Here is a 144,179-nt window from a genome sequence, read left to right as displayed (position 1 = left end):
AATGGCTGCAGTTTACATTTTCCCAGTGAAATTTGTATGTGTTTCTGCCCACTGATGACCCGACGTTGCCCATGTAGGTATTTAGCTAGTGTTGGCTGCAGCCACTTTTTCTAACTCTAACACACATTTACTCAATTACTTAATGACCAAGTTTGTGAGCTTTGCAGTCTTTGGCATCAATAATTTGCATTGAAATAAAACAAATCTGATTGGCTGTTTGTGGCTTCACCCCCTTTTCTGAACTTGAATCTCAGTCACCCAATGACCAACTGTTCCAGGTTTGAGGCTTGTGCCATTAACAGTGCAAGAATGGCAACAATAAATAATTCCCCTTGAAAATCAATAGGTGAATTTTGATTGGCTTTTGTATGCTCCACCCACTTTTCTGAATATTAATCCCAGTCACCCAGTGACCAATTGTGCAAAGTTTGAGAACCCTACTATTGCAGTGTACATTTTCCCAGTGAAATTTGTAATTGTCTCTGCCCATTTTTTTTGCATGGAAATAAAAAGTATCCTATACTTTAATCCAGGTACGCAAAAGTCTGCGAAAAGCACTTCACGTGCTAACTGTTTAGCACACCCGATTAATCGAATAAAATGTAGCCATCTATACAAAAATATTTAACCATACATTACATAGACCGAATATGCTTATTGCTCACACATCACTATACAGAGCAGCAGCACATAGAAACTTTACCAGTCGTGTTGGAGATCTCCCCCTCTGCACACGGGGTACAGTCATAGCAGCATTTATGAATGGAAGATCCGGGTATTCTCCTGCTTCCAGGCAAACAGGGATCTGAGCATCGAGATACCGGAACCTGCAATAACATGTGATTCTTAGATACAATGCAAACCAGGAAATGGTGAATTCTGTAAAGGACAGTTAAAGGCCATTTGATATGAAAATAAACTGATAATAAAAACAATTGTACCTATCCTCATTCTCCTAAAAATGGCTTTTTTTCAGATATCCCACAGTTTTATTTTATATTTAAACTAGCTGGTGGCCCAGCGTTGCCCGGGTATGTATTTGGCCAGAGTTGGCTCCGCCCACTTTTCCTAACCCTAACACACAATTACTCAATTACTTAAGCTTTCAGTCATTTTCACTTTATGCATCCAAGCAATGTTCACCTCCCATTCATTAGCCTATAACTTCATCACTACTTATCACAATGAACTGATCTATATCTTGTTTTTTCTGCCACCAATTAGGCTTTCTTTGGGGGGTACATTTTGCTAAGAGCCACTTTACTGTAAATGGATTTTAACAGGAAAAATAAGAAAAAAACTGAAAAAAAACATTATTTCTCAGTTTTCGGCCATTATAGTTTTAAAATAATACATTCCTCCATAATTAAAACCCACGTATTGTATTTGCCTATCTGTCCTGGTTATTTCACCATTTAAATTATGTCCCTATCACAATGTATGGCGACAATATTTTATTTGGAAATAGAAGAGCATTTTTTCCGTTTTGCATCCATCACTAGTTACTAGTTAAGCTTATAACAAAAAAAAAAAATAGAAATATTTCATCTTTACATAGATATGTAACAAGTTTAGACCCTTAGGTAAATATTTATGTGTTTTTTATTTTTTTTATTGTAATTTTTTTTTTTTTTTTTTATTAAACATTTTATGCGTGTATTTTTGGGAGGGTGGGATGGAAATGGTGTTTGATTTAGGGAAATATATGTCCTGTAACGGTTGTGGAATTCTCTCCGTGATCAGCGCACAAGACGTGCACTGACACTGCGGAAATCCTCCACAAGCGTATAATTTGCCAGAACCCAGCAAAAGGTGCAATGCACCGGTAGAGGGAAATTCCTGTCGACAGGGGGAGCTGTGGAGTGCAGAGGAACAGCTCCTCTGCCCTGCCACACACGCCAGATAGGAATTGCACGAAGGGAAGAAACGCAGGGCAAGATAGCCCTGAAAGAGAGAGATCAAAGCGACAGAGGGTATGCGTGTTCACCAAACTAGTCGCCACCCTACGACGATGAACACACAACCATGAAGACAAAGTGAGAAGGCAATCGCCAGAGATGGCGATTGCTAACAGAGACACAAGACCGAATAAGCACAGATGAGGAATGTATGTATGTCCACCAATCTAGCCGCCACCTGCGACGGCAGACACACAACAAGGAAACCAAGTGAGAACGCAATCGCAAGAGAAGCGATTGCGAAAGAGAATGAGCACAGGGACAGATTGTATGTGTGTGCACCAAACTAGTCGCCAACCCGCGACGGTGCATACACAACAGCAGATATGAAGTAGGAACGCAATCGCGAGAGAGGCGATTGCCAGAGGTGACACAAGGCTACAGCAAGGCAGAGCACGAGAGTAGCAAAGGCACAGCAAATCATACAATGAGGAGATAAGGAAAATAACAAACGCTAGCTAAACGCGAACACCGCACTCATTCGCAACAGTGCATGCGTTTATGCGCGGTCCCCGCGTGATAAGCACAACAGAGACAAGCACGCCTAACTAACCACCGACAGACAAACACGAAACAGAGGACGCGAGCGCTTATTTAACGGTTACCTCACCGAGCCTCCAGCAAGCGTTCGTAGCAGACAAGACAGACACACAAAAACATGAACAAGCAAGAGATAGGATCCACAGCACTAGCGAAAGAGGCTAGAGCGATCCAGGAAGACAGATCAGAAAGGGGCTACCAGTAACAACCGCTGTTCCGGTTAGCACCCAGACACACAGAACGATTTCCTGTCGACCACCGCTGGGACAGGACAATCACAACAGACAAACAAAACAGATATGCAATCCTAACTGCACTGGGGAATCTGCCTAGTGCAGTTCCAGGAATTACTCTAGGCTAATCTTCAAACAAAGAGCAAGGCTGACACTCCAGGCGAGTGTTACACAGGAACTAACTCTTATGACCAGCAAAGGACTCTGGGAAACATAGCTCTTTATACTGCCAGTCATCAAAGGAGGCAGGTAGGAGATTTGCATAACGAGTGTATGCAAATTCCTCTGCAGCAGAACAGACCAGAAACTTGTAATGGAAAAACAGGTCTCTCTTGCAGAGACCTGCAGCCCACAGACTAGAGCCAGTGCATCCAGCTGAGCGGATCATTACATGTCCATTTTAATTTTTTTTTTACTTTCAGTTGTAGTTTTACTTTTTGGCCACAAGATGGCAACCTTGAGGTTGTTTACATTGCGTCACTCTAAGCGTACAATATATGGTTAGACGGACATAGGATTCAGAAAATGCGAAGCTTCCGAGAGAAGCTGTCGCTTTTTCTGCAGGGGAGAGGAATCAGTGATCGGGCACCATAGCCCGATTCACTGATTTGTGGGCTACCGAGTCCGTGGCCGGGAGCATGCATGCACGCGCGCGATCGTTCGCGGGAGCGCGCATGTCCTCCTTGACGTTTAAATACGTCAAGGAGGACAAAGTGGTTAATAACCAAGTTTGTGAGCTTTGCGGTCTTTGACATCAATAATTTGCATTGAAATAAAATAAATCTGATTGGATGTGGCTCCACCCCTTTTCTTAATTTCCAATCTCCCAATGGCCAACTGTACCAGGTACAGGTGATTAACAGTGCAAGTGGCTTGTGCCATTAACAGCGCAAGAATGGCAGCAATTAAAGATTCCCCTTAAAAATCAATCAATAGGTGGATTTTGATTGGCTTTTGTAGGCTCCGCCCACTTTTCTGAATACTAAACCCAGTCACCCAATGACCAAATGTGCAAAGTTTGAGAACCCTACAATTAACAGTGCAAGAATGGCTGCAGTTTACATTTTCCCAATGACATTGGTATTTTTCTCCGCCCATTAATGTTCTGACATTGTTCGGATATGTATTTGGCTGGTGTTGGCTCCGCCCACTTTTTCTAACCCTAACACACAATTACTCAATGACCAAGTTTGTGAGCTTTGCAGTCTTTGGCATCAATAATTTGCATTGAAATGAAACAAATCTAATTGGCTGTTTGTGGCCCCACCCCTTTTTCTGAATTTGAACCCCAGTTACCCAGTGACCAACTGTACCAGGTTTAAGGCGTGTGCCATTAACAGTGCAAGAACGGCAGCAATTACATATTCCCCTTGAAAATCAATAGGTGAATTTTGATTGGCTTTTGTAGGCTCCACCCATTTTTATGTATAATAATCCAAGTCACCCAGCGACCAACTGTGCTAAGTTTGAGAACCCTACCATTACCAGTGTAAGCATGGCTGCTGTTTACATTATCCCAGTGATATTTGCATTTGTCTCCGGCCACTTTTTGGTTATGGGAATAGAAGCTATCCTATATGTTATTCCAACGAGATAAAAACAAGGAACACCAAGAGCCCCAATAGTGTAATATGTACTGGTAAATGGTTACTAAATAGAGTAAATATTAATACTCACAAACCAGGGTTACCATTAGGCAACCACTGTAAAGGCAGGTGGGGATATTTTCCTGACCCCATTCAGGAATAAGAAGTTGCTCTCTGTAGATGAGAAAAAGGGGGTTCAACCCTCCACCCAGGATGGACTCAATATTATGCAGGAGAACAGAGGCGCCAAAAGGATAAAAGGAAGCTAAATGAGCTTAAAAACAGAGCAATAGCATATGTGGTCAGTAGAAGAGCCAGACACCTCTGTTCTGGCTCTTCTACTGACCACATATGCTATTGCTCCGTTGTTATTGCCTGATGAAGCGGGATCAAACCTGCGAAACGTGTTGCATATTTGGAGTTCATAAATGAAATATATTGACTGTCTTTACTACAGTCGTTGTGTGTCTACTTGGAGAAGGTAAGTCCACCACTACCTCCTCTATTTACCAAGAATTTGGTTTTTAAGCTCATTTAGCTTCCGTTTATCCTTTTGGTGCCTCTGTTCTCCTGCATAATATATGTTATTCCAGGTAATGTACTATGTGTGTGCTAAATTTCATTCAAATCCGTTCAGGCATTTTTGCGTGATCGAGTAACAAACATTCAAACATCCAAAATCCAAACTTTCCCATTTATAATATTAGTAGGATTCTTTTTTATTTTTAAATCATAGCTTAAAGAGTCCATTTTCTCTTTTGTTGCCTTGACCTTCATATGCCAACCTACATCTTCCAGAAAATTAGATGGTGATAGACCACTGCCCCCAGCTGTACGAGCTTCCATCTTGTAAAAGCAGATGGAGGATAGAGAAGCCGTGCAAATTGAATGTAAATATAAAAAAGACTGTTCCATGTGCTAACACAAATGCTAAAAAGAAACTCATTTATTTTGCACACTTGTCAACAGGGGGGAGCCTGAGGACCATCAAAGGAGTGGTGAGACTGAATAACGTCGCACTGTAAGTTATATAGATCCGAAATCAGTGGAGTATACACCTCAGTGCTTTGAGCTTTATACGCAGAGAGGAGAGAGACACCCTAGCTAATACAAGGCACTGTTTTGAAGTTTCATTAGATTTACAGGAATTTTTTATGATGGTGAAAGTGGCATTTTATTGTATCTGAATTCAGTCTATTGATTTTTTGGGACTACTGCCAATAGAAATCCTTTGTGATACTACCAATAGAAATCCTTTGTGATTTTAAGAGCCTACATAATTGAACCCGGCTACCAGTATAAATTACTCTTTTTGGATTTTTCGGACTGATTAGATAGAAGGACCCTTCTATTAGGCAGTGAATGAATAGATGTGTGAGATGTGAATGATTTTATTCAGACCTATATGTATTTGATGATTATTGACAAGTGTGCAAAATAAAGCAGTTTCTTTTTAGCATTTGGACGTGGAACAGTCTTTTTTATATTTACATTCAATTTGCCTTGTTAAAGGGATCCCTGTCTGACACGCAGCTTTTAGAACACACCCACCAGCTTCAATTCTGAATATACTAGCCTTATGGATAGGAAAGCCTTTTCAGGCCCTGGCCTCCCAGAACCTTCCAGCCCAGAAAGGGTCCCCAGAGTCCAAGGTATAAAAGCAGGGATGGCCGTAGTCAGCCAACTTTGCTACGCTGGAACTACGCGTAGTTTTACGCAATTACGCTTCGCCGAACTACGGCTTAGAAATCAAATATTCATTTCGTATGCATTTCGTAGACTACGCGTTAAAATACGCAATTACGCATAGTGGGAAGTGTAGTGTATGCGGATGCTTATGCATGTATGCAGAACATTTTACGCATGAATTCCTCTTTAAATGCTCATGCGGGGAACTGTTCTATGCGTACATTCCCCTTTCCAATGCGTAAATTTGTAAGCATACAATTGCACGCAAAAAAATTAGACGCGAGTAACGCGTTCATAGTTCACTTCGCAACACACATGTTAAATACGCATGGTGGGCATAAGCTACGCGTAGCGGTACTTCATAAATTTGTAAGCGTAGTTTTGAAACTTCACCTACAAACTACGATGCTTTAATTTGGACTGGCGTAGTTTCTGCTCATCCCTGTATAAAAGGTCTTTCAGATCCAAGGTCTGTGGAACTGGGCAGTGGGACGACATCATTAAATACATTTTTGGTGGTAGCAGACTAATGCATGGAATGTGGTGGTGGAACCACAGCATGAATTAAATTATGGAAGCAAAAGTACCACCTGATGTTGGTGGTAGCACTATAGGCCATGAAACCTGGCAGTGGGACCTGGCAGTGAGACCACAGTACAATTAAATATGAATTATGCAAGAGCAAGAGGAGTTAGTAAAAGCAAAATACGGCATGGCGGTGGGACTACAGCATTAATTAAATAATTGACACTGTCAGCAGGCACAAGAGGACAGTAGTGTTGTCTCGGGGGATGGATGATGTAGATGATGCGGTGCACCTCTTCCCCATGGCAGCTCACATGGCACATTGTCTGTGCAGTGACCCCCGGGTGATCCAGATGTGGGACAGAGAGGACATCTGGTTCTCCATGATCCTGGACCTATAGCTAAAGGGGAAGCTGGGGCAGTTCATGATGCCCTCAAATAAGGGAGTTGCAGGAGGACCCTGTTTGAAGACTGGAGCAAGCCTTCCCCCAACATCCCCCCCCCCTGTCCAGCCAATCCAGCAGGTGCCCATGACATCTGCTAGGTCTAACCTAGGAACTGTGCCAGGTGGAGCTGCGCAGAGAGGAGTTGCCAGAAGCAGCTTCCTCCTTTACTCACTGCCAGTGGCTGACCGGCATAGTGGCTGACTACTTTGGGTCTATCAGTGTATTTTACACCATGAGCCCTGAAGAACCCATGAAGTACTGGGTCTAGAGGCTAGACATCTGGAGGGAGCTTGCCCAGTATGCCTGGAAGTCCTGTCCTTACCCCTCCCCCTTCCAGTTTGCTATCAGAGAGATGCTTCAGTGTGGCCAGTGGCGTGGCCACAGAGAAGTGCTCTTATCTGTCCACCAAGCCGGTGGACAGACTCACATTCATAAAAATGAACCAGGCTTGGGTTAAAGGTGAGTTCCTGGCCCCTGCTGTTGGGGAGAGGAGGACCTGAAGTAACTAGGATCTCTGCCTCTACTTCACTCAAGCCTACCTTGTTGTTACCATGAGTTTTATCTTTATGTTTCAAATTATCCTGTGTAAATTTTCCATGCAAAAACAAAAATTATTTGGATGTAACTGGGTTGAAAACTTTGCAGATTTATTCCTGCTGTGTTCCCACCACCAGGGTCCACAGCCTACACTTCTGCCACATGCTACTGCTGTTGCTATTGTGTTAAAATAGACCTGTTATTGTTGTAGTTAAAATAAAAAAATTAGGTTCCCTGGATGAAAACTGCAGTCTGAGTTGTGGGGAGACCCTAACTGTGGCTGCACAACCTCATTTCCTGTGTTTATTCATGCTGTGTTTCCACCACCAGGTGCTGCTGTCATACGCTAATATCCCACTGTTGCTGCTACTGTTGTGTTTCACTCTTGCTGTCTTTGCACCCACCACCAGTGTCCATGGCCTACCCTGCTGCCACACTCTAATGCTGTTTCTATTGTGTTAAAAATAGATCTGTTATTGGGGTGTCTGGGTTGAAAACTGTGCTGTCTCAGTTGCTTATTGGATGGGATGTGGGCTCTTCGACTGTTTCCCAGAACCTCCTGCTGTTATTGTTTTGGTTTGATCAAGCTGTGTTCCCACTGTCAAGGTCCACAGCCTATGCTTTCACATGCTACTCCTCCCCCCCCCCCCCCCCCCCGCTGCATTTCCTTCCTTCTGTCTGTGTTCCCACCAACAGGTTTCACAGTTTATGCTGCTGCCACATGCTACTGCTGTTTCTATTGTGTCCAAAATAGCTCTATTGTTTTAAAAACAATAATCATAATTGGGGTGTCTGGGTTGAAAACTGTGTTGTCCCAGTTGTGTATTGGATGCAACATGGGTTTTACAACTGCTGTCTGGAACCTCCTGGTGTTATTAATGTGTTTAATTACAGCTGTGCTCCCACTGTCAGGGTCAACAGCCTACGCTGCTGCCACATGCTACTCCTCCTCCAGCTGCATTTCCCTCCTGCTATCTGTGTTTACACTGCCAGGGTCCACAGTGTACACTAATGCCACACACTACTGCTGTTGCTATTGTGTCCAAAATAGCTTTGTTGTAAAAAAAAATTGAAAAAAATGTGCTGTCTAGGTTAAAAACTGTGTTGTTCCAATTGTGTATTGGATTCAACGTGGGCTTCACGACTGCTGCCTGGAACCTCCTGGTGTTTATGTTGCCTTTAATTACAACTGTGTTCCCACTGCCAGGGTCAACGGCCAACACTGCTGTCACAAATTCCTCCTCCATCTGCTGTTATAATGTCTTGTAATTACTGCTGTGGTACCACCGGGTTCCATGGCCTATTCTGCAGCCACCAATTCCTCATCCTCATATTTTTTTTATTATTATTATTGCTGTGATACTACTGCCAGGTTCCATAACTTACTTTGCTACCAGCTAATCCTTCTGCTGCTCATGCCAATGTCACATGCCACAGAGAAGAATAAGAAGAAGAGGGAGAATAATAAAAAGAAGAGGGAGAAGAAGAAAAAGGAATAAGAAAAAGAAGAAGAAGAAGACGTTCACACATAATTTTTTATATTTTAACATATATGTGTATTTTATTTCTAGCATGTATGCATGTTTTAAAAGGGTGTACACTCAATAATAAATGCAGTTGTACTTTTGACTCGTTATTATAGATATGTTACATATTTTTGACTTGTAATCGAATTTGCATCAAAATTGTAAATCCAATCGTAAATCGAAACCACTCAAATTTGAAACGTGGTCTTACGAGCATCACTGGTCATGAAGCTGCAGTTGGTGCTTGCCTCAGCTTGGTCAGCAGTTTTTAACCCATAAACCCCCATGAGCAGCAGCAGTTTGCAGGAAGCAGTAATGCTGCTGCAGTTGAACCCTCAGCACAACTCGGACAGCATGGTTTTCAACAGTTTCAACCCGGACACACCCGATGGCAGCAGGTTAGCAAGTGGTGTCAAATCAGGCAGGCAGACAAGTGTAATAAATAAAAAAAATATGTCAGGGACTTGAGGGAGGTAGAGGGGTCCCTGTTCCTCTCACCATCTGTGGGGGCCAGGAAATCCCCTTCAACCCAAACCTCGTTCATCTTTATGAATGCCAGTCTATCCACTGACTCGGTGGACAGACTGGAATGCATCTCACTGACCACACCACTGGCCTCACTGAAGCTCCACTCCACAACACACAGGAAGAAGGGCAGGCCAGGACTTTTAGGGCATACTGGGAAAGCTCACTTCAGGTGTCCTGTGTAGAAAACACAGTACTCCGTGGGGTAGTTGGTGTTCATGCTGTTATTCTGAGTGACTCAATGTATGCAGCCATTATGCGGGTCAGAAGTTGGCTTTCAGTTTTCAGCTTTGAAGCCACTGTCTCTCTTTACATCTGAATGCCACGCCACACTCCTTGTAGAGGACACAAATATTCCACATGGGTGCAATAAATGGCCCATTGAAGCAAATTGAAGGGGTTGCAGCTGTCTTTGTGGTTTGGGGCTGGGTGGTTTCAGCAGCAGGCTGTTTCCACAGTTTTTTTTCCCACAAGTCCACTGGAGCCACTTCCCCATGGACTCCATGATGCTCTGCCTCACCCTCTTCCTCCTTGGTTCCTTTCACTGGCATAGGGATTACCATAGCAACCCTAGCTAGTTTCTATGGGGCCTGTAGCCAGGAGAGGTCCACCACAGGTCTCATGAAGGCCTGCCATGGGCGCCAATGATGTCGAGAGCTGAGATGATGTCCCCTGCTGTCAATGTGGTGCTGCTGCCTGCTCACAGAGCCCCAACCAGCAATCACTTCCACCTTGTTCTCGAATAGGAATGCTCATTCGGAAAATCGGAATGCAGAAATGCTAATACAGAAAGCAGATTTTCACAGAAACGTAAACATTTACAAGGATTTTCCACTTATGAAAATGTTCAAGGTGCCTGGCTCTTCTACTGACTGACCACATCTGCTATTACTCCATTGTTATTGCCTGATGAAGCGGTATCAAACCTGCAAAATGAGTTGCATTGTCCCCTGAAGTATGCAAATAAGCTTGTTCTATTTGACAAACACATTGGCAATATTTGTGTCTGCTTGGAGGAGTTAACTCCACCACAGCCTCCTCATGTTTTAAACTTGTTAGATACTTTTATCCTTTTAGCACCTCTGTATCCTTACTACGCTATATCAAGTCCACCCATGGTGGAGGGGTGTTACCCCTTTTTTCCTCATCTATGGAGAGCAACTTCTTAATGCTGAGTGGGGTCAGGTCTAATCTCCCCACCTGCCTATACAGTGGTTGCCTTGGAGGTAACCCTGCTTCATGAGTATAACTTATTACTCTACCATACTTAATTTCAACTACCAGTACATACTACAGTATATTTGGCTCTTGGGTCCCTACTTTGTGTAATGATGACAATCTCACTACATGGTTACAGCACCACCAGAAGGATGGAGTGAGCAACACTGTATCCCAGGAAAGTGGGTAAATGCTGGACTGCTGCAGATCTCTCTAGCAGCATGATTTTTTTCCCCCGATTTTAGCTTACATAAAAACACGTTTAGACCCTAATATCTGGATATAATCATACTATCAGGGAGGTTAATTTCTATGATTAGTGAACTTTTACATTGTTTTCCCACCTTATCAGAGTCTCTCCATGTTATAATTGATGTGTTTATCTGAAGCTGCTGGTCCTCAGAAGCCCAGGGGGTGAAAGTTCCCACATCCCAGTATGTCAAATTGTAATCTTCACGAAGTACCCAATTTGTTATTTTGGAAGGAGAAGCAAATTCTCCGTGTTCATCAAAGAATGGCACTGGCTCATTAGAATCAAATGAAAATGTAACTTTTTGCAGGTAGCGATGCATCTTGATTGAAAAAAATAGAAATAAATCACTTACTTTACAATTACAAGGATTATATCAAACAGAAAAGATCAGTGGTGGGCCAAAATTTCACACGCGCAAAATATTTAGCATTGAAATTCGCAATTACGCATTGTAATCGTAATGCAAAATTTCTGAGAAAATCCTAATTCATTTCATTTTTTATAGTAATATTTCATAATGCATAATTTTGCAAAATGTTGTGCCGACTTTAACGGTTAATAGCAAAGCCCCCATGTATGCTATTGCTACCACAATTGCTACATACTGTATGTTAAGGAGAGTATTGGGTATAAGTAAAAAAAATATATTTTTTCAAAAAGACCTTGAATTTTTTTATTTTAAATATGCAAAGAAAAATTGTTTTTAAACTTGTCATTTTTTTGGTTTAAAAAAAAACCACATTTTTTTGCATTTTTAAAATCAATGTTCTCAAAAACTACAAGGTCTTTTTGGAAAATTATTTTTTGGCTTGTACCGACTATTCTCCATAACATTTGTAGCACTACATGTCATTACCATGTATGGGGGCTTTGCTATTCACTGACAAAGTCGGCATGGAATTACGTGAAAATGACGTGAAATTTTAGGCAAAATTACAAATGACTATACAAAATCAATTGAATTTACAAATAGTAATTACGTATAAGCGTAAATGCAAAAATGTATGCAAAATGTTGTGTAATCCTAATTAGCTGATTATGATCATCACTGGAAAAGATGAAAAAGAACAGAGCTTCTTCAGTGGTGACATTTGTGTCTAATCAGTCAGGCTATTGGAGGATTCTACTTTAAGTCCTGCTCCAGTCTGACAACTTATTCAACATATTTACAAATGAAATACTGAAGTGTTATAAGCTTACAGAGCACACTACATTAATGTGAGCTTTATCTCGTGTGTGAGCAGCTGCAGTAACTCCCCTGTGCTGCTCCTTGGATCTGTCCATCTGAGTGATCAGGCTCAGTTGCCTCTCAGTAGGAGCATTCCAAAGTGTTGGATATTCCGTGCATTAGAGTTGATGTTTGGTTGCATGTTACATTTATAACAGTGATAAGTGAAAATGTAAGTATTATTTTTAAAGTACAATTTCATTACCAGACAAAAATGCCATCAAAAATCATACTACTAATATTATAAATGGGAGAGTTTGGATGTGTGTTATTCAAGCAAAAACGGCTGATCGGATTTGAATGAAATTTGGCAAACACATAGTACATTACCTGGAATAAAGTATAGGGTACTTTTTATTCCCATAACCAAAAACTGGGCGGATAGAAATCTAAATTTCACTGGGAAAAAATAATCTGCAGCCATTCTTACACTGTTAAGGGTAGAGTTCTCAAGCTTTGCACAGTTGGTCATTGGGTGACTGGGATTAATATTCAGAAAAGTGGGTGAAGCCTACAAACGTCAATCAAAATGCACCTTTTAATTTTTTATTATTATTATTTAATTGTTTTCTTGCACTGGTAATGACACAACCCTCAAACCTGGTACAGCCGGTCATTGGGTGACTGGGATTCAAATTCACAAAAGGGGGTGGAGCCAAATACTGCAAATGAGATTTGTTTCATTTCAATGCAAATGATTGATGCCAAAGGCCACTATCACACTGGTGCATGAGAGGTGCTAACATGTTAATAACAAAATACAATGCTAGTGAGCAAGTGTAGTCAGAATCAGCGCACAGTCATACAAAAGTCAGAGCTATCGAAGTACAGAGTAGCTAGGCAATATCATAGTCAATAAACAGTCAGGGTCATACACATAAGTCAGATGCCAGTCATATTGGAAGGATCAAGCAATAGAGAAGTCAGGGACAGGCCGGGTCAAACACGTGTATCAGATGGCAGCGGTAGAGTAGTAGTAGACAACAGTTAGGTCAAGAGGCAGGCTGGAAGTTCGTACACAGTTAAATATACAATAACATGTTATTACAATATGATAATATTACGAATACATTTTACTACACAATAATAGGACTGACTGACTAGAGTACATATATATTGTGCAGAGCGCTATATATAAATGTAGCTCTCAAAATCACTAGTTAGGCCAAGAACCAGCGAACTGATTAGTATCATGGCCAGTGAGCAGCTGACTCACTTGGGCTAATATACTCACAGGATGATTCAAGTCCCACCCCCAAGATGATAGACCCCTCCGTCAAACACGCCTTCTCAACCTATAAAGGCTGCTCTGTTCCCCGTGCATGTGACTGGAGGATCTGCTCATGCGTGCAGCTGGCGGAGGCACACCAGGGATGCCAGAAGATGACGGAGCGGAAGTCACACCGCCAGATCATTACAGCCGCAAAGCTATCAAACTTGGTCATTAAGTTATTGAGTAATTGTGTTAGAAAAAGTGGGTTAGAAAAAGTGGGTGCAGCCAACACCAGCCAAATACATACCCGGGCAGCGCCAGGCAATCAGTGGGTGGAGACAAATGTAACTGAGAAAATGTCACTGGATGACTGGGATTCATATTAAGAAAAGTGGGTGGAGCCTACAAAAGGCGATCAAAATTCATTGATTTCTTTTTAAGGGGAATATTTAATTGCTGTTATTCTTGTGTTGTGTAATGGTTAGCGGAGATACCGCCGCAGAGGCAAGCTGCATGGCGGTTATCTCCGCGTATCAGCCGGCGGCCTCAGCCGCGCAGTTACATGCTGGTGCTCTGCCTGGTCCTTCTATTGCACATAGATTGAGGGCTACGCCAGGTGACAGGACCTTTATGTGAATAGAAGGAGAGTCAGCTGATCTACCAGGTCAGCTGACTCCATCAGTACTCTGGATTGGCTGAATGACTGGGGCGGCGCTGTGGAGCACTTCTGTATATATAGTACCAGCCTGTCAGTTGCTCCGTGTCTGCTGTTGTGAATGCTAACGTGTTAGCGCTCAGACCTTAGTCAGATCCCAAAGTGTGCTAGAACCAGCTGGAGCTGGGGATCCACACTTAGCCAGATTCTGTTGATAGCTTAAAGTACTAATTGCATTGTATTATCTGTTATGACCTTCTGCTTGCCTTGACTATTCTCCTGCTTTTCTGATTCTGTACTTCTGCCTATCTGATCCAGTTGCCGATTCTGCCTGAACTTAAACTCTGAGTTAGCCTTCTGTCTTTGTACTGTATCTGTCCGTATGTTGCCGATCCTGCTTGTCTGACTATCCTGTACTCACCAGTGGGTAAGTCACTGGTGAGGGATTCTAGTATTGTATCACCTGCTCTTCAGATGAAACTCTGACGGCAGCACAGTCTTAATCACCTGCCCCTCAGGTGATCATTACTTGCAGCATCTTTGTAAACACCTGCTCCTCAGGTGTCCACTGGCTGCAGTACAGTCTTAGCACCTGCTCTTCAGGTGCAAGCCCTGACTACAGTACAGTCTTAAACACCTGCTCCTCAGGTGTCCACTGGCTGCAGTACAGTCTTAACACCAACCCATCAGGTGTAAGCCCTGACTGCAGTACAGTCTTAATCACTTGCTCCTCAGGTGATTCCCGGCTGCAGTACAGTCTGAGTCTCTGGCTCCTCGGGTGATCTTAGCTGTACTGAATCACATATCCAGCTTGCTGGGTGAATACCATTGTGTTCTATTGAGATATCTATCACCACTAGCTCCTCTGGGGTATCTCTATCATTACTGTTGCACCAAACATCTGTTCTTATATTGGTTATCCTGGTTCTGGCTATACTAGTATTATTGGTGATTCTGCAGATCACACATAATCAGGTATAGCATCTGTATTATTGGTGATACTGCAGATCACCAATAATCAGAGAAATCTGTTCTCGCTGACACCAATCATTACACATTGCTAATGGCATAAGCCTCAGAACTGGTACAGCTGGTCGTTGGGTGACTGGGGCTTAAATTCAGAAAAGGGGGTGGAGCCACAAACAGCTAATCAGATTTGTTTCATTTCAATGCAAATAATTGATGCCAAAGACCACAAAGCTCACAAACTAGGCCATTGAGTAATTGTGTTTTAGGGTTAGAAAAAGTGGGCGAAGCCAACACCAGCCAAATACATACCCGGGCAATGCCGGGTCACCAGCTAGTTTTGTAATAAGCTTGTGATTTGTTGCATTTTCCACAAATGTTTGCATCAGAAAGAAACATTTCTTTTCTTTGACCATATTGCGAAAAAATACAATATATTTTAACAAATATTTTCTCTAAATTAAATATTGCATTTTTGATGTGAAAATGATTTTGGAGAAAATTTGCAAGCAATGCAGATTTATAACAGAGATTATTGATTCTGTTTAAATAACAACTGAATAGCAGCAAAATTCACAGGAAAATTCAGCAGGTTATCCAATTGTGCCCCCCCCCCCCCCCCATTCTGCAGTTGGAGTATAAGCAGTGGGTGGTGTCTGTTTCCTATTGGTTGCCTTACAAGGAGGCTGGACTGAAACTAAAAAAGTGGATTAGACATTGCCCCATATAGAGCTTGCACTTACACTCAATGGCATCAGTTGCTTGACCCTCATTAGCGGATCGCTCAAAAGCAGGCTTATCACCCGAACAACAGTCTGTACAAACGCCCAATTTGGTGTGCGGACGACTGAACGACGGGATGTTCCAACGACCGGTCGTTCGCAAAAATCCGCCGTGTGTATGGGCCTTTTAACAGAGGAGGATGTTTATCCAGCTCTCTTATCTCACTGATAAGAGAGCAGAGACACTGCTGGCTTATGTAAATAACACACACACACTGGAGTGTGCATAGAGGGGCCTGGAGACAGACTGCAGGAGTACTGTGGCATCAGTGGATCAGTCCTCCAGTGGTTCAGATCATTCCTGACTGACAGAACACAGAGAGTATCCCTAGGACCTATAATGTCCAAACCTGCACCTCTACAATTCGGAGTGCCACAAGGATCAATCCTATCCCCTCTGCTGTTTGCAATCTACACGTTGACACTCGGTACACTTATCCAACGACATGGCCTGACCTACCACTGCTACGCTGATGACACACAGCTATACCTGTCCTTCAAACCTGGTGGAACAGACCCTACTCCAAAAATAAACTCTTGCTTAGCTGAGCTACGAGCATGGATGAATGATAACTGGTTGAAACTGAATGCTGACAAAACTGAGGTCCTCTTTGTCCAAAGCCAGTGCTCGCTATCAAAACAGCTCTATCCTAAAGCAACACCAATCAGGATTGGGAATTCGGACATAAACAGCTCCAACCTTGTGCGCAGCCTTGGCGTACTAATCGATTGGGATTTAAGTTTCAGAAACCAAATTTCATCTGTAGTTAAATCTTCCTACTTTCATCTGAAGAACATTGCAAAGATTAAACATCTGATTCCCCCAGAGGATCTTCCAACCCTAGTTCACGCCCTCATCACATCACGGCTGGATTACTGCAATGCCCTTTATGCTGGCCTCCCCAAAAAGGACCTGCGTTGCCTGCAATTAGTGCAGAATGCTGTTGCCAGATTGCTAACAAACCAGCCTCGCCACTGTCACATTACACCGATCCTTCGCTCACTGCACTGGCTACCAGTAGAATGGAGAATACTCTTCAAGATTGGACTGCTGACATTCAAATCCCTGCACAATCTGGGCCCTGGATACATGAAGGACTTGCTGAAGCTGCACCACACCTCTCACAACCTTAGATCAGCTAGTTCTATAAATTTGGTCACTCCCAGAGTGCACCTCAAAAAATCTGGAGATAGAGCCTTCTGTCATGCTGCCCCTACTCTTTGGAACTCCCTGCCACACCCAGTAAAGACAGCACCATCCCTGGAGCTATTCAAATCCAGACTGAAAAGCCACCTGTTTAGCCTGGCATTTCCGGACTTATAAAATTCTTCCTCTGTACCACAATGGTCTGAGCCATGCTTATGCGCTTTGAGTCCTATGGGAGAAAAGCGCTCTACAAATGTTATTTGTTGTTGTTGTTGTTGGAGAGGGGCGTGCATAACAGATCAGCACGGAAGAGTTGGCAGCCTTCCAGACACAGGGTGACAAGTCCGACAGGGGAAAGATACGCTGATTTATTACAGAGACGGTGATAGTAGAAAGTGCTGCAGTAAGCTAGAGCACATTAGAATAGGTTTAGGAACGTGTAGGATGGTAGAAAAAAGGATGACATTTTTTTCACAGAGTCTCTTTAAAGTGGATCAGAGGTGAACTTTTACTCATTGCATAATTGTGTTCCTTTCCTATTGTTTATAAGGCATTCCTCAAGCCAAATACTTTTTTGTTTTTGTTTTAACACTCTAATTCCCTATAAACTAAACAAGCCTCGCCCACAGCTTTTCAGAGTGCCTTGGCAGTAGCAAGGGCTCATGGGAGCTCAGTCTGGGCAGGAGGAGGAGGAGGTGTTACTAGCCATTGATTTCAGAGGCTGAGGGAAGGAAGGGAGGAGGGGGGATTAGATTTTTTTTCACAGGCTGATTGCTTAAGATACAGATAAGCCTGCCTCTGTGTAATGTTTACAAACAACATGGCTGCTGTCATTGTATCACAGGAAAAAATAATAATGTTCTATTAATAGTATAAAACACAGAGGGAGGCGCCCAGTAGGTATTATTAATAACAATATACCAAGGTAAGAGTGATAAATCCTATCTGGTACCGAAGACTCATAGACTGGATAAATGTTAAATAATTTATTTTGCACTAAGGACAACACGTTTCGTGACCAAAGTCGCTTCTTCAGGTCAAGTATTATGCTTATTGCAGAAGATAAAAAACGTGGGCACCCGCACTTTTTATCTTCTGCAATATGCACGATACTTTATTAATAATACCTACTGGGTGCCTCCCTCTGTATTTTATACTATTTGTTTTGACCCCAATCGGAGGGGTGAGCACCACTATTTCACTATAGAGTGCGTTTTTCCGGGAGCAGCGACCTACAAGGCTGAGTGGAGACGGTTATTCTCCACTAGTGTTGGGCGAACAGTGTTCGCCACTGTTCGGGTTCTGCAGAACATCACCCTGTTCGGGTGATGTTCGAGTTCGGCCGAACACCTGACGGTGCTCGGCCAAACCGTTCGGCCATATGGCCGAACTAAGAGCGCATGGCCGAACGTTCCCCGAACGTTCGGCTAGCGCTGTGATTGGCCGAACGGGTCACGTGGTTCGGACCCGAACGCGCTCTGATTGGCCGAACTGTCACGTGGTTCGGGTAAATAAATACCCGAACCACGTCATATCTCCGCCATTTGTCTGTGGGTTTAGCTTTGGGTAGGCAGGCAGGGTAGTTCGCGCTCCAGCCACGCTAGCCAGGGTCCCCCCCAGTCATTGTGTGTCGCTGCTGGGAATAGTAGTACACCGCTCGCTCAGCATTCTGTTTACTGCCACTCTGTGTACCTCGCTCAGCCACACTATATAGCATTCTGTTTACTGCCACTCTGTGTCTGCTGGGAATAGTAGTACACCGCTTGCACAGCCACACTATATAGCATTCTGTTTACTGCCACTCTGTGTACCTCGCTCAGCCACACTATATAGCATTCTGTTTACTGCCACTCTGTGTCTGCTGGGAATAGTGGTACACCGCTCGCTCAGCCACACTATATAGCATTCTGTTCACTGTTCTGTGTCTGCTTGGAATAGTGGTACACCGCTCGTTCAGCCACACTATATAGCATTCTGTGTACTGTTCTGTGTCTGCTGGGAACAGTAGTACACCGCTCGTTCAGCCACACTATATAGCATTCTGTGTACTGTTCTGTGTCTGCTGGGAACAGTAGTACACCGCTCGCTCAGCCACACTATATAGCATTCTGTTCACTGTTCTGTGTCTGCTGGGAATAGTGGTACACCGCTCGCTCAGCCACACTATATAGCATTCTGTTCACTGTTCTGTGTCTGCTGGGAATAGTGGTACACCGCTCGCTCAGCCACACTATATAGCATTCTGTTTACTGTTCTGTGTCTGCTGGGAATAGTGGTACACCGCTCGCTCATCCACACTATATAGCATTCTGTTCACTGTTCTGTGTCTGCTGGGAATAGTGGTACACCGCTCGCTCAGCCACACTATATAGCATTCTGTTCACTGTTCTGTGTCTGCTGGGAATAGTGGTACACCGCTCGCTCAGCCACACTATATAGCATTCTGTTTACTGCCACTCTGTGTACCTCGCTCAGCCACACTATATAGCATTGCGTACTCTGCCAGTCAGTGTGTATATTGCTGGGATCAGTAATACTCCACTCACCGTCAACCACTATATGAGCTCAACATGAGTTCCCCAGAGACCTCCGCTGTGAGCAGCACTCCCAACAACAGCAACAGCCAACGCCCCACGCAAGCTATAACATCCACCCCAGCAGCCAGTGGTCAGCAGCAGCCCTCCCCGGAGGAGAACGTTGTGTCCATCAGTCCGTCGCCAGAGCGATTAATGAGGGCTGCCATTGAGGAGATGATGGGGCCTGATGTGGAGGAGGAGGTCTGGCTCAGGCCAGCATCCCAAGTTAATGTTGAGGACGATGAGGGGTCTGTGTCTGGGGATGTTGGGGTGGCAGAGGTGGTGGGTGGGTCAGACTCAGGAGAAGAGTTGTATGATGAGGATGATGATCGGGACCATCTGTATGTGCCTCAGAGTCCGACCCCGGAAAACATGTTGTATCGTGTGTTTAGGTACTAAAATCTGCGTTCCCTCCCAGTAGTGTTGGGCGAACAGTGTTTGCCACTGTTCGGGTTCTGCAGAACATCACCCTGTTCGGGGTGACTATATAGCAGACTATATAGCATTGTGTTTAATGCCACTCTGTGTACACGGCTCAGCCACACTATATAGCATTGTGTTTACTTCCACTCTGTGTCTGCTGGGAACAGTAGTACACCGCTCACCCGCCACTGTATAGCATTGTGCTCTGTGTCACTGCTGACAATAGTGGTACACCGCTCACCCACCACTGTATAGCATTTCTGTACTGCCACTGTACTGCTGCCAGTCAGCGTGTACTTTAAGGATAAGTGAAATGAGGAAGAAATCCGGTGAAAGAGGGAGGGGCAAGGGAAGAGGTGTTTCCCCTGACGGTTCACGTACAGGCCACAGGGGAGCACCCAAGAAAACCCACTCAATACTGCCCATGTTGTCCAGGACAACAACCCTCACAGATCCAAAAGAACAGGACCAGATAATTACTTGGATGACCTCTCAAGCGTCCAGCAGTGGGTTAAGCAGCACCAGCACATCACGCACGAGGTCCGAGTCCTCAGCCAGTTAAAGTCTGGGCTTTCTTTGAAGACTGCACTGAGGATGTTACCATGGCGATTTGCAAGGTGTGCAAGACCCGCCTGAGCAGGGGGAAAAGTATTAACAACCTCTCCACCACCAGCATGAGCCGCCACATTCTATCCAAACATCCCACTCTGTGGGCAAACGCGGCAGGACAGGGTACCACCAGCAACACTGCCTCCCTTGGGTTCACCAGACTCACCACCAGACCCGCCTCAGCAGCAGCAGTAGCCCAGCCATTGCGTGGTTCACAACATTCACAAACATCAGACGATGCTGACACTGTCACTTTCCGGACTAGTGCTCTTGAGGTCTCCCAGTGTTCATCAAACACAACAACCAACAGCCCTTCGGTGTGCAGCGCTACGGTTGAGTTGTCTGTTTCTGAGATGTTTGAGCACAAGAGGAAATTGCCAGCAAATGACCCCCGGGCCGTGGCAGTAACAGCCAGCCAGCATAGCCAAGCTTCTGGCCTGCGAAATGCTGCCATATCGAGTGGTGGAGACAAACAGCTTCAAGGGCATGATGTCAGTGGCCATCCCACGTTACGTGGTTCCCAGCCGCTACCACTTTGCGCGCTCTGCAGTGCCTGAGTTGCATGAGCACGTGGTCAGCTAAATAACCCGAAGCTTGAAGAATGCCGTTGCCTGCAAGGTTCACCTCACCACTGACACCTGGACGAGTGCGTTCGGCCAGGGTCGATACATCTCCCTTACCGCGCACTGGGTGAACCTTGTGGAGCCTGGCAGCGATTCCTCACCTGCTACGGCGCGGGTGTTGCCCACGCCGCAAACAGCTGGATAACAACAGCAGCACCTACCTCTCTGACTCCTTCTCCTCCAACGCATCTCAAAGCTGTACCTCATCCGGAAATGCTAACCCAGCACCAGCAGCAGTAGGATCGTGGAAGCAGTGCAGCACAGCTGTTGGCATGCGTCAGCAAGCGTTGCTGAAGCTGATCTGCCTTGGGGATAAGCAGCACACAGGGGAGGAAATTTGGAGGGGAATAAAGGAACAGACGGATTTGTGGCTGGCACCGCTGGACCTGAAACCGGGCATGAAGCTAGACACCTGGCACGAACTGGCAATGTACGCAATAGAGGTGCTGGCTTGCCCGGCAGCCAGCGTTATGTCGGAACGCTGTTTCAGTGCTGCCGGAGGCATCATCACAGATCGGCGTATCCGCCTCTCCACAGAAAATGCAGACCGTCTGACTCAAATTAAAATGAATCAATCCTGGATTGGAAACGACTACGCAACACTCCTGGACCCCAACCAAGTAACATGACCGATGAACATCTGGGATGGTTTAGCGTTTCCGGTCCCTGTTTATTGAACCTCTCATCTGTATTACATTTATGACTGCATGGCGGCAAAAAGCATTGCTGCTATATCCGCACGCTTTTTGTCCTCATGCAAGGCCTGGGTTGTTGTGTCTCACAAAGCGTGGCCTTCTCCTCCTGCGCCTCCTCCTGTTCCATCACGTGTGCTGCTGCTGCTGCTGCTGCTGGGTTAGCGTTGCCGCGTGGTCCCTGTTTATTGAACCTCTTATCTTTATTACATTTATGACTACATGGCGGTACAAAGCATGCTATCCGCACGCTTTTTGTCCTCATGCAAGGCCTGGGTTGTTGTGTCTCACAAAGCGTGGCCTTCTCCTCCTGCGCCTCCTCCTGTTCCATCACGTGTGCTGCTGCTGGGTTAGCGTTGCCGCGTGGTCCCTGTTTATTGAACCACTTATCTTTATTACATTTATGACTGCATGGTGGTACAAAGCATGCTATCCGCACGCTTCTTGTCCTCATGCAAGGCCTGGGTTGTTGTGTCTCAAAGCGTGGCCTTCTCCTCCTGCGCCACCCTCCTCCTGTTCCATCACGTGTGCTGCTGCTGGGTTAGCATTACCGGTCCCTTTTCCTGGAACCTCTTATATGTATTACATTTATGACTGCATGCCGACAAAAAGCATGTTACCTGTGCAAAGAAAACAGACATTTCCCGCATTTAAAAGACAGTTTTCCCTTTGAAACTTTAAAATCGATTTTCTCAAAAACTATAAGCTCTTTTTGCTAAATTTTTTTTTCCTCTTGTACCCACTCCCAAGGTGCACATACCCTGTAAATTTGGGGTATGTAGCATATAAGGAGGCTTTACAAAGCACAAAAGTTCGGGTCCCCATTGACTTCCATTATGTTCGGAGTTCGGGTCGAACACCCGAACATCGCGGCCATGTTCGGCCTGTTCGGCCCGAACCCGAACATCTAGATGTTCGCCCAACACTATTCTCCACATGCATTGATAGTGGTTGCCTTTATAAGCAACCCACACTTGTGAGTATATATCTTCAACTATATTAGACTATATACCAGTACGATAAAACACGATATCGGGCTCCCAGTGTCCCTGTGTTTTTTGTCTCTGCTAGCCGATTTCATTTTCTATTAAAGCCGTTTGCAGCTAGATTTGCTGTGTAAACTATCTAAACTTTACAAAAGATATATAGACAAGTTACTTGTTATAGTTAGTTTTTCATCTCGGATCCGCTTTAAGTACCACCCACAGTGCATGATTTGTGGAATTCCACACAGGTAGTTAATCAGTAGAGATGGCCCGAACAGTTTTCCAGCGAGCAGTATTCTGTTAACATCGGCTGTTTGCATTTGCGGCGAACAGCGAACATTTGGTGTGTTTAATTTGCCCCCTATACATCATCATTGAGCTAAACGTTAATCCCTTACCTCACGATCAGCAGACGCATGGCAGCCAATCAGCTAGCACCCCTTCCTGGACCCCCCACCCCCCTATCAAAAAGCCATTGTGGTGGCCATATTGTATCAATTCTCTGCTGGCTGCTGTATGTTAGTAAGAGCAGGATCAGACTTGCTGTAGATAGGTAGGGAAAGTATTAGCTAGGCCGGTGTTATTTTTTCCTTACTTGCGTGGAAGTGTAACAAATGCGGAATTATTTCCGTGGTCAGCGCACAAAATGCGCGCCGACACTACGGAAATCCTCCACAAGTGTGTAATAAGAGAGAACCCAGCTATGGTGCTATGCACCTGTAGAGGGAGATTCCCACCGGCAGATGGAGCTGTGGAGTGCAGACGAACACAGCCTCTGCACGGCCACAGATGCCAGAAGGGAATTGTACGAGTACGCAATGCAGGGCAAGATAGCCCTTAAAGAGAGAGAACACAGAGACAGAATGTATGTGTGTGTCCACCAATCTAGTCGCTACCCAGCGACGGTGAACACACAACAACGGAACCGAAGTGGGAACACAATCGCAAGAGTGGCAATTGCAAAAGTGACACAAGACCGAATCAAAGAGCACAGAGACAGAATGTATGTGTGTCCACCAATCTAGTCGCCACCCAGCGACGGTGAACACACAACAACAAAACCGAAGTGGGAACGTAATCGCAAGACTGGCCAACAGTGACACAAGACCGAGCAGGACAGAGCACGAGAGTAGCAAGAATGTCACAGCAAGCAACAACAATCAGAACATCAAGGAAAATAACAAACGCTAGCTAAACGTGAACACCACACTCATTTGCAACAGCGAACACGTTTAAGCACGATCACCGCGCCTTAGGTAGTGTTGGGCGAACACCTAGATGTTCGGGTTCGCGAACGTTCGCCGAACATCGCCGCGATGTTCGGGTGTTCGTGCCGAACTCCGAACATAATGGAAGTCAATGGGGACCCGAACTTTCATGCTTTGTAAAGCTTCCTTACATGCTACATACCCCAAATTAGCAGGGTATGTGCACCTTGGGAGTGGGTACAAGAGGAAAAAAAATATTTGAAAAAGAGCTTATAGTTTTTGAGAAAATTGATTGTAAAGTTTCAAAGGAAAAACTGTCTTTTAAATGTGGAAAATGTCATGTTTCTTTGCACAGGTAACATGCTTTTTTTCGCCATGCAGTCATAAATGTAATACAGAGAAGAGGTTCCAGGAAAAGGGACCGGTAACGCTAACCCAGCACCAGCAGCAGCAGACGTGATGGAACAGGAGGAGGCGCAGGAGGAGAAGGCCACGCTTTGTGAGACACAACAACCCAGGCCGTGCATGAGGACAAGAAGCGTGCGGATAGCATGCTTTGTACCGCCATGCAGTCATAAATGTAATAAAGATAAGTGGTTCAATAAACAGGGACCACGCGGCAATGCTAACCCAGCAGCAGCAGACGTGATGGAACAGGAGGAGGCGCAGGAGGAGAAGGCCACGCTTTGTGAGACACAACAACCCAGGCCTTGCATGAGGACAAGAAGCGTGCGGATAGCATGCTTTGTACCGCCATGCAGTCATAAATGTAATAAAGATAAGTGGTTCAATAAACAGGGACCACGCGGCAACGCTAACCCAGCAGCAGCAGACGTGATGGAACAGGAGGAGGCGCAGGAGGAGAAGGCCACGCTTTGTGAGACACAACAACCCAGGCCTTGCATGAGGACAAGAAGCACGCAGATAGCATGCTTTGTACCGCCATGCAGTCATAAATGTAATAAAGATAAGTGGTTCAATAAACAGGGACCACGCGGCAACGCTAACCCAGCAGCAGCAGACATGATGGAACAGGAGGAGGCGCAGGAGGAGAAGGCCACGCTTTGTGAGACACAACAACCCAGGCCTTGCATGAGGACAAGAAGCGTGCGGATAGCATGCTTTGTACCGCCATGCAGTCATAAATGTAATAAAGATAAGTGGTTCAATAAACAGGGACCACGCGGCAACGCTAACCCAGCAGCAGCAGACGTGATGGAACAGGAGGAGGCGCAGGAGGAGAAGGCCACGCTTTGTGAGACACAACAACCCAGGCCTTGCATGAGGACAAGAAGCGTGCGGATAGCATGCTTTGTACCGCCATGCAGTCATAAATGTAATAAAGATAAGTGGTTCAATAAACAGGGACCACGCGGCAACGCTAACCCAGCAGCAGCAGACGTGATGGAACAGGAGGAGGCGCAGGAGGAGAAGGCCACGCTTTGTGAGACACAACAACCCAGGCCTTGCATGAGGACAAGAAGCGTGCGGATATAGCAGCAATGCTTTTTGCCGCCATGTAGTCATAAATGTAATACAGATGAGAGGTTCAATAAACAGGGACCGGAAACGCTACACCATCCCAGATGTTCATTGGTCATGTTACTTGTTTGGGGTCCGGGAGTGTTGCATAGTCATTTCCAATGCAGGATTGATTCATTTTAATTTGAGTCAGACGGTCTGCATTTTCTGTGGAGAGGCGGATACGCCGATCTGTGACGATGCCTCCGGCAGCACTGAAACAGCGTTCCGACATAACGCTGGCTGCCGGGCAAGCCAGCACCTCTATTGCGTACATTGCCAGTTCGTGCCAGGTGTCTAGCTTCGATACCCAATAGTTGAAGGGTGCAGATGGATTGTTCGACACAGCTACGTCATCTGACATGTAGTCCTTGACCATCCTCTCCAGGCGATCGGTGTTGAAGGTGGATCTGCACACTTGCTGTTCAGTGGGCTGCTGCTGCATGGGTGTCAGAAAATTTTCCCACTCCAAGGACACTGCCGATACCATTCCCTTTTGGGCACTAGTTGCGGCTTGCGTTGTTTGCTGCCCTCCTGGTCGTCCTGGGTTTGCGGAAGTCAGTCTGTCGGCGTACAACTGGCTAGAGGAGGGGGAGGATGTCAATCTCCTCTCTAAAGTCTCCACAGGGGCCTGCTGGTATTCTTCCATTTTGACCTGTCTGACTCTTTCTTCAAGCAGTTTTGGAACATTGTGTTTGTACCGTGGATCCAGAAGGGTATAAACCCAGTAATTGGTGTTGTCCAAAATGCGCACAATGCGTGGGTCACGTTCAATGCAGTCTAGCATGAATTGAGCCATGTGTGCCAGAGTCCTACCAGAATCCTCATCATCCTCTTGTGAGCGTTGTGATAGTTGTTGTGATGCATCATAGTCGTCACCTTCCTCCTGGTCTGCTTCTGCTGACCATTCGCGCTGAATTGTGGAAGTCCAACGTGCACCGCTCTGGCCCTCGTCAGTGGTGGCATGAAATTCCTGCTCCAACTCCAGCTGTTCCTCCTCCTCTTCTTCGTCATAGCTGCTGGGGCCAGCGTTCCCTGAGGCGGATGGCCTGATGTTGGTACCATCACGCTGATCGTTTTCTCCTTCAGATTCCCCCAGTTGCATCATGACAGCTGTTTCCTTGATTTTCAACATTGACCTCTTCAGTAAACACAGCAGTGGTATGGTAATGCTGACTGAAGAGTTGTCACTGCTCACAAGCAACGTGGATTGCTCAAAATTTTGGAGGACTTGGCAGAGGTCCAACATGTTGGCCCAATCGGATCCACAGAAGCTTGGCAGCTGTCCGGATGCGCCTCGGTACTGCACCGTCATGTACTGGACCACTGCACTCTTCTGCTCACAAAAGCGGGCTAGCAAGTGCAGCGTAGAATTCCAGCGCGTAGGGACATCACACAGCAAGCGATGGTGGGGGAGATTGAAGCGCTCCTGCATCTTGGCGAGTGCCCCCGAAGCAGTACTGGAATTTCTACAATGTTTGGCCACTCCACGCACCTTCAACAGAAGATCGGCCACGCCTGGGTATGTCCTCAGGAACCGCTGAACTACTAGGTTCATCACGTGCGCCAGGCAAGGGATTTGTGTCAGCTTAGCCAACCTTAAAGCGCGAATGAGATTACTCCCATTATCACACACAACCATGCCTGGTTTCAGGTCCAGCGGTGCCAGCCACAACTCCGTCTGTTCCTTTATTCCCTTCCAAATTTCCTCCCCTGTGTGCTGCTTATCCCCAAGGCAGATCAGCTTCAGCAACGCTTGCTGACGCATGCCAACAGCTGTGCTGCACTGCTTCCACGATCCTACTGCTGCTGGGTTAGCGTTTCCGGATGAGGTACAGCTTTGAGATGCGTTGGAGGAGAAGGAGTCAGAGAGGTAGGTGCTGCTGTTGTTATCCAGTGGGAGGGACGGCGGTGCAGCTGTTTGTGGCGTGGGCAACACCCGCGCCGTAGCAGGTGAGGAATCGCTGCCAGGCTCCACAAGGTTCACCCAGTGCGCGGTAAGGGAGATGTATCGACCCTGGCCGAACGCACTCGTCCAGGCGTCAGTGGTGAGGTGAACCTTGCAGGCAACGGCATTCTTCAAGCTTCGGGTTATTTTGCTGACCACGTGCTCATGCAACTCAGGCACTGCAGAGCGTGCAAAGTGGTAGCGGCTGGGAACCACGTAACGTGGGATGGCCACTGACATCATGCCCTTGAAGCTGTTTGTCTCCACCACTCTATATGGCAGCATTTCGCAGGCCAGAAGCTTGGCTATGCTGGCTGTTACTGCCACGGCCCGGGGGTCATTTGCTGGCAATTTCCTCTTGCGCTCAAACATCTCCGACACAGACAACTGAACCGTAGCGCTGCACACGGAAGGGCTGTTGGTTGTTGTGTTTGATGAAGACTGGGAGACCTCAAGAGCACTACTCCGGAAAGTGACAGTGTCAGCGTCGTCTGATGTTTGTGAATGTTGTGAACCATGCAATGGCTGGGCTACCGCTGCTGCTGAGGCGGGTCTGGTGGTGAGTCTGGTGAACCCAAGGGAGGCAGTGTTGCTGGTACCCTGTCCTGCCGAGTTTGCCCACAGAGTGGGATGTTTGGATAGCATGTGGCGGCTCATGCTGGTGGTGGAGAGGTTGTTAATACTTTCCCCCTGCTCAGGCGGGTCTTGCACACCTTGCAAATCGCCATGGTAACATCCTCAGTGCAGTCTTCAAAGAAAGCCCAGACTTTGGAGCACCTGCCTTGCTGGCGATTTCTGTTTGCTCCTCTTTTGCCTCTCACTTGAACTTCCACGCTTGTGGTGCCTGAAATTGCGCGCCGCCTACCTTGTGGCACAAGGCGAACTCGTGCAGCAGTGGGTTCTTCAACAGACTCATCTGTGCTGCTGCTACGACGGCGATGTTCTCGTTCACAAACAAAATCTGGGTCTCTGTCCACATTGTTAGTGTTGGGCGAACATCTAGATGTTCGGGTTCGGGCCGAACAGGCCGAACATGTCCGCGATGTTCGGGTGTTCGACCCGAACTCCGAACATAATGGAAGTCAATGGGGACCCGAACTTTTGTGCTTTGTAAAGCCTCCTTACATGCTACATACCCCAAATTTACAGGGTATGTGCACCTTGGGAGTGGGTACAAGAGGAAAAAAAATTTAGCAAAAAGAGCTTATAGTTTTTGAGAAAATCGATTTTAAAGTTTCAAAGGGAAAACTGTCTTTTAAATGCGGGAAATGTCTGTTTTCTTTGCACAGGTAACATGCTTTTTGTCGGCATGCAGTCATAAATGTAATACATATAAGAGGTTCCAGGAAAAGGGACCGGTAATGCTAACCCAGCAGCAGCACACGTGATGGAACAGGAGGAGGGTGGCGCAGGAGGAGAAGGCCACGCTTTGAGACACAACAACCCAGGCCTTGCATGAGGACAAGAAGCGTGCGGATAGCATGCTTTGTACCACCATGCAGTCATAAATGTAATAAAGATAAGTGGTTCAATAAACAGGGACCACGCGGCAACGCTAACCCAGCAGCAGCACACGTGATGGAACAGGAGGAGGCGCAGGAGGAGAAGGCCACGCTTTGTGAGACACAACAACCCAGGCCTTGCATGAGGACAAAAAGCGTGCGGAGAGCATGCTTTGTACCGCCATGTAGTCATAAATGTAATAAAGATAAGAGGTTCAATAAACAGGGACCACGCGGCAACGCTAACCCAGCAGCAGCAGCAGCAGCAGCACACGTGATGGAACAGGAGGAGGCGCAGGAGGAGAAGGCCACGCTTTGTGAGACACAACAACCCAGGCCTTGCATGAGGACAAAAAGCGTGCGGATAGCATGCTTTGTACCGCCATGTAGTCATAAATGTAATAAAGATAAGAGGTTCCATAAACAGGGACCGGCAACGCTAACCCAGCAGCAGCAGCAGCAGCAGCACACGTGATGGAACAGGAGGAGGCGCAGGAGGAGAAGGCCACGCTTTGTGAGACACAACAACCCAGGCCTTGCATGAGGACAAAAAGCGTGCGGATAGCATGCTTTGTACCGCCATGTAGTCATAAATGTAATAAAGATAAGAGGTTCCATAAACAGGGACCACGCGGCAACGGTAACCCAGCAGCAGCAGCAGCAGCAGCAGCACACGTGATGGAACAGGAGGAGGCGCAGGAGGAGAAGGCCACGCTTTGTGAGACACAACAACCCAGGCCTTGCATGAGGACAAAAAGCGTGCGGATATAGCAGCAATGCTTTTTGCCGCCATGCAGTCATAAATGTAATACAGATGAGAGGTTCAATAAACAGGGACCGGAAACGCTAAACCATCCCAGATGTTCATCGGTCATGTTACTTGGTTGGGGTCCAGGAGTGTTGCGTAGTCGTTTCCAATCCAGGATTGATTCATTTTAATTTGAGTCAGACGGTCTGCATTTTCTGTGGAGAGGCGGATACGCCGATCTGTGATGATGCCTCCGGCAGCACTGAAACAGCGTTCCGACATAACGCTGGCTGCCGGGCAAGCCAGCACCTCTATTGCGTACATTGCCAGTTCGTGCCAGGTGTCTAGCTTCATGCCCGGTTTTAGGTCCAGCGGTGCCAGCCACAAATCCGTCTGTTCCTTTATTCCCCTCCAAATTTCCTCCCCTGTGTGCTGCTTATCCCCAAGGCAGATCAGCTTCAGCAACGCTTGCTGACGCATGCCAACAGCTGTGCTGCACTGCTTCCACGATCCTACTGCTGCTGGTGCTGGGTTAGCATTTCCGGATGAGGTACAGCTTTGAGATGCGTTGGAGGAGAAGGAGTCAGAGAGGTAGGTGCTGCTGTTGTTATCCAGCTGTTTGCGGCGTGGGCAACACCCGCGCCGTAGCAGGTGAGGAATCGCTGCCAGGCTCCACAAGGTTCACCCAGTGCGCGGTAAGGGAGATGTATCGACCCTGGCCGAACGCACTCGTCCAGGTGTCAGTGGTGAGGTGAACCTTGCAGGCAACGGCATTCTTCAAGCTTCGGGTTATTTAGCTGACCACGTGCTCATGCAACTCAGGCACTGCAGAGCGCGCAAAGTGGTAGCGGCTGGGAACAACGTAACGTGGGATGGCCACTGACATCATGCCCTTGAAGCTGTTTGTCTCCACCACTCGATATGGCAGCATTTCGCAGGCCAGAAGCTTGGCTATGCTGGCTGGCTGTTACTGCCACGGCCCGGGGGTCATTTGCTGGCAATTTCCTCTTGTGCTCAAACATCTCAGAGACAGACAACTCAACCGTAGCGCTGCACACCGAAGGGCTGTTGGTTGTTGTGTTTGATGAACACTGGGAGACCTCAAGAGCACTAGTCCGGAAAGTGACAGTGTCAGCATCGTCTGATGTTTGTGAATGTTGTGAACCACGCAATGGCTGGGCTACTGCTGCTGCTGAGGCGGGTCTGGTGGTGAGTCTGGTGAACCCAAGGGAGGCAGTGTTGCTGGTGGTACCCTGTCCTGCCGCGTTTGCCCACAGAGTGGGATGTTTGGATAGAATGTGGCGGCTCATGCTGGTGGTGGAGAGGTTGTTAATACTTTTCCCCCTGCTCAGGCGGGTCTTGCACACCTTGCAAATCGCCATGGTAACATCCTCAGTGCAGTCTTCAAAGAAAGCCCAGACTTTAACTGGCTGAGGACTCGGACCTCGTGCGTGATGTGCTGGTGCTGCTTAACCCACTGCTGGACGCTTGAGAGGTCATCCAAGTAATTATCTGGTCCTGTTCTTTTGGATCTGTGAGGGTTGTTGTCCTGGACAACATGGGCAGTATTGAGTGGGTTTTCTTGGGTGCTCCCCTGTGGCCTGTACGTGAACCGTCAGGGGAAACACCTCTTCCCTTGCCCCTCCCTCTTTCACCGGATTTCTTCCTCATTTCACTTATCCTTAAAGTACACGCTGACTGGCAGCAGTACAGTGGCAGTACAGAAATGCTATACAGTGGTGGGTGAGCGGTGTACCACTATTCCCAGCAGCGACACAGAGCACAATGCTATACAGTGGCGGGTGAGCGGTGTACTACTGTTCCCAGCAGACACAGAGTGGAAGTAAACACAATGCTATATAGTGTGGCTGAGCCGTGTACACAGAGTGGCATTAAACACAATGCTATATAGTCTGCTATATAGTCACCCCAAACAGGGTGATGTTCTGCAGAACCCGAACAGTGGCAAACACTGTTCGCCCAACACTACTGGGAGGGAACGCAGATTTTAGTACCTAAACACACGATACAACATGTTTTCCGGGGTCGGACTCTGAGGCACATACAGATGGTCCCGATCATCATCCTCATCATACAACTCTTCTCCTGAGTCTGACCCACCCACCACCTCTGCCACCCCAACATCCCCAGACACAGACCCCTCATCGTCCTCAACATTAACTTGGGATGCTGGCCTGAGCCAGACCTCCTCCTCCACATCAGGCCCCATCATCTCCTCAATGGCAGCCCTCATTAATCGCTCTGGCGACGGACTGATGGACACAACGTTCTCCTCCGGGGAGGGCTGCTGCTGACCACTGGCTGCTGGGGTGGATGTTATAGCTTGCGTGGGGCGTTGGCTGTTGCTGTTGTTGGGAGTGCTGCTCACAGCGGAGGTCTCTGGGGAACTCATGTTGAGCTCATATAGTGGTTGACGGTGAGTGGAGTATTACTGATCCCAGCAATATACACACTGACTGGCAGAGTACGCAATGCTATATAGTGTGGCTGAGCGGTGTACACAGAGTGGCAGTAAACACAATGCTATATAGTCTGGCTGAGCGAGCGGTGTACTACTGTTCCCAGCAGAATCAGAGTGGCAGTAAACAATGGTATATAGTCTGGCTGAGCGGTGTACACACAATGCTATATAGTCTGCTATATAGTGTCAGTAAACAATGGTATATAGTCTGGCTGAGCGAGCGGTGTACTACTGTTCCCAGCAGAATCAGAGTGGCAGTAAACAATGGTATATAGTCTGGCTGAGCGGTGTACACAGAGTGTCAGTAAACAATGGTATATAGTCTGGCTGAGCGAGCGGTGTACTACTGTTCCCAGCAGAATCAGAGTGGCAGTAAACAATGGTATATAGTCTGGCTGAGCGGTGTACACAGAGTGTCAGTAAACAATGGTATATAGTCTGGCTGAGCGAGCGGTGTACTACTGTTCCCAGCAGAATCAGAGTGGCAGTAAACAATGGTATATAGTCTGGCTGAGCGGTGTACACAGAGTGTCAGTAAACAATGGTATATAGTCTGGCTGAGCGGTGTACACACAATGCTATATAGTCTGCTATATAGTGTCAGTAAACAATGGTATATAGTCTGGCTGAGCGAGCGGTGTACTACTGTTCCCAGCAGAATCAGAGTGGCAGTAAACAATGGTATATAGTCTGGCTGAGCGGTGTACACAGAGTGTCAGTAAACAATGGTATATAGTCTGGCTGAGCGAGCGGTGTACTACTGTTCCCAGCAGAATCAGAGTGGCAGTAAACAATGGTATATAGTCTGGCTGAGCGGTGTACACAGAGTGTCAGTAAACAATGGTATATAGTCTGGCTGAGCGGTGTACACACAATGCTATATAGTCTGCTATATAGTGTCAGTAAACAATGGTATATAGTCTGGCTGAGCGAGCGGTGTACTACTGTTCCCAGCAGAATCAGAGTGGCAGTAAACAATGGTATATAGTCTGGCTGAGCGGTGTACACAGAGTTTCAGTAAACAATGGTATATAGTCTGGCTGAGCGGTGTACACAGAGTGTCAGTAAACAATGGTATATAGTCTGGCTGAGCGGTGTACACAGAGTGGCAGTAAACACAATGCTATATAGTCTGGCTGAGCGAGCGGTGTACTACTGTTCCCAGCAGAATCAGAGTGGCAGTAAACAATGGTATATAGTCTGGCTGAGCGGTGTACACAGAGTGTCAGTAAACAATGGTATATAGTCTGGCTGAGTGGTGTACACAGAGTGTCAGTAAACAATGGTATATAGTCTGGCTGAGCGGTGTACACAGAGTGGCAGTAAACACAATGCTATATACTCTGGCTGAGCGAGCGGTGTACTACTGTTCCCAGCAGACACAGAACAGTGAACAGAATGCTATATAGTGTGGCTGAGCGAGCGGTGTACCACTATTCCCAGCAGACACAGAACAGTGAACAGAATGCTATATAGTGTGGCTGAGCGGGCGGTGTACCACTATTCCCAGCAGACACAGAACAGTGAACAGAATGCTATATAGTGTGGATGAGCGAGCGGTGTACCACTATTCCCAGCAGACACAGAACAGTAAACAGAATGCTATATAGTGTGGCTGAGCGAGCGGTGTACCACTATTCCCAGCAGACACAGAACAGTGAACAGAATGCTATATAGTGTGGCTGAGCGAGCGGTGTACCACTATTCCCAGCAGACACAGAACAGTGCACAGAATGCTATATAGTGTGGCTGAGCGAGCGGTGTACCACTATTCCCAGCAGACACAGAACAGTAAACAGAATGCTATATAGTGTGGCTGAGCGAGCGGTGTACCACTATTCCCAGCAGACACAGAACAGTAAACAGAATGCTATATAGTGTGGCTGAGCGAGCGGTGTACCACTATTCCAAGCAGACACAGAACAGTGAACAGAATGCTATATAGTGTGGCTGAGCGAGCGGTGTACCACTATTCCCAGCAGACACAGAGTGGCAGTAAACAGAATGCTATATAGTGTGGCTGAGCGAGGTACACAGAGTGGCAGTAAACAGAATGCTATATAGTGTGGCTGAGCAAGCGGTGTACTACTATTCCCAGCAGACACAGAGTGGCAGTAAACAGAATGCTATATAGTGTGGCTGAGCGAGGTACACAGAGTGGCAGTAAACAGAATGCTATATAGTGTGGCTGAGCAAGCGGTGTACTACTGTTCCCAGCAGTGACACAATGACAGGGGGGACCCTGGCTAGCGTGGCTGGAGCGCGAACTACCCTGCCTGCCTACCCAAAGCTAAACCCACAGACAAATGGCGGAGATATGACGTGGTTCGGGTATTTATTTACCCGAACCACGTGACCGTTCGGCCAATCAGAGCGCGTTCGGGTCCGAACCACGTGACCCGTTCGGCCAATCACAGCGCTAGCCGAACGTTCGGGGAACGTTCGGCCATGCGCTCTTAGTTCGGCCATATGGCCGAACGGTTTGGCCGAGCACCGTCAGGTGTTCGGCCGAACTCGAACATCACCCGAACAGGGTGATGTTCTGCAGAACCCGAACAGTGGCGAACACTGTTCGCCCAACACTACACATTGTCCATACCCTCCTCTTCCATCTCCTCAAACTCGTCATATGTCATTGTGGGGGGCAGCCGCCGTGGAGTAGAGCTCCCCAGAACAACCTCTGCGCAGCTCACTCCAACGTCGTCTTCCAGATCTTGTCGGCCGACCTCCTGCAATTGCAACCCCTCCTGCCCAACTTGCTCTGGGATTTGGGTTTCCGAGTCCTCCTCGGACTCGCCTTGTATTTCAGTGCGCGGTGCATTTCCCACAGTTAATGGTTGTGAATCCGGGCACAACATTTCTGGCTGTTCCTCCATTGACCTTCGAAAGGTGGAAGTTTGTTGGGCTGGGAATAGCTCCTGCGAATACCCCATTGTGTCCTGAGGTAATTCATCGGACTGGTTATCTGGCAGTTGTGTGCGTGGTGTCGCTGCCAGTTGTGTCAGCTTTGTGCCCACTGGCTCCTTGTAACTTGCTGAGGACTCGGACCTCGTGCGTGATGTGCTGGTGCTGCTTAACCCACTGCTGGACGCTTGAGAGGTCATCCAAGTAATTATCTGGTCCTGTTCTTTTGGATTTGTGAGGGTTGTTGTCCTGGACAACATGGGCGGTATTGAGTGGGTTTTCTTGGGTGCTCCCCTGTGGCCTGTACGTGAACCGTCAGGGGAAACACCTTTTCCCTTGCCCCTCCCTCTTTCACCGGATTTCTTCCTCATTTCACTTATCCTTACAGTACACGCTGACTGCCAGCAGTACAGTGGCAGTACAGAAATGCTATACAGTACCACTATTCCCAGCAGCGACACAGAGCACAATGCTATACAGTGGCGGGTGAGCGGTGTACCACTATTCCCAGCAGCGACACAGAGCACAATGCTATACAGTGGCGGGTGAGCGGTGTACCACTATTCCCAGCAGCGACACAGAGCACAATGCTATACAGTGGCGGGTGAGCGGTGTACCACTATTCCCAGCAGCGACACCGAGCACAATGCTATACAGTGGCGGGTGAGCGGTGTACCACTATTCCCAGCAGCGACACAGAGCACAATGCTATACAGTGGCGGGTGAGCGGTGTACTACTATTCCCAGCAGACACAGAGTGGCAGTAAACAGAATGCTATATAGTGTGGCTGAGCGAGGTACACAGAGTGGCAGTAAACAGAATGCTATATAGTGTGGCTGAGCGAGCGGTGTACTACTATTCCCAGCAGACACAGAACAGTAAACAGAATGCTATATAGTGTGGCTGAGCGGTGTACCACTATTCCCAGCAGCGACACAGAGCACAATGCTATACAGTGGCGGGTGAGCGGTGTACCACTATTCCCAGCAGCGACACAGAGCACAATGCTATACAGTGGCGGGTGAGCGGTGTACCACTATTCCCAGCAGCGACACAGAGCACAATGCTATACAGTGGCGGGTGAGCGGTGTACCACTATTCCCAGAAGACACAGAGTGGCAGTAAACAGAATGCTATATAGTGTGGCTGAGCGAGGTACACAGAGTGGCAGTAAACAGAATGCTATATAGTGTGGCTGAGCGAGCCGTGTACTACTATTCCCAGCAGACACAGAACAGTAAACAGAATGTTATATAGTGTGGCTGAGCGGTGTACCACTATTCCCAGCAGCGACACAGAGCACAATGCTATACAGTGGCGGGTGAGCGGTGTACTACGATTCCCAGCAGACACAGAGTGGCAGTAAACAGAATGGTATATAGTGTGGCTGAGCGAGGTACACAGAGTGGCAGTAAACAGAATGCTATATAGTGTGGCTGAGCGAGCCGTGTACTACTATTCCCAGCAGACACAGAACAGTAAACAGAATGCTATATAGTGTGGCTGAGCGAGGTACACAGAGTGGCAGTAAACAGAATGCTGAGCGAGCGGTGTACTACTATTCCCAGCAGCGACACAATGACTGGGGGGACCCTGGCTAGCGTGGCTGGAGCGCGAACTACCCTGCCTGCCTACCCAAAGCTAAACCCACAGACAAATGGCGGAAATATGACGTGGTTCGGGTATTTATTTACCCGAACCACGTGACAGTTCGGCCAATCAGATCGCGTTCGGGTCCGAACCACGTGACCCGTTCGGACAATCACAGCGCTAGCCGAACGTTCGGGGAACGTTCGGCCATGCGCTCTTAGTTCGGCCATGTGGCCGAACGGTTTGGCCGAACACCATCAGGTGTTCGGCCGAACTCGAACATCACCCGAACAGGGTGATGTTCTGCAGAACCCGAACAGTGGCGAACACTGTTCGCCCAACACTAGCCTTAGGTGCCCAGTGATAAGAGTGCCACCCTAACTAACCAATAAAACACAAGCATGAAATAGAGAACGCGAACGCTTGCTAAACAGTTGCCTCACCGAGCCTACTGCAAGCGTTCGTACCAGACACGACAGACAGATGGGGCTACCAGTAGCAACCGCTGCTCTGGCTAGCACCCCTAAGGCAGAATACAGAAGGAAGCACTGCCACCACCACTAGAACGAATGCAATCCAGACATATGGAGCAGCCAGTAGCACCCGCAGCTCTGGCCTACACTCCCAGACAGACAGAACGATTTCCTGTCGACCGCCGCTGGTGACAAGACAATCGAGACAGAGAGACAGAACAAGGTGATACAGATAATACAACCTGACTGCACTAGAAGGGATGCCTAGTGCAGTCCCCAGGAATACTCTAAGATAATCTTTAGCAAATAATAGCAAGGCTGACACTCCAGGAGAGTTAAGCAGGAACAAACCATCATGACCGGTGAGGAATTCTGAGAGCAAAAGGTATTTATACTGCAAGCCATCAAAGGAGGCAGCTACACAATTTGCATGACAAGTATATGCAAATTCCTCACCAGCAGAGCAACTCTGAAAGTTGCAAAGCGAAGACAGGTCTTTTTTCCAGAGACCTGCAACACTCAGACCTAAAGAATGGTCAAACAGCTGTCTGCCTGTGCAGACAGCTGAGTGGATCATTACAGAAAGAACTCCAAACAGCCCTTCTGAGGGCTAGCACATTGGTCTTTCTGTGCCCACTGACACCCAGAGCTGTGTGCACACTACTGCTGTTGCCTCATTAAGTTGCAAGCACACAACAACTCCAGTGCTTTATTATTTCACTGTATTCTGATAGTACTATTACATTTCTCTGTATGAGACACTCCACAGCCTACTGACACCCAGAGCTGTGCATAATGTGATTTCTGCCCATTAGGGTTTAAATCCCGACTTTGCGTCAACTCCGTAATTTTTGGTGGGACTTTTACAATACAATACAATACAATAACATTTCTATAGCAGTTTTCTCCAATAGGACTCAAAGAGCTCAGGCTCTCTCAGATTCAGTAATTGGCAGTAGGATGAAGTATTCACACAACAAAAGTTATATTTCTGCAAATGCCAAACTGAACAGGTGGGTTTTCAGTCTAGATTTAAACACCTCTAGAGATGGAGCTGTCCTGATCTGTTGAGGTAAGGAGTTCCAAAATGTAGGGGCAGCATGACAGATGGCTCTGGGACCAACAGTTTCCAAGTGGACTCTGGGTATGACTAGATTATTGGAACCTGTGGATCTGAGAATGCGGGGATTGCTACGCAGCTGTAACATATCTTTCATGTATCCAGGGCCTAGATTATTCAGGGATTTAAATGTCAGTAGACCGATCTTGAATATAACCCTCCATTCTATAGGTAGCCAGTAAAGGGAGTGCTGGACTGGCGTTATGTGGCAGTGACGGGGTTGGTTGCTTAGCAGTCTGGCAGCAGTGTTCTGTATCAGCTGTAGGTGGTACAAGTCCTTTTTTGGAAGGCCAGTGTAGAGAGAGCATTGCAGTAGTCCAATCGGGAGGTAATGAAGGCATGACCTAAAGTTGGTAGATCTTCTGGGGAGATGAGGTGCTTGATTTTTGCGATGTTCTTAAGGTGGAAATAGGATGATTTCACCACAGCAGAGATGTGAGTTCTGAGGTTTAAATCCCCATCAATTAGAACTCCCAGGCTACGCACATAATCAGAGCTGCGCAGATTCGTGCCTCTTATTCCCAGTGGTGAAGACTGCAAGTTAAGTTGTTTTGTTGTCATGCTCTGCCGTCCAATCAGAAGGACTTCAGTTTTGTCTTCATTTAGTTTCAGCCAGTTGTTATTAATCCATTTCTGTAGTTCACGTAAGCAGGCGTTTATAGTTAGAGTTGGGTCTGTCACACCAGGCTGAAGGAAAGATATAGTTGGGTGTCGTCCGCATAGCAGTGGTATGTCAGGCCATGTTTTTGGATTAGGTTTCCAAGCAGTAACACCTCCAGGTGTTACACCCTTTGAAACAACTTTTTCATTACTTATATGGCCAGAAACAGTCTTTGTTCGTTTTAAAATTCGCCTGCTCATTGAAGTCTATGGCGGTTCACCAGATTTGCCTGTTCGCGAACATTTTGCGTAAGTTCACTTTTGTCATTTGCAAACAGAAAATTCTATGTCCCCGACACCTCTATTAATCAGCTCTGCTGAGACAATAATTACCTGACTGACCTGTGACTGTGAAGTTTACTGCGAAACTTGAGGACATGGTTTGGAAGCACAGGTTAAGCTGTTCAGACTAAAACATCACCATACTAAAATAACATATACATTTTGGTATTTTGCTGTAAAAAATGAATTAAGGATGATCTTTACATTGGATTGAAGTTTTGAATTTGAAAGGATTAATACCATTTGGCTAACTTTAAAAGAAAAAAAAGGCTAATAAGCCTTCATCAAATGCTATTTCCTGTATATAATATCAAGATTTTAGATCGCACAGCTTATAATAGTTGGAAATCAGAAGAAGACTGTTTAGCAAATATAAATAAATATACTACATGTCATTTAGATGCCTTATTTACACCAGGACATCAAATGTTTTCTTGCAAGGGTGTTTGCTATTTTATGACAAATAGATAGGCTGAGGATAGGCTCAAACAAAGAGTTGTATTAAACCAATCATACACAAAATAGGAAACTGTGAGCAGCGGGCACCAGGGATGGTCGTAGTCAGCCAACTTCGCTACGCTGGAACTACGCGTATTTTTACGCATATACGCTTCGCAATCTACGGCTCCGAAATCAGCAACTTCGCTACGTTAGCATACCGTAGACTACGCGTTAAAATACGGAAGCTTCACGTAGTGCGTAGCGAAGTTGATGCGACTGCTTATGCCCTTATGCGGAAAAATTTCCGCAATAATCTGCTAACTATGCGCATATATAAACTAATATAAGCATACATTCCACCATCCAATGCGGAATTGTATGCGTATAAAGGGCAATAAAATTTCTGCGCATGCGCACTGATCCATATAGGTGCAGTTACTGCACGCATAGTTGACTTCGCAATACATACGTCAACTACGCGTAGCGGGCAAAGCTTCACACAGCGGGACTACGACTACGCGGAAATGCGTACGTGTAGTTCTTAAACTTCGCCTACGAACTACGATGCGTAGTTGCGTACTACGATGCGTAGATTCGCGCTGGCGCAGTTTACGAGCAACCCTGGCGGGGACCCACCAGGATAAATTCTAGATTAAATTCTTTACAATTAATTTATTAACTAGCTAATGGCCTGGGTATGTATTTGGTTGGTGTTGGTTCAGCTCACTTTTTTTTTTACCCTAATACACAATTACTCAATGATCTAGTCTGTGAGCTTTGCAGTTTTGGTATCACTAATTTGCATTGAAAATAAACAAATCTGACTGGCTGCGGCTCCACCCCCTTTTCTGAACTTGAACTGAATTTGTACCCCAGTCACCCAATGACCAACTGTACCAGGTTTGAGGCTTGTGCCATTAACAGTGCAAGAATGGCAGAAATTAAATATTCCCCTTGAAAATCAATAGGTGAATTTTATTAACTTTTTTTTCTGAATAATAATTCCAGTCACCCAGTGACCAACTGTGCAAAGTTTGAGAACCCTACCATTACCAGTGTAGGAATGGCTGCAGTTTACATTTTCTCAGTGATATTTGTATTTGTCTCCACCTATTGATGTCTTGGCATTGCTTGGGTATGTATTTGGCTGGTGTTGGCTGTGCCCACTTTTTCTAACCGTAACACAAAATTAGTCAATGACCAAGTTTGTGAGCTTTGCGGTCTTTGGCATCAATAATTTGCATTGCAATGAAACAAATCTGATTTTCTGTTTGTGGCTCCACCCCCTTTTCTGAATTTGAACCCCAGTCACCCAATGACCAACTGTACACGATTTGAGGTTTGTGCCATTAACAGGGCAAGAATGGTAGCAATTAAATATTCCCCTAAAAAAAGTGAATTTTTATTGGCTTTTGTAGGCTCCACCCACTTTTATGAATATTAATCCCAGTCACCCAGAGACCAACTGTGCAAAGTTTGAGAACCCTACCATTAACAGTGTAAGAATGGCTGCAGTTTACATTTTCCAGTGAAATTTGTATTTGTCTCCGCCCCCTTTTTGGTTATGGGAATAAAAAGTTTCCTATACTTTATTCCAGGTAATGTACTATGTGTGTGCCAAATTTCATTCAAATCCGTTCAGCCATTATTGCGTGATCAAGTTACAAACATCCAAACATCCGAACTTTCCCATTTATAATATTAGTAGGATGATTTAGTAGACAGAATGCAGAGATGCTAGTATACTACTCCTTTTTAGAAATCACTTCCAAGGGCACATCTGGAGTATGGCATGCAGTACAAAAAGGACATTGGCATGCTAGAACCGGGACAAAGGTGAACAACTAAACTATCAGAGTTGTGAAAGATCTCAATTACCTAGAAAGGTTGGATAAATTGGTCTTATTTAGCTTGTAAAAGAGATCAGATTAACGTGTATAAATAGGGCAATTCATAAGCTTGTCAGCCAAAGTAACTACGTAAATATATCTGTAACTATGTAGCTATCCTGGTTGTGTCCTCTCTGGCTACCTATACTGGAGGGGGCTCTCTAGGATACATATACTGGGGTTATGCTATGGGTATTTATCATGAGGGGGACCCTGGGTAACTATACTGGTGGCTACTTTTATTGGTGACCCCCTTTGGCTATCGAAATCTGAAGTTCCCTCTCTGACTACATATAGTGGGGGCTCTCTCTGGCTGTCTAAAGTGGTGGTTCTATCTCTAACTACCTATACTCAGGCCCCTATCTCTGGTTTCCTATAGGGAGCGACCTCTCTAGCTACCTATATAGGGGGTCACCTAATTTTGCGGGGCACATGTGATCACCACATCCCAACTTTGTGCTTGAGTCATTGGGAGGTGGGAGGGTATAAGATTAAAAAAAAATCAACTCACCCTGAGAGCTATTTAGCTTAAAAACTGCCCTGCTGGCAACTCTTTATAAATTACCAAAAATCCTACCTGGTATCTATAGTAGTGATGGTGCTTCTCTCGTCCTTTATGAAGAACATGCATATTGTGAAGGGCTCCAGCCATGGCTTCCACTGCATAATAAATACGAGAAGAGAGACCTCTAGATAAATACAAATCACTTTCATTATCAAGATATTTAAATCCTTTAATGTTTGCCTTCCTGTGTCTTATGAAATTGTAAAATAATGATGAGTTGTCCGTATTTTGTAGCTTTTTGTTACAATCAAAAAAAAGTTTTCTCTCTGGAAAGGGTAATGGGTAAAATTCTACAGTGAGGCCACCATGATATCTCTCCGGTGCAGGGCTGTATGCTGTAATGGTGGCAGACAAAACAGGAGAGAGGATTATTGTTTTATCAAAGAGCAGACTGCCAAATTGTGCGTAGAAATTACCACCACTTAGATAAGAACCACATATAACTACAACTTTACAAACCGCTTTCTTAACAGTAGAAAACAAGATTTCTGCTTTTCTGATATCGGTATTATACATGTAAAGTCTTAAAGCTAGAGCAAATTCAGCACAGATTCCGTTGTCACTCATCAGCTTTGATAATATTTTCAGTTCATTTTCTCCAGCTTCATCCCCTGAATAAAAGATGCCGATCCACGTCCAGCCGAAATGTTTCAGCAGCTTAACAATGGCCAAATGGTAAACATAGTCATGCTGGACAGTACGGAAGACACGAGGATAAAGACGTCTGTCCCTCAGTGAGTGGTCTGTGCTGCCATAACTGATCTGCAGGTAGAAAAAAAGAAATATTTGATATTAAGTAATATGTAGAGTAAGCAAAAATCAGTGAAGGCAACCAGTTCATTTATAATGCATTCCCATACGGCTGTGCACATCAGAGACAGAAAACCGGTCATTGCTGTCCAAGTTTAATGTCCGCATCTGTATCCAGTTTATTTTGTATGGTGTTAGACCATTGGAGAGATCAACATGTGTTGTGGGCAGCACCATTGGGTAGTGAATAGCACTCTTGCTAGGTCCCTGGTTTGAATTCCAGCCAGGACACTATCTGCATGTATGGTCTTTGTATGGTCTCCTGTGTGGGTTTCCTTTAGGCACTTTGGTTCCCCCCTCATCCCATAAACATACCGATAGGTTAATTTCCCCCCCCCCCCCCCCCACTCCCTCCCTCCCCCCCCCCCCCCCCCGCTACATTGGACCTAGACTTTGATGAACGGATGACTATGACAGGGATTAGATTGTGAAAGTGCTGTGGAAGATGTTGACACCATATGAATACTAAATAATAATACAATATGTATGACTTTACATTTTTCAACATTTAATTGAATCTTCCATTTATGTTCTCATATAGCCATTCTATCCAGATCTTTCGGCAATACGCCACTTTCTGCCTGATTGTTGATAATTCTACAAAACATTGTATTAGCTGCAAATATAACAACACAACAACAATACTTTCTACTGCATTTACTAAGTCATTAATAAAGTAATTGAAGAGTTTTGGATCCGGTAATGACCCCTGTCACTGTCACAGGGCAGGCGGCAGGCAATTTAGCAGAGTCCAGTAACAATCTAAATCAGTGCAGGCGGCTTGCAAATTAGCAGAGTCCAGTAACAATCCGAGTCAGGGTAGGTGGCAGACAGATTAGCAGAGTCCAGTAACAATCCGAGTCAGGGTAGGATGGCAGGCAGATTAGCAGAACCCAGTACCAATTGGAGTCAGGGTAGGATGGCAGGCAGATTAGCAGAACCCAGTAACAATCGGAGTCAGGGTAGGATGGCAGGCAGATTAGCAGAACCCAGTAACAATCGGAGTCAAGGTAGCCGGCAGGCAGATTAGCAGAGTCCAGTAAAATGTCTAATTGCTAGTGATGGATAAACATCACAAATTAATGTTATCAGATTGCAAATATTTCCACAAAACTTTGTGAACCAGAGGTTCACGGCAAGCCCTATTGACCTAAATGGCAGGTGAACTTCTTAAACCTTTAGAAACCCTTACAGTGTCATGGCTAGAGGAGGGGAAGGGGTGTGAAGGGCAAAATATTTGTCAAAAATATGTATTTTACGCAGTTTTTTCATCTTTTTTTTTCAAGTGTAAATGTGAAAATCACATATAGTTTCAAGATTTCTCAAATTAAGGTTTTTAAAATGTCCACTATGTTTACCTACCTAAAAATTGTTATGTGCAGCCACTGTGTGAGGTGCCTGAAATTTGTTTGCATTTATCTGCCTAGGCATTTGGAATTGCATCCACTGTAAGAGAGGCCTGAAAAACTGGGCAGTTATCTTCCTAAAAATTTGTAATTGCAGCCACAGTATGTGAGGTCTAAAAACTGAGCAATTGCCTGCCCTTAAATATTGGGCAGTTACCTGCCCAAAAGATTGTTTTTGCAGCCATGGGAGGCCTGATGCTTATAATTGATTCAAAATAAATGAATCAATTGAACATAAATTGATTTTTTTGCTCATACACTAGGGTCATTTTTTGTTCCCTCCCTTTCTCCAACTTTAATTGATCAGAGGCTATTTTCAATCACAAAATAAGCCCCCTGAGAAATCAGATCAAGTAAAGGTCGATCAAATACATAATGCAAAGCTCTTGATTTGTGTTTCATCAATTTAAATAACCCAGCATACTCAATCAATTCACTTAAAAAATGTATAAGAATAGGTCGAGAAAAATCAATTCTACATCAAAATGACAACACAATTTTTTTTTTTTTTCATAAATGTTTTATTGAACATTTTCATTTAAACATCTGAAGCTTACATGTCCTTCTAGAGAAGGTATTTATCAACAAAGGCAACTTTAACAGGTTCCCCCCTATCCCACCCCCCCCCCTCCCCTAACGGTCACTCCTGCAATAGAGGAAGTCTTTCCCCTTATATGTGGCTCAATGAAAACATGTCCCGAGGAATATGGCAGATCCATATCAGGTCAGGTTGTTTCAGTTCTTAATTTTAGTCTTCCAAGTGACCCAGATAAGTCCGCATTTGCATACCATGAGGTATACTTAAATGGTTGAACCAGTTGTTGCAAGTCCGGGTCCGACAAGGTGTGCAAAAGGAAAGGTTTCCATCTGTGGAAAAACTTTTTAGTGCCTTTTTCCATATTTATGGTAGCGTCCAGCTTTTCCAGCTGCATGAGGTGTCTCATTTCCTCCTGTACATCCCACAGAGAGGGTGAGGTATGGTAAATCCATTTATTAAATATTGTTTTCCTTGCAGCAATCATTATTATATGTTTAATGTCCGAGAATTTACTGGGTTTATCTGCATTGCTATCTGTGGGGGTCGCATTGAATAAAAGCATCAGGGGTTCTTTCGCTATTGTACAGTTGCTCACTCTACCCGCAAATTCACATACTGAATCCCAGAATGTCTGTATTGCTGTGCAATCCCAAATGCAATGTACCATGTTGGCTTGAGGAAGGCTGCATTTCGGGCAATGATCTAAGTACCCTGGCCTCGGATCTTTATATCTTATGTTAAATGCATATTTCGCCTTATAAATCATCAATAGATGTGATTCTCTCCATTTTTCACTAGTCAGTACTCGCCTAACTGTGTTGTTTCCTTCCAGTATTTTCTCTTCTATCTGGGGGATCGGGAAAGTTCTTGCCCAGCTACCCATATTAAGTTTTGCTTTAGCTTCCGCTCCCACAGCTGCTATAGCCCGCTGGATCTCCGACAGGGACAATCTTTCACCTCTGGGTTTTAAGAATGTATCGAATGGTGTAATTTTAGCTATAGCTGCCACATTTCTCAGGTTAGTTCGCACATAAGACCTGACTTGACCATAAATTAGGAAGTCAGATTTTGGGATGCCGTACATTTGCGTTATTTCTCTGAAAGTTAATAATCTATGATCCCGGAGATCCAGCAGGTTTCCCAGCCTTAGGATACCCTTATCTTCCCAATTGTTATATTGTTCGTGCAAGGAGCTTGGTTTGAAGTTTGGGTTTCCCCCTAGGGGCATATATTTAGAAATCTTCCATGGGAGGTGATATAATTTTCGGATTTCTCTCCATGTCAACAGAGTGTCTCTATAGATCACATTGTGCTTCAATCTGGTCGGAAGGGAGGGCCATCCTGTGTGTAATAACCCAGTTAGCTCCCATGGTTCAGCTATGTGTTTTTCCAATTGCAGATTGGAGAAGTGGGACGTGTTTGCTATCCAGTCCCTAACATGCCTAAACATACATGCTAGGTTGTATCTCCTGACATTCGGGAAATTGAGCCCCCCCATCTCCTTTGGGAACTGAAGCCTTGCCAAGTTAATACGTGCTCGTTTACCCTTCCACAGAAATGCTGTAAATGCTGTGTTTAGAGTTTGGACGTCTTTGTGTTTTAAGAGTAGTGGAATAACCTGCAGTGGGTAGAGCAGTTTTCCAAAGCTCACCATTTTGGCTAGTGCCGCCCTCCCAGCTACCCCCAGCGGAATCTCCTTCCATCTCTGTAATTGGTCAGTTATAGCTTTAATTAGAGGAGTAAGGTTGCGCGTGTAGAGGGAGCTTGGGTCCTTGCCTATTTCTATTCCTAAGTATCGGATTTTCTCTTTCGCCACCTGTACCCCCAACCCTCTGGCTAACCCCTGGTCTGCTAGTTTAGATATCATCAGTATCTCAGACTTTAGTGCATTAATTTTAAATCCTGAATGCTGACCTACTTCCTGAATAATTTCCAGGGCTTTCGGCAGCTGATGGACTGGATCGGAGAGGAACAATAGGAGATCATCTGCAAAAAGAGTTTGCACTATTTTTATCTGTCCGAATTTTAGACCTTCTAAGTGTTCATGTAAAAGTCTTGCCATTGGCTCCAATGCTATGTTAAATAAGAGAGGCGACAGGGGGCAGCCCTGTCGCGTGCCTCTATGCAAGATAAAGGGTTGAGAGAGAAAACCCGGTGTAAAGACTCGGGCCTGGGGGGAGTTATACATTAGCCTAAAAACATTTATGAATGCCCCCTCAAATCCCATTTTAGCTAGAACTGCTTCCAACCATGTCCATCTTACCGCATCGAAAGCCTTTTCGGCATCGAAGGTAACCAGAGCACAGTTTTTATAGGTTTTCGGGTAGGCTTTTACCTGTTCTAGAACTGAGAGTACTTTCCTGATGTTAGTAGCCGCCGCTCTGCCTCTTATGAACCCGACTTGTTCCCCGTGTATCAATTTCGGTAGAAGTTCTGCCAGCCTATCAGCCATTATTTTAGATAATAGTTTTGCGTCGAGGTTTATTAGTGATACCGGGCGATAAGATCCCGGGTCTTGTGGGTCTTTTCCTGCTTTTAAGAGGAGTTTAATGTATGCTTGCTTCCCGGTACCCAGGATGCCTTCCCCTTTTAGCGTTTTGTTGTAAGCTGATTGAAGTGTTGGGGTAATTTCATTTTTTAGGATCTTGTAAAATTCCCCTGGGAGGCCATCAGGCCCCGGGGCTTTATGGTTGGCCAAGTTTTTAATAGTCGCCCTAACTTCTTGTTCTGTAATTTCTGCATTTAGCCCTTCTAACTCATCCTGGGTTAAGCGGGGCAGGTGGACTTTCTGTAGCACGTCTCTTATTCCCTCCGGGTTAATCCTCTCGGGATCCGCGTATAAGGACTCATAAAATTGGAAAAATACATTATTAATCTGTTTAGGGTGGTTCACCAGTTCTCCCCCTCCCTCTCTTATGGCATGTATTCCAGGAGGAGCAAAATGTCCCCTAGCCATACAGGCCAGTAGGCGCCCAGCTTTACTACCATGTTTGTGGTATTTCAGGTCTTGATAAGATCTAGATAATGCCTCCCTGTCCCTGAACCATCGATCCGAGCTAGCCTTTGCTGTCATCCACTCCGCTCTCGTGCATTCGTTTGGGTCGGCCTTGTATTTTCCATAAGCCCCTCTGACACGCGCAACTGCCTCTGCATATTTATTAGCTGTCACCTTCTTTTTTGTTGCTGTATATGCCATAATACGGCCTCTCAGTACTGCCTTGGCCGTGTCCCAAAAGAGATGGGGATCTGACATGTGCCTAATATTATCCTCCTTGTACTCGAACCACCAACCCTTCAGCAAAGCCTGGAAAGCCTCATCTCCGTATAAAAAAGGAGGAAGTCTCCAAATTATATCTGACCCTCTCTGGATCTGTTCGTGTATAGTCACCGACACGGGAGCGTGATCCGAGATCACTAGATCCTCTATGTCTGCAGAGTGGAGCCTATTGACCATACGATCGTTCATAAAGATGTAGTCTAGCCGTGAGAATGTTCCATGCGTTGCTGAATGAAAGGAGTATTCCCTATCGTAGGGGTGCATAAATCTCCATGTGTCTGTAAGCTGCAGTGTCTTGTGAAAATTGGATAATGCAGTTCCTTTCCCCTTGTCTAACTGTTGGCTTGTCCTCCCTCCCGATCTATCTTCTAGCGTGTGCGCTACCTCATTCCAGTCCCCTCCTATAATAAGATTCTCTGAAGCTTCCTTCGTGATTTGCCACTGAACAGTGTTTAAGAATCGATCTGTGCCTCCATTTGGGCCATACACATTGTATATAATTAACGTATCCCCAGGCATAGTAACTTTAATCCCCAGGCATCTACCCTCATCATCTGACCAGAGGGGCTCTGATTTAGCATGAAGCGTCTTGCTCACTAGCGTCAGGACTCCCGCCTTACGGAGCGGGGCCGGTGACTCAAACGCTTCGGAGACCCAGCTTTTGCGCAAGAATTTCGCTTCCCCTTTCCTCAGGTGGGTTTCTTGTAGCAGTGCCACATCCGCCCGTAATTTTTTCAAATGACGCAGGACCTGCGATCTCTTTGAGGGAGACCGCAGGCCCTTCACGTTCCACGATACGATTTTAAGTGTCATCTAGAAGCCGTATGTAGTATTTGGCAGCAATGTGCTTGCATCTTTTCCACTTCATATCAGAGCCTCCTTGGTACATACAATAAAATTGAGCATGACATATCCTGAACATATTGCCCCTTAGCATGGAGTGTCCGTTCCCCCCCCCCCCCCCTCCCCTGCCCCCCGAAACTGGTGTGTAGGTGCTTTCCAACTAGCATCTTACGTGTCACCAGTCCTTTGGATTTTTCCCTTTCTTTTGTGGACCACACTTCTTCCCTGCACTTCACATCCGTTAAGCGCTCATCCATAACTTTTCTTCCCGCTCGCTCCTCCGGCTCCAGTACTATTGTAATTCCAACGGTTTGAAACGTAATGCAACCAATTATGTGTAAACACGAAAAGTGAAACAAGTAGTCAGGCCAATCTCAACAGCCATACAGTTTATGAACTCACGTGGCCCGATTCTGAGTCGTAGACTTCAGGTGTCGTTTTCTGGCTCGTCAGATTGTTGGCGTTGAGGGGATCCTCTGGGCGGGCTTTTAAACGCTGTCGGGTGCGATAAAAACTTTTTTGCATCTGACGATTTCTTAAAAATGTATGTCTCTCCATCTTTCGCATTGACTCTTAGCGTTGCTGGGTACATCAGGGCGAACTTTATCTTTCTCTCCACAAGCTCCGAGCAGACTTCATTGAAGGCCTGTCGGCGCTTGGTGACGTCCAGTGAATAGTCATTGAAAATCATGATCCTTTTGTCTTCCACCATCAGGGGTTCCCGCCTTGCTTTAAATGTTGTTAAAATCTTTAACTTATCTTTGTAATCCAGGTATCTCACCATCACTAGCCTTGGTGGTGTCTTATCCCCCTCCGCTCTCACTGGGCCCACTCTGTGCGCTCGCTCAGCTCGGAACACGCCCTCCAGGTTCAGCAACTCTGGGAGAGTTTTCTCACAAAAGTCGTCAATGTCCTGCATTTTGTAGTGTTCAGGCAGTCCCACCACCCGCAAGTTGTTCCGCCTTGAGCGATTCTCCATGTCTTCAATGCGGTCATAGAACATCTTTTCATGACGTTGAGTGTCCTCGAGCTGTTTATTTGCTGTTTCCAATTCACTTTCTAGGGTTCTTATCCGCTTCTCCGCCTCTCCTATTCTCCCTGCGTGCTCTTGAAGCTGGCGCATGACTGACCCTAGGGACTTCTTCACTGCCCCCTCCACTATAGTTTGCAGATCCGGGGCGATGAATTTAGCCACTTCTATGGCTATTGCTCTGTGCTCATCATTGTGGAATGACCCCCTAGAGTTGTCGTCATCCACACTATCTGTGTCCCATGTCCTGACCGGGGAGTGTGATTCCGGGCTGTGTGCGGGCTGGGATCTACCTGGCGCCATCTTGTCGGCTCGCTTGCCACGCTGACCTCCTTTCTCCGCATTTTTGCGGGAAGAGCGGGTGAGATACTTCTCCATCTAGGTCTCCGGAGATGCCTGGTGATGTGGGCCGCCGGGGGGTACGATTCCCGGCGTCTGTTTGGCCGCCTGTGAGTTAAGGAGCCGGGGGCTGCACAGAGCACTTCTCTCTAACCTCCGATCATGCAGGCGCCGGAACCGGAAGTCACAACACAATTTTTGATCCATTCGATTCATTTATCGGTTATAATAATTGGGCGAAGTAAAAAAAATCGACCAGTGTATGGCCACCTTAAGAAAGCTAAATAGGACTAGTCTAATCTGACCAATCTATCTTTCACTGATGGTGCTTGTTTAAAAGAAAACAATGCGGGGTCTCTAAATTTGGGAACTCTCAGCTAACCATCTTTCAATATAGACCATCTTTGCTTTATTATGGATTTTATAGACCTTCATGCCATATTGTAAATAAAAGGTGCCCTTCCAGTTACTGGTATTTAATTAGCCTTTTAATGCTTTGATTGATTTGACAAAACATCATCCTTATATCCTCTCATTTTAAATCTAGTTTTTAGATCCTCATTACGTTTAGCTCAAGTTTGATTCAAAAACAATCCTTTCCACTTTTAGATTCTGTGACCTAGGGATGGCTCTCTTGAGGGCCAGGGGTAGAAATATTCAAATCTAAGGAGGGAATTCCTGTCAATAGATTTCTTAAATTGGTCTGCTATAATACTACTATACTGTACTCTAACTATGACATTATTATGAATTTATATAGCACCAGCATCTTCCGTGGGGCTGTGCAACAGCATACAGGGTATAACAATACAAAATAAACAACAATACAGCAATTTATACAAGACCAGAGTGGTTTACTGCTGATGCAGTGAACAAATCAACTATATATTTTTACACATGGGTGGGCTGTATGTACACCCATTACACAGCATTGTGAGACAAAAGGGGAAGAGAGCCCTGGCCAAAAAGGCCTTAACCACTTTCCCCCCGCCCATACGGATTTCTCCGTCCCTTTTTCCATCCTTTAACCCCCAGGGACGGAGAAATCCGTACTTTGCGCACTCCCGCCGCTGCCCGCGCTCCCGCTAGTAAACACGCCGCCGCCCGCTCGCCCGGAGATCAATGAACGTCAAAATCCATTCCCGTTCATTGATCTAAGCCCCGCAATGATCCGCTGCTCTCCGATGGGCAGCGCGATCATTGTGAAAAGATACAGCCTCCAAGTACTTCCTCCAAGCTTCCGGAAGGACGCTTGGAGGTCGCATTAAAACAAAAAGTTACTGTGGCCATCTTGTGGCCAAATAGTAAAACTACACCCTACACATTTTTCACATACAAATACATTACTTTTACACAAAAAATTAACTCATTACCTCCCACACTCCCAATTTTTTTTTTTTTGTAATTAAAAAAAAATGTAAAATTGTACAATAAAAAAAATACATAAATAGTTACCTTAGGGACTGCACTTTTTAAATATTTATGTCAGGAGGGTACAACACTGTTACTTTATAAACTATGGGCTTGTAATTAGGGATGGACGCAAAACTAAAAAAAAATGCACCTTTATTTCCAAATAAAATATTGGCGCCAAACATTGTGATAGGGACATAATTTAAACATTTTTATAACCGGGACAAAAGGGCAAATACATTTCATGGGTTTTAAGTACAGTAGCATGCATTATTTGAAAACTATAAAGGCCGAAAACTGAAAAATAATTATTTTTTTCCCCACATTTTTCCTATTTTCCCATTAAAACACATTTAGAATAAAATAATTCTTGGCATAATGTCCCACCTAAGGAAAGCCTAATTGGTGGCGGAAAAAACAAGATATAGTTCATTTCATTGCGATAAGTAATAATAAAGTTATAGACAAATGAGTGGAAGGAGCGCTGAAAAGTGAAAATTGTTCTGGTGGTCAGGGGGTAAAACCCCTCAGTGGTGAAGTGGTTAAAGTCTAAAGGTATTAGGATAGGACAGTAAGAAAATGGAAGTTGTGCAAGAGATGGTAGAAATGGTGTTCAGTGGCTGAAGTGTCCTAGGTAGGAGAGTATGCTTGCCTGAAGAGGTGAGTTTTCAGATTGCGCCTAAAAAGAGAAAGTGTGTGTGCATGGCAGACGTGTTGAGGGTCCTGAGGGAGAGTGTTCTGGAGGAGTGGAGAGATTCGAGAGAAGTCCTGTAAGCGGAAGTGGGAAGAGGTGACTAGAGGTGAAGACAGGATAATATTGTTAGTAGAGCAGAGATTGCATGTAGGATGGTGTCCGGAAATAAATGTATTTAGATAGGAAGGAGCTAGGTTGTGGAGAGCTTTGTAGGCGAGAGTAAGGATTTTAAATTGGATTCTTTGTGTAACTGGCATCCAGTGAAGGGACTTATAGAGGGGGATTGGGCTGGAGAAGCGGGAGGAGAGGTGGATGAGTCATGCAGCAGAGTTCATAATGGACTGTAGCAGGGATAAGCGGTTGGTTTGGAGGCCACAGAGCAGAGAGCTGCAATAGTCTAGTTGGGAAATAATCACAGCATGCATCAGAAGTTTGGTTGTGTCCTGTGTGAGAAAAAAATGGATGTGGGAGATGTTTTTTAGGTGGAGGCAACAAGAGGAGCATAGATTGTCAGTGTGTGGTTTGAATGAGAGACTTGAGTCCAGTATTACACCTAGGCAGCGAGCCTTGGGGACAGGTGTTATAGAATTGCCATCAACAGAAATAGTGATGTCAGGCAGGGGCATTGTATTGTGAGGTGGGAAGAAACTGATGAGCTGACCAAGACCATATGTGTAGAGAAAGAAAAGGAGAGGTCAACATACTGAGCCTTGGTTAACTCCAATAGCGAGGGTACGTGGAGAGGAGGTGGTGCCAGAATGGGTGACTCTGATGGTCCTATCTAAGAAATAGTAGGAAACCTTGGAAAGATCAAGACCCTGAATGCCCATGGATGGCAGGATTTGTAGAAGGAGACACCCTCCACAGTGTCAAAAATGGAAAAGAGGTCTAGAAGGATGAGAATACAGTAAAAGCCTTTAGATTTTGCAGTTGCCAGGTCATTGGTTAATTTATGTATTGTACTGTATTCTCATCCCCTAGACCTATTTTTCCATTTTCATTTGAGAGGCTTAGGCGATTATCAGATGAATTTGAAGAGCTTGGATAGAGCCCCTCCCCCAAAATTATTTTTGAGACTCCTTAACCACCCTGGCGTTCTGATTAAATCGCCAGGGTGGCTGCGGGAGGGGTTTTTTTTAAATAAAAAAAAACCTATTTCATGCAGCCAACTGAAAGTTGGCTGCATGAAAGCCCACTAGAGGGCGCTCCGGAGGCGTTCTTCCGATCGCCTCCGGCGCCCAGAATAAACAAGGAAGGCCGCAATGAGCGGCCTTCCTTGTTTTGCTTACATCGTCGCCATAGCGACGAGCGGAGTGACGTCATCGACGTCAGCCGACGTCCTGACGTCAGCCGCCTCCGATCCAGCCCTTAGCGCTGGCCGGAACTTTTTGTTCCAGCTACGCTGGGCTCAGGCGGCTGGGGGGACCCTCTTTCGCCGCTGCTCGCGGCGGATCGCCGCAGAGCGGCGGCGATCAGGCAGCACACGCGGCTGGCAAAGTGCCGGCTGCGTGTGCTGCTTTTTATTTGATGAAAATCGGCCCAGCAGGGCCTGAGCGGCAGCCTCTGGCGGTGTTGGACGAGCTGAGCTCGTCCAGACCGCTCAGGTGGTTAAAGAGTTGAATCTGATGGATACATGGAGAGAATTCCATCCCAAGAGACAGGAATTTCCCTGCTTTCCCATCTACATCATAGTCTATCATGTTTAGACTACATTTTTGTGTTCAAGAAAATTATACTGGGTCTAAAAAGGTCCAATATTGTTCTCTCACCCCGTCAGACTACTCTATCACAATCATCATTCTCATCCACTTCATGTCTTGCCTAGTAAACCCAAATGGAGACTACTACCTTTTTTCTCATTAACCTAAAAATGGTTAAAATAAAGGTCTGAATAGGGGCGAATAGTATGTAATGCCCACAGACATTCGGCTCACCCTTCACCCAGCTCACCAGCGGTGTACTAATACTTTATGGACGCTGAAAAGGGCCTTTGTTTTATCAGGGTTGCCTTTTAAACCCAAAGCAAGACCAAAGGTTCTTAGTGTCTCCAAGACTATTAGCAACAAGATATAGTGGGCTGCAAAACTTTGGGCAACCTTGTTAATTGTCATGATTTTCCTGTATTAATCGTTGGTTGTTATGATAAAAAATGTCAGTTAAATATATCATATAGGAGACAGTGATATTTGAGAAGTGAAATGAAGTTTATTGCATTTACATAAAGTGTGCAATAATTGTTTAAATAAAATTAGGCAGGTGCATAAATTTGGGCACTGTTGTCATTTTATCGATTCCAAAAACTTTAGAACTAATTATTGGAACTCAAATTGGCTTGGTAAGCTCAGTGATCCCTGACTAGTACACACACAGTTGAATCCAATTTTAAGAAAGAGTGTCAAACGTAAGTTTCCCTACACTTTTAAATTTCTCTGAAGAGTAGCAACATGGGGGTCTCAAAACAACTCTCAAATGACCTGAAGACAAACATTGTTCACCATTGTGGTTTAGGAGAAGGCTACAAAAAGCTGTCTCAGAGATTTCAGTTGTCTGTTTCCACAGTTAGGGACATATTGAGGAAATGGAAGACCACAGGCTCAGTTCAAGTTAAGGCCTCGAAGTGGCAGACCAAGAAAAATCTCGGGTAGACAGAAGTGACGAATGGTAAGAACAGTCAGAGTCAACCCACAGACCAGCACCAAAGATCTTCAACATCATCCTGCTGCAGATGGAGTCACTGTGCATCATTCAACCATTCGGCCTACTTTACACAAGGAGATGCTGTATGCAGAGGAAGCCTTTTCTCTGCCCACAGCGCAAACAGAGCCACTTGAGGTATGCTAAAGCACATTTGGACAAGTCATCTTCATTTTGGAATAAGGTGCTGTAGACTGCTGAAACTAAAATTGAGTTGTTTGGGCATAACAAGGGGCTTTATGCATGGAGGAAAAACAATGCGGCATTTCAAGAAAAACACCTGCTACCTACAGTAAAATATGGCGGCAGTTCCATCATGCTGTGGGGCTGTGTGGCCAGTGCAGGGACTGGGAATCTTGTCAAAGTTGAGGGACGCATGGATTCCACTCAGTATCAGCAGATTCTGGAGACCAATGTCCAGAAAGACAACAACTGTAAACACTGCTAAACATGCACTACGGCATTCATGCAGAATAACAAGTACATTGTTCTGGAATGGCCACCTCAGTCCCTAGACCTGAATATAATTGAAAATCTGTGGTGTGAGTTAAAGAGAGCTCTCCATGCTCGGAAGCCATCAAACCTGAATGTACTAGAGATCTTTTGTAAAGAGGAATGGTCCAAAATACCTTCAATCAGAATCCAGACTCTCATTGGAACCGACAGGAAGAGTTTAGAGGCTGTAATTTCTGCAAAAGGAAGATCTACTAAATATTTCATTTCTTTTTTGTGCTGCCCAAATTTATACACCTGCCTAATTTAGTTTAAACAATTATTGTGCACTTTCTGTAAATCCAATAAACTTTATTTCACTTCTCAAATATCACTGTGTGTGTCTCCTATATGATGTATTTAACTGACATTTTTTATCATAGCGACCAACAATTTATATGGGAAAATCATGACGATTAACAAGGTTGCCCAAACCTTTGCATCCCACTGTATGCAAACACGTTGCATTTATAAATGTAATTCTTTATAAAAGGTCCCTTGATGCAGGAGCGTAACTAGAAATCACTGGGCACCCTGCAAAACTTTAGATGAGTAACCCCCTCCCCCCACCACCGCTTTCTGCACAGGTAAACTGAGAACCAGTGTTATTCGGTTGACTAGTGCACACTTGAATGTATTTTCCCCATGCAGGTAAAAACAGACAGCAGTGAAGCACTGCAAGAATTTTCTCTATCAATTACATTAACATCTGTGATAAAATGTGCATGTTTTAACACATATACACATGGGGCTTGATTCACTTAACCCTGATAACGCAAATGATAACTCAAATATTACACCTTATCAAAGATACCACATCTTATGAAAAGATATCACACCTTATCAAAGTTAACACACCTTATCAGAGTAGCATAGCGAGCGCTACAAACCCGCAGTGGCTCAGGGCAGATCGAGTGCCATTGCCAATTAGAAGGCATACGTCCGTAGTGTTCGCTATGATACTCTGATAAGGTGTGTTAACTTTGATAAGGTGTGATATCTTTTCGTAAGGCCCGCTGCTTGGGGGGTTATACTTGACTCAGAGCTCTCCTTTAAACCTCACATTGCCTCATTAACCACCACCTGCTATTTCCAGCTCAAAAATATATTCCGTATCTGTCCCTTCCTCACACAAGAAGCCACCAAATTGCTTGTTCATGCCTTAATCATCTCCCGCCTAGACTACTGCAACACCCTGCTCTGTGGCCTACCAAAAAACAGGCTAGCACCTCTCCAATCCCTTCTAAATTCAGCGGCCCGCCTCATTCACCTTTCCACACGCTCTTCCGATGCAGCCCCACTGTGCCATTTGCTCCACTGGTTACCTATTACCCAGAGGATCCAGTTCAAACTCCTGACTCTAACATACAAAGCCCTCCACGAGTTGTCTCCTCCATACATCTCCTCACTAATCTCAAGATATTGTCCCTCTCGCAACCTTCGCTCCTCCCAAGAAATTCTCCTGGCCTCTAAGCTGATAACCCTCCTCTCATGCTCGCATCCAGGACTTTACACGAGCATCACCCCTTATCTGGAACTCTCTTCCACAGCCTGTACGTCATGCTCCAAACCTGGACATCTTCAAACGCACTCTTAAAACACACCTTTTCAGACAAGCTTATAACATTCTATAGCCCTTATTTACTTATCTGTCACAATGTAATCAGAGGCAAAGGGTCACTGCCTCATCCATCCTCCACCCCCTTACCTAGTGTGTCCCCCACAACCCATTAGATTGTAAGTTCGCAAGGGCAGGGTCATCCTCCTAATGTTTACTGTTCTTGTAACAATATTTGTGCTGCTTGAAACTTTGCTGTACATTTGTTAGTTGTATCTATGTTCCCCTTGTCGTCTTATTGAGCTTTGTAAAGCACTGTGGAATATGTTGGTGCTATATAAATAAATAAATAATAATAATAATAATATTTGAGTTATCACGGTTTAGTGAATCAAGCCCTTGATGTGCAGAAAATGCATACAGAAAAATGCACACAGAAACCAGACGAGTGTGCTCCCAGCCTCAGCTTATTACACTCACCCTGTCCAACTCTGATGGAGCAGAACTGGCTCTGCAGACTTCTACAGCATCACTACAGTACTCAGCACTTGGGAAGGGGGTGGAGAGGCTGGGTGCTGGGCACTGTAAAGAAGAGCCTGCTGCACACCGAATAGGGACTGTATACAAATCTCTGTCTGCAAAACTTTGTATGATTCCTTGTCAGTGGCTGAGCAGATGCAGTCATTAGAATTATTGTGCATAGAGCAGAAAGGTTTTATCTCTCCGTGTCCTTAGTTGTCAGTGTTTCAGGACAAGTAAAATAAACTTCTACCCCCACGGGGGCCCCCTGCTGCTTCTGGGGCCCCCTGCAGCTGCTGCAGGGTATTTTGTTACACCTCTGCCTTGATGTCTAGATTAGATCTGATAGCCTCCAGTAGGGGTTCAAATGCTAGTATGAATCAGGACGGTAAGAGAGGGCAACCATGCCTTGTTCCTCCTTCTATTTTGAAGTACTCCAATTCATACTCTACAATAGAGATGGGCCAAACTTTGAATTTAAGATTCGTGAGTGGTGGTAAACACGAATTTCCGCAAAAGTTTACGAACAGGGGAATCTGACAAATCTCCATAGACTTCATTGGACAGGTGAATTCTAAAACCTACAGGCACTGTTCCTGGCTACAAAAGTAATGGAAAAGTTGTTTCAAGTGGCCTAACACCTGGATGGGGGCATGCTGGAGGGATCCATGGCAAAAGTCCCAACAAAAATTACGTAGTTGACAAAAAGTCGTGTTTCAAACAAAGGGCAGTAATCACATTGCATTCCTAAATTGGTGGAATAAAGTGCTTTAAAATGTCCAGCATGTTTACACATCCATCAGTTAGTGTAAGGGTTATGCCCACTTTAAACTGGCAGACGGAATGCCACGTTTAACCACCACAGTCTGCAAACAACCACAACGACCTTTAGCGATTATGTCAGGTGAGCATTTCTTTGTTTTTTACTAGTTGACAACTCCAGGACATAAATGTTTGTCCTCTCAGCAACAATCTTTGTGTAATGTCACTGGAGAGTGACATTAGTGGAACATCCCATTGGCGGATATTAGCTACTCACAAATGGCACTCTTACAAACTCCAGCTACTGCAGCATCTCAACGAGGATGACCCAGATCGGTGCACTGAATCTGCAGAATGGGCAAAACAAAAATTGGAACAGGACCCTCAGTTTACGCAGAAGATTTTGTTCAGTGATAAGGCAAACTTTTATGTGAATGGTAAAGTTAACAAACAAAATCACCGCTATTGGTCTGACACTAACCCACATTGGATAGATCCCTCCAAGACTGTTGGAACAAAAAAATGTATGGTATGGTGTGGTATATGGGGTACTAAGATAGTGGGGCCATTCTTCATCAATGGAAACCTCAAGGCCACTGGATATGCGAAATTGCTGCATGATGATGTGTTTCCCTCTTTATGCACTGAAGCTGGCACGTTCCCTGAGTTTTTCCAGCAAGATGGTGCACCACCACATTATGGGTGTCAGGTCCGAGCATTCCTAGATGAACAGTTTCCTGGAAAGTGGATTGGTTGTTGTGGGCCAGTTAAATGGCCCCCAAGCTCTCCCGATCTGACCCCCTTAGACTTTTATCTTTGGGGACATCGGAAGGCAATTGTCTATACTGTGAAGATACGAGATGTGCAGCACCTGAAACTACGGATGCTGGAAGCCTGTGCTAGCATTTCTCCTGTGGTGCTGCTATCAGTGTGTGAAGAGTGGGAGAAGAGGGTTGCATTGACAATCCAACACAATGGGAAGCACACTGAACACATTTTATAAGTGGTCAGAAACGTATAAATAACTCATGAAAGAATAACGTTACGTTAAAACCAACCATTGATTTTCTTGTGAAATACCCAATAAGTTTGATGTGTCACATGACCCTCTTCCTATTAAAAAACAAAAGTTGGATTCAAAATAGCCAACTTCAAAATGGCCGCCATGGTCACCACCCATCTTGAAAAGTTTCCCCCCTCACATATACTAATGTGCCACAAACAGGAAGTTAATATCACCAACCATTACCAATTTTTTAGGGTCTATCCATATAAATGACCCACCCTGTATATTGGCCCATATCCTATTCTGGAGAAAGCTAATAAGGTAACTTACAGACTAATATTGCCCAGCTCTATGAAAGGTGTATTAATTTCATGTTTCATTGTTGAAATCCGCTGCCAATTTTGATCCTTCAGATACTCCTCATGCAGCAATTGAAATTGATGGAGAACAAGATCATGAAGTTGAGAGAATTCTTGATTCTCGATTTGTTTGAAATTCCTCTCAGTTCCTTATTGACTGGAAGGGATATGGACCAGAGGAAAGATCTTGGGTTCCAGCCAAACAGGTTCACGCCGATCTAGGCGTTAGGGAATTATATTTCAAACATCCTGATAAACCTAGGTTAGAGTGTTCTGAGTCCACTCCTAGGGGGAGGGGTACTGTAAGAAATGTATCTGTTTATGCTGAAAGTTGCGCCGAGAACCAGGCTGAGACCTCCACTTCCGAGTCTCGGCACTTGTTCCCCGCTGATATCGTGCAAGATGAAACGCAGGCTGCACTTCCTTATAGGCGGAGGGCGCATTCTTAGTATGCCCTCCGCAAGGCTAAACAGTAGTCAGCTGACTGCAGTCACCTGAAAGTGCAGTGACAGCTGATGTTACAGCTGACACTTAGGCAGGATGTGCTGCTGTCTGATTGGATGTGCGAAGTGTGGCTGGCCACTAATTGGATGAGAGTTGTATTTAAACATGCTGAGTGCTCCCAGTCATTGCCCGTGTTAGCATAGCTGTGGCTAGTTGCTGGGTGCAAAGTTACTAATATTGTTTATCTGGAATTTGACCCTTGGCTTGTTTATCGACCATTCTTGTCTACTGCCTGGACTGACCTCTGCTTATTACCTGAATACTCTGGCCCGCTGCCTGGACCGACCTCTGCTTATTACCTGGATACTCTTGCCCGCTGCCTGACCGGACCTCTGTTTGTTAACTGGATACTCTTGCCTGCTGCCTTGACCGACCTCTGCTTGTTACCTGGATACACTTGCCCACTGCCTGGACCGACCCATGCTTGTTACCTGGATACTCTTGCCTGCTGCCTGGAACGACCTCTGCTTGTTACCTGGATACTCTTGCCTGCTGCCTGGACCGACCTCTGCTTGTTACCTGGATACTCTTGCCCGCTGCCTGGACCGACCTCTGCTTGTTACCTGGCTTACTGCTTGGACCAACCTGTCACTGGATCTGCTTACTGCCTATCACCATTGTGGGCCTCATCCTCATCATCAAGGCACTATTACAGTTTGAGACTTGTGAACTCTTGAAACTCTGTTGATACTTGCCTCAGTGGGGCTTTGTGGGGTTATTGTCCACTCTACTTCAGTCTGTATGCTTTGCACATTAAGACCTGGGGGTAACCGTAGTCAGGAGACAAATAAAGTGTCCTGTTCACGGAGGGGCTTGTGGCCCGGGCTCAGAGTCACTGCACTAGATTGGGGCATAGAGACAGATTGTGGACATAACCTGTCAAGCCTTACACAAAATTCACTACCTCATACATTTTTTTTTTGCTTCAGGTTTGCTTTAAACAGTGTACATACAGTGGGTTGCAAAAGTATTCAGCCCCCTTGAAGTTTTCCACATTTTGTCAGATTACTGCCACAAACATGAATCAATTTTATTGAAATTCCACATGAAAGACCAATACAAAGTGGTGTACACATGAGAAGGGGAACGAAAATCATACATGATTCCAAACATTTTTTACAAATAAATAACTGCAAAGTGGTGTGTGCATAATTATTCGGCCCCCTTTGGTCTGAGTGCAGTCAGTTGCCTATAGACATTGCCTGATGAGTGCTAATGACTAAATAGAGTGCACCTGTGTGTAATCTAATGTCAGTACAAATACAGCTGCTCTGTGAGGGCCTCAGATGTTGTCTAAGAGAATATTGGGAGCAACAACACTGTGAAGTCCAAAGAACACACAAGACAGGTCCAAGACAGGTCAGGGATCAAGTTATTGAGAAATTTGAAGCAGACTTAGGCTACAAAAAGATTTCCAAAGCCTTGAACATCCCACAGAGCACTGTTCAAGCGATCATTCAGAAATGGAAGGAGTATGGCACAACTGTAAACCTACCAAGACAAGGCCACCCACCTAAACTCACAGGCCGAACAAGGAGAGCACTGATCAGAAATGCAGTCAAGAGGCCCATGGTGACTCTGGACGAGCTGCAGAGATCTACAGCTCAGGTGGTAGACTCTGTCCATAGGACAACTATTATTATTATTATTATTATTATTATTATTTATTGTATTTATAAAGCGCCAACATATTACGCAGCGCTGCACAATAGATAAATGGGTTAACATACAGGTAGAACATACGGAAACTCACAACAAAACAAGATCATGCAAATGATTTGATAACAATACAGTGTCATAGGTCAAGATAGAGACTGTTCGAGTCTACAAGAAGGGTGGTTGTGAGTAAGATTGCATAATCAAGATGGATACATTAGGGAGGATGGCCCTGCCAGAGGCTTACAATCTAAAGGGTGGTGTGGAGACAATAGGTGCGTCTTTTGAGAGGGGGTCTAACAGAACATATTATGATACTGGTGTAGGGGGGTATGCGAGCGTGAAGAGGTGAGTCTTGAGAGCTTATTTGAAGGTATTAAAGGTGGGGGCGAGTCTGACGGCTGGTGGGAGAGAGTTCCAGAGAGTAGGGGCAGCCCTGGTGAAGTCCTGCAATCGTGCGTGTGACTGAGTTATGCGTGGTGCGACTAGGCGCAGGTCATTGGAGGATCGGAGGGGGCTGGTATGTGCCTGTGGACCAGATCAGAGATGTAGGTCGGGCAGGTCTTGTGCACTGATTTGTAGGCCAAGCACAGGATTTTGAAATTGATCCTAAAGCTGATGGGGAGCCAGTGTAGTGCTTTACAGAGCGGAGTTGTAGAGGCACTGCGGTGAGAAGAATGTATCAGTCTGGCTGCCGCATTCATTACCAATTTAAGTCGGTCAGTACGGTTAGAGGGGAGGCCAGATAAAAGAGAATTGCAGTAGTCTAGGCGGGAGATGACAAGGGCATGGATAAGGAGTTTAGTGGTGTCAAGTGACAGGTAGGAGCGGATCTTGGAGATGTTGCGGAGGTGGAAGTTGCAGGATCTGACAATACCTTGGATGTGGGCTGTAAAGGAAAGTTCAGAGTCCAGAGTAACGCCTAGACAGCGGGCTTGGGAGGTAGGGTGGATAGTAGTATTTTCAATAGTGACGTGCAGATCTGGGAGGGGTGCAGCTGTGCGGGGTGGGAATATTAGAAGCTCAGTCTTGTCCAAATTAAGCTTCAGGTACCTGGCAGCCATCCAGGAGGAAATGGATGTGAGGCAGGCAGAGACTTTGTCCATGGTAGAGGAGGAGATATCTGGGGTGTGGAGATATATCTGGGTGTCGTCGGCATACAGGTGATAATTGAAACCCATGGAGGAGATGATTTTACCAATTGAGGCAGTATAGAGTGAGAACAGGAGTGGTCCTAGGACGGAACCTTGAGGAACACCAACTGAGAGGGGTTTAGGAGCGGATGAGGAGCCATTGAAAAATGTTGTGAAGGAGCGGTTGGAGAGGTAGGAGGAGATCCAGGCTAAGGCTAGGTCCTGAATGCCCATTAGCTGCAGGGAGTGGAGGAGGAGGGAGTGGTCGACAGTGTCAAATGCCGAGGAGAGGTCCAGGAGGAGCAGGATGGAGTATTTACCTTCGGCTTTGGCAAGGGCAAGGTTGTTTACCACTTTGGTGAGGGCTGTTTCTGTAGAATGGGCTGTGCGAAAACCAGACTGCAGGGGATCGAGAAGGGAGTTGGAGTTAAGGAAGTTGGTCAGGCGTTGTTGGGCCAGGCGTTCAAGAATTTTTGAGGCAAAAGGGAGGAGAGAGATTGGGCGGTAGTTGGATGGCAGAGCAGGGTCAAGTGAAGATTTCTTTAGCAGGGGAAGCACAGTGGCCTGTTTGAATATGGAGGGGAAGATGCCGGTGGAGAAGGAGAGGTTGAACAGATGGGTGAGGACAGGGGCCAGATCAGAAAAATGTGGGCGCAGAGAAACAGATGGGACCGGATCTAGGGGGCAGGAAGTGGCAGGTGAAGTTGCCAGCAGCTGGTTGACTTCCTCCACCGTGACAGGATTGAAGGAGGTAAGGGAGGAGAAAGAGGCAGGAGTCGGATGTGGTGGGGAGGCGGGGGCGATAGAGTGGAGGAGAGAAATATCCCTCCGGATTGTTGTAATTTTGTTGATAAAGTAGTTTGATAGGTCAGTGGCTGAGAGGGTGGAGGTTGGGGGGGGAGGTGTGGGGTTAAGTAGGGCATTGAAGGTGGCAAAAAGACGACGTGGGTTGGAGGCTTGGGTAGCGATCAAGTGAGTGAAGTATATCTGTTTACTATCAGCGAGGGCAGTATGGTACGTCTGCAACTTGGTCTTGTATCCCAGGAAATCATTGTTGTGGCGGGATTTCCTCCATTTGCGTTCTGCAGCTCGTGTCTCATTTTGTAGTTTTTTTGTGAGGGCAGTGTGCCAAGGTTGGGGGTTGGGGCGACTGTTGGTACGAAAGGTCAGGGGAGCCGCATGGTCTAAGGCTGCGGAGAGGTTACTGTTGTATTGAGCTGCTGCTTCGTTGGGGCAGGTTAGGCTGGGGAGGGAGGAGGAGAGAGAGTGGAGGGGTGTGGCTAGTACATTGGGGTCAAGGTTGCGTAGATCTCTCTGCCAACGTCCAGTTTGGGGAGGGAGACAGGGGGTGCTGGATGGAGTGAGGGTGAAGGTGATGAGGTGGTGGTCGGAGATGGGGAATGGTGTAATGTCCAGGTTGGTAAGTGCGATGGCTTTGGAGAAAATTAGGTCCAAAGTATTACCAGCACTGTGGGTTGTGGCATTAGTATGCTGAGTGAGGCCAAGGGAGTTGGTGAGTGAGAGAAGCTGAGTGGCAGCAGAGGTGGTAGGCTCATCAATTGGAATGTTAAAGTCTCCGAGGATGATTGTTGGGAGGTCGGAGGACAGGATGTGTGGGAGCCAGGAGGCAAGGTTTTCTAGGAAGTGCGATATTGTACTGGAGGGGGGGCGGTATAGGACTGCAATAATGGCTGGGAGGGGATGATAGAGGCGGATAACATGGGCCTCAAAGGAGGTAAAGTAAAGAGACGGGGGAGGGGTAAGGACACGGAAGGTGCAGGATGGGGAGAGGAGTAGGCCCACCCCTCCCCCAGGCCTGTTATCTGGTCTTGGGGTATGGCTGAGGTGTAGACCCCCGTACGATAGGGCTGCAGCTGCAGGCAGGTCAGAGGGGGTGAGCCAGGTCTCGGTAAGGGCAAGAAAGGTGAGGGTTTTTGAGATAAAGAGGTCATGGATAGTTGTAAGCTTGTTGCAGATAGATCTGGCATTCCAGAGAGCGCCAGATAGCGGAAGAGATTGTCTGAGTATGGGGCGGATGGGAATGAGATTGGGGCGAGAATGTTCGTGGGTATGGGGAGGATGGGAGGTGCGGCGGGGAGAGGGGCTTGGTGGGTGAATTTGGTTGTGGTGGGTGAGGGAGGAAGAATGAGGAGGGGAATGGGGGGGCTGGGAGACTGGAGTGGGCCTGGGGTTAGGATGTGTGGTGAGCAGTAGTGGTGCTCAAATACCCCTTTTTAAAATTCGAGTTTGGTCGAATTCGAATAGTAAATTATTCGAGGTCATTCGAATATTCGAGTCGAATAATTTTTACTATTCGATTCGACCTCGGACTTCGAGCTCACTATTCGAGTCGGTATTCGAGCTGACTATTCGAGCTGACTATTCGAATTGGCCTTAAATAGCTTCCAACACTTGTTTTGAGGGTGAATGATGCAAGAAACCTCTTTTTTTCCAAGTAACAACAGCAAGTGATTATGTGGGGATGTTCCTTTAAAAAAAAATGTGGAAAGAGAAGTTGTGTCCTTAATTTTGTTCAGTAGTGTTACTGTATATACTTGTTCGTCTTCTTCTATATCGTCTTCTTCTATATCGTCTTCTTCTATATCGTCTTCTTCTTCTTCTTCTTCTTCTTCTTCTTCTTCTTCATCTTCTCCTTCCTTTTCAATATAGTCTTATTCTTCTTCACGTATTTCTCTTTTCAATTTTTTTTTAAAGAAATGCAGCTATTTTTGAGCGTAACAAATAGCTGGTGGGCGCACGCATGTTGGAAGCGCCATTGTATGTGCTCCCTGGCAGTGGAAACACAAAGACAGCAGGAGGTAAATTCAGCAGCAGGAGGAGGAGGATGAGTGTGTGGCAGCAGGCAGTCAATGAGGCAGGCAGCTCGCCGTGACATAATAGCCCTGGTACCTAGCGGTGATACCAGGGCTGTAAATAAACACAACAGGAGGTCCCAGACAGCGGTCGTGCAGCCCACATTGTGTCCAATACACAACTGGGACAACACAGTTTTCAACCCGGGCACCTCAGAAAAATTAAACCTTTTTTTTTTTTTTATGGTTTTTTGGTTTTTGGTTTTGCAACCAATATAGCTATTGTTTGACGTAATAGCTGGTGGCAGAGTGGCAGCAGAAGGTAAATCATCTGTGTACCCTGGCAGTGGGAAACACAGACAGACAGCAGCAGCAGGAGGAGGAATGGAGGAGTAGGCGAGCAGCTATTGTTTGACGTAATAGCTGGTGGCAGAGTGGCAGCAGAAGGTAAATCATCTGTGTACCCTGGCAGTGGGAAACACAGACAGACAGCAGCAGCAGCAGCAGGAGGAGGTATGGAGGAGCAGTGTGAGTGTGGCAGCAGGTAGGCAGCGTGACATAATAGCCCTGGTACCTAGCGGTGATACCAGGGCTGTAAATAAACACAACAGGAGGTCCCAGACAGCGGTCGTGCAGCCCACACTGTGTCCAATACACAACTGGGACAACACAGTTTTCAACCCGGGCACCTCAGAAAAATTAAACCTTTTTTTTTTTTAATGGTTTTTTGGTTTTTGGTTTTGCAACCAATATAGCTATTGTTTGACGTAATAGCTGGTGGCAGAGTGGCAGCAGAAGGTAAATCATCTGTGTACCCTGGCAGTGGGAAACACCGACAGACAGCCAGCAGCAGGAGGAGGAATGGAGGAGTAGGCGAGCAGCTATTGTTTGACGTAATAGCTGGTGGCAGAGTGGCAGCAGAAGGTAAATCATCTGTGTACCCTGGCAGTGGGAAACACAGACAGACAGCAGCAGCAGCAGCAGCAGGAGGAGGTATGGAGGAGCAGTGTGAGTGTGGCAGCAGGTAGGCAGCGTGACATAATAGCCCTGGTACCTAGCGGTGATACCAGGGCTGTAAATAAACACAACAGGAGGTCCCAGACAGTGGTCGTGCAGCCCACATTGTGTACAATACACAACTGGGACAACACAGTTTTCAACCCGGGCACCTCAGAAAAATTAAACCTTTTTTTTTTTTTTTTTATGGTTTTTTGGTTTTTGGTTTTGCAACCAATATAGCTATTGTTTGACGTAATAGCTGGTGGCAGAGTGGCAGCAGAAGGTAAATCATCTGTGTACCCTGGCAGTGGGAAACACAGACAGACAGCAGCAGCAGGAGGAGGAATGGAGGAGTAGGCGAGCAGCTATTGTTTGACGTAATAGCTGGTGGCAGAGTGGCAGCAGAAGGTAAATCATCTGTGTACCCTGGCAGTGGGAAACACAGACAGACAGCAGAAGGGCAGTACACAGCAGCCCACTGTAGGTGTAAAATGTGTGGCTGCAGGCGACGTAATAGTCAAAGTGAACCAGGCTGGCTTAGTGAGCAGGAGCCAGGAGGTGGTAAAGGGTGGTAAGGCACATTAACGATGGTTCCGGCAGCCAGTTCATGTCCCCCTCTCGCCGACAACAGGGGCCAGGAACTCGCCTTCCACCCACGCCTGGTTCATCTTGAGAAACGTCAGTCTGTCCACAGACTTGTGAGACAGACGTGAGCGTTTCTCGGTGACCACGCCACCAGCTGCACTGAAGCAGCGCTCGGACAGCACGCTGGAAGGGGGGCAGGACAGCACTTCCAGGGCGTACTGCGCCAGCTCGCTCCAGATCTCCATGCGCTTGACCCAATACTCCATGGGATCAACAGGGGCATCGCTGTCAAGCCCGCTGTACGACCCCATGTAGTCAGCCACCATGCGGGTCAGGCGCTGGCTGTGACCGGAGGAGGATGCTGCTGCATGCATCTCCTCTCTAGTCACTGCTGCCGGAGCCTCTACAGTCCTGTAGAGCTCGTGGCTGAGAGACAGCAGGTCTGTGGGGCGCTTGCTGCTGCTGGATGCAGGCACCTGCTGCTGCCTCTGTGCTGGCTGCTGGACAGTGGGGGTGGAAGGCTGGGGGAAGGCTTCCTCCAAGCGCTCAACAAGGGCCTGCTGCAAGCTCCTTATTTGTTGCGCTGGGTCTCCTCCTGCAGGCGGCAGGAACTGGCTCAACTTCCCCTTGAGGCGTGAGTCCAACATCATGCTGATCCAGATGTCCTCCCTCTGCTTCATCTGGATCACCCTGGGGTCCCTGCGCAGGCACGTCAGCATGTGCGCTGCCATTGGGAAGAGGCGGGCCACGTCTGCTGGCACATCGACGTCAGTGCTGTCCTCATCCTCCTCCTCTGCCGCCTCATCCTCTCTCCACCCCCGCACCAACTCAGCTGCGCTGTGCTGATCCCCCTCATCAGCAGCCAGGTCAGGGACCTCCACCAAGTCCTCCTCCTCCTCCCCCTCAGAGGTGGACTGCGCAGCTGGTTGCCGCTCCTGCTGGTCCAAGGCTGCCGCTCCCTGTTCCAGCAAAGCATCGAGGGCCCTGTTCAGCAGAGAAACCAGGGGCACCCACTCGCAGACCATAGCATGGTCCCTGCTCACCATGTTTGTGGCCTGCAGGAAGGGAGCCAGCACTAAGCACACCTGCTGCATGTGCCTCCAGTCATCATCGGGGACGATGGACGGGAAGTTGCTGGTCTTGTCCCTTCTCTGAGCTGCGGAAACAGTGGCCAGGGCAAGGTACTGTTTGACAGCGCGCCTCTGTTCAACCAGACGCTCCAACATCGCCAGGGTGGAGTTCCAGCGAGTCGGAACGTCAAGGATCAGCCGATGGCGTGGCAGATCCAGCTCCTTTTGCACGTCTTCCAGGCTCGCACAGGCTGCAGCCGAGCGCCGGAAGTGACGCACAACGTTCCTTGCCGTTTCCAGCAGTTCGCCCATCCCCTGGTAGGTGCGCAGGAACTTCTGCACCACCAGGTTCAGCACGTGGGCAAGACAGGGGATGTGGGTCAGGTTTCCCCTGTCTATTGCGGCAACCAGATTGGCCCCATTGTCGGCCACCACCTCTCCGACTCTGAGGCCTCTGGGGGTCAGCCAAATCCTCTCCTGCTCCTGGAGTTTGGCCAACACATGGGTTGCCGTCAGCTTGGTCTTCCCAAGGCTGACCAAGTGCAGCAGCGCTTGGCAGTGGCGGGCCTTCACGCTGCTGCTGAGGCGGGGGGTTTGGCCAGGTGTGCCGGAGGATGGCAGAGGATCGGAGGAACCTGCTGCAGTTCCCCTGAGCCTGCGGGGTGGCACCACCCACTGTGTTGCTGCTGCTGCTGTGCCCGCTGCTGCTCTCCCATCCTCACCCCCTTCCACCAAGCTGACCCAGTGGACAGTGAAGGACAGGTAGCGGCCTGTCCCGAAGCGGCTGCTCCAGGAGTCCATGGTGACGTGGACCCTTTCACCAACCGCGTGCTCCAGCCCTCGCTCCACATTGGCCATCACAAAGCGGTGCAGTGCAGGAATGGCCTTGCGGGCAAAGAAGTGTCTGCTGGGGAGCTGCCAGTCTGGGGCTGCGCAAGCAAGCAGCGCACGAATGTCGCTCCCCTCCTGCACGAGCGTGTACGGCAGGAGTTGGGAGCACATGGCCCGTGCCAGCAAGCCGTTCAGCTGCCGCACGCGACGGCTGCTGGGAGGCAGAGCCCTAACCACCCCCTGGAAGGACTCGCTCAAAAGGCTCTGGCGTGGCCTTTTGCTGACACGGGAATCAGCAGACACAGCAGAGGAGGCCACTGAGGACTGGCTGCCAGAACAGGCCTCAGTGTCGGCGGCAGGAGTTGCAGAGGGGGGAGGAGCAGTGCGTTTCCGCACTCCTGCTGGTGCTGCTGGAGGAGCAGGAGGGCGGGTGGCTGCTGTTGCTGCTGCTGCTGCTGAAGGCTGTGCAGTGATGGGTGTGGTGCCACTGCCAGCACCAGATGCCTTCAGCCTCTGGAACTCCTCATGCTGGTGGAAATGTTTAGCCGCAAGGTGGTTGATGAGCGAGCTGGTGCAGAACTTTAAGGGGTCTGCACCTCTGCTCAACTTCCGCTGACAGTGGTTGCAAGTGGCGTACTTGCTGTACACAGTGGGCATGGTGAAATATCGCCAGATTGGTGACTTAAACATCCCCCTACGGCATGGAAGCGCTGCTGCCTGTCTCCCTGTGGTGGTTGGGGGGGGGGCTTGGGGGGCTTGGGTGCGGCTGGTGGTGGTACTGGCAGATGCTGCTGCTGCTGCTGCTGAGCCTGAGACACCAGCAGGCTGTGGGACCTGCCTACTGCTGCTGCCAATGCTTGCAATGATGCGCCTCCTTGCAAGGCCCACAAGAGCATCCTCCTCCTCAGAGCTGCTGAGGACGACATCCCCTGGAGGTGGTGGCACCCAGTCTCTGTCTGTCACCGGGTCATCATCATCCTCCCCCTCCTGAAACATGTCCTGCTGGGATGAGGACCCCCCAAACTCCTCTCCTGATGCATGGATGGGCTGCTTGACTGTCGCCACAGTCTTGCTGTCCAATCCCTCATCCCCCAAAGTGCCCATCAGCATCTCCTCCTCAAGATCGCCAACAACAGCAGACAATTTACTCATGATGCCTGGGGTCAAAAGACTGCTGAATGACAGGTCGGCGAGTGACGGTGAACTGGCCTCCTCCCCAGACCCTGCTGGGCGGCTGCTGCGAACAGGGGTGGTGGTGGTGGTGAGGGTGGAGGCCTCGGATGCAGAGCTGATGGCGGGCTGCTCATCCTCCGTCATGAGTTGCACCACAGTGTCTGCATCCTTTTCCTCAATGGGACGTTTCCGACCCGGCTGGAGGAAAATGGGAGCAGGTGCTACACGCTGCTGCTGCTGTGTCTCTGCAGCGTGAGTTGCAGATGCTCCTGCTGGGCGGCGCCCAAGGCGTCCACGGCCAGTGGCTATGGGAGGAATGTTAGCCACTGACGCTGCTGCTGCTGCTGCGGAACTGTGCATGGTGGCGCCCGCGGCCGCGGCTTGCCACAATGCTGCTCCCTCTCCTCCTGATTCCCTTGCTGCCCTTCCCCTTGCCCAAACCGCGCTGGCTGCCACTTCCAGACATCTTAAATGTTTTGGGCGTATAGACAAAAGTTTTGTAAAAGGGCGGGTGAAAAGTGGGGTACTTTAATGGAGTGGGTTGGTTGGTGAGGTGACTGAGTGAGTGTCCCCTAGTACAGTAAGTAAGTAGTAACAGTCAGGAAGTACAACTAGCAGTTACAATAATCAGTAGTAATCACAAGTAAATTTAGTGTGTGTACACTCAGACAGTGAGTGCACGCACGCAGGAGCTAGTAGCCTATGAACACAGTGACTGAGTGTCCTAGACTCCTAGTACAGTAAGAGTAAGTAGTAACAGTAAGTAGAACTAACTAATTACAATAATCAATCAGCGATCAGAAGGAAATGGAGTGTGGGTGTGTGTACACTCAGACAGTGAGTGCACGCACGCAGGAGCTAGTAGCCTATGAACACAGTGACTGAGTGTCCTAGACTCCTAGTACAGTAAGAGTAAGTAGTAACAGTAAGTAGAACTAACTAATTACAATAATCAATCAGCGATCAGAAGGAAATGGAGTGTGGGTGTGTGTACACTCAGACAGTGAGTGCACGCACGCAGGAGCTAGTAGCCTATGAACACAGTGACTGAGTGTCCTAGACTCCTAGTACAGTAAGAGTAAGTAGTAACAGTAAGTACAACTAACTAATTACGATAATCAATCAGCGATCAGAAGGAAATGGAGTGTGGGTGTGTGTACACTCAGACAGTGAGTGCACGCACGCAGGAGCTAGTAGCCTATGAACACAGTGACTGAGTGTCCTAGACTCCTAGTACAGTAAGAGTAAGTAGTAACAGTAAGTACAACTAACTAATTACGATAATCAATCAGCGAACAGAAGGAAATGGAGTGTGGGTGTGTGTACACTCAGACAGTGAGTGCACGCACGCAGGAGCTAGTAGCCTATGAACACAGTGACTGAGTGTCCTAGACTCCTAGTACAGTAAAAGTAAGTAGTAACAGTAAGTACAACTAACTAATTACAATAATCAATCAGCGATCAGAAGGAAATGGAGTGTGGGTGTGTGTACACTCAGACAGTGAGTGCACGCACGCAGGAGCTAGTAGCCTATGAACACAGTGACTGAGTGTCCTAGACTCCTAGTACAGTAAGAGTAAGTAGTAACAGTAAGTAGAACTAACTAATTACAATAATCAATCAGCGATCAGAAGGAAATGGAGTGTGGGTGTGTGTACACTCAGACAGTGAGTGCACGCACGCAGGAGCTAGTAGCCTATGAACACAGTGACTGAGTGTCCTAGACTCCTAGTACAGTAAGAGTAAGTAGTAACAGTAAGTAGAACTAACTAATTACGATAATCAATCAGCGATCAGAAGGAAATGGAGTGTGGGTGTGTGTACACTCAGACAGTGAGTGCACGCACGCAGGAGCTAGTAGCCTATGAACACAGTGACTGAGTGTCCTAGACTCCTAGTACAGTAAGAGTAAGTAGTAACAGTAAGTACAACTAACTAATTACAATAATCAATCAGCGATCAGAAGGAAATGGAGTGTGGGTGTGTGTACACTCAGACAGTGAGTGCACGCACGCAGGAGCTAGTAGCCTATGAACACAGTGACTGAGTGTCCTAGACTCCTAGTACAGTAAGAGTAAGTAGTAACAGTAAGTAGAACTAACTAATTACAATAATCAATCAGCGATCAGAAGGAAATGGAGTGTGGGTGTGTGTACACTCAGACAGTGAGTGCACGCACGCAGGAGCTAGTAGCCTATGAACACAGTGACTGAGTGTCCTAGACTCCTAGTACAGTAAGAGTAAGTAGTAACAGTAAGTAGAACTAACTAATTACAATAATCAATCAGCGATCAGAAGGAAATGGAGTGTGGGTGTGTGTACACTCAGACAGTGAGTGCACGCACGCAGGAGCTAGTAGCCTATGAACACAGTGACTGAGTGTCCTAGACTCCTAGTACAGTAAGAGTAAGTAGTAACAGTAAGTACAACTAACTAATTACGATAATCAATCAGCGATCAGAAGGAAATGGAGTGTGGGTGTGTGTACACTCAGACAGTGAGTGCACGCACGCAGGAGCTAGTAGCCTATGAACACAGTGACTGAGTGTCCTAGACTCCTAGTACAGTAAGAGTAAGTAGTAACAGTAAGTACAACTAACTAATTACGATAATCAATCAGCGATCAGAAGGAAATGGAGTGTGGGTGTGTGTACACTCAGACAGTGAGTGCACGCACGCAGGAGCTAGTAGCCTATGAACACAGTGACTGAGTGTCCTAGACTCCTAGTACAGTAAGAGTAAGTAGTAACAGTAAGTAGAACTAACTAATTACAATAATCAATCAGCGATCAGAAGGAAATGGAGTGTGGGTGTGTGTACACTCAGACAGTGAGTGCACGCACGCAGGAGCTAGTAGCCTATGAACACAGTGACTGAGTGTCCTAGACTCCTAGTACAGTAAGAGTAAGTAGTAACAGTAAGTAGAACTAACTAATTACAATAATCAATCAGCGATCAGAAGGAAATGGAGTGTGGGTGTGTGTACACTCAGACAGTGAGTGCACGCACGCAGGAGCTAGTAGCCTATGAACACAGTGACTGAGTGTCCTAGACTCCTAGTACAGTAAGAGTAAGTAGTAACAGTAAGTAGAACTAACTAATTACGATAATCAATCAGCGATCAGAAGGAAATGGAGTGTGGGTGTGTGTACACTCAGACAGTGAGTGCACGCACGCAGGAGCTAGTAGCCTATGAACACAGTGACTGAGTGTCCTAGACTCCTAGTACAGTAAGAGTAAGTAGTAACAGTAAGTACAACTAACTAATTACAATAATCAATCAGCGATCAGAAGGAAATGGAGTGTGGGTGTGTGTACACTCAGACAGTGAGTGCACGCACGCAGGAGCTAGTAGCCTATGAACACAGTGACTGAGTGTCCTAGACTCCTAGTACAGTAAGAGTAAGTAGTAACAGTAAGTAGAACTAACTAATTACAATAATCAATCAGCGATCAGAAGGAAATGGAGTGTGGGTGTGTGTACACTCAGACAGTGAGTGCACGCACGCAGGAGCTAGTAGCCTATGAACACAGTGACTGAGTGTCCTAGACTCCTAGTACAGTAAGAGTAAGTAGTAACAGTAAGTAGAACTAACTAATTACGATAATCAATCAGCGATCAGAAGGAAATGGAGTGTGGGTGTGTGTACACTCAGACAGTGAGTGCACGCACGCAGGAGCTAGTAGCCTATGAACACAGTGACTGAGTGTCCTAGACTCCTAGTACAGTAAGAGTAAGTAGTAACAGTAAGTAGAACTAACTAATTACAATAATCAATCAGCGATCAGAAGGAAATGGAGTGTGGGTGGTGTGTGTACACTCAGACAGTGAGTGACCGCACGCAGGAGCTAGTAGCCTATGAACACAGTGACTGAGTGTCCTAGACTCCTAGTACAGTAAGAGTAAGTAGTAACAGTAAGTAGAACTAACTAATTACAATAATCAATCAGCGATCAGAAGGAAATGGAGTGTGGGTGTGTGTACACTCAGACAGTGAGTGCACGCACGCAGGAGCTAGTAGCCTATGAACACAGTGACTGAGTGTCCTAGACTCCTAGTACAGTAAGAGTAAGTAGTAACAGTAAGTACAACTAACTAATTACAATAATCAATCAGCGATCAGAAGGAAATGGAGTGTGGGTGTGTGTACACTCAGACAGTGAGTGCACGCACGCAGGAGCTAGTAGCCTATGAACACAGTGACTGAGTGTCCTAGACTCCTAGTACAGTAAGAGTAAGTAGTAACAGTAAGTAGAACTAACTAATTACAATAATCAATCAGCGATCAGAAGGAAATGGAGTGTGGGTGTGTGTACACTCAGACAGTGAGTGCACGCACGCAGGAGCTAGTAGCCTATGAACACAGTGACTGAGTGTCCTAGACTCCTAGTACAGTAAGAGTAAGTAGTAACAGTAAGTAGAACTAACTAATTACGATAATCAATCAGCGATCAGAAGGAAATGGAGTGTGGGTGTGTGTACACTCAGACAGTGAGTGCACGCACGCAGGAGCTAGTAGCCTATGAACACAGTGACTGAGTGTCCTAGACTCCTAGTACAGTAAGAGTAAGTAGTAACAGTAAGTAGAACTAACTAATTACAATAATCAATCAGCGATCAGAAGGAAATGGAGTGTGGGTGGTGTGTGTACACTCAGACAGTGAGTGACCGCACGCAGGAGCTAGTAGCCTATGAACACAGTGACTGAGTGTCCTAGACTCCTAGTACAGTAAGAGTAAGTAGTAACAGTAAGTAGAACTAACTAATTACAATAATCAATCAGCGATCAGAAGGAAATGGAGTGTGGGTGGTGTGTGTACACTCAGACAGTGAGTGACCGCACGCAGGAGCTAGTAGCCTATGAACACAGTGACTGTCTGACTGAGTGTCCTAGACTCCTAGTACAGTAAGAGTAAGTAGTAACAGTAAGTACAACTAACTAACAATAATCTATCAGTAATCAGAAGGAAATAGAGTGTGTGTACACACAGACAGTGAGTGAGTGCACACACGCAGGAGCTAGCTAGTAGCCTATAAACAGTGACAGTCAGTGAGTGTCCTACTCCTAGTACAGTATAACTACAATACTATTAGTAAAGGACAGCAGAAATACTGGTATAGATGAGAGAAATAAACAGAGGACAGCTGCCCACAGAGGCAAGGCCCCCCTGAGGCCTAAACCTGTAAGCTTGCAGCAGCTGCCTGTCTCTAATGTAACACACAAGCTACTAACTAAAATACAATGTCTATCTAACTAACAACAATATAGGTGTATATGGCAGGTGTAGGTGAGCAAAAACGCTAGGTAAATGATCACAATAGAGCACTTGCTAAGCCAAAGCACAAAGGAGCAACTCTCTCTCTGTACAAGTCTCAGGCAAGCATGGAGAAACGGAACATGGCGGCCGCTATTTATAGGGTAGGGGCTGGCCAGGGTCCCCCTCTGTGATTGGCTGCCGTCAGAGGGCCTGGGAGCCCTCTGATTGGCTCTAAGGACATCAATCTGGGCTATGACGCTATTCGAGCTCGGTACCGAGCTCGAATAGCGCCGTTTGCTCGAATAGCTCGAATAGTGAATGGGCTATTCGAGTGTACTCGGATAGCCCATTCGAATAGCTACAGCTATTCGGAGCTCGAATACCGAGCTCGGATAGCTGAAAAAGAGCTCGAATATTCGAGCTACTCGAATATTCGAGCTCTGCTGAGCACCACTGGTGAGCAGTGGACAAGGGACCAGGGGAAGGAGCAGATGGAGCCAGAACATGAGGCACCAATAGGGCGGGTGATCAAGGGAAAGAGGTGGTATGAGGGGGGTCCGCATAATGATGTGTTGGGGATACATACTGTTGCAATGGGAGTGGTGGTGAAAATAGGTAGGGAAAATGGTGTAGCAGAGGTTGGAGGATATACTTGGTGGTGGGCTTACCTAGGGCAATGGAGCAGTGTTTAGTCGTTATCAGTACAGTTTGTGTTTATTTGGTGGGGTGGCTTGTAGGCTGTGCAGTTCAGAATCAAAGGCAGAGATAATCTAGATAGACAGCAATAGTGTGCAGCAATATAAGCAAGTTACAACAAAGTTAATGTTACCTTGATGTGGTGCTTATTTCTGCTGAATTACTGGTGAATTGTGGTAAATTCGTTGTTGCTCTTTGAAAACTGCCCTTAGAAAGCGAACCGACTTGTCGAACCGACAAGGCCTTTCTCCTTATATACACATAGCTATAGCATTAGCAATGTGTAATCAGGAAGGAAGGCCCAGTCAGCTGGCAGACAATATGCAAATTAAGTAATAGGGGTGGTCTTATTTCCTGCAACTTCGAACAGATCTGTATGTGATACAGGCTTTGATGGAAATTGCAGATCACACATTGTTTTCTGGTGGCTGAACAAAAGCCAGAATTCAATAGCAATTACAATACTCTCTGTAAGGAACTCAGGTGCTAACACTATTACAGAGGAAATCAGGAAAGCAAAAAGTGTAGCAAATTAAAAAGAAGGCAGAGATTACACATACACAGCAGATGCAGCAGGAAATTAAGCGTTTGCTTGCAGATATTTTCAGAGCAGTTCAGATTTAGAGATTACACATACACAGCAGATGCAGGAGGAAATTAAGCGTTTGCTTAGTCATGCACTGTACAAAGTTGGCCTTTATGGAAGAGTAGCAAGAAGAAAGGCATTGTTAACAGAAAGCATAAGAAGTCCTGTTTGCAGTTTGCCACAAGCCATGTGGGGGACACAGCAACCATGTGGAAGAAGGTGCTCTGGTCAGATGAGACCAAAATGGAACTTTTTGGCCAAAATGCAAAACGCTATGGGCTTGATTCACAAAGCGGTGCTAACCTACTTAGCACGTCTAAAGTCTTTAGACGCGCTAACCAGGGTGCTAAGTAGGTTAGCACCGGATTTCTCATTCAGATCGTGCGCTAACTTTGCGCGCGTAAAGTTTTACGCGCGCTAAGTCCCATAGGCTTTAATGGGCACTTCGCGCGGTGCGCCCTGCGCTCTGTGCAGTAAGCGCGTAAAGTTTTACGCGCATTAAGTTTTGCGCGCGTAAAGTTTTATGCGCGAAAAGCTTGTTTAGACGTGCTAAGGGGGTTTTCACAGGCGTGCTAACAGTTAGCACCGCTTTGTGAATCAAGCCCAATGTGTGGCAGAAAACTAACACTGCACATCACTCTGAACACACCATCCCCACTGTCAAATATGGTGGTGGCAGCATCATGCTCTGGGGGTGTTTCTCTTCATCAGGGACAGGGAAGCTGGTCAGAGTTGATGGGAAGATGGATGGAGCCAAATACAGGGCAATCTTGGAAGAAAACCTATTGGAGACTGCAAAAGACTTGAGACTGGGGCAGAGGTTCACCTTCCTGCAGGACAATGACCCTTAAACATAAAGCCAGGGCAACAATGGAACGGTTTAAAACAAAACATATCTATGTGTTAGAATGGCCCAGTCAAAGTCCAGATCTAAATCCAATGGAGAATCTGTGGCAAGATCTGAAAACTGCTGTTCACAAACGCTGTCCATCTAATCTGACTGAGCTGGAGCTGTTTTGCAAAGAAGAATGGGCAAGGATTTCAGTCTCTAGATGTGCAAAGCTGGTAGAGACATACCCTGAAAGACTGGCAGCTGTAATTGCAGCAAAAGGTGGTTCTACAAAGTATTGACTCAGGGGGGCTGTATAATTACGCACACCCCACTTTGCAGTTATTTATTTGTAAAAAATGTTCGGACTCATGTATGATTTTCGTTCCACTTCTCATGTGTACACCACTTTGTATTGGTGTTTCATGTGGAATTCCAATAAAATTGATGCATGTTTGTGGCAGTAATGTGACAAAATGTGGAAAACTTCAAGGGGGCCGAATACTTTTGCAACTCACTGTATGTGTGCCATATCATATATATGCCCTACCCTTGGATATATGTGACACGCCTTTTTTATATTCTGTTCATCAATACCTTATTAGACACATATTGATTGTTCACCCATCTTCATTTGGACTGCCTTGCATTGTAGCCAATTAAACCATTTGCTGAATAACTGAAACTGTTGTCTTATTTTATTTGTATGCCACCTTTTTTTATGGTTGTTGATACACCAATAAAAAATTGCATGCAAGAAATCATGGAGGATGAAGCAGGCGCTTTGGCGCCAGGCCACATAGCGCCTGACTTTAGCCCCACCAGAGCACTACTGCTATAGTGCGTGCCCCGCCTACGGGTAATTTGAGGTTTCTGAGATTTTTTTCCCTAGTATTTTACGCCACTAATAATTCTATCTGCCGTCATTCGGCTCACTCTGTGGCCAACTCACCTGCAGCATATACACGTACCCCAATGGGGGACCCACATTTTAGTGTACAGCTGAATTTGGTGTGTGTGCTGTTACCTGTCAGTGCAGATAACTTCCTAACATCACTATTACCTACTTGTGAATATCCATAAACCCCAAGCATCTGGGCCATTGGTATTGTTGTCGCTGAAAAATGATCTCCAATAAAGCCCACAAGTTTGTCTTGTGCAGAACAAGAATAATTAGGGATTGTCTTCTGTGGTCCGGATAAAATGCGTAAAATGTGTCTCATAGCCACATTAACATCTAAACATGAATCAGTCAAATGAAATCCCAGCGTAATATTAGGTAAAATATCATTCATTGTGTGTATAGCAAAATCAAAAACCATTAAGTTAAAACGTATCCGAGTGTCGGAGCTGTAGAAGAAAAGAAAATTATAATTCTGGTTACAGACATACAATTAAGTACATTGTAAATAAGCTGTTCACTGACTGGGTGTGTATTTGGCTCATGCTTTGGTAGAGCACTGATGTTGTTGGTTTACAGTTTGTATCCTCACCTTCTTTTTGCAGTTTTGATTTTGGGTTCCCTCTTCCCCCTAACATAATTTACACTGGCACTTTATATGAGGCACTATGGCACCTTACATACTCTAATGATGGCAATGTTGTAGGTACAGTATATGCAGTGGTGCTTGTAGTTGTCGTATTTAAATTAGTAGTTGTAGTTGTCGTATCATAATCAAAATTACAAATGGAATTATACTGAATTTTTTATTTGAGTTTGATTACAAGTCAAAAGTTCGCAAAGTATTCAAAATTACATTCTAAATTATGACTGTTGTTATAATGCATTGCACACTCATTTTTTTACATGCATACATACATTGAACTACATTCTATAAATAACAAAATACATGTACAGTATGTTAATCTATATATATATAAAATCGGATGTATGTATCAGGGATGAGCAGAAACTACGCCAGTGTGAATTTACGCATCGTAGTTCGCATCTACGCATCGTAGTTCATAGGCAAAGTTTCAAAAATACGCTTACGAATCTACGCGTAGCGAAGTACCGTTACGCATAGCTTATGCCCCCTACACGTAGTTCACATGTGTATTGCGTAGTGAACTACGAATGCGTTACTAGCGTCTTTTTTCCGCGTACAATTGTATGGTTACAAATTTACACATTAGAAAGGGGAATGTATGCATAGAAGTGTTCCTGGTATAAGCATTTAAAGGGAAAATGATGTGTAAAATTTTCCGCATACGGCCATAAGCATCCGCATACACTACACTTCGCACAACGTGTAATTGCGTATTTTAACGGGTAATCTATGAAATGCATATGAAGCAAATATTTGATTTTGAAGCCGTAGTTTGGGGAAGTGTAATTGCGTAAAACTACGTTCCAGCGTAGCGAAGTTGGCTGACTACGACCACCACTAGTATGTATGTATGTATGTGTGTGGGTGTGTATGTATGTATGTATGTGCCACGATCTCTCGAAAATGCCTCAACCAATTTGAACGAAACTTGGTATACAGATCCCTTACTACCTGGGATGATATGTTCTGGGGGTCTCGGGACCCCCTTGCACACTTGGGCGGAGCTACAAACAGCTAATCAGATTTAGCCTATTCATGTCAATGGAAAAAATGTAAAAAGCTGCCATTCTCACAGTAATCAAGCCAGAGTCCCCACACTAGGCACAGTTAGTCACTTGGTGACCGAGGTTATAAATACAAGAAAAGTGGGTGGAGCATGAAACAGCCAATCAGATTTCCTTGGTGGGTAAACTGCTTCCATTCACACATTTTGTTTTTTTATGCCAGGAACCTGAAAGCTCACAAACTTGGTCCTTGAGTGACTGTGTGTCAAGGTTACAAAACGTGGGTGGAGTCAGAAACAAATTTTACTGGGAAGATATAAACTGCAGCCATTCTTACACTGTTATTGGCAGGGTTCTTAAACGTTGCCTAGTTGGTTACTGGATGATTGAGATTAATATTCAGGAAAGTGGGTGGAGCCTTCAACAGCCAATAAAAACTCACCTGTTGATTTTCAAGGGGAATATGCAAAATGCTGCCATTTTACACTGTTAATAGCAGATGCCTCAAACCTGCTACAGTCGGTCACTGGGTGACTAGGGTTCAGGTTCTGGAAAGGGGGCGGAACCACAAACAGCCAATTAGATTTGTTTATTTTTTATGGGACTATACAGATTATTGATACCAAGGACCCCAAAGCTAATAAACTTGGTCATTTAGTGACTATATGTCAAGGTTAGAAAAAGTGGGCACTCCAACAACTACATTTTTTACATGAAAACATATAAAATGCAGCCATTCTTACACTGTTAATGGTAGGGTTCCCAAACTTGACAATTGGTCACTGGGTGACTGGGATTAATATTCAGGAAAGTGGGTGGAGCCTACAACAGCTAATCAAAATGTACCTATTGATTTTCAAGGGGAATATTTACATTGCTGCCTTTCTTTGGGCCCATTCTCACTTGAGCTGGAATCGCACGATTCACGCTTAAGGCAAACCACTAGCGTTTTTTTTAAAGCCGTGACATGTAAAAGCCACAACATGTAACACTATGTCAGTGTTCTCGATGCCACGTTTGCGGTTAGCGTTAACCACAAACGTGTTACATGCAGCGGTTTGTTGGCGATTTGTGATTAGCGACCACGATTAGCATGCATTGCATAGCATGTAATGGCGACGTAATGTAGCGCTGGCGGAATTCCGCAATTCCGGCGGAACGGAATTTGCTCATTCCAGTCATCCCAACCTACAACAGCCAATCAAAATTCACCTGTTGATTTTCAAGAAGAATATTTAAATTGCTGCCATTTTTACACTGTTATTAGCAGATGCCTAAGGCCCAGTTCACATTGGCGGTCGCCGTCCGGAATCGCCGTGCCGGAGCCGGACCGCATGCGGAACAGACGGAACGGACGCACGGCACAGCAATGAAAGTCTATGTGTCCGTTCAAATGCGTCCGTTCCGTCCGGACCGGAGCCGGACCGGATCCGGACTCCGGCGTAAAATCCAACATGCGCTATTTTTTGGTCCGGCTCCTCCGGCAGACGTATCCGGAGCGGAGCCGGACTGTTGCATCCGGCCAATACAAACCAATGAGAACCGGAGAACGCACAACACACTGGCGTAAAAAACGGACGCTCCACCCCACCTCCCATGCTTCCTCCATGCTACAACGGCCATCCTGGACGGGGACACATGGGCCCAGCGCCCACAGAGTGGAGCAGCAGCGACCTCACGCTGGAGCTCCCCGGCAGCAACATGTCCGATACGTCTGATAACGAGGAGGTGAGGCCCTACAATGACCCCAGAGCTTCTGCCGACCTCCCAGACCCCAGGTATTATTGAACAGCTTGTTATCTCAAACGGATCCGGACCACAACCGTGTTCATACCGCATGGAAAACGGATGCAAACGGACCGGATCCGGATAGGAACCGTACGGATCAGGTCCGGTCCGGATCCGGTGCGGTCCAGACATCCGTTCCGGTTTTTAAAAAACCTGATACAGTGAGTCACTGGGTAATAGAGGGTTAAAATTCTGTAAAGGGGCGGAGCTACAAACAGCCAATCTGATTCAATTAATTTCTATGGGAATATTCAAATAATAATCGATACTAAGGACCCCAACTGTACTGTATGTCCAAGTCAGAAAAAGTGGGTGGAGCCAACAACTAAATTTTTTTACATGAAAAAATATAAACTGCAGCCATTCTTACACTGTTAATGGTAGGGTTCTCAAATGTGACACAGTTGGTCACTGGGTGACTGGGATTAATAATCAGGAGCGGCCTAAAATAGCCAATCAAAATTCAACTTTTGATCTTCAAGGGGAAAATTTACATTGCTGCAATTCTTACACTGTTAATGGCAGAGGCCTCAAACCTGGTACAGTTGATCATTGGGTGACTGAAGTTCAAATTCTGGAAAGGGCCACAAACAGACAGATTTATTTCATTTAAATGGGAAAATGCAAATTATTTATGCCAAGGATCCCAAAGCTCATCAACTTGGTCATTCAGTGACTATATGTCAAGGGTAGAAACAGTGGACAGAACTAAAAACTACTAACTTTTTATCACACTAGTGCGTGACGAGGTAACATACAGATAATACACAACAATAGTACAAGGTACCGTCTAGATCAGGGTCGGACTGGGACACTAAGGGCCCACCGAGGAAGTTTCAGCCTGCCCCCCCCCCCCCCCCATCCCATTTTGATTTTATGGTAGGGAATAGATTATAAACACTTCTGAGGATAGTGTCCAATAGGGATATGTCCACTTGCGGCACGCACAGCGCGCCACAGCAAAAATTAATCAGTGTCGCCACGCACTGGAACATGGGCATGGTCATAATGGGTCATGGGCAGACTTTAAAAAAAAAACACACAAAATAAGTAGCGGTTTTATTCACAGAGATTAGGTCTGACCAGATACATTTTAGATAAAATAATCAAGTAGTTACATGCCTCATGATAATTCATCAAGTAGTCAAATGGCAGCAGATTTTCCGAAAAAATGCAACCAGATTGGCGCAGATTCCCCACAAAATGCAATCAAATTGGCAGCAGATATCCCCACAAAATGCAATCAAATTGGCAGCAGATATCCCCACAAAATGCAATCAAATTGGCGGCAGATATCCCCACAAAATGCAATTAGATTGGCGGCAGATATCCCCACAAAATGCAATCAAATTGGCAGCAGATATCCCCACAAAATGCAAATAGATTGGTGACAGATATCCCCACAAAATGCAATCCAATTGGCGGCAGATATCCCCACAAAATGCAATTAGATTGGCGGCAGATATCTCCACAAAATACAATTAGATTGGCAGCAGATATCCCCACAAAGTCAGGTCCCCTGTTAGTGGGGGTCCCCATGCTGGAAGGTGGTGCAGTGGGCACAGAGCAGCGGGGAGGGGGGGGACGCCTCCCCCCCTCCCTCACCTGGACCCCCCCCCCCAGTTTAGGTGGGCAGGTCACAGGTGTCCCCAGTTAGGTAGGTCTAAGTTCCCCCCCAAGCTTGGTAGGGGGGGCAGTGGGCACACAGAGCGGCGGGGAGGGGGGGAAGCTTCCCCCCCTCCCTCACCTGGAGCTCCCCCCAGTTTAGGTAGGCAGGCCACAGGCACAGGTCACAGGTGTCCCACAGTGCAGGAAGGGGGGCAGTGGGCACACAGAGCGGCAGGGAGGGGGGACGCTTCCCCCCCTCCCTCACCTAGGGGCCCCCCCTTCCGCACTCCCCATTTTGCACTCCCGTTCCATCCAAAATTGCAGCCAGCGGCAGCGAGCGGGGAATAGCTTACCGGCATGATGACATCAGAGGAGATCCATCGCTCTGCATGCCGCTGGCTGGTCTCCATCTCCTGCAATGCACTGACCAATCACCCTCTCACAGTACTTCCTGTGAGAGCGTGATTGGTCAGTCAGTGCATTGCAGGAGATGGAGACCAGCCAGCGGCACGCAGAGCGATGGATCTCCTTTGATGACTGATGTCATCATGCCGGTAAAGCTATTCCCTGCTCCCTGCCGCTGGCTGAAATTTTGGAGGGAGAGGGAGCGTGGAAGGGTGGGGCCCTTAGGTGAGGGAGGGGGGGGGGGAGCTTCCCCCCTCCCCGCCGCTCTGTGTGCCCTATTTCCCCCCTTCCTGTACTGTGCCGGCTCTGGGGCCCCCTGGGGCCCCCAGGAGGCGGGGCCCACCGATGTAATCATCGGCAGTTCGGTGCGTCAGTCTGAGACTGGTCTAGAGCAGTCAAAACTTGTGCACAAGTATATGTCAAAGTACAGAGTCATTTAAACCAAATCGTAGTCAAACTCAAGCAGGGTCATAAACGTGTATCAGAAGTCAGTCGTATTGTAAGGATCAGGCAGTAACAGAGTCAGGGACAGGCCGAGTCGGTAACGTAAATCAGATGGCAGTGGTACAGAAGGACTAGACAGGAGTAGTGTTGGGCGAACACTGTTCGCCACTGTTCGGGTTCTGCAGAACATCACCCTGTTCGGGTGATGTTCGAGTTCGGCCGAACATCTGATGGTGTTCGGCCAAACTGTTCGGCCATATGGCCGAACTAAGAGCGCATGGCCGAACGTTCCCCGAACGTTCGGCTAGCGCTGTGATTGGCCGAACGGGTCACGTGTAGTGTTGGGCGAACATCTAGATGTTCGGGTTCGGGCCGAACATGGCCGCGATGTTCGGGTGTTCGAGCCGAACTCCGAACATAATGGAAGTCAATGGGGACCCGAACTTTTGTCCTTTGTAAAGCCTCCTTACATGCTACATACCCCAAATTTACAGGGTATGTGCACCTTGGGAGTGGGTACAAGAGGAAAATTTTTTTAGCAAAAAGAGCTCATAGTTTTTGAGAAAATCGATTTTAAAGTTTCAAAAGGAAAACTGTCTTTTAAATGCGGGAAATGTCTGTTTTCTTTGCACAGGTAACATGCTTTTTGTCGGCATGCAGTCATAAATATAATACAGATAAGAGGTTCCAGGAAAAGGGACCGGTAACGCTAACCCAGCAGCAGCACACGTGATGGAACAGGAGGAGGGCGGCGCAGGAGGAGAAGGCCACGCTTTGAGACACAACAACCCAGGCTTTGCATGAGGACAAGAAGCGTGCGGATAGCAATTTGCATTTTGTCGCCATGCAGTCATAAATGTAATACAGATGAGAGGTTCAATAAACAATAAACAGTAATTGGTGTTGTCCAGAATGCGCACAATGCGTGGGCCGCGTTCAATGCAGTCCTAGGCCGAAGAGGTCATAGCCTAGGGTCACAAAAACCTGTTTATTTGGGCAATTTCAATGGTGGCGAGTCTGACGTACATAAATCGCAGCAATGGCCGTTAGCAACGTCTGAATCTCACGAAATGTCTCATGCAGGTAGAAGACATATTGTTAGACTTGAGCTCCAAAGATGCTTTCCCTACATCTCTGCAAACCAGAGTTACAGGGCTCCAAATTTGGTAAAATCCCCCGTAGGCTTTCATTGGGCATCCTATTTACAGTTCCAAAATCTCACATCTTTTCAAAGGGCAATTGCTCAGCAGTGGCAAATTTTTTAGCATTGTAGGGACCCTTAGGGGGAACATGACTGGTGAGTTTTGGGCCCCTAGGCCAAAGAGGTCATAGCCTAGGGTCACAAAAACCTGTTTATTTGGGCAATTTCAAGGGTAGTTATGCTGACGTACATAAATCTCAGCCATGGCCGTTAGCAACGTCTGAATTTCACGAAATGTCTCATGCAGGTAGAAGACATATTGTTAGACTTGGATTCCAAAGATGGGGTCCCTACATTTCTGCAAACCAGAGTTACAGGGGTCCAAAATTGGTAAAATCCCCCATAGGCTTTCATTGCCTCCCTATTTCACTTTCCAAAATCTCACATCTTTTCAAAGGGCAATTGCTCAGCAGTGGCAAATTTTCTAGCATTGTAGGGACCCTTAGGGGGAACATGACTGGTGAGTTTCGGGCCCCTAGGCCAAAGAGGTCATAGCCTAGGGTCACAAAAACCTGTTTATTTGGGCTATTTCACTGGTGGCGAGTCTGACGTACATAAATCGCAGCAATGGCCATTAGCAATGTCTGAATCTCACGAAATGTCTCATGCAGGTAGAAGACATACTGTTAGACTTGGATTTCAAAGATGGGGTCTCTACAGCTCTGCAAACCAGAGTTACAGGGGTCCAAAATTGGTAAAATCCCCCATAGGCTTCCATTGCCTCCCTATTTCACTTTCCAAAATCTCACATCTTTTCAAAGGGCAATTGCTCAGCAGTGGCAAATTTTCTAGCATTGTAGGGACCCTTAGGTGGAACATGACTGGTGAGTTTCGGGCCCCTAGGCCAAAGAGGTCATAGCCTAGGGTCACAAAAACCTGTTTATTTGGGCTATTTCAATGGTGGCGAGTCTGACGTACATAAATCGCAGCAATGGCCGTTAGCAACGTCTGAATCTCACGAAATGTCTCATGCAGGTAGAAGACATATTGTTAGACTTGGATTCCAAAGATGGGGTCTCTACATCTCTGCAAACCAGAGTTACAGGGCTCCAAAATTGGTAAAATCCCCCATAGGCTTTCATTGGGCCTACTATTTACCGTTCCAAAATCTCACACCATTTCAAAGGGCAATGGCTCAGCAGTGGCAAAACTCACCAGTCATGATCCCCCTAAGAGTCCCTACAATGCTAGAAAATTTGCCACTGCTGAGCAATTGCCCTTTGAAAAGATGTGAGATTTTGGAAAGTGAAATAGGGAGGCAATGGAAGCCTATGGGGGATTTTACCAATTTTGGACCCCTGTAACTCTGGTTTGCAGAGATGTAGGGACCCCATCTTTGGAATCCAAGTCTAACAATATGTCTTCTACCTGCATGAGACATTTCCTGAAATTCAGACGTTGCTAACAGCCATGGCTGAGATTTATGTACGTCAGCATAACTACAATTGAAATAGCCCAAATAAACAGGTTTTTGTGACCCTAGGCTATGACCTCTTTGGCCTAGGGGCCCGAAACTCACCAGTCATGTTCCCCCTAAGGGTCCCTACAATGCTAGAAAATTTGCCACTGCTGAGCAATTGCCCTTTGAAAAGATGTGAGATTTTGGAAAGTGAAATAGGGAGGCAATGGAAGCCTATGGGGGATTTTACCAATTTTGGACCCCTGTAACTCTGGTTTGCAGAGATGTAGGGACCCCATCTTTGGAATCCAAGTCTAACAATGTGTCTTCTACCTGCATGAGACATTTCGTGAAATTCAGACGTTGCTAACGGCCATGGCTGAGATTTATATATATATATATATTGTTTGCATGATATAATCCTTGCCTTATCCACTGTTATTGCACATTGCACTTATATGGTTTGTGAGCCTATTGAACCCGGGTTCTATCAGTGTGGTTGCTCAAATATTGAGCACCACATATGATTATATATATATATATATATATATATATACATATATATATATATATATATATATATATATATATATATATATATATATATATATATATATATATCTTTTGATTGATTACTATATATTGGAGATTATTTACTGAGGATGACCAACCAGCAGGTTTTTGGTTTTTAATTGTTTTTATGACTATATAGTGTTGTGATATTTAACAAACTTGAATTTATCTGTAAGGCTTGGTGGTGTATTCTCCACAGTCAGCATGCAACGCATGAGCTGACATGAAGGAGGTACACACACTAGCACAAGGAAACAGGCTATCCCTAGTATAGTGGAGGGGAGGACTGACTCCAATACAAGATTGTGGCGCACAGAGCCGGTGCAGATCCGACAGCCACAAACAATACTTTTGCGATAACGTCTCAGCGCAAGGTAGCGCTGAGCGCATAAACCAGAACTGAGGAGATCAGGACAGGTAGACAGAATGAACGCTTGCTAGCTAGCCGCTACTTAGTGACAGCAAGCGTCCACAACAAGACAGACTGGAATGAGGCAGCCAATGCGTTGCAGCGATGGCGTGCCTCACAAAGACAGGACAGGATAGTCAGGAAATAGCAGGATCGAGATAGATGAACGTAACACAGACAAAAATACAATAAGTATGTTTTCCTAGCGTATTACAATGACAGCTATCAATGAAACTATTTGTAACGTCTGACTAACATATGTATATATCGGCAATGAACCGATATATGACATAAGCAGGAACTCTGACTAGGACAGGAGTAATACAGGGAACAGGACTCAGAAGGATTCGCTATCTCTTCGCAGAGATGAACGCAATCCACAAACGGTAACAGAACAAGATTCAGAAGGATTTGTTATCTCTTTGCAGAGATGAACGCAATCCACAAACGGTAACAGAACAGGATTCAGAAGGATTCGTTATCTCTTCGCAGAGATGAACGCAATCCACAAACAGAACCAGGAGCAGGGTAACTAACTCAGCACGGGTGATCACGATACGCGCAACCTACCAAAACGTGCTGGAAAGCTGACTAACTGCACACAGGATATAAACAGTTCGTGTGCGTATACATCAGCGACACTGATGTATCAACGTAACACAAATACAAGGAAAATAATAAACGTGCTGGTATGCATATATATTGGCAATGAACCAATATATGATGCAAAGACCAGCAAAGTATCTTTAGAACAAGAAACACGATCGGGGGCTGAAGCAACAGCAAGACAGGCTTAAACTGAAGCTATGAAAACCCGAGGAGTCCTGCAGGAAGCAGATCTTTATACTGAGGTCATCCAATGGGAGCAGACATGCAGATTCCCACACAGGTGAATGATAATCAGTCACAAGCTGACAGCAGGGAAAGGCAGACAAAGCTATGCAGCTTGCATGGAAAGAGATCAGAACTGCCTGAGCTGCAGCACTACTACTTCCAGCAATACCTGCTGCAGCAGCGATCATGACATTATCTTTATACAATTGCTTGTGGTGCTGTATATGGTCATTACCCCTCCTTTAGTAACTCAAGAATAGCTAGCTAGACCAAGAACCAGCAAACTGATTAGTATCAGGTCCAGTGAGTGAATGCAATCTCTGGCCTTAAGTACTATCCCCAATTCCACAGAAACCACTCCCTTAGTGATGTCACTATAGTGACATCACTGCTGACCTCAGCTAGATCCTCCTCCTAAGCCTCTAAGGCTTATCGGCGGCCACACACGCGCATTTGGTCGCACGCACACTTGAACTCACCGCCGGAGGGATGCCAGGGACGCCGCCAGAGGACATTGGCTGTGAAGTCCCGCCGCTCGCGCGGACCATGCCGGAGACGCCGCGGGATGTGCCGCTGAAAGGTACGAATGTTACACTTTTTACATGAGGAATTACTACAACAGCCAATCAAAATGTACATATTTACTTTCAAGGGAAATATTTAAACTACTGCCATTCTTACACTGTTAATGGCAGAGGCCTGAAACCTGCTACAGTCAGCCACTGAGTGATTGGGGTTCCAATTCCCTAAAGGGGCGTAACCACAAACAGCCAAAAAGATTTATTTGTTGGATAAACTGCTTATATTTACATATGTTTGATGCCAGGCACCTGAAAGCTCGCAAACTTGGTCACTGAGTGACTGTGTGTCAAGGTTACAAAAAGTGGGTGGAAAAAAAAATATAATATATATATAAATATATATATACTAGCTGGTGGCCCAGCTTTACCCAGGTATGTATTTGGCTGGTGTTGGCCCCGCCCCCTTTTCCTAACCCTAACACACAATTACTTAATTACTTAATGACCAAGTTTGTGAGCTTTGCGGACTTTGGCATCAATAATTTGCACTGAAATAAAATAAATCTGATTGGTTGTGGCTCCACCCCTTTTCTGAATTTGAACCCAAATCACCCAATGGCCAACTGTACCAGGTACAGGTGATTAACAGTGCAAGAGGCTTGTGCTATTAACAGTGCAAGAATGGCAGCAATTAAATATCCCCCTTAAAAATCAATAGGTGGATTTTGATTAGCTTTTGTACGCTCCACCCACTTTTCTAAATATTAATCCCAGTCACCCAGTGACCAACTGTGCAAAAGTTTCAGAACTCTACCATTAACAGTGTAAGGATGGCTGCCGTTTACATTTTCGCAATTAAATTTGTATTTTTCTTCACCCACTGATTTCCTGACATTGTTTGGGTATGTATTAGGCTGGTTTTGGCCCCTTTTTCTAACCCTTACACACAATTACTTAATGACAAGTTTGTAAGCTTTGCGGTCTTTGACATCAATAATTTCCACTGAAATGAAACAAATTTGATCAGCTGTTTGATACTCCACCCCCTTTTCTGAGTCACCCAATGACCAACTGTACCAGATTTGAGGCTTGTGTCATTACCAGTGCAGATATAGCAGCAATGAAATATTCCCCTTGAAAATCAATAGTTGAATTTTGATTGGCTTTTGTAGGCTACACCCACTTTTCTGAATATTAATCTAAGACACCCAGAGACCAACTATGCAAAGTTTGAGAACCCTACCAGTAACAGTGTAAGAATGGCTGCAGTTTACATTTTCCCAGTGAAATTTGTATTTGTCTCCGCCCACCGATGACCCGGTTATGTATTGAGATGGTGTTGACTGTGCCCACTTTTTCTAACCCTAACACACAATTACTCAAAGACCAAGGTTGTGAGCTTTGCAGTCTTTGGCATCAGTAACTTGCACTGTTAATGGCACAAGCCTCAAACCTGGTACAGTTGATCATTGGGTGACTGGGGTTCAATTTCAGAAAGGGGGGTGGAGCCACAAACAGCTAATCAGATTTGTTTCATTCCAATGCAAATTATTGATGTCAAACACCGCAAAGTTCACAAACTTGGTCATTGAGTAATTTATTAATTGTGTGTTAGGGTTAGAAAAGTGGGCACAGCCAACCCCAGCCAAATACATAAGCGGGCAACATGGGGTCATAAGTGGGCGGAGACAAATACAAATTTTACTAGGAAAATGTAAACAGCAGCTATTCTTACACTGTTAATTGTAGGGTTCTCAAACTTTGCACAGTTGGTTACTGGGTGACTGGGATTAATATTCAGAAAGGTGGGCGGAGTCTATAAAAGCCAATCAAAATTAACCTATTGATTTTCAAGGGGAATATTTACATTGCTGCCATTCTTGCACCGTTAATGGCACAAGCCTCAAACCTGGTACAGTTGATCATTGGGTGACTAGGGTTCAATTTCAGAAAGGGGGTGGAGCCACAAACAGCCAATCAGATTTGTTTCATTTCAATGCAAATTATTGATGCCAAATACTGCAAATCATCACAAACTAGGTAAATGAGTAATTGTGTGTTAGAGTTAGAAAAAGTTAGCCCAGCCAACACCAGCCAAATACATATCCAGGCAATGCCAGGTCATCAGTGGACGGAGACAAATACAATTTCATTGGGAATATGTAATTTGCAGCCATTCTTATACTATTAATGGTAGGGTTCTCAAACTTTGCACGGTTGGTCACTGAGTGACTGGGATTAATATTCAGAAAAGTGGGTGGGGCCTACAAAAGCCAATCAAAAATTACCTATTGATTTTAAAGTGGAATATTTCATTGCTGCCATTCTTGCACTGTTAATGGCACAAGCCTCAAACCTGGTACAGTTGATCATTGGGTGATTGGGGTTGAAATTTATAAAAGGGATTGGAGCCACAAACAGCCAATCTGATTTGTTTCATTTTAATGCAGTTTATTGATGACAAAGACTGCAAAGCTCACAAACTTGGTCATTGAGTAATTGTGTGTTAGGGTTAGAAAAAGTGGGTGGAGCCAACACCAGCCAAACAGATACGCACTGCCGGGCCAACAGAATTGCCCGGGTATGTATTTGGCTAGTGTTGGCTCCGCCCACTTTTTCTAATAATAAGTCACAATTCTTTAATCACTCAATGACCTAGTTTGTGAAATGTGCGGTCTTTGGCATCAATAATTTGCATTGAAATGAAACAAATCTGATTGGCTGTTTGTGGCTCCACCCCCTTTTCTGAATTTGAACACCAGTCACCCAATGATCAACTGTACCAGGTTTGAGGCTTGTGCCATTAACAGAGCAAGAATGGCAGCAATTACATACTCCCCTGGAAAATCAATAGGTGCATTTTGATTGGCACACACACATACACACACCTGGATTTCCATGAGACAGGTCAGTGTTAGGTGAGTACCTAAAGTGCACCTGTCATGACAGGAAGCAGCCACAACTAACCTTCTTCTAATAAATGCTGGTTTGCTTAGCCTGTAATCCTCTGTGGAAGAATTCTCCCCACTCCTTATTCCACTGGCAGCCTTTACACACGACATTCCCCTCACCTCCTCTCATGGCATCAGACATACTAAGGGGGAAGATTACAGCCAGAAAATATACAGCAGTGACAAGCGAAAATGTAGATATTATTTTTGCATTCATGTTTGCAAACAATATAAAACTCGACTTTCGAGCAAAACTGCCTTTGAAAAATCATTTTATAATAAGTTTGTGATTTTCTACACTTTTTGTGAATTTTTGCTCAACAATAAACATTTTGATGCAAGATGATTTGCAAGCAACACTGGTAAACAGCAATAAAAACTGACAGAGGTTCAAAACTTTTCCCCACAACATCTAAATAGGCAATAAAGTTTTTGTTAGGACATCACTTTAATTTTAAATCAGTGCTACTGCAATAGGCAAATACAGTGTAATGCAATAAGGTGATAGTGAAAAATACAACCTACCCAAAGCAAGTAAATGATTTAGCAAAGTCTGTTCCTAGTTTGTCATATGTTTTCAAACCTAAGGTAAATACTCCTCCAATAACAAAGTCACCCTCCTGGTAGTAGTGATGATCTCTATCTATCTCCCTTATCCTGAGGTTACAGGCTGGAGCTGATCTCTGAGTGTCACATAAGCAGAACGTCATGCACAGGATGATCCATCTGATCAGCTCTCTGTGATCAGAAAATGCAGCTGTAGTTCTCTTCTGTGTCTGTAGAAGATGTAGAGATCCATTCTGATCAGCAATATGTCTCATGCCTGTAGGTCCGAGTGCTGCACAGCTCATCAGCAGCTCTCCTCTGCTTATATAGAGCTCAGTGCCATATACTCCTCATTGTGCTGAATATAACCCCTCCATGCATTACATCAGCCTGTGTCTCTTTTAGATCTTCATTAGAATTTTATTTAGAAATCCCAGCTGCACAGGTGGCTGTTTATAAGTCGTTCTGCAAATGTAAATGTACTGATTATATCCTGCTTAGCAGTGCTATGTGCTTTTATTTTATTTATGTATTTATTTATTTAAATAAGACAATGAATGCATTGTTAACCTCTTTACCTTCAGAGGCTCTTTAAATTGTAACAGAATGTTTTTTTTAATACGCTCAAGTGATGCTTTATTTAATTACTAGTGGAAACGGGCTAGGTCCGTCACCACGGCCAGCACACATGCCCGCGCACCCGCCACGTGCACCAGTTGCGCACGCACCCGCCTGCCGCGCCCGCACCCGCCTGCCGCGCCCGCACCCATCCACCCAGCCGGCCGCCCCCTGGCTTTCCTGCTCAGTCCAAAGGGTGTCCCTGCGCCACATGCACAGTAGCACAAACGCAAGGACACACACACACACACACATAGACGTAGAGACAAAGGGGTTTTATTATATAGGATCTCAAAGAACACATAGAACAGCATTAGGTAACAAAGCTTACATAAAAATGTCAAGTGTCTGCAAGTTAACAATCTAATATCATTTTTATTTTGTTTGCTCCGCCCCCAATGAGCCACCCGCAAGTAAAATCCAGAGTTACATTTTCTTTCTATTTTATTTCTTACTAGCTGACAGCCCGGTGTTGCCCATGTATGTTTTTGGCTGGTGTTGGCTCCACCCACTTTTTCTAAACTTTACACACACACATACTCAATTACTCAATGATCTAGTTTGTGAGCTTTGCAGTCTTTGGCATGAATAATTTGCATTGAAATGAAAAAATTCTGATTGGCTATGGCTACACCCCTTTTTCTGAATTTGAACTTTAGTCATCCAATGACCAACTGTACTATGTTTGAGGTTTGTGCCATTAACCGTGCAAAAATGGCAGCAATGAAATATTCCCCTTAAAAATCCATAGGTGAATTTTGATTGGCTTTTGTAGGCTCCATCCACTCTTCTGAATATTAACCCCAGTCACCCATTGACCTACTGTGCAAAATTTGAGAACCCTACCATTAACAGCATAAAAATGGCTGCAGTCTACATTTTCCCAATGAAATGTATATTTTTCCCCTCCCACTGATGACCTGGCATTTCCCGGGTACGTATTTGACTGGTGTTGGCTGTGCCCACTTTTTCTAATGCTAACACACAATTACGCAATGACTTAGTTTGTGAGCTTTGAAGCCTTTGGCCTCAATAACTTGCATTGAAATGAAACAAATCTGATTGGCTGTTTGTGGCTCCACCCCATTTTCTGAATTTGAACCCCAGTCACCCAATGAGCAACTGTACCAAGTTTGAGGGTTGTGCCAATAACATTGTAAGAATGGCAGCAATTAAATATTCCCCTTGAAAATCAATAGTTGACTTTTGATTGGCTTTTGTAGGCTCACCCCACTTTTCTGAATATTAATCCCAGTCACCCAGTGACCAACTGTGCAAAGTTTGAGAACCCTACCATTAACTGTATAAGAATGGCTGCAAATTACATATTCCCAATGAAATTGTATTTGTCTCTGCCCACTGATGACCTGGCATTGCCTGGGTATGTATTTGGTTGGTGTTGGCTGGGCTCACTTTTTCTAACTCTAACACACAATTACTCAATTACCTAGTTTGTGAGATTTGCAGTATTTTGCAACAATTTGCATTGAAATGAAACAAATCTGATTGGCTGTTTGTGGCTCCATCCCTTTTCTGAATTTTAACCCCATTCACCCAAAATCCAACTGTACCAGGTTGGAGGCTTTTTCCATTAACAGTGTAAGAAAGAGAGCAATGAAATATTCTCATTAAAAAGCAATAGGTGAATTGTGATTGGCTTTTGTAGGCTCCATCCACTTTTTCTGAATATTAATCCCAGTCACCCAGCGACCAACTGTGCAAAGTTTGAGAACCCTACCATTAACAGTATAAGAATCAGAATCAGAATCAGAATATGTTTATTTCGCCAAGCATGAGCGATCATGCCCGGAATTATTTTTGGCACATACATATAGCTCAGGAAAGAAGACAGAGAAGAATGCATAGCGACAGAGATAGATTGCATTACATTGTGCATGTAACATCATACATACATCACAGTTCATTTAGTGGCCTAGTGATGACCAGCAGTTAGACTTGTTAGCCTTGCAAGGTGGTTGCTTCTGTTGACTGGTCAGGCGTGGCACAGCCTGCCCCCCAGCTAGTTTGGGCTTGCACTGATGGAAGTATATGGAGGGAATTCAAGTGGCTGACACCCGACGGGAAGAAGGAGTTTCTGTGTCTCGCAGTCTTTGAGGGGATGGCTCGTAGTCTCCGGCCCAGAGGGAGCAGACTGAAGTATCGGTGACCTGGGTGCGAGGGATCATTGGCAATCCTCAATGCCCTGGATTTCAGTCTCTTGTTGTGCAGTAGTGCAAGTGAGGGGAGGGGGCACCCGATGACCCTCTCTGCTGCCCTAATGACCCTCTGTAGTTTTAATTTGTCGCTGGCGGTGGCACCAGCATACCAGACCGAGATGGAGGAGCAGAGGATTGACTCAATGGTGGCGAAGTAGAAACTGGTCAGAATTTCTTGTGTCATCAGAATCAGAATCAGAAATCAGAATCAGAAATCTTTATTTCGCCAAGTACAACGGGGGTTGTACCCGGAATTATTTTTGGCACATACAGGGTCGGTGATGGTACAGTTAATACAATAAAATACAGCAAGATATACATAAAGCGTAGGCATATAGACAAGCATAACGAAGAAGGACCAGAGGGGGCATACCAGTGCTATGTTGAGGGAGCAGCCACAGCGCTCAAACCTCTGCAGCGATTTGGATGCCCCGCAGCAGCCCCTGAAAAAAGGATAGTGCAGAGAAGAGAGAAAGAGAGAGAGCAGGATAGTGTAGGAGAACAAGAGAAAGAAAGAAGGAAGGAGAACAGGAGAAATAAGAGAGAGACAGTCAGATAATCCCCTGTGGCTGCAGTGGTGGTTCACTGGCTGGCTGGCAGCTCGAATAACTGCACTGGCTGGAAGGAGTTAGCCTCCATGCTTGCGGCCGAGTCTGTTGAGGTTGGACAAGTGCGGTTGGTCTTGTAGGCCCTAAGAGACCCCCAGCAGCTTCAGACGAAGGTGAGCGTCCCTGGTAAAAAGAGGAGCAGGCACTCCTGAATGAAGGCAGTGGTGCAATGACCCGCGTGCAGCCCATGTGCTGCAGAGGGAGGCAGTTGCGACAGGGATAGAAACAGTTCCTGGGCCTGCAGTCACAACCACGTGGGTGGTCCCAGTTGTTGCGCCGGTGATGGAGGTGCGGAGGGCAGGGTCTGCTTCCCGTATGGCGGCCAGCCGTTCGGTGGTGGAGTGAGCAGTGAGGCAAGCAGCAAGCAGCTGTGGGCCAGCCCGAGAAGCCGCAACACTAACCTCAGGGACCCAGGCGATGGAATGATACCGCTATACTGAGAGGTGGTATCGGAGGAACAGCGGCTTCTTCCCAGCAGATCGCAGCCTGGTCCCCAGCAGGAGCCCGTAGATCAAGAGCCGTGACCTGATGAGCTGTCCCCGATCAGCTGGAAGCAGCGGCGGAGGAACAGCTGGGTCTCCCTTCACGGGCAACTGTCTGGTCTCTGAAGGCAGTGCCTGATCCGCTGAGAGCAGCGGCGGAGGAGGAGAGGCGCCTTGGTGCGTGGCGTCCTGGAAGCAGAAAAGTGGAAAGGGAGCGTGGAGGCAGCGTGCAGCAGCAGTAGTGGCCGTGTGGTGCTCGTCTTAGCTCCCGGCTTCCCCAGCCTCCCGAGAAATCGCTGGTAACCTGCGATGCACGAACTTTCGGCCTCCAGCAATGCACACCCGAGGTTTCCACATCCTCCCCCAGGTGGGTGGAGGACATTGGGTGAGTGCAAAAGGCAGGATCAGGGGCAAAAAGAGAAAAAAGGCCGGAGCCCTGTGGCCTCGGCGTCCGAATCCGGCGCCATCTTGATTTTCATTGACTAGGCCGGGTTATGATCAGTATGGAGGGAAATTACTTGGAGCTGGTGTACTTGGTGATGGCCTTGGTGCCCTCGGACACGGCGTGCTTGGCCAGCTCTCCCGGCAGCAGCAGGCGGACGGCGGTCTGGATCTCCCAGGAGGTGATGGTGGAGCGCTTGTTGTAATGAGCCAGGCGGGAAGCTTCCCCGGCGATGCGCTCGAAGATGTCATTGACGAAGGAGTTCATGATGCTCATGGCCTTGGAGGAGATGCCGGTGTCGGGGTGCACCTGCTTCAGCACCTTGTACACATAGATGGCGTAGCTCTCCTTCCTGGTCTTCCTGCGCTTCTTGCCGTCCTTCTTCTGAGTCTTGCTCACCGCTTTCTTAGAGCCCTTCTTGGGCGCCGGGGCGGACTTAGCTGGTTCAGGCATAGCTGCGGATTCTCAGTAACTCTGCAGAGTGCGGAGTCATGCCGACCTTCCTTAGCTGCTGGAGGAAGTAAAGTCTCTGTGCTTTCCATTGGATGGCACTGATATTGAGCTTCCAGCTGAGATCGAAGAATGGCTGCAGTTTACATGTTCCCAGTGAAATTTGTATTTGTCTCTGCCCTTTTTTTGGTTATGGGAATAAAAAGCATCCTATATGTTATTCCAGGTAATGTACTATGTGTGTGCAAAATTTATTCAAATCCGTTCAGCCATTTTGCGTGATTGATTAATAAACCTTCAAAAATCCAAACTTTTGCATTTTTAATATTAGTAAGATCTATTTCTTTTTCCCTCCTCTTCTTTTCTTTTTTCTTTTATCTGCATATTTTATGTGCAATTTATTTACTTTTTAATTATACATCACAAATTATCAAGTCTCCCAATCCTTCTGGTTTTGTTTGGACTATTTGGGTGGGATGAGTAGTCCTGTGTCCCACAGCATCCCTGAGATGTCCTAATGTCAGTGAAATGCTCAGAATGGAGAGAAGCAGTGGATGGATCATTTCTGCATGCAGAGCTGGCACTACCTGGGAGAGCTTGGGGATGTGGCTCAAGATGAGATCATTAGAGATGGACCGAACTTTTCTCTGGCGGAGGCGCCCGTGTAGTGTGTTTGGTGTTCTCTTTATACAAAGAGACTCCACTCGATAAACGGTTAAGACGGTTTATTTTAGCACGATAGACAACGCGTTTCGCGGTCCAAGCCGCTTCCTCAGGTCAATGACAGGTGCTTTTAAAACAAATAAATGAAATCAATAGAAGCACATAAAACATAAGACATAAAAACATAAAAACAGACATGTATATAAAAGATAATGTATGTAAAGGTTACAAACAAGAACCATAGGCGTCTGTGGGGTCCATCCCTGGGTCAAGATGGTTATGCATATATAAAAAAAATTAGTAGTAACATCAAAACCTTTATATGTTTCATGTAAAACAAATAAATGAAGCAGTATATTCAGAGGTATAAACACTGAGGCAAGGGGGGGGAGGAGAGGGCCTATATGCCAATAGGAGGTAAAGGGAATAGATAGGAATGATAGGATCCTGGTCTATGATGTGGGAAAACCTGGTTTTCCCACATCATAGACCAGGATCCTATCATTCCTGCTTATACACACTGATATTTACTCCTACTACCTCCTCCATTGGATCCCCTCTTTATACTAGTAACGGACTCTTATACCTTACTCTACATACCCTCCTGAGTTGGACCCTTACTAGGATCCTATTCCCTTTACCTCCTATTGGCATATAGGCCCTCTCCTCCCCCCCTTGCCTCATTGTTTATACCTCTGAATATATTAGTCCTCTATCCCACCTACTACAGATTTAGTTCTCACCCTTACACACACCCTCCTCCATCTATTTCCATCTTCCACACCAGTTACTGCTTCCCATACCATTACATGAAACATATAAAGGTTTTGATGTTACTACTAATTTTTTTTATATATGCATAACCATCTTGACCCAGGGATGGACCCCACAGACGCCTATGGTTCTTGTTTGTAACCTTTACATACATTATGTTTTATATACATGTCTGTTTTTATGTTTTTATGTCTTATGTTTTATGTGCTTCTATTGATTTCATTTATTTGTTTTAAAAGCACCTGTCATTGACCTGAGGAAGCGGCTTGGACCGCGAAACGCGTTGTCTATCGTGCTAAAATAAACTGTCTTAACCGTTTATCGAGTGGAGTCTCTTTGTATAAAGAGAACACCAAACACACTACACGGGCGCCTCCTACCCCTTTCGGAGAACGATCTTGTATTACCCCACCCGTGGGGTTCTTCGCGACCTACGAGAAGCGAAGCCTTTTTCTAAGGAGCAGCGACCGACGATCTTAAAGACCGAGTGGGGACGGGATTTCCCTACACGCCTATACAAGTGGTTGCCTTCAAGCAACCTACACTTGTGAGTATAAAAATACTTAATTTTAATTTCCTTATCTGAGGATAATACACCATAAGGGCTCCTGGTACCCTGCGGGTTTTTTCTTTTTTCTCTTCTCTACACTGACCTTTTCTCTGGCGGGCACTTCCTGGCGGACCTGGGCTGTTCACCGTTTGCATTCAACATTATTTTTTTTTGTTAAAAATTAGCATTTGCATTTTTCACATTGAAGTCACTGCCTTCCAACCTGAGCGGCAGCTGTGCAGGAGGACAGAGACTATACTTGGCACAGCTAGAGCTGCTAGGAGCTGCTAGGAGTGGCAGTGTGTGGCTCAATCAAGCTCATTAGAGGATATATTTGCGTGGGACATTTCCGAGGATATTGGCATGGGAACATGTTTTAAAGGTACAGGTAAGTATTTATGGTTAACTAGCTGATGACCCGGCGTTGCCCAGGTATGTAGTTTGCTGATGTTGGCTCTGCCCACTTTTTCTAACCCTAACACACAATTACTCAATGACCAAGTTTGTAAGCTTTGGCATCAATAATTTGAATATTCCCATAGAAATTAAAAACTCAAATTTGCGGTTTGTGACTCCGCCCCTCTCCAGTATTTGAACCCCAGTCACCCAATGACCAACTGTAGCAAGTTTGAGGCATCTGCTAGTAACAGTGTAAAAATGGCTGGAATTTAAATATTCCCCTTGAAAATCAACAGGTGAATTTTGATTGACTATTATAGGCTCCACCCACGTCCCTGAATATTAATCTCAGCCACCCAGTGACCATCTGAGCAAAGTTTGCCATTAACAGTGAAAGAAGGCCTGCAGTTTACATTTTGCCAATGAAATTTGTTTTTGGCTCCGCCCACTTTTTGTAACCTGGACACACAGTCACTCAGTGACCAAGTTTGTGAGTTTTTGGGTCCTTGGCATCATTAAAAACAAATCTGATTGGCTGTTTTTGGCTACACCCCCTTTCTGAATTTGAAACCCCGTCACCCAATGACCAACTGTACCAGGTTTAAGTTTTGTGCCATTAACAGTGCAAGAATGGCAGCAATTTTAATATTCCCATAGAAATTAAAAACTCAAATTTGCGGTTTGTGATTCCGCCCCTCTCCAGTATTTGAACCCCAGTCACCCAATGACCAACTGTAGCAAGTTTGAGGCATCTGCTAGTAACAGTGTAAAAATGGCTGGAATTTAAATATTCCCCTTGAAAATCAACAGGTGAATTTTGATTGACTATTATAGGCTCCACCCACGTCCCTGAATATTAATCTCAGTGAACCAGAGACCAACTGTGCAAAGTTTGAAAACCCTGCCATAACAGTGAAGAAGGGCCACAGTTAACATTTTCCCAGGGAAATCTGTTTTTAACTCCACCAAGTTTTTGTAATCTTGACGTACAGTCACTCAGTGACCAAGTTTGTGAACTTTCAGGTTTCTGGCATCAAAATTGTGTGAATGGAAGCAGTTTATCCCGCAAAAAAAAAACTGACTGCAGCAGGTTTGAAGCCTCTGCCATAAACAGTGTAAGAATGGCAGCAGTTTAAATATGCCCCTTGAAAATCAATAGGTGAATTTTGATTGACTGTTGTAGGTTTCACCGATTAAGAGTCTAAAAATGGCTACAGTTTACATTTTCCCTCTAAAAATTAATGGCTGTAATGGAATTGGCTGTTTTATGCTCCACCCACTTTCCTGGATTTGTAACCTCAGTCACCAAGTGACCAACTGTGCTAAGTGTAGGGAGTCTGGCTTGAGTTCTGTGAGAATGGCAGCCTTTTCCATTTTTTCCATTGACTTGAATGGGTGGAATCTGATTTGCTTTTTGTAGCTCCACACAGGTGTCCAGGGGGAACATGAGACCCCCAGAATATATCATCCCAGGTAGTATGGGATCTGTATACCAAGTTTCGTTCAAATCAGTCAAGCCGTTTTCGAGTGATCGCAGCACATACATACATACATCCATACATCTGATTTTATATAAATAGACTAGCAGATTGCCCGGCGTTGCCCGGGTATGTATTTGGCTGGTGTTGGCTCTGCCTACTTTTTCTAACCCTAACACACAATTACTCACTGACCAAGTTTGTGAGCTTTGCGCTCTTTGGTATCAATAATCCGCATTGAAATGAAACAAATCTGATTGGCTGTTTGTGGCTCCACCCCATTTCTGAATTTGAACCCCAGTGACCCAATAACCAACTGTACCAGGTTTGAGGCCTGTGCTCTTAACAGTGTAAGAATGGTAGCAATTAAATATTCCCATTGAAAAGCAATAGGTGAAGTTTGATTCACTTTTTTAGGCTCCACCCACTTTTCTGAATATTAATTCCAGTCACCCAGTGACCAACTGTGCAAAGTTTAAAAACCTGCCATTAACAGTGTACGAATGGCTGCAGTTTACATTTTCCCAGTGAAATTTGTATTTGTCTCCACCCACTGATGACCCGGCGTTGCCCAGATATGTATTTGACTGGTGTTGACTCCGCCCACTGTCTATCCCTAACGTACACTCAATGACCAAGTTTGTGAGCTTTGGGGTCCTTGGCATCAATAATTTATATATTCCCATAGAAATTAAACAAATCAGATAAGCTGTTTGTGGCTCCACCCCTTTCCAGCATTTAAACCCCTGTCACCCAATGACCGACTGTAGCAGGTTTGAGACATCTGCTATTAACAGTGTAAAAATGGCAGCAATTTAAATATTCCACTTGAAAATCAACAGGTGAATTTTGATTGGCCATTATAGGCTCCACCCACTTCCCTGAATATTAATCTCAGTCACTCAGTGGCCATCTGGGCAAAGTTTGGGGACCCTGCCATAAACAGTGTAAGAAGGGCTGCAGTTTACACTTTCCCAGTGAAATTTGTTTTTGGCTCCGCCCACTGTTTGTAACCTGGACACAAAGTCACTACTCAATGCTCAAGTTTGTGAACTTTGGGGTCCTTGGCATCAATAATTTGTATTTTCCCATGAAATGAAACAAATCTGATTCACTGTTTGTGGCTATGTCACCTTTTCTGAATTTGAACCTCAGTGACCCAATGACCAATTGTACCAGGTTTGATGCTTGTGCCATTAACAGTGCAAGAATTGCAGCACTTTTAATATTCTCCTTGAAAAGTGACATGTGATTTTTGATTGGCATTTTTAGGTTCCACTCACTCTTCTGAATATTAATCCCAGTCACCCAGTAACTAGCTATGCTAAGTTTGAGAACCCTGCCATTAACAGTGAAGAAGGGCTGCAGTTTACAATTTTCCAGAAAAATCTGTTTTTAACTCCACCCACTTTTTGTAACCTGGACACACACTCACTACTCAATGACCAAGTTTGTGAGCTTTTGGGTTCCTGGCATCAAAATTGTGCTAATGGAAGCAGTTTATACAGCAAAGAAATCTGGCTGTTTTTGGCTCCGCCCCTTTACTGAATTTGAACCCCAGACACTTAACGACTGACTGTAGCAGGTTTGAGGCCTCTGCTATTAACAGTATGAGAGTTTAAATATTCCCCTTGAAAATGAATAGGTGAATTTTGATTGGCTCTTGTAGGCTCCACCTACTTTTCTGAATATTAATCCTAGTCACCCAGTGACCAACTGTGTGAAGTTTCAGAACCCTGCCATTAACAGTGTAAGAATCTCTGCAGTTTACATTTCCCCATGTAAAAAGTTAGTTGTTTTTGGCTCCGCCCACTATTTCTAATCTTGACATACAGTCACTTAATGACCAACTTTATGAGCATTGGGGTCCTTGGCATCAATAAGTTGCATTTTACCATTGAAATTAAACAAATCTGATTGGCTGTTTTTGGCCCGCCCCCTTCAGAATTTAAACTCCAGTCTCCCAGTGACTGACTGTAGCAGATTTTAGGCCTCTGCCATTAGTACATGAATGGCAGCAATGTAAATATCCCCCTTGAAAATCAAAAGGTGAATTTTGATTGGCTGCTGTAGGCTCCACCCACTTTTCTGAGTATTAGTCCCAGTCACCCAGTGGCCAACTGTGTCACGTTTGACAACCCTGCCAATAACAGAATGGCTGAAATCAATCTAACAAATCAGATAAGCTGTTTGTGGCTCCACCCCTTTAGTGAATTTGGACCCCAGTCACCCAATGACTGACTGTATCAGGTTTGAGGCCTCTGCCACTAACAGTGTAAGAATGGTAGCAATGTGAATATTCCCCTTGAATATCAATAGGTACATTTTGATTGGCTGTTGTAGCCTCCACCCACATTTCTGAATATTCATCCCAGTCACCCAGTGGCCAATTGTGTAAAGTTTGGGAACCCTGCCTTGTTAAAAATGTAGTTGTTGGCACCGCCCACTTTTTCAAACCTTGACATGCAGTCACTCAATTATCAAGTGTATCAGCTTTGGGGTCCTTGGTATCAATACTTTGTATATTACCATTGAAAAATAAACAAATCTGGCTGTTTGTGGCTCCGCCCCCAGTGACCAACTGTACCAGGTTTGAGGCATCTGCTTTTACCAGTATAAGAGAATGGTAGCAGATGAAATATTCCCTTTGGAAATCAATAGGTGAATTGTTATTGGCTGTTGTAGGCTCCACCCACCTTCCAAAATCTTAATCTCAGTCACCCAATGACCAACTGTGCAAAAAAAATTGAGAACCCTGCCATTAACGGTGTAAGAATGGCTGCAGTTTATATTTTCCCAGTAAAAGTTGTTTTGGCTCCGCCCACTTTTTGTAACCTTGACACACAGTCACTCAGTGACCAAGTTTGTGAGCTGTCAGGTTCCTGGCATAAAAAAAATGTGTGAATGGAAGCAGTTTATCCACCAAGGAAATCTGATTGGCTGTATGTGGCCCCGCCCCTTTAGTGAATTTGGACCCCAGTCACCCAATGATCGACTTTAGCAAGTTTGAAGTTTGCCATTAAAAGTGTAAGAATAGCAGCAGTTTAAATATTCCCCTTGAACATCAATAGGTGAATTTTGATTGGCTGTTGTAGGCTCCACCCATTTTCTTGAATCTTAACCACTTGAGGACCCACCCCTTACCCCCCCTTAAGGACCAGCGCTGTTTTAGCTGATCTGTGCTGGGTGGGCTCTGCAGCCCCCAGCACAGATCAGGGTGCAGGCAGAGCGACCAGATCGCCCCCTTTTTTCCCCACTAGGGGGATGATGTGCTGGGGGGGTCTGATCGCTCCTGCCTGCTGGGTGTTGCGGGGGGGGGGCACCTCAAAGCCCCCCTCCACGGCGAAATCCCCCCCCCTCCCTCTCCTACCTGGCCCCCCCTGGTGAACCGGGCTGCACAGGACGCTATCCGTCCTGTGCAGCCAGTGACAGGCTGTCCCCTGTCACATGGCGGCGATCCCCAGCCGCTGATTGGCCGGGGATCGCCGATTAATCAGGAAGCAGCGCCGTACAATGTTTACATGTAGCCTGCGAGCCGCCATCGGTGGCCCGCAGGCTATTCACGGAGCCCCCCGCCGTGAATTGACAGGAAGCAGCCGCTCGCGCGAGCGGCTGCTTCCTGATTAATCAGCCTGCAGCTGGTGACGCAATACTGCGTCGCTGGTCCTGCAGCTGCCACTTTGCCGACCCACGGTATAAGCGTGCGGTCGGCAAGTGGTTAATCGCATTCACCCAGTGACCAAGTGTGGCAAGTTTGAGAACACTGCGATTAATAGTCTAAGAATGGCTGCAGTTTGCATTTTCTCATTTAAAATGACCGACTGAAATTTGATTGGCTGTTTTATGCTCCGCCCACTTTTCCTGGATTTGTAAACTCGGTCACCAAGTGACCAACTGTGCCAAGTGTGGGGACTCTGGCTTGATTACTGTGAGAATGGCAGCCTTTTACATTTTTTTCCATTGACTTGAATGGGTAAAATCTGATTTGCTGTTTGTATCTCCGCCCACGTGTGCAGGGGGGACCCGAGACCCCCAGAACATATCATCCCAGGTAGTAAGGGATCTGCATACCAAGTTTCGTTCAAATTGGTCAAGCCATTTTCACGTGTGGGTTTTATGCAAAGTAGCAGTGTTTATATTAAAATTATAAGGGATGAAATTGGAGAAATTATGTATTTTTTTTCTTTTTTTCCTTGTTTTTCCCTTTAAAATGCATCCTTCCTACTAATACTACTAATATAATAAATGGGAAAGTTCAGATGTTTGGATGTTTGGATGTTTGGATATTTGGATGTTTGGATGTTTGGATGTTTGTTACTCGATCACACAAAAATGGTTGAACGGATTTGAATGAAATTTGGCACACACATAGTACATTACCTGGAATAAAGTATAGGCTACTTTTTATTCCCATAACCAAAAAGGGGGCAGAGACAAATACAAATTTCACTGGAAAATGTAAACTGCAGCCATTCTTACACTGTTAATGGTAGGGTTCTCAAACTTTGCACAGTTGGTTACTGGGCGACTGGGATTAATATTCAGAAAAGTGGGTGGAGTCTACAAAAGCCAATCAAAATTAACCTATTGGTTTTCAAGGGGAATATTTACATTGCTGCCATTCTTGCACTGTTAATGGCACAAGCCTCAAACCTGGTACAGTTGATCATTGGGTGACGAGGGTTCAATTTCAGAAAGGGGGTGGAGCCACAAACAGCCAATTAGATTTGTCTCATTCCAATGCAAATTATTGATGCCAAACACTGCAAAGCTCACAAACTTGGTAATTAAGTAATTGATTAATTGTTCGTTAGAGTTTGAAAAGTGGGCACAGCCAACACCAGCCAAATACATAAGCGGGCAATGCCGGGTCATAAGTGGGCGGAGACAAATACAAATTTTACTGGGAAAATGTAAACAGCAGCCATTCTTACACTGTTAATAGTAGGGTTCTCAAACTTTGCACAGTTGGTTACTGGGTGACTGATGTTAACCCATTCAGGTTCCGTCGTTTTCACTTGAGAAATGTTCACCTCCCATTCATTAGCCTATAACTTTATCACTACTTATCACAATGAACTGATCTATATCTTGTTTTTTCCGCCACCAATTAGGCTTTCTTTGGGGGGTACATTTTGCTAAGAGCCACTTTACTGTAAATGCATTTTAACAGGAAGAATAAGAAAAAAACGGAAAAAATCATTATTTCTCAGGTTTCAGCCATTATAGTTTAAAAATAATACATGCCTCCATAATTAAAACTCACGTTTTGTATTTGCCCATATGTCTCGGTTATTACATCGTTAAAATTATGTCCCTATCACAATGTATGGCGACAATATTTTATTTGGAAATAAAGGTGCATTTTTTCCGTTTTGCATCCATCACTATTAACAAGTTTAAAATTAAAAAAAAAAAAAAGAAATATTTCATCTTTACATTGATATTTATAAAGTTTAGACCCTTAGGTAAATATTTACATGTTTTTTTTTTTTATATTAAACATTTTATCTGGGTATTTTTGGGAGGGTGGAATGTAAAGTATAGTTTTATAATGTACTTGTGTGTTATGTTTAACTTTTTTTTAATTTTAGTTGTAGTTTTATTTTTTGGCCACAAGATGGCGGCCATGAGTTTGTTTACATGACATCACTCCAAGCGTAACTCACACTTAGAGTGACTCATCGGGAAGGGAACGGACAGAAAAGTCGCAGCTTTCGAGAGAAGCTGTCGCTTTTTTAGCGGGGGAGAGGAATCAGTGATCGGGCACCATAGCCCGATACATTGATTCCTTGGCTACCGAATCCGCGCCCGGGAGTGCACGGTAGCGCGCATGGTTCCTGGACGTAGTTTCCACGTCCAGGAACCAAAATAGGTTAATATTCAGAAAAGTGGGTGGAGCCTACAAAAGGCAATCAAAAATTACCTATTGATTTTTCAGGGGAATATTTCATTGCTGCCATTCTTGCACTGTTAATGGTACAAGCCTCAAACCTGGTACAGGTGATCAATGGATGACTGGGGTTTAAATTTGTAAAAGGGGGTGGAGCCACAAACAGCCAATATGATTTGCTTCATTTTAATGCAGGTTATTGATGACAAAGACCGCAAAGCTCACAAACTTGGTCATTGAGTAATTGATTAATTGTGTGTTAGGGTTAGGAAAAGTGGGCGCAGCCAGCACCTACAAAATACATAATCGGGCAATGCCGGATCATCAGTAGGCAGAGACTAATGCAAATTTCACTGAGAAAATGTAAACTGCAGCAATTCTTACACTTGTAATGGCAGGGTTCTCAAACTTTGAACAGTTGGTCACTGGGTGACTGGGATTAATATTCAGAGAAGTGGGTGGAGCCTACAAAAGCCAATTAAAATTCACCTATTGATTTTCAAGGGGAATATGTAATTGTTACCATACTTGCACTGTTAATGGCACAAGCCTTAAACCTGGTACAGTTGGTCATTGGGTGACTGGGGTTAAAAATTCAGACAAAGGGGTGGAGCCACAAACAGCCAATCAGATTTGTTTAATCTCAATGCAAATTATTGATGCCAAAGACTGCAAAGCGCACAAATTTGGTCATTGAGTAATTGTGTGTTAGGGTTAGAAAAAATAGACAGAGCCAACACCAGCCAATTAGCGAAATATATACCCGAACAATGTCAGGAAATCAGTGGGTGGAGAAAAATACAAATTTCAACATACAAATCTTATTTGTTTCATTTTAACGCAGGTTATTGATGCCAAAAAACGCAAAGCTCACAAACTTGGTCATTGAGTAATTGAGTAATTGTGTGTTAGAGTTAGTGTTAGAGTTAGGAAAAGTGGGCGCAGCCAACACCAGCCAAATACATAATTGGGCAATACCGGGTCATCAGTGGACGGAGACAAATACACATTTCACTGAGAAAATGTAAACAGCAGCCATTCTTACACTGTTAATGGTAGGATTCTCAAACTTTGCACAGTTGGTCACTGGGTGACTGGGATTAATATTCAGAAAGGTGGGTGGAGCGTACAAAAGCCAATCATAATTCACCTATTGATTTTTAAGGGGAATATTTAATTGCTGCCATTCTTGCACTGTTATGGGCACAAGCCTCTTGCACTGTTAATCACCTGTACCTGGTACACTTGGCCAGTGGGTGATTTGGGTTCAAATTCAGAAAAGGGGTGGAGCCACAGCCAATCAGATTAATTTTATTTCAATGCAAATTATTGATGCCAAAGGCCGCAAAGCTCACAAACTTGGTCATTAAGTAATTGTGTGTTAGGGTTAAGAAAGGGGGGCGGGGCCAACACCAGCCAAATACATACCCGGGCAACGCCGGGCATCCAGCTAGAATAACAAATGGGAAAGTTCGGATGTTTGGATGTTTGGATATTTGGATGTTTGGATGTTTGTTACTCGATCACGCAAAAATGGCTGAACGGATTTGAATGAAATTTGGCACACACATAGTACTTTACCTGGAATAAAGTATAGGATACTTTTTATTCCCATAACCAAAAAGGGGGCGGAGACAAATACAAATGTCACTGGAAAATTTAAACTGCAGCCATTCTTACACTGTTAATTGTAGGGTTCTCAAACTTTGCACAGTTGGTCATTGGGTGACTGGAAATAATATTCAGAAAGGTGGGAGGAGCCTACAAAAGCCAATCATAATTCACCTATTGATTTTCAAGGATAATTTTAACATTGCTGCCATTCTTGCACTGTTAATTGCACAAGCCTCAAACCTGGTACAGTTGATCATTGGGTGACTGGGGTTCAATTTCAGAAAGGGGGTGGAGCCACAAACAGCCAATTAGATTTGTTTCATTTCGATGCAAATCATTGATGCCAAACACCGCAAAGATCACAAACTTGGTAATTGAGTAAATTATTAATTGTGTGTGAGGATTAGAAAAGTGTGCACAGCCAACACCAGCCAAATACATAAGCGGGCAACACAGGGTCATAAGTGGGCGGAGACAAATACAAATTTTACTGGAAAAATGTAAACTGCAGCCATTCTTACACTGTTAATTGTAGGGTTCTCAAACTTTGCACAGTTAATTACTGGGTGACTGGAATTAATATTCAGAAACATGGGTGGAGCCTACAGAAGCCAATCAAAAATTACCTATTGATTTTTCATGGGAATATTTCATTGCTGCCATTCTTGTACTGTTAATGGCACAAGCCTCAAACCTGGTACAGTTGATCATTGGGTGACTTGGGTTTGAATTGATAAAAGGGGGTGGAGCCACAAACAGCCAATCTTATTTGTTTCATTTTAACGCAGGTTATTGATGCCAAAAACCGCAAAGCTCACAAACTTGGTCATTGAGTAATTGAGTAATTGTGTGTTAGAGTTAGGAAAAGTGGGCGCAGCCAACACCAGCCAAATACATAATTGGGCAATACCGGGTCATCAGTGGATGGAGACAAATACACATTTCACTGAGAAAATGTAAACAGCAGCCATTCTTACACTGTTAATGGTAGGATTCTCAAATTTTGCACAATTGGTCACTGGGTGACTGGGATTAATATTCAGAAAAGTGGGTGGAGCCTACAAAAGCTAATCAAAATTCACCTATTGATTTTCAAGGGGAATATGTAATTGCTGCCATTCTTGCACTGTTAATGGCACAAGCCTTAAACCTGGTACAGTTGGTCATTGGGTGACTGTGGTTCAAATTTAGACAAAGGGGTGGAGCCACAAACAGCCATCAGATTTGTTTAATCTCAGTGCAAATTATTGATGCCAAAGACCGCAAAGCGCACACAACTTGGTCATTGAGTAATTGTGTGTTACTTTTAGAAAAAGTAGGCGGAGCCAACACCAGCCAAATACATACCCGAACAATGTCAGGAAATCAGTGGGTGGAGAAAAATACACATTTCATTGGGAAAACTGCAGCCATTCTTACACTGTTAATGGCAGGTTTCTCAAACTTTGCACAGTTAGTCACTGGGTGACTGGGCTTAATATTCAGAAAGGTGGATGGAGCGTACAAAAGCCAATCAAAATCCACCTATTAATTTTCAAGGGGAATATTCAATCGCTACCATTCTTACACTGTTAATGGCACAGGCCTCTTGCACTGTTAATCACCTGTACCTGGTACAGTTGGCCATTGGGTGATTGGGGTTCAAATTCAGAAAAGGGGTGGAGCCACATCCAATCAGATTTATTTTATTTTAATGCAAATTATTCATGCCAAAGACCACAAATCTCACAAACTTGGTCATTGAGTAATTGTGTGTTAGGGTTAGAAAAAGTGGCCACAGCCAACCCCAGCCAAATACATACCCAGGAAACGGCAGGACATCAGTGGGCGGAGAAAATATAATGGCATAATGTAAATTGCAGTCATTCCTACACTGTCAATGGTAGAGTTCTCAAGCTTTGCACAGCTGATTACTGGGTGACTGTGATTAATATTCAGAAAAGAGGGTGGAGCCTACAAAAGCCAATCAAAATTCACCTATTGTTTTTCAAGGAGAAGTACTTCATTGCTGCTATTCTTGCACTGTTATTGACACAATCCTCAAACCTGCTACAGTTGGCCATTTGGTTACTGGGGTTCAAATTCAGAAAAGGGGGTGGAGCCACAGCCAATTAGATTCATTTCATTTCAATGCAAATTATTGATGCCAAAGACCACAAAGCTCACAAACTAGGTCATTGAGTAATTAAGTAATTGTGTGTTAGGATTAGAAAAAGTGGGCACAGCCAACACTAGCCAAATACATACCCGGGCAACGCCGGATTACCAGCTAGTAGAAAATAAAGTAATTACTGAAAACAAATATCAACCCCAAAAAGCCCAATTGTTGGTGAAAAAAAACAAGATATAGATAATTTCATTGTGATTAATAGTGATTATAGGGGAACTGAAGTGAGAGGTATACGGAGGCTGCCATATTTATTTCCTTTTAATCAATACCAGTTGCCTGGCAGCCCTGCTGGTCTATTTCTCTGCAGTAGTATCTGAATAACACCAGAAGCAAGCATGCAGCTAGTCTTGTCAGATCTGACTTTAAAGTCTGAAACACCTGATCTGCTGCATTCTTGTTCAGGGGCTATGGCTAATAGTATTAGAGGCAGAGGATTTGCAGGGCTGCCAGGCAACTGGTATTGCTTAAAAGGAAATAAACATGGCAGCCTCCATATAAACTTTCTCTTCAGTTCCCTTTAAGCTATTGGCAAATGAAAGTGATGAGCACTGAAAGGTGAAAATTGCTCTTGTCCGTGGCCATATACTGCCTGAAGTTTACATTTTCCAGTAAAATTTGTATTTGTCTCCGCCCACTTTTTGGTTATGGGAATAAAAATTATCCTGTATATGTTATTCCATGTAATGTACTATGTGTGTGCCAAATTTCATTTGAATCCGTTCAGCCATTTTTGCGTGATCGAGTAACAAAAATCCAAACATACAAACATACAAACTTTCCCATTTATAATATTAGTAGGATGTAAATCAGAGAGCCTTTGATCACTGCTGTTGCACAAATGTGTTAATTATAGTATTGTGTAAAGGAGAAAGCAGAACCCAGCTGCAGGCCAAAGCACTCAATGAGTCATGTGGTAGAAAGAGTACAAAATCATTTATTAATACAAATGCTCCTAGTATATCATAAAAACAAAATAGTCAATACAATTAAAATTAGGCATGATGGTTAGGTATGAACGGTCTGTAAGCCTGCTCAGCATATAGCTAATATCAGCCTGGATAGTACACTGTTCCTTCAACAGATATATGGGTAATCCCAAATCCTGAGTTCAGTATACACTATAGAGAAAAGGTGACTCCATGTGACAAACGGTTCCAGATATGCAATAGTTCCAGGAATATGAACAAGCTGCTTCCATACGAAAACATGTAACAACGGCTGACTCTGGTGCAGACCAGATACTTTCTGCTGCCAACAGTAACCAGAGATCAAAGTAGGGGACTTCAAATGTCCAATCGCAACTTCCAGGTCCCAATGTTATAGAGTGCATAGATAGAAAGCCATTTTTAGCATGAAGCAGCAAGATCCAGCAAAGCGGATAAACCAGCAGTATAGCTACCCATCCTGTAGTGTGGGTCTCCGTTTGTCCGTATGTCCACGGAAAGAGTCCATTAGGTGTAAAAGCGGAATTGACCAAAGTGTAGGCTGTGAAGGAATCAGGCTGTATAGCAAACGGCTGTAGCAGGCTAAAGTCAACCAGTTTCGCCGGTAATCCGGCTCTTCAGGACTCCAGACCGCATAAGTAATGCCTAGTATGATTGCAGACGTGCCCCACGCCATAAATGGTGTTATTCCCGGAAGTGCGTCAGCCGCACGTCATCAGAGGCGCGGCTTCTGCGTTCTTCTGGTCAGAAAACCCCCCGGGGCGCGCATGCCCAATGCACGCATCCGGGTATCTTAACCGAGCGTGCGCAGACAACAATAGTAGGCAATCCACTGGGTGAGCACTTTGCCACCCAGTGGAGCCAAATTTTCTGTGCACAGGTGACAGTATCCGCCCCAGGACGGAAAGCCACAACGCCCACTCACCGCAAACAATTATTATTATTATTAGTATTATATTATTATATATATTATTATTAGAGTTTGTTGAAAAACTCAACTCAAACTCCCTTAATCTTAAGCTAAAATGTGAATATGATGCCAAGTCCCTTCCTTTCCTTGATCTCTGGATAGAGATAGGGGAGAGGGGTGATTTGAGCACTAGACTTTTTAGAAAACCTACATCGTCCAATACCGTTTTGCATGCCGCTAGTTTTCATCCTCAGCATTTGGTCAGGAGCATCCCGACTGGCCAATTTTTGAGGGCCAGGCGGAACTGCTCCTCACTTGAAACCTTCAAGACTGAAGCTGCAGAATTAAAACATAGATTTGAGGCCAGAGGTTACTCTAGGTCAAATATTGACAAGGACTATCGTAGGGCCCTTAACTCAGATCGTGGTGCCCTCTTGGGATACCGAAAAAGAACAAATTCCTTTATGGAAACTGTTCCGATTATTACAACCTATAACAAACAACAGGAACAATTTCAGAGAATTCTCTCGAGACATTGGCACCTGTTGACAGATGATGTCAAAATTAGACAATGTGTGACAGATAGACCAAAGGTTATTTTTCGCAAGGCCCCCACTATTGCTAACAGATTAGTTAGGAGCCATTACACGGGTGGCATTCGTGCTGACCCGTGCAGGGAAAGGGGAGTGTTTCAATGCGGGTCATGCAATCAATGCCCCTTCATAATAGTGGGTCGATCTAATATCTTCCCACATGTTAAGAGAACTGTACAGGTCAGGGCCGGATTTACAGCTCAGGAGCCTATAGGCACAAAAGTTTTAGCGCCCTAAGCCCCACTCCTCAGCACAGGCCACACCCACAAATCACACCCCCTATGAAATAAATTTATGGAAAAAATAATGCAAATATTACAGGACAAGTAGAGAATACGAACAATATGCAGACATTACCAACATCATGCAGAATTCCCCAAATATTACCATCAACAAGCAAATAATTAAAATCTCAAGGAAATTTACTTATAACACAGTCATTGCGATAGTTTCTAGGTTAGTGATCAGAAAGGGGATTTAGCATTTAGGTTAGCATTAAATTATCATTAGGCAACGATTTTGTGTTAGATTTGTCTGGCATTCTACAAAAGACCCTGTAACGAAAGAAAAACCCTCTGGGGGATACTTACCTCAGGAGTGGGAAGCCTGATGCTGGGCATACATGGGTCGATGAGGCCTTATCAATCGAGCCGCAGATGGCTCGATTGATAATTTCCGACAGGTCTGATGACCCGCTGAATCGATTCCCCGCGGGGACGAGCGGGAATCGATCCGGGCGGCCGCGGGGGGACGTCGATCCTGCGGGTAATTGAGCCGCCGGATCTACTCGTGTATTCCCAGCATAAGGGTCCCAATGAGGCTTCACTGTCCTCTGAATCTCAGGGGAATCCAGCGGTGCCCTCCCCCTGAAACTGGCTTGACAAGCAGTGATATATTTACCTACCGCAATCCTGCGCAGGCGCAGTAGCGGCTCTTAGTTCAGGCTAAGGCGGAAATAGCCAAACCTGATTATATCAACTCTACTGCGCAGGCGCGAGTCCTTTGCACCTGTGCAGTAGAGTGGATACGATCGGGATCGACTATTTCCGCCTAAGCCTGAACTAAGAGCCGCTACTGCGCCTGCGCAGGATCATTGAGAAGTAAATATTTACCTCACTGCACTTAAGGGGGGTCCCGATACTCTAATGGAGGGACATAGGAGGACGGGGGAGGGGGGGGAGCCTCATTAGGATCCAGAGGCTTCCCCCACCCAAAGTAAGTACCCTCCCAAGGGCATTTTTTTTTCATTACAGAATCTCTTTTAATAACTCCAAAACCTGTGGAACCACAAGCCTCAGCATGTTCTACACATCCATGAGATCTAGGAATGAGCATTTTGCATCCGAACGCTGTTTCGAAACGACTCGGAGCAGAACACAAATTTGAAACATAGCTGACAGCATGGTCTGAGAGGGAACATGAGAGGGTAGGAAGAAAAAAGATGCAGTACAACTTGATTTGTGGTGGAAACTGAGTCTGACCTTAGGTCACAGCTTGTGTGCCAGGTTATCTGTGCGACTGACCTCCTCAAATGGCTAGCTCTATTCAGGGCTCCTGCCTGTGTGTCTCCCTGCAGCCAAGACATCCCTGATCTCGGAGTGCAGAGAGCAGCTGGCTGCCGTGTTTCAGATGATATGCATGTACAGCCAGAGCCAGGAGGAAGTGAGTGACCTGATCGACACTCATTCTTCTAGTCTTTCAGCCTGACAGGAGTGCCGTTCTTTACAGAGACGGCAACTATCCTGCCTATTATCTACTTCACTGCTTCTGCTCTTCACTTAGAATGGAGCGCGGTGATTTGCAGTGCCCACTGCCCAGCCAGAGCCAGCTGTATGGAGAGAGCGTGCAATCCTTCACTTCCGCTTTGTTCACAGACCAGGCGGCGGATGCCTGCAGTGCAGAGTGGGGCGGCTGGCTGTAGCGTTTTCCCAAAATAATCACAATAGTTGTGAGAGAGTGTGGCAGGGAGCCGCTGATAAGAGTGAGACACAGGCTGGCTGCAGCTATTTGTGTGCGGCTGCTGAGAGACGCGATCACGGCAAGAGTGGGCGGGCCGAGCCCGAGCAGGGCTTTTAATGACATCACGCTCCCCACTTGTTTAGCGTGTAGATGACATTCAGGGAGCCGCCCTCAGCCAAAAATGGCGCTTGTAGGCACGTGCCTAGTGTGCCTTATGGTAAATCCGGCCCTGGTACAGGTTAAACATTTTATAAACTGCTCAACGGAGGGCGTCATATATGTGCTTAAATGCACATGTGACGCCTTCTATATTGGCATGACAACACGCAATTTCCGTCGGCGAATTTACAAACATACACAGGATATTGTGGGACATAATTTACGTTCCCCTGTGGCTAGACATGTAATTGCATGTAAGCTTAATCCATCCAATCGTATCATGTTTAGTGCAGTTGATTGCGTACATCAACCTTTGAGAGGTGGAGACTTTGAGAAACTAGTATTACAGCGCGAATGCCGCTGGATATATGAGTTGAAAGCCACGACTCCCCCGGGCCTTAATGACAAGCTGAAATACTCCCCTTTCTTATAATAGACAATTTTTCTCATAATAGACAATTTTTCCACTTTATGTTATACATACATGTGTGGGGCCTTTCTATATCCTTCATGTGAATGTGGTTCGTATTAGGAAGCACTGCGGTGCATCCTCCCGTTGACCTGTTTCCCCTTGGGGTATGGCTGTCATTTGACCCCGTCCGCGCCTTTGCTATGGCCCCCTTCTTGGGGGATTTCTGGGCGGGTGGCCGACTACCCCCATCTGGGACAGAAGACATACACTCCTTCCCTTTATTGGGACCCCCCCTCTTCCTTATATGCACTTTATGCATGTTGGAAGATTTATATATTTTTTCTTTAAATAAATGGATAATCTTTTGCAAAATGTAGTCATTTTTGAGCTACTTAATAATGCATTGCTAATTATTCTACATTTGGGTTTCTTTTGTACATGAATTTAATGAACATGTTTAATTTTTATTCTTGCAGAGTTCCCCTTTAGCCCGGTGGTGCTGTTCCGTTCAGGATAGGGCCACTATGTGCCTATCACATGCAAATATTTTAATTCTTTTACTTATTTTTCTCCTGCTTATTATACTTCTTTCCAACTTATCTTCTTGTAATTATTATCTTTTATCATCTTACTTTCTTTCTTCTTTCCCACCTAATTGTTTGCGGTGAGTGGGCGCTGTGGCTTTCCGTCCTGGGGCGGATACTGTCACCTGTGCGCAGACAATTTTGCTCCACTGGGTGACGAACTGCTCACCCAGTGGATTGCCTACTCTTTGTTGTCTGCGCACACTCGGTTAAGATACCCGGATGCGTGCATTGGGCATGCACGCCCCGTTTTTTTTTCTGACCAGCCCGGGCTGCCTGGAACGCAGAAGCCACGCCACTGATGATGCGCGGCTGACGCACTTCCGGGAATATCGCCATTTATGGCGTGGGGCACGTCTGCAATCATACTAGGCATTACCTATGCGGCCTGGAGTCCTGAAGAGCCAGATTACCAGCGAAACCGGTTGACTTTAGCCTGCTACAGCCGTTTGCTATACAGCCTGACTCCTTCACAGCCTACACTTTGGTCAATTCCGCTTTTACACCTGATGGACTCTTTCCGTGGACATACGGACAAACGGAGACCCACACTACAGGATGGGTAGCTATACTGCTGGTTTATCCGCTTTGCTGGATCTTGCTGCTTCATTCTAAAAATGGCTTTCTATCTATGCACTCTATAACATTGGGACCTGGAAGTTGCGATTGGACATTTGAAGTCCCCTACTTTGATCTCTGGTTACTGTTGGCAGCGGAAAGTATCTGGTCTGCACCAGAGTCAGCCGTTGTTACATGTTTTCGCATGGAAGCAGCTTGTTCATATTCCTGGAACTATTGCATATCTGGAATAGAGTTGGGCCGAACGGTTCGCCTGCGAACGGTTCCATGCGAACTTCAGTGGTTCGCGTTCGCGTCCCGCAGGCGAACTTTTGCGGAAGTTCGATTCACCCCATAATGCACCATGAGGGTCAACTTTGACCCTCTACATCACAGTCAGCAGGCCCAGTGTAGCCAATTAGGCTACACTAGCCCCTGGAGCCACTCCCCCCTAATAAAAGGCAGGCAGCGGCGGCCATTACGCTCACTCGTGTGCCCGCGTTAGTGAGAGTAGGGCGAGCTGCTGCAGACTGTCTCTCATAGGGAAAGATTAGTTAGGCTTAGCTTGTTCCTGGCTGCATACCTGTTCTGTTCAGTGAGCCCACCATACCTGTTCTGTTCAGTGAGCCCACTGGATACCTGCATACCTGTTCAGTGAACCTGCCACTGCATACCTGCTCTGTGAACCCACCACTGCATACCTGTACCGTGAACCCACCACTGCATACCTGTTCAGTGAACCCGCCACTGCATACCTGTTCAGTGAACCCACCACTGCATACCTGTTCAGTGAACCTGCCACTGCATACCTGTTCTGTGAACCCACCACTGCATACCTGTTGTGTTCAGTGAACCCGCCACTGCATACCTGTTCTGTGAACCCGCCACTGTATACCTGTTCAGTGAACCCACCACTGCATACCTGTTCTGTGAACCCACCACTGCATACCTGTTCTGTGAACCCAACACTGCATACCTGTTCAGTGAACCCACCACTGCATACCTGTTCAGTGAACCCACCACTGCATACCTGTTCAGTGAACCTGCCACTGCATACCTGTACTGTTCAGTGAACCCGCCACTGCATACCTGTTCTGTTCAGTGAACCCGCCACTGTATACCTGTTCTGTTCAGTGAACCCGCCACTGTATACCTGTTCTGTTCAGTGAACCCGCCACTGTATACCTGTTCTGTTCAGTGAACCCGCCACTGTATACCTGTTCTGTTCAGTGAACCCGCCACTGTATACCTGTTCAGTGAACCTGCCACTGCATACCTGTTCTGTGAACCCACCACTGCATACCTGTTCTGTGAACCCACCACTGCATACCTGTTCTGTTCAGTGAACCCGCCACTGCATACCTGTTCTGTTCAGTGAACCCGCCACTGTATTCCTGTTCAGTGAACCAGCCACTGCATACCTGTTGTGTTCAGTGAACCCGCCACTGTATACCTGTTCAGTGAACCTGCAACTGCATACCTGTTCAGTGAACCCGCCACTGTATTCCTGTTCAGTGAACCCACCACTGCATACCTGTTGTGTTCAGTGAACCCACCACTGTATACCTGTTCAGTGAACCTGCCACTTCATACCTGTTCTGTGAACCCGCCACTGTATACCTGTTCTGTTCAGTGAACCCGCCACTGTATACCTGTTCAGTGAACCTGCCACTGCATACCTGTTCTGTGAACCCACCACTGCATACCTGTTCTATTCAGTGAACCCGCCACTGCATACCTGTTCTGTTCAGTGAACCCACCACTGTATTCCTGTTCAGTGAACCCGCCACTGCATACCTGTTCTGTTCAGTGAACCCACCGCATCAGTGCGTATACCTGTGCAGTTAAGTGAACCCACCTACCTACGTGAGCGCACGCAGTGTGATATACCACTCCGTGCATACCCGATATGGACAAAACAGGTAGAGGAAGAGGTAGTGCCAGAGCCAGAGGAAGGCCACCCGGCAGGTCTGTACGAGGTCGTGTAAATGTAATTTCGTGTGGACCTGGCCCACAGTACAGTGCTCAGAAGAAGGCACGTCCCATTACCTCCCAAAATTGTCAGGACGTGGTTGAGTATTTAGCGACACAGAACACCTCATCTTGCTCAGCCACCAGCGCTACTACTAGCACCACTTCCGCTGCATTTGACACTTCGCAAGAATTATTTAGTGGTGAAATCACTGATGCACAGCCATTGTTGTTACAGCCAGATGAATTTTCACCAGCTCATATGTCTGAGTTACGCGACAACACTATGGATGTAACGTGTGAGGAGGATGAAGGACCTACCGATGGTGCATGTTTGGATTTTTGTGAGGCAAGCGAAGCTGGGCAGGATGATTACAATGATGACGATGATACGGATCCTCTGTATGTTCCCAATAGAGGAGATGAAGAGGGGGACAGTTCAGAGGGGGAGTCAGAGAGTAGTAGGAGGAGAGAAGTTGCTGAAAGAAGCTGGGGCAGCTCTTCGTCAGAAACAGCTGGTGGCAGTGTCCGGCACCATGTATCGCCACCTATGTACAGCCAGCCAACTTGCCCTTCAGCATCAGCTGCTGAGGTCCCCATAGTGCCCACATCCCAGGGTGGCTCAGCGGTGTGGAAATTTTTTAATGTGTGTGCCTCAGATCGGACCAAAGCCATCTGTTCGCTCTGCCAACAAAAATTGAGCCGTGGAAAGGCCAACACTCACGTAGGGACAAGTGCCTTACGAAGGCAGTGGCACTGGAGAAAAGGCACAAACAGCAATGGGATGGCCACCTGAGCAAAAGCAGCAGCAGCACACTAAAGAAAAGTCACCCTCCTTCTCCTCTTCCTCCTTCAGGTGCATCATCTGCTTCTGCCGCTTTCTCCCTTCCACCTTCACAGGCACCCTCCTCCACTCCGCCTCTGCCCTTGAGCGGTTCCTGCTCCTCTGCCCACAGCAGCAGTCAGGTGTCCATGAAGGAAATGTTTGAGCGGAAGAAGCCAATTTCGGCCAGTCACCCCCTTGCCCGGCGTCTGACAGCTGGCGTGGCGGAACTGTTAGCTCGCCAGCTGTTACCATACCGGCTGGTGGACTCTGAGGCCTTCCGTAAATTTGTGGCCATCGGGACACCGCAGTGGAAGATGCCAGGCCACACTTATTTTTCTAGAAAGGCCATACCCCAACTGCACCGTGAAGTTGAGAGGCAAGTGGTGTCATCTCTTGCGAAGAGAGTTGGGTCAAGGGTACACCTGACCACGGATGCCTGGTCTGCCAGGCACGGGCAGGGCCGCTACATTACGTACACAGCCCATTGGGTCAACCTGGTGAACGATGGCAAGCAGGGCGCAGCGGACCAAATTGTGACACCTCCACGGCTTGCAGGCAGGCCTCCTGCCACCTCCTCTCCTACTGCTACATGCTCTTCGCTGTCCTCCTCCTCCTTGGCTGAGTGGCAGTTCTCCTCTCCAGCTACACAGCCCCAGCTCCGCAGGGCCTGTGCTGCATGCCAGGTACGACAGTGTCACGCCATCTTAGACATGTCTTGCCTCAAAGCGGAGAGTCACACTGGAGCAGCTCTCCTGGCTGCTCTTAAGAAACAGGTGGATGAGTGGCTGACCCCGCACCACCTGGAGATAGGCAACGTGGTGTGCGACAATGGCAGCAATCTCCTTGCCGCTTTGCATATGGGGAAGCTGACACACATACCCTGCATGGCACATGTCATGAATCTAGTTGTTCAAAGATTTGTGTCAAAGTACCGTGGCTTAGCGGATGTCCTGAAGCAGGCCAGGAAGTTCTGTGGGCATTTGAGGCGGTCTTACACAGCCATGGCACGCTTTGCGGAAATTCAGCGTAAAAACAACTTGCCGGTGAGACGCCTGATTTGCGATAGCCCGACTCGCTGGAATTCGACCCTGCTCATGTTCTCCCGCCTGCTAGAACAGGAGAAAGCCGTCACCCATTACCTCTACAACTACAGTACAACGAAACAGTCTGGGAAGATGGGGATGTTCTGGCCCGACAACTGGACACTGATGAGAAATGCATGCAGGCTCATGCGGCCGTTTGAGGAGGTGACCAACCTGGTGAGCCGCAGTGAAGGCACCATCAGCGAGTCAGCGACTTGATTCCCTACGCTTACTTCTTGGAGCGTGCTGTGCGTAGAGTGGCGGATGAAGCTATGAATGAGCGTGACCAGGAAGAGTTACGGCAGGAACAGGCATGGGACCAATTTTCATCAGACCCAGCTGTTTCCTCAACACCTGCGGCAGCACAGAGGGGGGAGGAGGAGGAAGAAGAGAAGTTGTGTGCAGAAGACGAGTCAGACTCAGAGGATGATGAGCAAGGTGTTTCTTTGGGGGAGGAGGAGGAGGGGACGGCGGCAGGAGAACAACCGCAGCAGGCGTCGCAGGGGGCTTGTGCTGCTCAACCTTCCCGTGGTATTGTTCACGGCTGGGGGGAGGAGGTTGACTTACGTGACGTAACTGAGGAAGAGCAAGAGGAGATGGATGGTACATCTGGATCCGACTTTGTGCAGATGTCATCTTTTATGCTGTCCTGCCTGTTGAGGGACCCCCGTATAAAAAACCTCAAGGGGAATGAGCTGTACTGGGTGGCCACACTACTAGACCCTCGGTACAGGCACAAAGTGGCGGACCTGTTACCAACTCACCTGACGGTGGAAAGGATGCAGCACATGCAGAACAAGCTGTCAACTATGCTTTACAATGCCTTTAAGGGTGATGTGACAGCACAACGCCAGCAAGGTACCACTGCCACTAATCCTCCTCCCGTGTCCACGCAGTCAAAGACAGGACGCTCCAGCGATCTCATGGTGATGTCGGACATGCGGACGTTCTTTAGTCCAATGCCTCGCCGTAGCCCTTCCGGATCCACCCTCCACCAACGCCTGGAACGGCAGGTAGCCGACTACCTGGCCTTAAGTGTGGATGTAGACACTGCTGTGAACAACGATGAGGAACCCTTGAACTACTGGGTGCGCAGGCTTGACCTGTGGCCAGAGCTGTCCCAATTTGCCATCCAACTTCTCTCCTGCCCTGCCGCAAGCGTCCTGTCAGAAAGGACCTTCAGCGCAGCTGGAGGCATTGTTACTGAGAAGAGAAGTCGCCTAAGTCACAAAACTGTTAAGTACCTCACCTTTATCAAAATGAATGATGCATGGATCCCGGAGGGCTGCTGCCCGCCTCAAGACTAAGTCAGTCCCCGCACACACAGCATCTCTGCCTGCACGCCGTGTGACTGGCTGCCTGGCCTGCCCCAAGAAGACTAAGTCGCTCCCAGTCCCTTCACACAGCATGTCTGCCTGCAGGCCGCTTGACTACCTTCTCCGCCACCACCAACAGGGTCCGGGACTCCAGGCGGATTGCTGAATTTTTTAGGCCGCTGCTAGCAGCGGCCGCTGTAATAATTTTTCTGGTGCGTGTACATGACTGCCTAATTTTTCTGGCTGCACTGCGGGCAGCTGCAACAACAAAAGAAAAGGCATGTACATGCGCCCATTCCCCTTCGTGATCATTACCTTGCCGTGGTGAAGGGGCTTGCATATCACAATGAAGCAATGATCGGCGCCTAAATGAGTGTCTCGGGGGGCACACCCACGATAATAAGGTCGTTGCCTCATTGTGGTCAGACCAAATTTGATCAGCTGGACAGTCACTGTTCTGTCATTCAGCTACATCAGCCAGGCGACCATATGGGCTGTAAAGCCACCAAAACCTGCACTCTCGCCATGGTGCGCACCAGTCCAGCACGGCCGTCACTACACAAACAGCTGTTTGCGGTGCGCTACACGGTGAGTTTGGTGTGTCAGTGTGAAGCAGTACCTTAATTACACTACCTGATTGATGTATACACATGCAAGATGTTTTAAAGCACTTTAGGCCTGTCATTTAGCATTCAATGTGATTTCTGCCCTTAAAACGCTGCTTTGCGTCAAATCCAGATTTTTCCCGGGGACTTTTGGCATGTATCCCACTCCTCCACCTGGGGGTCCAGGTGTTAGACCCCTTGAAACATCTTTTCCATCACTTTTGTGGCCAGCATAATTTTTTTTTTTCAAAGTTCGCATCCCCATTGAAGTCTATTGCGGTTCGCGAACTTTTACGCGAACCGAACCTTACGCGGAAGTTCGCAAACCTGGTTCGCAAACCTAAAATCGGAGGTTCGGCCCCACTCTAATCTGGAACCGTTTGTCACATGGAGTCACCTTTTCTCTATAGTGTATACTGAACTCAGGATTTGGGATTACCCATATATCTGTTGAAGGAACAGTGTACTATCCAGGCTGATATTAGCTATATGCTGAGCAGGATTACAGACCGTTCATACCTAACCATCATGCCTAATTTTAATTGTATTGACTATTTTGTTTTTATGATATACTAGGAGCATTTGTATTAATAAATGATTTTGTACTCTTTCTACCACATGACTCATTGAGTGCTTTGGCCTGCAGCTGGGTTCTGCTTTCTCCTTTACACAATACTGTCTAGTAGCCAGACCACTCTGAGCCATGTCTAAACATTATATTCTTGTGGTATTTTTTGGTCAACAGTGTAGTGTTGGTTGATACGCTTATTCTAGTTTGTGTTAATTACTGGCCACAGGAAGCAGGGTGTGCTTAAAGCTCAGCATACGCCCTAAATATCTGCCAGCTGAACGCTAATTGTTAAGTTGTTTATAACTAGAAGGCTTTTGATCCCTTTCAGCCCCTTGCACACTCCCAGGAGTTCTGGTTCACCATGAGCTAGCTAGGTAATGTACCTGTATAACTATTATTGGAGTATCAGCGGCTCTGATGTGCAATATCTCACAGGGCTGACATCACCTGGAGAAGGCAAGGCTACATATGGATATGACCTGAAAGAACGTCAACCAATATGTGTTTTGTTTTAATATAGGATACTTGAGAGAATAGATTCTAGCTGGATTAACTAAAAAAAAATGAAATATGCTTTTTAACAGATCCTATCTTTTATATATATATAAATTCCTTAAAAAACTGTCATAGTTGTACTGTTATTCAGGTTGAAAAAAAAGAAAAAAAAAGAAAAAAAAAGAAGAGTGAGTGACCACAGCCACTGAACTGATTCTTTTGTGTCCAGCTGAATAATGTCCCACATTCCTCCTTTTCCATGTCTAATAATTGAAGGTTTAACCCCCTCCTGACCGCCTAATGCTGATGGGAGGGTGGCAAATCCTGAAGCTGCAGATTAGCAGGGATTGTGTCCGTGGATGTGTGCGCATCCCTGCTTGAGTGATGGAGCTCCGCTTCATAAACAGCCTGTCAGCGGCGATTGTTTCTGGCAGGCTGTTAGGGCAAGAAACAGCAGTTTTTTTTTTTGCTTTGCACAGCGCTGCGATCTTGCGCAGTGTTGTACTGAGGACACCCCTGTCACTTGGCTGTTCCCTGGAGTGTTTCAGAAAGCGATCGCAGGCTGATGCCTATGAGAGACAATTGTTGTGATTGGCTGTTGGGGGAGGAATAAATTATAAAGAAATTATTAAAAAAATACGCATTTTTATTTTAAAAAATGAAATACAGTTAATAAAATAAATAAAAACCACAGCAGCAATCAGATCCCACCATCAAAAAGATTTATTTTTGTGCTATCTGAATTGTAAAACATAGCCTGGTCATTCGGGGGGATGAAATAGTCACAGAACAAACAGTGCAATTGCAGCATAAAGCGATTTTGTGAGCGTTTTGCACTTTTCCTATACCTTCCATTATAGCAAAATCACCCCGAAAATGGTGCAGGCAGCGCTTTTGTCAGCAGGAAGCAGATGCAACACACTGATATGAAAACTCCCATAAGGAATCATTGCATAAGCATTTTAACCACTTGCCGACCAGTGGATTTTACACTGATCGGTGCTGCGTGGGCTCTACAGCCCGCAGCACCGATCAGGAGTCCAGCAGGGCGATCAGACTACCCCCCTTTTTTCCCCACTAGGGGGATGTCCTGCTGGGGGGGTCTGATCGCCGCCGGCCATCTGCGTTTTGCGGGGGGGGCTTCTCAAAGCCCCCCTCCGCAGCCATTTCTGCCCTCCCGCTCCTTACCTCCCTCCCTCCCTCTCTCCGTAATGCGCAGGACGGAGTTCCGTCCTGCGCATTGTAGGATAGGCTTCAGCCTATCATATGCCGGCGATCCCCGGCCAATCAGAGGCCGGGGATCGCCGATCTGCCTGACGGCGCTGCTGCGCAGCAGCGCCGTATGATGTAAACAGCAGGGATTTCTTCCCCGCCTGTTTACATTTTGCCGGAGAGCTGCGATCGGCGGCTCTCCGGCTGTTCACGGAGACACCCTCCGTGAACTGACATGGAAAGGCCGCTCGATCGAGCGTCCGTTTCCATGGTAACCCGCAGACGACCATTTTACGCCAATCGGCGTTAGCTGGTCATCAAGTGATTTTGAAAATCGCTAGCGCTGAAAAACTAGCGAAAACGTCCTTATCGCTACTTATCACAACAAAACAATCTACATATTGTTGTTTTTTTTCCATCACCAATTAGGCTTTCTTTGGGTGGTAATACTAATTATGTTATTCTAAATGTATTTTATTAATAACTAGCTGATGACCCGGCGTTGCCTGGGTATGTATTTGGCTGGTGTTGGCTCCACCCACTTTTTCTAACCCTAACACACAAAAAACTTAATGACCAAGTTTGTGAGCTTTGGCATCAATAATTTGTATATTCCCATAGAATATAGGCTATTATAGGCTCCATCCACTTCCATGAATTTTAATCTCAGTCACCCAGTGACCGTCTGGGCAAGGTTTGAGAGCCCTGCCTTTAACAGTGTAAGAAGGTCTGCAGTTTATATTTTCCCAGTGAAATTTGCCTTTGGCTCTGCCCACTTTTTGTAACCTGGACACACAGTCACTCAATGACCAAGTTTGAGAGCTTTTGTGTCCTTGGCAACAATAAAAACAAATCTGATTGGCTGCTTGTGGCTCCGTCCTCTTTTCTGAATTTGAACCCCAGTGACCCAATGGCCAACTGTACCAGGTTTGAGGCTTGTGCATATTAAATATTCCCCTTGAAAATCAACAGTTCAAAATTGATTGGCTTCTTTAGGCTCCACCCACTTTCCTTAAGATGAATCCCAGTCACCCAGTAACCAACTGTGCACATTTTGGGAACCCTGTGTAACGATCGGTGTCAGCAAGAACAGATTTTCTGATTATTGGTGATCTGCAGTATCACCAATAATACAGATGCTATACCTGATTATGTAGTGATCTGCAGAATCACCAATAATGCGAGTATAGCGAGACACAGGACAATCAGATGTAAGGATAGGAGTTTGGTGCAACAGTAATACAACGTATACTGATCACCTGTGGAGCGGGTGATTCAGACTGCAGCCGGTGGTCACCTGAGGAGCAGGTGATACAGACTGTACTGCAGCTACTGATCACCTGAGGAGCAGGTGATTCAGACTGTACTGCAACTACTGGTCGCCTGAGGAGCAGGTGATTCAGACTGTACTGCAACTACTGGTCACCTGAGGAGCAGGTGATTCAGACTGTACTGCAGCTACTGGTCACCTGAGGAGCAGGCGATTCAGACTGTACTGCAGCTACTGGTCACCTGAGGACCAGGTAATTCAGACTGTACTGCAGCTACTGGTCACCTGAGGACCAGGTGACTAAGCTGTACAGAGAATCCCTCACCAGAGACTAGACTCACTGGTGAGGGCTGAAGAGTCAGACAAGCAGATTCGGCAACAGACAGACAGATACGGTACAAAGACAGAAGGCTAAATCAGAGTAGTATTCAGGTTGAGTCGGCAACAGGATCAGATAGGCAGAAGCACAGAATCAGTAGGCAGAAGAGTAGTCAAGGTTTAGCAGAAGGTCATAACAAATATTAAAATTCAATTAGTACTTTAGCTATCAACAGAATCTGACTAAGTGTGGATCCCCAGCTCCTGCTGGTTCTAGCACACTTTGGGATCTGACTAAGGTCTAAGGGCTAACACGTAGCATTTGCAACAGCAGACAAGGAGCCACTGACAGGCAGGTCCTATATATACTTGAGAGCGCCCCATAGTGCCGCCCCAGTCACTCAGCCAATCAGGAGCACTGCTGGAGTCAGCTGACCGGCCGGCTGTGACGCGGAGACAGCCGCCATGCCGCTCACCACTGCGGCGGCATCTCCGCTATCCTTTACAGTACCCCCCCCCCCCCCCCCCCCCTGAGGAGTGGACCCCGGACACTTCTTACACGGCTTTTCAGGGTATAACTCATGAAACTATCTCTTTAAATCCTCGGCATGCATGCGGAAATCCGGAACCCAAGTTCTCTCCTCCAGGCCATACCCCTTCCAATGCACCAGGTACTGTATAGAATTCTGCACTAATCGAGAGTCTAAAATCTTCTCGATCTCATACTCAGGTTGGTCATCAATCATCACAGGGGGGGGGGGGGGGGAGAGGAATCTACATGCACAGCAGGCTTCAACAAAGAAACATGAAACGATCTCACACCTCTCATGCTGGCTGGGAGATCAATCATATATGTCACGTCATTAGTTTTTTTGGACACTGGGTATGGGCCTACAAATCTGGGTCCTAACTTAGGTGATGGTTGCTTTAACGCCAGATGCCGAGTAGACACCCACACCATGTCTCCTGGGGAAAACTTCCACTCATCAGACCGCCTTTTATCTGCCTGTTTTTTCTGCGTCTGGAAGGCTTTTCCCAGATTCCTTTTTACAAGCACCCAAATTTCCTTCAATGCCCTTTGCCAATCCTCCAGAGCTGGAAAAGGGGAAGATACCACTGGTATAGGAGAGAATTTGGGAGATCTCCCCGAAACCACCTGGAAAGGGGAAAAACCTGAAGAGTAACTCTTCAGATTATTATGCGCAAATTCCGCAAATGGCAGGAACTTCACCCAATCTGACTGCGTATCTGCCACATAACACCTGAGAAATTGCTCCAAGGACTGGTTAACTCTTTCGGTCTGTCCATTGGTCTGTAGGTGGTAGCCTGATGAAAATGACAGGTCCATACCAAGCTGGTGGCAAAAGGCTCTCCAGAATTTAGACACAAACTGGACCCCCCTATCTGACACCACATTCTCCGGAATGTCATGCAGCCGGAATATGTGCTGGATGAAGAGATCAGCCAATTCCTGGGCCGAGGGGAGTCCCTTCAGAGGGACAAAATGAGCCATTTTACTGAACCTATCAACTACCACCCAGATGACCGACTTGCCCTCAGACCTGGGGAGTTCTCCTACAAAGTCCATAGACAAGGGAGTCCATGGTTCATTTGGCATCAGTAAGTGTTGTAGCGTAACTACTGGTGCTTGACGAGAGGGCTTATTTCTGGCACACACAGAGCACTCTCTCACAAACTCTTTGCAATCAAGAGCCAACGAAGGCCACCATACACATCTGGCCAGTAGGTCCTGCGTTCGAGCAGCCCCGGGATGCCCTGCATTCTTATGAGCGTGGAACAATTGCAAGAGTTGTAGGCGAAAAGGAAGTGGCACAAACAGAACCCCCTCAGGCTTCCCTTCTGGAATATCTTGCTGGTAAGGCCCTAGGGTAAGTGTCCAGTCTTCCCAAGTCTCCATGGCTGCCACCACCAGCCTTTGAGGTAAGATGGTCTCAAGGGTTGATGGCTGAACTGACTCGGGCTCAAAACACCTAGATAATGCATCTGCTTTGACATTCTTACTTCCCGGTGTATACGGGATTACAAATCTGAACCTTGAAAAGAACAAGGACCAGCGGGCCTGTCGAGGGCTAACTGTTTTAGCCCCTTCGATGTACTCCAAATTTTTATGATCAGTATAGACCGTGATCGTATGTTCTGCCCCTTCCAGCCAAGGCTAACTTAATGGCCAAGAGCTCCCTATTGCCAATATCGTAGTTCCTCTCGGCTGGAGAGAACCTACAAGAAAAGAAGGCACAGGGATGTAGTTTGCCTTGAAGGCCAGAGCGTTGAGACAGCACAGCCCCAACCCCAATCTCCGATGCATCCACCTCAACAATGAAGGGGAAGGTGACATCCACATGTCTTAAAATGGGAGCAGAACAAAACAACTTTTTCAACGTGGTGAAGGCACACTGTGCCTCTACTGTCCAATGGTAAGTGTCAGCCCCCTTCTTGGTAAGGTTGGTGAGGGGTGACACTACAGAAGAAAACCCTTTGATGAACTTCCTGTAGTAATTGGCGAAGCCAAGAAATCTTTGGAGTGCCTTCAATCCCACAGGTTGAGGCCACTCCAATACAGCAGAGACTTTTTCAGGATCCATGGAGAGACCTGAAGTGGAAATGATATATCCCAAAAAAGGGACCTTAGTGACTTCAAAGAGGCATTTCTCTAACTTTGCATACGAGTTCTGCCTCAATTTTCTTAAAACGAATTTCACATTATGGTATTCATGGCAAATCCAGAGAGAGACATTGTACACTTAATAAACCATATTAAAAAATTTGGAGCCTCCTCTGGCTTTGCCATAAATTACTCTAAGAGTGAGCTTCTATTTTTGTCACCCTCACGCAATGCGATTCCCCACCCTAACTTAGACACCATAGGTCTTCAATCTAAATCTGCCCATATCACGTACTTGGGTATTAAGATACCCAGGCAGATAGACCAACTTTATGGCTTAAATTATTCTCCACTAATACAAAAGGTCATAAAAGAACTACAAACTCTCGATTCCCTCCCAATCTCACTAATGGGAAGAGTACAAATAATTAAAATGTTCAGCTTTGGACGGCTACTCTACCCTCTACAAACTATCCCAATTCTACTTAAACACAGGGATATTCAGTTACTAGAGTCATCATTTATACGCTTCCTATGGAAATCTAAAAAAGCAAGAATAGCATTGCCTAAATTGAAAGCCACAGTATCTCAGGTGGGAATGAATTTTCCTGACTTAAGAACCTATAATCTTGTGGCAAACTTCCGGCATATCCGAGATTCATATCATATCAAAAGTCTCCCATATAAGATAAAGCAAAATGTACTCCTTCGAGACACTTATAGGACATCTTTCTCCGTTATCTCCATTAATAGGAAACCCAAGTTTCCTTCCTGGGAATATGTACAATGCTTATACTAAATGGGCAACATTGGATATAAGGAATTTGGGAGCTCTCCTGGATGCTGAAGGAAAATTAATTTCCTTCCAAAAGGCGGCTCTTCATAAAAGAATTCCACCAGAACACTCCTTCTACTATGGCCAATTAAGAAGCTACTGTCATAAGACATTAGGTCAAAGAGGCAAAATTCTAACTAATCCCCAATTTGATAGTCTCCTCTCCAACCTTAAAGAAAAAAAATCCCTCTCTTGGCTCTACTCAGTGGTTAGAGAAACCCAGAAAAAAAGGAAAAACTTTTACCAACATCTTCAAAAATGGGCGGATCTTTCTGGTAAGACAAAAGAAGATATTGATATAGCAGTTAAACAGGGATGGCAGGCAATACGGAAGGCAATTATAGGTGAGGATTGGCGGGAACTGTATTTAAAAACAGTCTATAGGGCATATATACCCATTACTGGTCCCTTTAGACATCAGGGAGATAAACAATTTGTGAACTGCCCAAAATGTTCTCATTCCACTCCAAATTTGGATCATATGTTATGGTCCTGTGCATCTATCCAGAACTTTTGGAATGAAGTTCTGGCTTTTATTGATAAAATAACAAACAACAAATGGACACTGAACTTAATCTACTGTTTATTTCATAGCCTAGAGATAACCACAGATAAAGACAGACCTGCAATCTCTAAATTTGAACACCTTGTACTAATTGTGGCCAAAAAAGCGGTACTAAAAAAATGGCTGGACAATATTCCCCCGGGAACCCCGGATCTCATTATATTATTAAAACATCATCTACAATTGGAGTGCCTAAATCTCGAACGACAAAAATCCAAAACTATCACCAAATTCTTTAAAACATGGCAAAAGTTTATCGAAAAGACCTTTGACAGGGCTCAGATAGTGGAATTGATGAATCTTTTTAAAGATACTACTTGGTATTTGAGGGGTAAGATTGGAGGCTACCTAGGTAAACTAGAAATTGACTAAGGGGAGGGAAAATTCTAAAAAACTGCTGTGTGGGGGAGGGGGGGGGGGGGGAGTCTTACCTATAAAAACTTAGAGGGAATGCCTGTCTCAGGAGTGATGTTATTAGAATGTTATTCTATTTTTAGGATTTTAGGCCTACAGTCACAGGAGGACGATGATGCTGGGACTAAGCCATAGGAATGGACAAAGACTCATTACTATTATGAATATCTTTTCTGTTATCATATTTCCGTAAATATGTTATTACCTCCTCTGTACGGCCATTTTTCTGATTAATGTTTAAATGTTTAAATGATAAAAGGGGATTAGGCAGGAAATCTTCTGTATTAGATATCTTCTATGATTTTGATTGTATTTCTGATGCTTAATCTCAAATAAAAATTACATTTAAAAAAAAAAAAAAAAAAAAAACGAATTTCACATGTTTCTGATGTTCTGTCAGACTGGGTGAGAAAATCAGTATATCATCCAGATACACTAGCTCAAATTTTCCCAGAACCTCCCTAAAGACTTCATTGATCAACTCCTGGAAGATGGCAGGAGCATTACACAACCCGAAGGGCATGACTAGATACTCATAGTGTCCATCGGGCGTGTTGAATGCTGTCTTGCATTCATCACCGTCCCTAATGCGTACCAGGTTGTATGCTCCTCGTAGGTCTAGCTTAGAGAAGATACTGGCATTAGTCACCTGAGCAAACAAATTGTCAATCAAAGGCAGTGGATAGCAATTTTTCACTGTGATTTTATTTAAACCCCGATAGTCAATACAAGGTTGAAGCCCACCGTCCTTTTTCTGTACAAAAAATAACCCAGCCCCTGCTGGTGACCGGGAAGGATGGATAAAGCCCTTGGCCAAATTTTCTTTAATGTATTCCTGCATAGCCAGCTTCTCTGGCCCCGACAGATTATAGAGATGGCCTCTAGGGGGCATACAACCAGATCTTAACTCTATGGGACAGTCGAAGCTCCTGTGTGGCGGGAGCTTATCTGCAGATTTTGGACAAAACACGTCAGAAAATTCTGCGTACTGCACCGGCACCCCTTTCACCTGAACCTTGGTGGTGCAAACAGCAACTTTCTCCAAACAATGATGATGACAATGGGCTGACCAGCTCTGTAGCTGACCTGAAGCCCAGTCGATCTGAGGGGAGTGTAGTTGCAACCAAGGCATACTGAGGATTATGGTAGAGGTTGTTATTTGCAGGACAAAGAACTGTAATTTCTCCTTATGTAGAGCCCCTATATTACACAACAATAAGGGGGTCTGGGAGAGAGGCTGTTTACACTGTAATGGAGAGTCATCTACCGCTGTGATCAAAATCTGACGATTTAATGGAAGTAAGGGAATCCCCAATTTTTTTTACAAAATCATAATCTATAAAATTAGCTGCAGAGCCTGAGTCCACGAATGCTTCTGTGGCCGTGGCCCGACCCTCCCAGGTAATGGAGCAAGGGAGGAGTAACCGGTTATTATCTAGAGGTAAACACGGCTCGCCTAGGGTATTACCTCTGACTACACCTATGAGGCAGCGTTTCCCAACTTTTTAGGGCAATTCTGGACAATGTGACCCTCCTCAGCACAGTATAGACAAAGTCTTTCTGACCTTCTGCGATTCTTCTCCACTTGTGTTAACCTAGACTGACCGAACTGCATCGGTTCGTCCTGAGGTAACGAGGGTGGAGAAGAGGCGTAGGAAACAGATTTTATAGCATTTCTCCCACGGGTTTGTTTTTCATAGCAAAGGCGGCGATCAACCCGCACCGCCAATAAAGTTGCCTCATCCAGAGATTTAGGCTCAGGATGACCTAACCTCAAATCAGAAACTGCATCGGATAGTCCTGACAGGAAACAGTCTAATAAAGCATACTTTCCCCATCTAGCTGAAACAGTCCACCTCCTAAATTCTGCGGCATAAACCTCTACTGAGTTACGACCCTGCCTGAGATTCTTTAGTTTCCTTTCAGCCGTGATAGCAATATCCGGATCATCGTATATAACGGCCATTGCCTTAAAAAACTCCTGATCTGAGGATAATGCCTCATGCTCTGTGTGAAGACTATATGCCCATGTTTGTGAATCTCCTGACAAAAGGGTCTTTATAAAGGTTACCCTCTGGTTCTCAGATCCTGACAGATTGGGCCTCAACTCAAAATAGGATAGCACACGGTTTCTGAAATTCTGAAAGTCAGATCTATGCCCCGAAAACTTTTTGGGTACGGACATACGAAGGTCCGTGACTGAAGGGGATCGCACTGTATCAATAGTCATTTGAAGTACCTGTACTGTTCCAAACAGTTGAGTGATCTGAGTCTGTTGGGTATTGATCACCCGGGTAAGACTGTTTACTGTGGTGTTCAGGACTTCAAGCTGACTATGCAGTGATTCCATAATGTTTGGTCTGCTGTTCTGTAATGATCGGTGTCAGCAAGAACAGATTTTCTGTTTATTGGTGATCTGCAGTATCACCAATAATACAGATGCTATACCTGATTATGTAGTGATCTGCAGAATCACCAATAATGCGAGTATAGCGAGACACAGGACAATCAGATGTAAGGATAGGTGTTTGGTGCAACAGTAATACAACATATACTGATCACCCGTGGAGCGGGTGATTCAGACTGCAGCCGGTGGTCACCTGAGGAGCAGGTGATACAGACCGTACTGCAGCTACTGATCACCTGAGGAGCAGGTGATTCAGACTGTACTGCAACTACTGGTCACCTGAGGAGCAGGTGATTCAGACTGTACTGCAGCTACTGGTCACCTGAGGAGCAGGCGATTCAGACTGTACTGCAGCTACTGGTCACCTGAGGACCAGGTGATTCAGACTGTACTGCAGCTACTGGTCACCTGAGGAGCAGGTGACTAAGCTGTACAGAGAATCCCTCACCAGAGACTAGACTCACTGGTGAGGGCAGAAGAGTCAGACTAGCAGATTCGGCAACAGACGGACAGATACAGTACAAAGACAGAAGGCTAAATCAAAGTAGTATTCAGGCTGAGTCGGCAACAGGATCAGATAGGCAGAAGCACAGAATCAGTAGGCAGAAGAGTAGTCAAGGTTTAGCAGAAGGTCATAACAAATAATACAATTCAATTAGTACTTTAGCTATCAACAGAATCTGACTAAGTGTGGATCCCCAGCTCCTGCTGGTTCTAGCACACTCTGGGATCTGACTAAGGTCTGAGTGCTAACACGTAGCATTTGCAACAGCAGATGAGGAGCCACTGACAGGCAGGTCCTATATATACTTGAGAGCGCCCCATAGCACCGCCCCAGTCACTCAGCCAATCAGGAGCACTGCTGGAGTCAGCTGACCGGCCGATCAGCTGACTCCCCTTCTATGCGCATAAAGGTCCTCTCGCCCTCAGTCTATGTGCAACTGAAGGCCCAAGCAAAACTCCACCATGTAACCGCGCGGCGGAGGCCGCTGGCTGTGACACGGAGACAGCCGCCTTGCCGCTCACCGCTGCGGCGGCATCTCCGCTATCCCTTAAACCCTGCCATTATTAGTGAAGAAGGTCTGCGGTTTAAATTTTTCCAGGGAAATCTGTTTTTGACTCCACCCAATTTTTGTAACCTTGACACACAGTCACTCAATGACCAAGTTTGTGAGCTTTCGGGTTCCAGGCATCAAAATTGTGTGAATGAAAGCAGTTTATTCAGCAAAGAAATTTAATTGGCTTTTTTTGGCTCCACCCCTTTAGTGAATTTGAACCCCAGTCACTTAACGACCGACTATAGCAGGTTTGAGGCCTCTGCCATTAACAGTGTAAGAATGGCAACAGTTTAAATATTCCCCTTGAAAATCAATAGGTGAATTTTGATTGGCTGTTGTAGGCTCCACCTACTTTTCTGAATATTATTCCCAGTCACCCAGTGACCAACTGTGTCAAGTTTGAGAACCCTGGCATTACAGTGTAAGAATGGCTGCAGTTTATGTTTTCCCATTTCAAAATGAATGACTGAAATATGATTGGCTGTTTAATGCTCTGCCCACTTTTTCTAGATTTATAACCTCGGTCACCAAGTGACCAACTGTGCCAAGTGTGGGGACTTTGGCTTGATTACTGTGAGAATGGCAGCCTTTCACATTTTTTCCATTGACATGAATGGGTAAAATCTGATTTGCTGTTTGTAGCTCCACCCAGATAAGCAGGGAGGACACGAGATCCCCAGAACATATCATCCCAGGTGGTAAGGGATCTGTATACCAAGTTTTGTTCAAATCCGTCAAGGCATTTTCAAGTGATCGCGGCACATACATACACACATACACACATACATACATACATACATTCAATTCTATATATATATACATATATATATATATATATATATATATATATATATATATATATAAGCAGTATGCACGGAGTGGTATATCACACTGCATGCACTCACATAAGTAGGTGTATATCACACTGCGTGCACTTACATAGGTAGGTGGGTGCACTGAACACAACAGGTAGGTATATGCAGTGATGAGGTGGGTGCACTCAACACAAAAGGTAGGTATATGCAGTGATGAGGTGGGTTCACTGAACACAACAGGTAGGTGTATGCAGTGATGAGGTGGGTGCACTCAACACAAAAGGTAGGTATATGCAGTGATGAGGTGGGTTCACTGAACACAACAGGTAGGTATATGCAGTGATGAGGTGGGTTCACTGAACACAACAGGAAGGTATATGCAGTGATGAGGTGGGTGCACTCAACACAAAAGGTAAGTATATGCAGTGATGAGGTGGGTGCACTGAACACAACAGGTAGGTATATGCAGTAATGGGTATTACAATGTGCACCTGTCACACACACAGGTAGTCACTGAATGTGCTGGGCCTGGCAGTGGCACACACACACAGTATGAATTATCAAGGCTGTCTATGCAACACAAGTGTCAGTGGGACACACAGAAAAAAAAATCACAAGAACAATATTAGCTCTCAAAAGAGCTGTTGTGGGGTGCTATTTTAGCAATAAGAATCAGCCAGGAGCAAGCTAAGAGCCTAACTAATCTTTCCCTATGAGAGTCTGCCAGCAGCTGTCCCTTCTCTATTTACTGCAGGCACATGAGTGAGTGTAATTGCCGGCGGTGCCTACCTTATATAAGGGGGGGGAGTGGCTCCAGGAGTGAGTGTAGCCTGATTGGCTACAATGTGCCTGCTGACTGTGATGTAGAGGGTCAAAGTTGACCCTAAAGGAGCATTATGGGGGCGAACCAAACTTCGGGGAAAGTTCGCCGGCGAAGGTGAACCACCCAAAGTTTGCCTGAAACCGTTTGCCGGCGAACCGTTCGGGACATCTCTACCGGTCAGTAGGCGATTTCATTGGCTCCTGGCCGTGTCTATCAATGTAAGTCGCTCCCGTTTGCTTACATTGATAGACACAGTCAGGAGCCAATGTAAGCGGCACCTGACCGGCTCACATGACTCTGCCATCATAGAGACGGCAGAGTCTATGTCCTTAGGATCCCGGCAAGCGGCAGTGATGGCAGTTGCGGCAGGTAAGCACGGCAATTTGTCGGGGTTCTGTCATTCTTGTACCAGCGGCCTCTGGTCCTTAAGGGGGCAGAGACCGCTGGTAATTAAGTGGTTAAGGTCGACACTGGGAACAAGAGAAAAAAAACTTTTTCAAAAGACCTTGTAGTTTTGGAGAAAATTTATTTAAAAGGAAAAAAGTCTATATTTAAATGCGGTAATTGACAGATAATGTATCAGCATTGTTGGACTGGCAGGTGGAAAAGTTGAGGAAATCCACAGTAACCCGGTGTTATCACTCCCAATAGGAACCTGCAGCAAGTTTTCACTGTGAGCAGCAACACCTGATTACTGCTGCTTGGCCAGCAAGTGGATTTCCTCAGCTTTTCCACCCCCCCAGTCTGACACTGTGTATCAAACTATTGGTAGTGTAAATTTCCATATATCAAAAGAAAGAGCAGTGAATTTCATGATGGAATTTCCACTGGGTCAGTACCCCTGGAAACCCCATGGAATATATGACAACACTTTGGCCAGAGAGAGCTATACAACCACAATATGGCTGTATTAGGATCCCTAGCAACTTTACTTATTTTTGGACCAATACAATCTTTTTTCTCTGAGTTTAGGATATAAAAAAATGAGGGTCTGCCCTCCTGAGCAGGGATGAGCAGAAACTACGCCAGTGCGAATTTACGCATCGTAGTTCGCATCTACGCATCGTAGTTCATAGGCGAAGTTTCAAAACTACGCTTACGAATTTACGCGTAGTGAAGTACCGCTACGCGTAGCTTATGCCCACTATGCGTAGTTAACATGTGTATTGCGTAGTGAACGACGAATGTGTTACTCGCGTCTAATTTTCCGCATGCGATTGTATGCATACAGGGGAATGTACGCATAGAAAGGTTCCCAGTATATGCATTTATAAAGAAATTAATGCATACAATTTTCTGCATACGGGCATAAGTATCCGCATACACTACGCTTCGCACTACGCCTAATTGCGTATTTTAACGAGTATTCTACGAAATGCATACGAAGCAAATATTTGTTTTCGAAGCCGTAGTTTGGCGAAGCGTAATTGCTTAAAACTATGCATATTTCCAGCGTAGCGAAGTTGGCTGACCACGATCATCCCTGCTCCTGAGCCTCTTTAACCCCTTGTCCCCTTGCAGGCTGGGATAGTCAGACTGCGGAGTTCTGGACAAGTGGGGCTTTGTACCCTGAGCTATACCAGCTGGCATGGTCCATGGTATGGGTGGGCTCTGGAGGAGAGGGGCGGCCAAGCTTCCCCTATCTCTAAAGCCCTTGTACAGTCCATGGACAAGGGAATCTTCCCTTGAACAGGTGGGGGCTGATGATGCCCTGTGGGAGTGTGTGTGTGTGTGGGGGGGGGGGGTTTATGGTGGAAGAAGGGAATCCCCAGATGCCAATCCCCTCCCCAGGAGACAGAAGTATAGGGATGCAGATTATCCCTTACCCATTTCCACAAAGAGTTAAAAAGAAATAAAAACACGAGAAGTCCTTTATTGTCCTAATTAACAGTAAATACTTAAAGGACCTCTTTCGCAAAAATCTTAAAATTTAAAATACATGTAAACATATACAAATAAGAAGTATGTTTCTTCAAGAGTAAAATGAGCCATAAATTCACTGTATCCAATGTTGCTGTCACTTACAGTAAGTAGTCGAATTCTGATATTACCGACAGATTTTTCTCATAGGGGTTCTCGGGGTTTTCTTTATTAATCAAAAGCACTTAGTGAATGGTAGGGGTGCTCGCTGGATTCCGCGGAATTGTTAATTAGGTCAATTCCAATTCCAGCCGTCGGAATGGGATTGCTAGACCTCGGAAACGAAATTCTGCGGAACTCTTGTTATTTCCGCTGAATTTTCCGGGAAAACAACAAACAAATCAATCAATCTCTCTCTCTTTCTCTCTCCTTCCTCCTCCCCATGTAGGGAATTGCAGTTTTCCAAAAGCCAGCTTACATACCATGGCTGGGAATTGAACTGAGGTCTCAGTGTGTAGTAGGTATCTGACTTACCCCCTAGACCACCAACCACACTATTTGCTAAAGCAGGCCTAGCATGTACCATTATGATCAATCCAATAGAAAAAGCAGCATGCTTAAGGATTTGTACTTTTTCAAAAGTCAGCTTACATACCATGGCTGGGAATTGAACCCAAGTCTCAGTGTGTAGTAGGTATCTGACTTAACCCCTAGACCAACTACTACACTACTTGCTAAAGCCAGCCTAGCATGTATCATTATGATCAATCCAAGAGAAAAATGAGCTCTCTCTACGGATTTGTAGCCAGGCATGGCCCTGACTTTTGTGTTCAACAGTTGTCCGAAGAGAACCCCAGATAGCCAGGTAGATTAATCTCTCTCTCTCTCTCTCTCTCTCGCTCGCTTTCCGCGGAATTGTATTTTCTGGAATTTTTAGGCGGAAATTGGTCATTCCGTTCCATTTGGTCGGAACGGAATTGCTTTTTCAATCTGGCGGAATTCCAAGAGAGAGAGAGAGAGAGAGAGAGAGAGCTCATTTTTCTCTTGGATTGATCATAATGGTACATGCTAGGCTGGGAGTATAGCTGAGAGCTGTGTCCCTCCTGATGCTCCACAGCCAGCTCCCGCTGTTATCCTTGCCCCCACACCAATTTGATGCACTAGGTGCCTGCATGGGTGAGTACGATAGGTGTGGGCAGGTGGGGTGGACAGCAGGAACCTGGCAGAGGAAAGTCCATATAGGACAGAGCTCACAGCTATACTGATATAGCTGAGAGCAAAAGCATCTTTGAATTTCTTTCCAGGGCTTCCCATTGATTCATTAACACACCAATGGGGATCAAGAAGAGTGTCCTGTGTAGAGGCAGCCGACAGAGATCTTCAATCAACCTCACAACATTCAAAAGAGAAGAAGCAGAAAACAGTGCACCACTTCTTAAAATCCCTTTATTCTGGTTTCGGGAAAGCAGGTACACAGCAGTGGGGGTATCAAGTGCCTGACAGACAGCTGTTTTGCTAGATTAATTCCAGCTTCATCAGAGGCAGAATGTACATTCTGCCTCTGAAGAAGCTGCTTTAATCCAGCCAAAAAGCTGTCAGGCACTTGATACTCCCAGTGCTGTGTACCTGCTATCTCCCAACCGGAATAAAGGGATTTTAGGAAGTGGTGCCCTGTTTTATGCTTATTCTCTACTAGCTGGACGCCCGGCATTGCCCGGGTATGTATTTGGCTGGTGTTGGATCCGCCCACTTTTCCTAACCCTAACACACAATTACTTAATGACCAAGTTTGTGAGCTTTGCAGTCTTTGGCATCAATAATTTGCCTTGAAAAAAAATAAATCTGATTGGATGTGGCTCCACCCCTTTTCTGAATTTGAACTCCAATCACCCAATGGCCAACTGTACCAGGTACAGATGATTAACAGTGCAAGTAGCTTGTGCAATTAACAGTGCAAGAATGCAGCAATTACATAATCCCTTTGAAAATCAATAGGTGCATTTTGATTGGCTTTTGTAGGCTCCACCCACTTTTCTGAATATTAATCCCAGTCACCCAGTGAGCAATTGTTTGAGAACCCTACCATTAACAGTGTAAGAATTGCTGCAGTTTACATTTTCTCAGTGAAATTTGCATTTGTCTCCGCCTACAGATGACCTGACATTGCCCGATTACGTATTTGGTAGGTGTTGGCTTTGCCCACTTTTCCTAACCCTAACACATAATTAATCAACTACTCAAAGACCAAGTTTGTGAGCTTTGCGGTCTTTGGCATCAATAACCTGCATTAAAATAAAACAAATCATATTGGCTGTTTGTGGCTCCACCCCTTTTATAAATTTAAACCCCAGTGTGAGGAAACGTGGAAAAGCCGCCGCAAGGGCTCAGAGTGAGGCGGCTGTTTCCGCACCTAACATGGCGGCACAACGCGAAGAAACCGCCGCATGCCGCATGGGCAGAGCGGTGGAGTCCGCGTTGGATGCGGCGGATTGTACGCATGGCAAAGCAGATGGCATTGCGGCTGGACGCGGGGAAACCGCCGCTCACTTAGAGAGCGGGGCAGCGGTCCCCGCGCCTGAATCAGTGGTCACATTGCAAGACATGTCTGGTGTGGCTGGGACTGCTAGTCCACACAGGTTCAGAAAGACGTGCGCGCTGAGAGGCAGAGTTTGTATGACAGCCAGAAAAGGGTCAGCTGACCAGGCGGGTCAGCTGACATTTTCACCACCTGCCATTGGTCCAGCACTTAGGGGAGGCGCTGGAGAGTGCTTTGCTATATATACTGGGTGCTGTTCATTCTCTGATTGTCTGCCGTTGCGATCACTACGTGGTAGCACTCAGACCTTGTCTGTATCTGTGTTCTAGCAAAGTTTCCAAAGGTGTTCACGATCAAGGAACTCACACCTTAGCATTAGGAATATTGAACTGTATTATTTGTTATGACCTTCTGCCTGTCTGACGATTCCTCTGAACTCTGATTCTGTACCTCGCTATTTCTGTTACCCTGTTGCCAATCTCTGCTCATTCCTGGACTCTGTCTTGGCCTCCTGATTCTGTACTGTGCTATTCTGATACTCCGTTGCAAAACCCTGTCTGTTTATTGGATTCCGTATCTGCCTCCTGAATCTGTACCTTATCTGTCTGTGTGGTTACGACCTGGCTTGCCGACCCCGAGAACTGGCCTTACTGTTAGAGGCAGTTCCCAGACCTGTTAGTGACACCCTCTCCCACGGGTGTCACTCTCGCTCTGTCCTTCCTCCCCTCAGCCTAGCTCCTCCCCCCTGGAGAGTCTAGGCCAGAGGAAGGAACATACTTCTGGAGAAGTACTCAAAGAATACTGTTGCATCTAACACTCACTTGTTCTATCAGGTGTCCAGAGGTTAGTAGATATATCTGATTATCGGTGATACTGCAGATCACCAATAATCGGGTATATTCTGTATTCTCGGTGATACTGCAGTTCACCGGTAATCAGACCCTCTCTGTGTTACACCGATCGTTACAGAACGGCAGACCAAAAATACCAATGGACGCACACACTGATCGTCTGGGCGCACTTGCCACTTCAGTGGACAACATTAATCAAGTGCTGGGTAGTCACAAGACTATGACTGAAGCCTTGTTTGGTTCTTTACAAACCCTCCAGACAACAGTGGATGAGGTGCGATCCCCTCCTAGCTCTGACATGTGTTTGCCTGTACCTGAGAAATTTTCTGGTCACAGATCAGACTTCCGAAATTTTAGAAGTAGAGTGTTATCTTACTTTGAGTTGAAACCCCGATCTTCAGGAACTGTGGCCCAAAGGGGCACATTCATTAAGACTTTGTTATCAGGCGATTCTCAGACGTGGGCGTACAGTTTGCCCACCGGGGATTTGGCCCTCTCTTCAGTGGATGAATTTTTTAAAGCCATGGCAGTATTTTACGACGACCCAGACCTTGCCGCAACCTCTGAGCGGAAGCTCAAGCTCTTGCGTCAAGGCAAGGGTCCGGTCGAAGATTACGCAGCCGAATTTAGGAGATGGTCAGTTTCAGCCAGGTGGGACACCTATGCCCTATTAGATTGCTTCTTATCAGGGTTGTCGGATGAGGTTTCAGATCTCATGTTAAGTCTGCCTGAACCTAAGACAGTTGATGAGGCCATTTCATCGGCCATTCGAGTCGATCGCAGACTGCGCTATCAAAAACAGACCCGGGGTAGTAGTCATGTAAGAATGGTGTCCTACGCTGCACCTCCAGTAACTCCACCTCCTCCTGTCTCGCCTCCACCCGAACTAATGCATATTGGTCGGTCGAAACTATCCTAAGTGGAGCGAAGATGCAGGATGTCTGAGCGGCTGCGTCTTTACTGCGCAGAGGGGGGTCATAGAGTACGTAATTGTCCTAACAAGCCGGGAAACGCTATCGCCTAGGAGTTGTAGGGGGTAGCACCCTAGGCACGCAGCTTTTACCCCTAGAAGATAAACGGTTACTTCTTCCCTGTACAGTCACATGGGACGATAAAACTGAGGTTACTGAGGCTTTTGTTGATTCAGGCTCTGCAGCTAATTTTATGGATTTTGAATTTGCAAAGAAATTGGGTATTCCGTTCTCCCCAGTAAAACCACCCATTCAGGTTACGGCAGTAGATGATTCCCCCCCGACGCTGTCCCAGACACCAGAGGTGGAAGTCACTATAGGGGTTTTACATAAAGAGAGACTACAGTTTTTTGTGTTACACATGACCACCTCCACAGTCATCCTTGGCATGCCATGGCTGCACTTACACTCTCCACAGATTAATTGGGCTACCGGTCAGCTAACTAGCTGGTCAACCCACTGTTTTCAGCAGTGTTTAGGGAGAGTGACACTGGGCGAGACCAGGATCCAGTTGGAGGGGGTACCAGTACAATATTCCGAGTATTCTGATGTGTTCTGTCCCAAGGCTGCAGACAAGTTACCTCCACATCGCCCCTTTGATTGCCCCATTGATCTCTGATCAGGTTGTATGCCCCCTAGGGGACATCTTTACAATTTGTCTGGTCCAGAGAAAGTAGCCATGCAGGAATACATTTGTGAAAATTTAGCCAAGGGGTTCATTCGCCCTTCCGGTCACCTGCTGGCGCAGGTTTCTTTTTTGTTAAGAAAAAAGACGGAGGCCTGCGGCCTTGCATTGATTACCGGGGCCTGAATAAAATCACAGTAAAGAATCGCTACCCATTGCCCTTGATAGATGACTTGTTTACACAGATAACCGACGCTAAGATCTTTTCAAAATTGGA

General features: G+C 45.8%; 1 protein-coding gene across 1 annotated transcript; it reads right to left on the bottom strand.

Moving 5' to 3' along the window:
* Positions 1–97,815: 97,815 nt before the first annotated feature.
* On the bottom strand, positions 97,816–98,196 carry LOC137545231 (histone H2B 1.1-like). Its single transcript, XM_068266355.1, has one exon. The coding sequence runs from the start codon at positions 98,194–98,196 to the stop codon at positions 97,816–97,818; it is 381 nt and encodes a 126-aa protein (XP_068122456.1).
* Between the last annotated feature and the right edge of the window lie 45,983 nt (positions 98,197–144,179).

Source organism: Hyperolius riggenbachi, chromosome 1 (genome assembly GCF_040937935.1).
Source record: "Hyperolius riggenbachi isolate aHypRig1 chromosome 1, aHypRig1.pri, whole genome shotgun sequence".
NCBI lineage: Eukaryota > Metazoa > Chordata > Amphibia > Anura > Hyperoliidae > Hyperolius > Hyperolius riggenbachi.
Note: the sequence above shows the minus strand (reverse complement) of the source record. Positions and strands in the feature narration are given on the sequence as shown.

Bases quoted from the DNA above. Each gene is read 5' to 3' on its own strand.
- LOC137545231 (XM_068266355.1), bottom strand. From the start codon at position 98,196: ATGCCTGAACCAGCTAAGTCCGCCCCGGCGCCCAAGAAGGGCTCTAAG.